Genomic DNA, 124,499 nt, shown 5'->3' with positions numbered 1-124,499 from the left:
AATACCTGGGATGGAAAAATTACCCAGGCCATGGTGACACCACAGAAGTTGCAAATGAATTATGAAACTGAGACCCTGAGTGATGTACAGCAATTGGTAGGTGATACTAATTGGATCAGAAATATCTGCAGCATAACAAATGAGAACATGTGTCCTTTGTTTCACTTGTTAACGGAATGCTGATCTTGCTTCACCCACAAAATTGATTCATGCATGTTGCCAAAAAAGCACTCACAGACATCAATTCAAACATTGCTACATCTTATGCTTGCTGCAGAGTCGACAAGGAGCTGGTACAAGTGACAGTAGTAAATCATAGAGACTATCTGTATGCAATACTGATGCAATGGGTTCTAGTAGAGTGGGATCCTCTCCTGGTTCTGGAACAGGTGTTTTTGCCACATCAACCCAGGAAATCCATCACACCACGTTTAGAAATTTTAGCTCAACTTATTTGTAAATGCTGAGAACAGTTGAAATAACAGGGAGCAAACCCTCGTCTTCTGTTGCCTATTTCACAGGACTATTTGGAGTTGGGCATGAGGCACTCCCTGGCTATTCGGCTTGCATTATCTGAATTTTATGGTGAGATTTCACTTCATCACATGCTTTCATTTCTATCAACTACTCTGTTAAAGCAGAGAGACTCCAGTCAATGGACCGATTGTGTTTACAGATGCAGGGAGCTGAGCCCAAAAGGCAGCCCTTGTGTGGCAACAAGATGGTTTATGGCACAAACAGGTGTTAAGTGACACAGGAACAGTGCAACAAATTGAATTACAAGTGGTTCTTGTAGTTTTTATATGATAGTTTAATGTTTCTGTGAATGTTGGGACTGATTCTCAGTATGTAGTGGGGGTGGTTAGACAGCTGTAACAACTGGCGCTTAAAGAATGTAAACAGAAGGAAGTGTACACATCATTTTGCACCTTGTGGTTCATACTTGAACAGAAAACCTTCCAGGGATTCTAGTGGAGGGCAATAACGGTGCTGATAAGCTTGTTACACCTATTTGGTCAGGGTCCCCCCCAGATTAATTCATGCAAGCCCAAGCATCTCATGATTTCTTTCATCAATTGGCTGAAGTTCTTGTAAAACAGCTTGGCCTACCCCTAGTGGAGGCAAGAGTTATTGTCCAGTCCTGTCCAGATTGCCATGGCCTTCTGCCTTCCTAAAGGGGAGCCATTAACCACGGGTTTTACACTCCTTGCAGATAGGCAAATGGATGTGCCAGAATTTGGGAATTTGAAGTATGTGCATGCTTGTATTGATACCTTTTTACAAGCTATATGGCATGTAAACTGGCAAAACAGGCTGCCATGTTCAGCATCATCTTCAATCTGCTTTTGCAGCACTTGGTGTTCCTGGATTGATCAAAACTGATACTGGGCCTGGGTATGTCAGTAAGGTAACACAGACTTTCCTGGCTCTTTGGGGTGTTGTTCATTCTACAGGTATATAACCCATTCACCAACAGGTCAGGTGTCAGTAGAGCGAGGGCACAGTGTTAAAGAAACAGCTTTCTTAAACAGAAAAAGGGAGAGACAGTAAGACCACATGATCGTTTGGATAAGGCATTATATGTATTTAATTACATGTGACATCTTACTTGCAATAGGTAACCTCGAACCACAGGAACTTGAATTACTGGGATTAGTTAAAATTGACTGCTGTTTGTATTTTGACTATAGTGGAAAGGATCAATCACTAACTCAAAGACACAATTCTATCTTAGCTGCTTATAGGAATGCTCCTTCCTGGTGCAATTACACTTCACTCATTCACAATTAATCTTCATTCTGAGATCTACTAACTGCCCACTTAGCTTAACAGCAGGTGTTTTCCTCATCTGCAGGGAGAGGGCGTGGCCTAGCATTCCTTCCCAAATTAGAGGAGGTCCACATAGGGAGACTAACCTTACTAACACCCAATCTTACCATGATCTATGAACACAGGAGAAATCACAGAAAAGAGTTGTGCATGCATTTAAATCAGACTGCAAGGATAATGTATAATTTTGGAGCTGTCAAGGAATAATAGCAGCATCCTTTTTACCTCCAGATGCATCAGCTAAAGCACTCTTAATATTAGATGTTGGCTAGCTAAGCAAATAAATGCTACTTCTCTGGCTCTGAGCAGATTGCTGCTAGATGCAGATTCTGTGAGACATGCCACATTACAAAATCATACTGCTAAATATTTTTTTCTTCTTGCACACAGTCAAAGCTGTGAAGACCTTGATGGTATGTGCTGTATGAATCTTTCAGATCATTCACAGTCTATTCATAAATCTATACAAGACTTCCAAAAACATCTCAAAGGTTAGTTGTGGAAAATTCTCTTCAGGGCAGCGGCTAGCAAGCCTAGACATTACAGGAAGCCTGAAAGATTTACTAATACATGAAATGCTAATGATTGTAGTTCTAATCACACTCACGACTGTTCCATGCACTCTTATCTGTGTGCAGAAAGCACTTCATAAGGCTATTTCTGCCGTCTTTTTAGTTCAAACAGAAACAGAGAGAATTATACAGCCTTAATTGGTTAGTAGAAGACATGATTATGTGAGCCTAGGGCCTACATGCTGTATCATATGTGATACTGACTCCAGTCAGTCACAGACATAAACAAAGTCAGCAAGAAAAGAGATGCATAAGCAGAAAAAGAGCTGTATTAATAAGAGCAAAAAGGTACAATTTAGGGTGAGGTAAGAAACCGCTTGCTGCCAACAAATCAGAGAAGAAACTTAGGTGCATGACTGCCTCATGCTAACCCCTTACTAACCAACCAGTTATGGAGGTGTTATGTGTGATTCACGCCTGCAACTAATCAGAAGTATGCTTTCTGTTATTTAAGAGTTATGTTTTTTCTAATAAACTGTCTCTGTTATCACTTTCATAGAGTGCCAGAGTCTGTTCTTTTTCTCCTGACACAAAACATCTTGAGTATCTGAGTATCTACATAAATAGTTTAACATTTTCAAGTCCTCAATTCTATCAAAATCATGATGTAGCCATAAATACAAAGTCAGCTAAGGTATAGTTTCATAGTACATTTAAACTATTGCTTAATTCTTTCTCATAGAAATAGATGACAAAGAGGCCTTATTAAGCAGATACCGATGGAGTGCCCAAACTGAATGTGTAGGTTTTTAACACTTTGCTCAAAACAGTCCCTGAGTGGCATCTTCATAATTTCACATCCAAAGCTATTTTTTTTTAATTTGTTAAGTTCCAGCAGCACCTTGCAAAGGTTTAAGTTTCTGTCCAAAAGGGCAGGAAAGACTGTCATACAGTTGCATCCTCAGGTTTCAAATGACAATACAAATCACTATCTACTGAACATTGTTAATAGTAGACCCAAACATACCCCAGACAATATTTTAACTTACAGAACCAATTCCATCAGTAAGACACAGGAGACAGATCATTCTCATATGCTGTATCTTTATTGTGCTATTCAGAGCATTTATTACCCTTTGAAGACACATATCCAAGAACAAATTAACATTAACAGTGGCTAAGTTGACGGGCAATTAATCTATCTGCTAGTGATTTGTGTGCATGCAGCATCTCTTGTGGTGTAAAATCTTAGCCAGGAGGCCAGCCCAACTGACGACCTCCCAGAATATGGAGATGTACATGATAGACAGACTGCCCACCCTCAGGCCCTTCATTCAAAACCATCCGGAATCCGTTGGTCAGGCCCAGGTTAGCAGCACACTTCTTGCCAACAATCATTAAATGCCCAAGAAGCTGGAGGAGAAAAAGAGGGGAGAGGGCAAGAAGGGAAGAATGAGAGCAGAGAACTACTCAGAGGTCTGTTAGTTATGTCTAAGAAATCCAGCCACAGCTCTTCAAATTGCAGTCTGCCTGCAACTGTGTTTTCCAAGCAAACCTAAGAAGATTGACTAAATAACACAGGGAGAAAGAGCAAGCTATGGAATTTTTGCAAGCTAGATAATAACAAACATCGAAGTGTCAAAAAAGCTATATTTGTATCACAGTTACAGCTTTGGTAACTTCTTCAGGCAATAAATAAAGTTTATTTATCTTACCTTGCAAACCTTTAAAGGTTGTAACTAAAAAACGAACTACTCAGGAATTCACAGCTAAATCTTCCTTTCTTCAACTCTTAGCTACCAAAAGACACAAACTCCGTTCTCCACACTCCATATATTCTCCATATGAAGTTCTACTTACCATAAACTAGAGTTTAGACACGTACTCCAAAACAACAGTGCATTCTGTGCTGCAAATACATGCCCAGAGATTTGTTTAGCTTTATATCTCTCTACCTTTACTGGAAAAGCTGAGTTCTGTTCCAATTCTAAGCTAGAACCAAATGACTACATTATCAGAAAACAACTTCTTTATAATGTCAGTAAGAAAAGAGTGAGAGAATAATATTATGAAGAAGTAGTTTGGTGTACAGAAGACTTCTACAATACTTACAGATTCATCAGAATCTTCTGCTTCAGATAACCTGACAATTGGCTTCTTAGGAATCACTAGGAAATGCGTTGGAGCTTGGGGTGAGATATCATGGAACGCAAGGCACTGGAAAAAGAACAAGCAGATAAAAAGTAAACTTGTTTCAGAGAAAGGTAAGTATTAAGGAAATCAGTATGCAATACACACTTATGTTCAGAGTAACTGATAATCTGCCTAACTAGAGATGTCTTTTCTTAGTGACGTACTACTGATTTATAATTTCAACACAGAAAGCACCTACAAAACCTGCTGGTGTGAACAGATTATCTTTTTCCAAATGTTACTCAAAAGCTGTAGTCTTCTCAGCAAGTAAACAAGCAACTGACTTCACAATTCTTCCTTTCCAAATATGCACAACAGCTAAGATAGCTGTCAACATACAAATCTATAGAATGTACATTCACCCTCACTTTTTCTCATTAGCTCTTTTCTTACTGAGCAGAGCAAAATAGTTGCCAGCCATACAGCAAAAATGTCTAAATATTGCCTTGATCAGAAATGAGGAACCTGCTTTAGTGAGGGAATTGGACTGGACAGTCTCCAGAGGTCCCTTCCAAATCTGGCAATGCTGTGACAGCAAGGCAGCTATGTAGTTTAAGCCATATTACATTTCCTGTTCTCAGTAAAACCAAGTATTTCAGAGAAAGACTATTTCAAAACAGTGTATTAAGGCTGCTATTCAAGGTATTTCCAGACTGAGAAAAAAAATCACCACTGAAATACGAACAGCCGTGCATGGTAAGTAGCTTTATTGTAAAAAACAAAATAGGGGTAAATTTGTTCTGAAACTGCAAATAGTATCTCCTTAGACACATCAAAAAGGTCTCAACACAGACATTTACCTCCAGCAGAGGGATGCAAGATAACAAGGGAAAGGAGACAGATGTTTTCTTTAAATTAGGAAAGTTCAGTAGGTTGGAAAAAGAGAAGGGAAAGGATGCTTACGCCTGTTTGTGCAAGTAACTGACAACAGAACCAGATTTTGATACTACAGCAATCACAATCTTCAGAAGCCCATACTGCATCTGCACTCAGCCACAGGAAGCTAGAAATCATATCTGACTTGCCCATCTTCTTCACAGTAAAACTTACGTCATTAACATTCCTCAAAACGTGACTTTCCAAAGTGGTTTCAATTATTTGTTAACCAATAAGGAAATTCCTACGCAATTCCAAATCTACAGCTTTCCTAGTTCTCCTGCAACTGAAGTCACTGTCAAGCACCAGCTTTATAACACATTACTTTATTTTCCAATGTTCTATCTTAAACTATTTTTATGAAGAAGCCCAGTTTTACATTCTGTTGGTTAACAGCTTCTTTCAAACCAGTAGAGTGGTAAACAAAGACTTAACAGTGACTAAACAAATTTATATAATTCTGTGCAAATTAGTATGTTGTACTCATTTCTTTCCTAAGCAATTTTCCTGTGGCTCCCATAGAGGGTGAGTGCATATGCATGAACAAATAATTTAATGAGCCAAGAAACAGCAACAACTAATTTCCTATAGGATATACAGCGGAAGCAGTAGTTAACAATCAGAAAAGAAAACCTAACAGCACAGAGGAAACCAACTGTCATCTTCACAAGTGTTGTTTTCATTTCTGACACAACTAAAAGAACAATAAGGCTTAACTCTACAGAGGCTTTGTAGTTTTTAATATTTAGTAATACTTTTTTTTATCTGCATGATGGAAAATACTGTACTTTTAGAACTTTATAAGTTCTTAAGATCTGTTTAGAGGAAATATTGATGCAGGGAGGATACAGGTTGACTTTCCATCATGTAGATAAAAAGGTATTAAAAACTACAAAGCCGCTGTAGAGTTAAGCCTTATCAAATAAAATGAATTAAAGGTTACTCTCTACAAAAATAACTCTAAAAGCACAGTTTCAAGTAAAATTAACCAAGGCCATGCAGTTCACCACCCTTCCAATGAGTACTTACTATTGGTGGCTGTTAGATCAGACTCATCAGGGCCCAACAGCACCCTTCCCAATCAAGCATTCCCAAGGCTGCAGCCAGGACAGGTAAGGGAAAACTGCGTGCACCTTTCTCTTGGTACAAAAAGGATGCATACAGTTTCTGACATAAAAGCACAGTATCCTGATAGCCTGGAACCAGTGGAAACTTCTATTGAAAATATACAGCAACTGCAACGCTACTACCATTTGTTAAAACATTGTTTCAAGCTACCCATAGTTGTAAAGCTCACAAATATGTATTCCATAGTCTACACCGCAGGTAAACCCCTATTTCAAGAGGCATACCGTACTAAAGCCAATCAGAGAAGAAAACAACCAATCAGAAAAGCCAAACAAACTTACGCTAAATGCTAACTTAAAGCTAATACTTTGCAGTTAACACCTGCCTTCACATCCCAACCATCTCACTGCGTTCCTGCACACCGCACTGAAGCAGCGGCCGCGCCTCTGGCCGCAGACCCCCCGATCACAGGATGGCTGCTTCCAGGCTTCTACCAAGAGTCCCAGCAGCTAGAACGCTCCCTAAATCCCTTAAACGGGCGCAACCGAGGGATCCGTAGAAGGCGCCGCTGGACCCGTACACACCGACCATGGGAACCCCGCTCGCGGGCAGAGAGGCCGCAGCGCCGGGAAGCTCCCACGCGGCTCAGGGACCGCCGTCCCAAAACTAGGAGCGGCTGTAAACAGGGAGCGGCCTGCCCGCACCTGCTCGTCCTCGTAGATTATGTTGGCAGGAATCTCCTTGCGGATAATCTTCCCGAAGATGGTGTCCCCACCGGGGCGAGCGGCCTGCGCCTTACTGATCTCGTCAGCCATGACGGCCACACGGACGACATGCGCGGGCGCCACGGCCGAGCTTTCCACCCTCACCGCCCCGCCCCGCCCCTCGAGGAGCTCATTGGTCCAGCGAGCACTCTTTTCTCTTCTCCATTGGCTGATTTTCCTGTCTTTTTGCCTCGGGCACGCCCCTGCGTTCAGGCACTCAGAATGCGCGAGGCGCGGACGAATTCCGTAAGGAGGAGGTGGACGGGCAAGGCGCCGGACCGTGTGTTTGGTAGTGCTGCGTGCCGCCAGGCGTCCTCCTTCCGTTTTGGGTGCGCGGACAAGTCTGGAGGTTTCCAACAGAAAGTTAATGGAGAAACTGGGATTGCTGTAAGTGTGCAGGCAGCCACGTGTATATAGAGGTTTCTGAGAGGATTCTGAGTACAGCTGCTGGCACAAAGTGCTGAATTTGTTATATATCTACCGGTGAACTCTGGTGTGAACTCTGGTCGGCACCAGAGAAGCGGCGCAGTGGGCTCGGCCGAGCAGCGTTGGCAGCTGCACCTGGCGGTGCCGTGCGGGGGCAGGGCCGGAAATAGCGTAACTTCCGCCTCCTGCGCAGCGGTCGCCATGGCGAGCCACAGGAGGGTGAGCACAGTGCGCGTGCGCGGTGGAGGCTTCAGCGGTAGAGGTCGGCCGGTCCCGCTAGGTGAAGGCCCGGCTGGGTTAGGCCCAGCGGATCGGGTTTCCCTGGTCCTCGCGGGCTGCCCAGAATCTACGAGACCCTGGGGCGAACGGGGAAAGGACGGAGGCGGCCCGCGCGGGGTCGACCAGTCGGGGTTGTCGCCGTCCCTTCCCCGTTCGGCCCATACCCGCCTGAGCTTCCGGGACAGGGGCAGACGTGGAGGAGCGGGTGGGGGCTGTCTGTCGTGCGCTGTGGGTCCGTTTCTCGGTTATGGGTGCGTAAACAGTAACGGCACACGCATAATGTGCTTACTGGATTTTTACTTGTATTTCGTTGGAAGTTACATGATTAATGTCTATCAAGGGAGGTCTAAGTAATCATATCCTTCCTCTGATTTTGTCAGGTCTGTGTCTTCCAATCAAAGCTGGCAGTAATGTTGATTGTGCTATTTGCAAGGATGGTGAAAATATAGAACAGATATATTTCAAAATACGCTATTCAAATGGTGTAGTCAGATCTACTAAAACAGATGTATAGGATAAGAAATGTACTTGCTGGCTGCTAATGTCATCTGTCACTCTCTTCTTCCACAATTTCAACCACCTGAGGAATGGCACAGGTCTTTGCTGGCTGTGAATTATTGAGGATGTGGAAAGCGAGTGGGAGTTAGCAGAATCCACCTCTTCCACATGTCTGCACATGTGGTTTAACTGATTATCAAATCCTGTACCAAGTCTTGTAAAAGAAAAAGTTTTAGCATAAGCATACCTCTGACTTGTAAGTAATTGGGAGTATACTGGTCTGCCTATGGCACAAAAATCTATATTGCCACAGTATATCTTCAGTAACAGGGTGCTTAATAATGAGTCATAATGTCTACTCACTGGGATGCAGTAAGATTGGAGTTGGTTGGTGTTTGTAAGTTGTCCCTTAATAGCATTAAAGCTGTGGTAATGTTATACAACAGAAGCAATAGTAAACTGGTAGAAGGTTCTCACTGCTTAAAGCTTTTCTGTTGTTTAATCTGTTTTTTGTGCCTGTATATCTCAGAATAAATTATGTTAAGCCAAGTGAGCAGTAGAGCAGAGGGATCAGGAAAATGTCTTGATGTCTGGTGGAAGTAGTAGGATCCATAGAAGCCTGCTACTGCTTTCCCTGCCATTGAGGGGCTGAAAGCAAAGCAACAGTTCTTTCCAGGGCCCAGTCAGGATGTATTTAATGGCCACTCTCCTGTGGTTGACCTTTGGCCTCCAGGGCATACTCTTGGTTACTGCTCCAGCACACAGTAAAAGAGAGTGCTGGTGAAGAGGATAGGCATTTTTCATTTACAAGCATGTGTTTCGTCTGTTTCTTTCTGAGAAAGTTGTTGAATAGTAATTGCAAGAAGACAATCCAAGCTTATCGTGAAGTACTGCCTAAACCTACTAGAAGGTATGAGAAATATCTTCAGAAGATGTCCTTTTAGTCCCTGAAGATTGCCATAATTCATGACATTCTGTATGACTAAGCAGTCAAAACTATATGACTATAAGGTGTGATTCTCAGTGTTTTTGCTGTATATCCATAAGCAGATCTATCATTGTTACATTGTAAATCCTGATTTTCTGACTGATATGGCAGTTATATTTAGGAAAGTCATCGTTTTGTTTTTGATTTGCCAAGTCTCCTATAGAAGATATTGAATAGGTATTAGGGACATTAAAAATATGTGTTCTGATTAGTTACTGTTGAATCATGAGAATATTGTGAGAACAACTTGAGCAGATAGAAGCTGAAGGACAAGAGGCTTGTGTAAATGCAAGCTCAGGAACAAAATATGGAGGCCGCAAAACTTGTTTTTAAGTGAAGGTAAGAAAGTAGAATAGATGTCCTATTGTTGAAGATAAAATGGCAGAACAGATGCCTCAGCTCAACATAACATCAGTGGGAAACTGTTCAGGCTACCTCTTCCCCCCCCACCCCCTTAAAGGTTGGAAATTTACTGCAAAAATGACTGTTAGCTTTAATCTTATGACCACCAGAGATGTCAATAATTTCTTGGAATTTCTACCCATGGCCTTGGAATGTAATAAATATGCATGTGCTATGCCTTTAAATTTGTAGTTGTTTCTTTCTTCGAGGTGCATGTTTGGTGAGCAATCCCCATGCACCCAGTGCTGTAATAAAGAGAATACCTGCTTGACACAGGCATGTCACTAGCATGATTGTCATCTCACTGGCGTGACAGGTTACACTGTCAGTGTTCCCAACTTCACTGTAAACTTCTTATATCCATTTGAAATTCACTGTTCATTTTCCTTACAATGCCTTGTAAGAGTATTTCAGCCATTTATATTTCTTTTTTCTTTTTTATTTATTCTTTAATTGTAGAACATCCACTAATGTGATCACAGTAGTCCCTTCCGGGTGACATATTTGCACAGTGACTCTGGTTCTGTTTCTCTGATTTATATTAGCATAATAAATACGCTTGTGTGAAAGCATTTTCAGGACTCATATGCCAAATGATTACTTAGAAGAGTACTGCTGGACCTCTCCAGTATTTCAGGTTAATTTGAAACATCTAGAACTGTCTAGTATTATTTCTTAAATCTGCTTTGGATGCAAGCTATTTGATCAGGAATAGAGGTGAAGTACTTCAGATATTGATTTCATATCAAATGCTGTACTAAATTGAAGCAGCATGAAAGATCAAGAGAAACCCTTTTAATTGCAGCATACTCTTTAACTAAGAATCTTGCTTGCAAGCACACTAATTCTATTGATCTTGTATTTACAGGCACTGAGGCTTTTTAAATTGTTACACAGAACTCGGCAAGAAGTTTTTAAAAATGATACAAGAGCTCTTGAAGGTAAGATTGTTGTTGTGTGTTGGATGCGTGTTACATACCAGGATAACACTGATTCTTATTTGAGTCATTGTTGTGTCAGTTAGAACCACTTTTTGATGTTGGAGAGGAATATATATCAGGAATATAGGGAGGAAGCTGTACCAGTGCTGTCCTTTTTGTCAAGGGTGTGAAAGTGGTGAAGATAGCTAAAAATACTACCTTTTCCGGAGAAGGTAGTGTCAATTCTGCAGCTCCAATTTGTATTTAACTGTGCTAATACTCCCATAAAGATGAGAGAGTAAGTGATGAGAGACTAAGTGATGCAAGAGCCAAAATGGAAAGGAAGGAGATGAGATCACTGTAATTTCACTAGCAGTCTTGCTGTCTTGTGCAAATTTTTAATGAGAAATAGCTAACCGAAGTCAATCACAGAACGGCTTGGATTAGAAAGGACCTTGAAGATCATCTAGTTCCAACTCTGCTGCTTTGGGTAGTATTGCCAGCTGCTAGATCAGGCTGCCCTGCAACTTATCAAGTCTGGCCTTGAACACCTCCAGGGATGAGGCATCCGCAGCTTCTCTGGACAGACCTCACTAGCCAGTACCTCACTACCCTCTGAAGTATTTCTTCCTAACATTTAACCTAAATCTCCCCTCTTTCAATTTAAATCCATTCCCCCCTGTCCTATCACTATCTACCCTTGTAAAAAGTTAATCCCCCTCTTGCTTATAAGCTCCTTTTAAGTATTGGAAAATCACAGTGAGGTCTCCCTCAAGCCCTCTTTTCTCCAAGCTAATCAATCCCAATTTCTTCCGCCTTTCATCATAGGAGAGGTACTTCTTCCTGTTCTTCCTCTATATTCTTTATAGTGACAGTGTACAGAAGAAGACAAACAGTATCAAGTCATGAATGTTATTTATTTCTACTGCCTTGTTAATATAAACAGTATGGCTATTGTTCTTTTGCAAATTGTGTTTGTGCCTATTTTGTATGAGAGAAGGACCTTAAGGAGAGTAGTGAAAACACAGCTAGGTAAAAGATTGTAGAAAGAGTAAAATTCTTAATGTTTTCCTTATTTGGTTGTTAAGCCATATTCCTTAAACAAAATTCAATTTTTTGTTTCTTTGTTTTCGAACCTTGGTTCTCACCCTTGGAATTTTTAGGCTTTCTTCCAGAACATGATTAACATTCTGAGTGTTTGAGTTGATCCTCTCTATGTATGGTTCATCTTCAGGGAATAAATACTGATTCTTGAGTAACTGAAATTTTGGCAGTGCCCTCTGTATGTTAGTTATTTTTAAAGCATACAATGCTAGATGTGCAGATCTAGTGTTGTATCTTATTCCTGTACCAGTAAACTCAAAATAAAACATTACCTGAATTCCATGGAGATCTTGTATTTTTTCCTAAGAATGAATGCACCAAGTAGGGCTTGATTTATTTCTTCTAGGGGTAAGGAGTAGATAGCCAAAAGGAGCATTGACATAAGCCAAGTTAAGGAGCTTGGCCAAGGTAGTTATTGTGGCCTCAGCATCATGAGCTTTGTTGCAATTGCAAAAAAAATATGCTATTGTTTTGTTCACATTGTATTTACTTTGCTCACTTTATGTAGCTGCAAGACGAAAGATAAATGAAGAATTCAAAAATAACCAAAATGAGACATCTGAAGAGAAAATAAATGAGGTACTTCTTGTTTTCATTGCATTTAGAGTTGTTGTTTTTTATTTGTTTGTTCTTTCTCTTTGGGTAAAAAGAGCTCCTTTTACTTAAAAAATCCTTAAACCAACATGGATACTTACTGAATTATTGTAAGAGGTGGTTATAGAAAGACTTTTCCGTGGATCTGTGTTTGTAAATATACTACTAGTCTGTCACAGAATTTTGCACATAAGCAAAAAAAAGAAAAAAAGGAGAAGGCCTGTTCTAATAATTTATTATGGTAATTTTGAAGCATATGTTCTTATGAGAAAAAACTCAATTTTTCATTATTTTTTTTTCCCATCTGCTCATAATTTATATTTGAGCTTTGTTCTCTTAAATTTACCTGTTTAGTTTGCTGTATAGCAAAGGTGTGAAAACTTTACTAAGTAACCTACTCAGTAATTGGCAGAGATGAGAAATTAATTTGATTCTTGAGTGCTAATGAGATGGCTTATTTTGTAAGAGATGGAAAATGAACTAGTAGTCATGACTTGTAACTCAGAGGTATTATTTATACTTAGGAGTTTTTTGCTTCTTTCCTCATGGTGCATTAAAAGCAGTAAAGCATTCTTTGTAAGTTACTGGCAGCCTGTGCCAGTGCTCTTGGGAAGAAGTTCTTATGCACATTGGTGTGGAACTTCCTATGCTCCAGTCTATAGCTGTTCCCCTTTTACTGTCCCCACAGACCACTGAAAAAAGGTGGGCCATGGAATGTTTTCTACAAGGAAATTGTAAAAATTCTAAATATTACAATGAGGGGGATCATATAAGGACTTTCTGGTTACAATGTAGATCTGCAAACACTGTGTGATGAACTTACTACTCATAATTCCATCAAAATAATGGAATTAAATAGATTTGAAGTGTTCAAGGTAGGAGAAACTCAAGCATGGCAGCTTAATCTGAGACTGACGCTATACCAGTACTTTCTCAAAAAGGAATTACTCTAGGAGTTGAGGTTCATTTTGGATTGTCTCTAATATATGTTTATAGAAATCATGCACGAAGGTTTCAATCAGGCAGAAGTGTTATCAGATGTGCTCCTTACTACTGTTTTACTTTAGCTGTTGCTTAACAAGACAGTTTAAGGGACTTTTGACTCCAAAGACAAAAGACCTGGCATAGAGTTGTAAGGGGTGCATTATCTGGCTTTCTCAGAGTGGAAGCTTACATTATGATGCACCAGTTACATTATACAATGAATCAGAAGTGACAACAAGCAGTTCAACATCCTTCTCAATCCCCTGCAATTGGTTTGTGTTCAGCTCTGCTTTAAGGTGAGTGTTAGATCTCTATCTCACCATTTTTTAACCATATTTCAATGAATGATGAAACTGTAAGCACTGAAGGTGGAGATGTAGAAAAATAAAATAATCAAGTCCAACTCCTGGCTTTACACAGGACCACCCAAAATTCAAACCCTGTGTCTGAGAGCATTGTCCTTCTCTGCAAGGCTGCATTCCATCCATTTGTCCCCTGTCCTGTATATCCATTCAGGATTACATCTCCCAGGTACAGAATCTGGCTGGGACATGTATTCCATCTTCATTTCAGGGCAGTAGACTACAAATTTGAATGGGATAAGGGCTGTGAAAAAAGCGAAAGAAAAGTAGAAAAAATCCCGTGGGGGGGAAAAACAAACAAAAACAACAGAGCTTGAATTTATTTTCTTATTATTTTAAAAATTTTCAAGCTGCTACCCTCTGCAGCTCGTTATTGGGATCAGAAGCAGTGGCAGTACACAGCACTGGGGTCACTCTCTGTGTAGATATCCCTCGGGAGCCACGAGCCCTGGAAGGCGTTGAGGGAAACAGCAATGGAGCCTCCCAGCCAGGCAGCAGTTTGTCAGTTGGGAGCAGCAGCAAGGTGCCCCTACCCAGGTCCTGAGCCACGCACCGAGCAAAGCTGCACAGCAGTGTGGTTCCCCCAGCCAGCAGCAGTGGGGGATTGCTGGGCTGGGCTCCACTGAGCTGCAGAGAGAGGTCTGCCATCTCCAATAGGCCTTGGCCTGGCACTCCCAGGACCTCAGGGGTGAAAAGGGCCTCAGGACAGTGGGAGAACTCATCCTGAAGGAAATGTCAGTGTGGCGTGGGTCACAACAGCAGAATGCCTCCTTCAGGTGCTGGAGCGTTTCTGTTGGCATCTGTATTCCACAGGCTGCCAGCATCTGGCCCAGGTAGATAGTGAGGTCATACCTGGCCAAGTCCAGGTGGAAGGAGGCATGGGGCAGTGCATAGCCATCCTGTACTGCCACCACATAAGATGTACCGGCGCCAGAGCCTGGCACCACACAAGTGGTATGGCTGTAGGAATAGGCAGCAAGCACAGAGCGGGGCATCACAAGCATGGCTGGCACACCAAAGCCCTCGAAGAGGATCTCGGACGCCTTCTCATGGTTGGTGGTGGGGGAAAGTGGGGCATCAGTGGCCAGCACAGCCAGCTCTTCAGGGCACACAGCTGGCTCATGGTAGAATAGGTGATGCCACAGTTCTTCCAGCCCTTCCCAGTCAGTGACCACACCGTGGGTAAGAATGGAGCCTACCTTGCCCTGGCTGGGCACCACTGACTTGTGGCAGCCCCAGCCAGCCCACTCCTGGTGTGACCCATCCCTGTATCGATGACAACAGCACAAAGATCCTTACACTCTGCTGCCAAACTAGACGCCATCATTCATCCTGAGCTGGCTCACTGCAGTGTGGATTGTGAGTTGCCAGAATGCCTGCCTATATCACAGCTGGAGGGAGGTGATGTCACTGATGGCATCAGAGAAGAAGGAAGGGTGAGAAGGAAAAGCCTAGTAATTACAGGCCTGTCAGTTTCACTTCAGTGCCTGGTAAAATTATGGAGAAAATGATTATGAGAGTTATTGAAAAACACCTAAAGGAAAGTGTGGTCATTGGTCACAGTCAGCATAGGTTCACAAGGGCAAAGTCCTGCTTAAGTAACTTAATTTCCTTTCATGACAAGGTTATGACCTAGGCAAATTAGAAAGCTGAGCAGTTTCCAACTGCATGAGGTTTAACAACAAAAAGTGCTGGATTCTGCAACTCGGAAGAGTCAGCCCTGGCTGTTCATATAGACTGGGAGATTAGTTGACTGCTGTGGAGTAGCTCTACTGAAAGAGATTTAGGAGTGTTGGTCAACAGCAAATTGAACATGAGTCAATGGTATTATGCCTTGCAGTGAGCAAGGCCAGCTGTGCCCTAGAGTGCATCAGGTCCAGCACTGCCAGCCAGACAAGGGAGAGGATTGTGCTGCTGTACACTGCACTGATGCAGCCTTGAGTACTGCATGCAGTTTTTGAACCATGGTACAAAAACAACATAAAGCTATTAGTGCAGAAAGCAGAGCTGGAGAGACATTGAAGGGTCTGAACAGGAAGACATATGAGGAGCAGCTGAGATCCCTTTGTTTGTTCAGCCTTAAGAGCGAAGTCAGGGGATTCTTCATCGTGGCTTCCTTATGAGGGGAAGCAGAAAGGCGGGTGCTGATTTCCTCTCTCTGATGACCAGTGGTGGAGCCTAAGGAGATGGAGTGGAACTGCAATGGCAGTTTACATTCTGTGCCAGATAGCTGTGTATGCAGAATGTAAATCATATCCCAATAAAAACAGAAAGGCCAGAGCTTCTTGTCCTGTCTTTAAACATCAGTGTCATGACAAGGAAGTATATGATAAACGCACACAATATGGAAATACAGGCTAAAAGCCCCTGTGTGTGTAGCTCTCGCCGTGCTATTACTGCTGCAGCAGTCCTTAACCTCCTTATGGCATGACTTTATATGAAAATTCCAGCTATGATACATACTAGAGTACATACCATACTCTATCTGCTCTGTCTGACTGCTGATCTCAGAAACTCCCACCTGTTTCTTCTCTCCCTCAGCCAGGGAACCTGGAGCAATCCAGCATCCACTGGACCTCCGTGGCCCTTCTCATTGCACAATTTGCAGATGGGTGCAGCTCATAGCTGAGCTGCCTGCAAGCCGCACACACCTCACAAAGCCTCCATTTGCCCCTGCTGTTGAATCCGGTATTGACAAGCACTGCTTGTAGACTGAAACTGCTGTGTGACTTGCAGTGCCTTCTGAAGACAGTAGGAAGGGTGAGGACAACGTGCAATCATTTACCTGAAGATTTCTACATTATATATATACATTATATTATTATGATTATTATGACTCTTCAGCCTAAAAACTACTTTAAGGAAGAAGACTTGACTCATTTTTCATTTTCATTAATTTTTATTCTTGAGTCAACAGGGGTTGGCTGTGTTCTGCTTTGAAAGTAAACACCAATAAATCACTACAACAGAAGTGTGTGTATGTTTGTCTTTATCTATGTCACCACTAGTTACACCAGCTACTTCATGGAGGACTATTTAGCCTAGTCTCAGTTGGTAGGTCATGTGTCAAGAGCAGACCCATAAGTAATAAATGCACAAAGAAAGTAAAAAGGAGCTGTGTGTAGGGTCTCAGAATCTGAAGTCTCATTAATTTAATTATGTAGTGATATTTGGCTGCTTCCTTGCAGTCTCTAAAAATATTAGATTAGTTGTTCAGGCTACTTTCCAAAGTCAAGAGCTGCTGCTGTCCTGTCCCCACAGACCGCTGAAAAGAGGTTGGCTATATCCCTCCCACACATAAGATACTTATAAGCATTTGTAAGATCACCTCTGTCTTTTCCACATGCTGAACAGTCCAAGGTCTCTTAGCCTTTCCTCATAGGGGAGATGCTGCAGGCCTTGTCGTCTTTGTCAGTACTTGAAGGAGCTAACTTTAAACACGGTCTGGCAGTGACAGGACAGGGGGAAATGTCTATAAAAGAGGGAAGATTTAGGTTAGATTTCAGGAAGAATTTTTTTTACTCAGAGGGCTATGAGGGACTGGAACAGCTTGTCCAGAGAGATTATGGGTGCCCCATCTGTAGAGGAATTCAAGGCCATGTTGGATGGGATCCTAGGCAGCCTGATCTAGTCATTAGCAGCCCTGTCCATGATAGAAGGGCTGGAACTAGGTGATCTTTAAGATTCTCTCCAATCTAAGCCATTCTTTGATAAATGTAGTTATTTGTTTTGGTAATTGCAGTCTACTATATTCCTTTCTGTTTCAATCATATGTATAGATTTTATACTGCTGTATTCTTTTCAGCGAAAGGTTTGGTCATGCTGTAGCAATTTTATCAGCTGTGACATACAAAGTGAAAGCTACATATAGATAGTTAATAGCTTACTTAATAATAGAACTGACTGATTCTGGTAATTGAATAGCTCTCTAATGTGGGAAATACCTTCAGAAATAATTACCTATTATTTAATAAACTACTGTTGGTTTGTTTTCTGTTTTCTCTTTATTAGCTTCTGAAAATAGCTTCAGATGTTGAAGTGATTCTCAGGACTTCTGTTGTTCAGGCAGTTCACACAGATTCCAACAAAATATGTGAGTAGATCTGCATGCTTAAGAATGTTTTAAAATGTTGTATTTTGATAAAAAAAAATTTGAAAATTTGAAAACTAAGTAGAAGAATTAAAGGCACTGCCTGTGCCTTTAATTTAATCCTGTAAAGGTTTCAAAGATACATATTTTCTGTACTTTTTTTATTTTTTTAATGGGAGCTATTAGAAGAGAAGCACAAAGTACCTGTAATGTTAGATTGAATGTGCTAGCTAATCAGTGTATGTATTTGTGAATGAATTAGCCACAGCATCTGTAGGTTTTTGCTCTAGCATATATGTAGAAGTTGCCTGAAGAGAATTAACAAATGCCATGTGTATGCTGCCTGTCAGACAGCTTTTTCTTTGAGGATTTGGTGCTCTTTTCTATACAGAACCTTGCTTTGACTGTTGAAGTTACAGATGGTGCCTTGGAATACTTGCCACACGATGACAACTTTGCTGTAGAGCCTGTCAGATCATGAAATCTTGGCTCTTGCTTTGGAAATTTCTCTTGTCTTGCAGGAAGAGAAATAATAAGTTCACCTTGCAGCTATGTGGTAAGATATAGAAGAAATCTTTGGCTGCATACATCATTTCCTTTCACTTACGTTTATTGGAATCTGTAAACCTTTGTAAATATTTTCAGGTTTGGGTTTGGTAGAGCGTTTAATATTAGAACAGCCATTATGATTGAGGCCAGAGATTTGTCTAGACTGTATTAGCTGTGACTTCATAGAGATTCTAGGCAGATGGCAGAAAAAGAGCAGGAACAGAGGAAGTGTGCTTTGCTTTGCTATCTTCTATCTGTTTACACCTGGCAACACTTCCTGAGCCAGGGGTAGTTTCTGTTTTAGTTATCCTCAGTGAATTTCTCTCATGCGTTTCCTCCCATCATCCACACAAATTTCTTCATCCAGATGCTTTTGACAGAGAATTTGGTATGCTTGTAGGAGAATACTTTGATGTAGTCTTGTTTATCAACCACTATTCATTTTTGCAAGCTGCTCTTGAGTTTTTAAGACCTTTGTTGCCTCTGTTTTGTAGAGCTTCACTCTGAACAGCGGCTGAATGTCTGTGGTCATTCTATTGCTTTTCTCTGTGCTCTTTTCTGTTCTACTACATGTCTTTTCAGATGAGGGCATCAGAGCTAAGCGTAGTCATCCAACTATGGACAAACCTTTTGGCTTCTGTGTACATGCATATTTATTTTTTTACAAATTTACCATGTATTCATTAAAACCATTCAGATAACTAGTCATTTTAATTGCTATGATTATGTTGCATGAAAGGGGAGAAGGAGATGGTAGGCAAAATATGTTACAGAAGCTTATTGCTGCAGATTTGTCCTTAAATGAGTTACTGACTGAATCTTTTTAATACACTTTTTTTCTATTTTGGCTGACAGTGTATGATTTAATTACATTTGCTGTTGTTCCTTCTCCTTCTTGAGTCTTAGACTATGAGAAGAAGTATTGGTATGGGGACCATTTTCCCTAATCAAATGAAATTATTCTGTGTTGTCTTAGCTCTAGAACCAGTGCACAGGGCAGTATTACTCTTTGTAAAGAGAATTTGGGACTACTGTATACAATTATGTTTGGATTCACCAGTAAATTGTTTTAGAAAAGGAAGGTAGAGCTTTCCGTAGTAACAAGAAAACATTTTCATCTTGGAGTTTGTTAGTCAAAGTAAACATTTTTTATATTTTTTTCTTTCTTTGCAAAATGATTCAGTATGAATTATGTTACTTGACAGTATGCAAATGTCTCTGTTTTATTCTTGTCACTTTTCTTTCAAATTAAACTTGTACAAGTAGAACTTTAAACCTTAGTAATGCTCCATACACACCATATGTTTTGATTGTTTTGATTTCCTGTGTGTTCAAAACTTAGCTTTTTGAAGGTAAATTCTTTCGTCTTCTGTTTGTACTTGGTATTTTTCGATACTTTGAACTTTTTTTTTAATTCTGTTTTTTGCATTTGTATTTCACATATCTGTTCCGGGCATGTATATCAATGTGACTTGTTATAAACTTAATTAACAGTCTTTTCTCTGTAAAAGAAATGGAATTGAAATTTTATTTCAGGATCTTAGAAACTCATTAAATGCATCACTGCCAATCCATGGAGGCAGAAGTAACATAACCTCAGTTTTCTTTGTTATTATAATCTGTGGGGTATCAGTGTACTGTGGACCAAATGTTTATCTTTACACTCACAGAACACATGCACACTTTTTTTTATAGGTTCGATATAATTTTAGCAGCTGTCTGATGTGGTCAAAGTGATTGTGCTTTAGTTTGTACTGCTTGAGCAAATCTGACATGACAGCTCCTTCCCCTCGTGAGGAAGGGACAGGTTGATTTCTGAAGGGTTGATGGCAAGAGTTCAGTAAGGAACAGGTTGAGGTAATATATAACTAGGCAAACACAAATGCAGTTCTGTGAGGATACAGAGGTCATTTTCCATCGATGCTTTCTTTTTCTGTTGGCATTTAAAGCATGCAACAAGATGAATATTTTACATATTAGATCTCAGAAGGTTGAAGAGGAGGGCTGTGCCAAATTTAGTATTAATTGTGGGAACTGCTGAAGTAAACATAATGTGGCTCAGGAGCCTTAAAATTACTTTCTCTCTCGTGCTAAAAGTGATTGCAATTCTTTGCCATGTTTTTTCTTGTGAATTAGTAATACTATTAAAATATTTTCAGTGTTCTTAAAAGCAAAAAGGTCAAAAATGTTCTTCCAACAGAAGGTAAAATAAAAAAATTGATACCATTTTGTGTTACGTTGTTAACATGATGCTGTTTGTTTGCTCGCCAAAAATTTAGATTCTTGTTTGACTGACTTGATTTTTTGTTTTTAAATGTAAAACCAAATTTATTATTTTAGTAGTATTTGCCATAAGGCAATATTCTTAATAGGGTTTTTTTGTTTGTTTGTGTGTTTTACAGTGCTCTTACCCAGGAAGGATCTGCTACAAGACAATACTCCTTACTTCGATAAACCAACAAAAAAGCATGAATCTTGAGAAGAGCACGCCTTTCTCCCCAGGAAGAAAGTTCTGTGTTAATGAGAACTCTGAAGAACAGTAGTAGATACCTGTTTTAATTATTTTCCAGATTTTAATTTAATGACAAAAAAATGTGGACTGAAACGCGTTTTCTTTGCTGTGATGTCACCATAGACTTCTTTTGAGGAAGATACAATTATTACAATTTCCTTGAAAAACAAAGTGCGTAAATATACATACTGCTGAATTATGTTACTTCAGAGAGGAGTATCAGACAGAGATTGTTTCCTAGGAGTCTAGAATTGCAGGCAACTAAATGCAAGTGAATTGCAGCTCTTGATCCCATTAACATTACATTATATACTGCTTTGAAATAACTGAAAACCATCTTGTGAAACTAACCACTGAGTTCATGTTTCACATCAAAAAGCATGAATTCTGAATTCATCATCAACTCTGTACAGAAATACTGTAATGTTTGAGGAAGTTCTTAAGGGTTGTCAAATAAATTATTCAGGTGTTACAGAAAGGCAAGTGTGTGCATTGTTTATCTTCTCGCTCACACCTTTGAGTGGAGCAGGATTAGCAGGGTTTGAGTTCACAAAGGACAATGAAAAAAGAAAACTAAAGGATATTGGTTTAGATCACATGGTTTATGATTTCTTTTTTAATCTTGTGACTATGCTAAGGCGTTTTCCAAAGAAAAGAGACTTGTTTCTTAGTTGCAGTGGTTCTGATTTCCTGAGGCTGTTGGTGAGTTTTACTAAGCTGTTATCACTTCCTCTTTTTTTATTCTTTTGTTTATTTGTTTTTAAGGAAACTCATTGGCTTCTTTCTGAATTTATCATACTATTTCGATTTTAAGTGGAGCCTAACTACAGTGATACATACGCAGAATCTTCTGATAAATCAGAACCAGGTACCATGCTCAGATCTAAGTGTGTATTACCACGGAGGAAGGATTTTCTTTCAGATCCAAATGACCTTTATTTTTAATAAGCATAAAAAAATGTCAGTCTCACATGTTTTCTTATGGTGGCTGTGACTGTAAAACAAAAAACTAGTGCTTGAATCCAGTCTTCCCCTCACATGGTGAAACAGTGGGCAAAGTTTAGAACTGTTGCCTCCAGCTGTCATGAACAGCTAGCAATAAATACATTGTCTGTGTAGTGCAAATGCTAAGTCCTGGCTTGAAAGAGTGATTGAGCACCTGGTAGGAAAGCAGGGCCAACCCAGGGGAACTCAGGGCAATGCAGGATCTACCCCCAGCAAATGCTAGTGACAAGAGACCTTAAAGTGCAGAGAAATGTGCGACCTCTTTGGAGAGATGATTACTTGGTTGAAAATGTAACACAACAGAAGTACGAATGGAGCTATACACAACAGGAACTTGACCTTGTTGCTCAGCCTAACAGCAAGGTTTTATTTTACAGTGTGTATGTATATTTTATTGAGACACATAAACAGAGATGAAGGCATGAAATAGAAATGAAAACATGGGATATTTTCTTGAAGGAAAAGCAAAATCAAACAAAAACAAAACCCAGAACATAACAATAACAGAGATCATTTGGGAGAAACCAAGAGCAGACACAGGAAGAGGACACTGAAGGAAAACCTCTACCACATGCAGACTGTGGCAAAGCCTAGGCTGAATCTGTGGAGAGCAGCCAGCCTGGAACCAATGCAGAGGGTTGAGCAGGTTGAAGGCTGTGGAGAGCAGTTGTAGAGTGGTAGCAGTTGTATCAGTTATATTGCAGCAGGGAGCCAGAAATAAAGATGTTGTAGCAGTGGGCAGTTGGAACTGATACTCTCAGGTCAGTCATTAGGACAACAGAAAGAACAGATCTTAAAATCTTAATTATAGAAAAGATGTTGAATGTTTTATTTCCTCATACTCTGCTTATAGCAATGGCTAATTTTTCAGGATAACACTTCCTCTCTGGTTATGTTCATGTATAAATGCTGTGATTGTTATGATGTGGGACTGTTTTGAGTAGAAAACAGGAAATTAATCTCTGATTGAGATCTGCTTCCTATCCTTCTTGTCCAACTCTGAAGTTCTTATATCTGAAGTATTCTCCCTGCAAGCTCAAAGTTGTTTTCTTAGCAACAACTCCACCCTCCCTCCCTCCTTGTACTCACCAGCTCCCCTCTCATAGGTTGATAGGTTCATTAGGTTGGAAAGGACCTACAAGATCATCTAGTTCAACCATCCTCCTATCACTATCCCTACCCAACTACTAAATCAAATCCCTTAGCACCTCATCTAAACGCTTCCTGAACAGCGCTAGGGATGGTGCCTCAACCACCTCCCTAGGCAGGCCATTCCAGTGCCTGACCACTCTTTCAGAGAAAAAATGTTTCCTCAGGTCTAATCTAAATCTTCCCCGGCGCAACTTGTGGCCATTCCCTCTCATCCTCCAATCCCTCTCAATTTATCAGGGAGAAGAGGCCCACCCCCTCCTCACCACAACCTCCCTTCAGGAAGTGGTAGAGTGCAATAAGGTCTCCTCTGAGCCTCCTCTTCTCCAGACTAAACAATCCCAGCTCCCTCAGCCGCTCCTCGTAAGACTTGTGCTCCAGACCCCTCATCAGTTTTGTTGCCCTTCTCTGAACACGCTCCAGGGCCTCAATGTCCTTCTTGTAGTGAGGGGCCCAAAACTGAACACAGTACTCGAGGTGCGCCTGCACCAGAGCTGAGTACAGAGGGATGATCACCTCCCTGCTCCTGCTGGCTACACTATTTCTAATACAGGCCAGGATGCCGTTGGCCTTCTTGGCCACCTGGGCACACTGCCGGCTCATGTTAAGCCGAGCATCAACCAACACCCCCAGGTCCTTTTCCTCTCTACATTCTTCAAGCCATTCTGCCCCAAGCCTATAGCATTGCATGGGGTTATTGTGGCCAAAGTGCAAGACCCGGCACTTGGTCTTATTGAACCTCATCCCATTGAGCTCAGCCCAGCTATTCAGCCTATCCAAATCCCTCCAATCTTGTGGGACCTCTCCAGATAACCAGGAATGCTGATAGATGGCAGAAAGTGGCTCGGCAATCACCTCTGCCAGCTCCCTCAGAACCCTTGGGTGGATCCCATCTGGCCCCATGGACTTGTGGCAGTTCAGATGGAGGAGTAGATCTCTGACCTTCTCTGCTTGGATCACAGGGGGTGCATTATGTGCTCTGTTCCAGACTTCCAGGTCAGGGTGAAAAATACCCTGTGGATAACTGCTCTGTCTATTAAAGACAGATGTGAAGAAGGCATTGAGAACCTCAGCCTTTTCCTTATCCTCTGTGGTTACATTCCCTGCCGTATCAAGTAAAGGAGAGAAATTTTCCTTAGTTTTTCTCTTGCTGTTAATATATTTGTTAAAGGATTTTCTGTTCTCCTTTACAGCAGTAGCCAGTCTAAGTTTGAGCTGGGCTTTTGCATTTCTAACTTCCTGCCTGCAAATCTTGTCCAGTTCTCTGTAGTCTCCCCTAGTAGCCTGTCCTATCTTCCAGAGAATATAGACTCTCTTTTTCCCCCAGAGTCTCAACAAAAGTTCCTCTGCTAACGGACCATTATCTGTCAGCATGTGGGCACTGGGGACACATGCTGTGTGGGCCCAGCCACAGCATCTTCAGCCTATGGTGTGCCAGGTTGGACAGGACCTGCTCTAGCACTTGATATAGCAGTTGGCAACCCTGTCTGTGTCAGGGGGGTTAGAACCCGATGATCCTTGAGGGTTCCTTCCAATCCAAGCCATTCTATGATTCTTTGAGTCTAGCACCTACATGTGGGACACAAACACCCTTTATGCATAGTTAAGTCTTGCTTGCTTGTCATCTTGCCATATGTTAACTAGACTATGACTTATTTATAGTAAAATGGTAGTATTTTGTACCTGCAATAGCAAAATTTCTGATACTCACAGCAGGAATAATTTAGCAAAAAAAATCATTAAAATTGATTCAGTGAGATACAGAGCAGTACTGCAATTCTTTTCTGAATCACATACATCCCACTATGCTGGAAAATGAGTACTTTACATGGAAAACACTTTCAGAACAGTAAACATTTGGCAGTTATGCACTATCTAGAATAAATTTGGGGGAGAATTTTATGCTCACAACCGCATAGCAATGATTTTGTGAAAAATACCACACTGGAAGATTACAAGCCACTTTAACAATTGTTAAATGTGCTTTTTCACACTGTACACTTCTACAGCACATTCATCAAAACCACAGCATCTGTGCATTTAGCTTGTCCTAGCAGAAGATCAGAAAGTTACAATTATCTAGCTAATTAAATACCTAGGTTAAAGTATGCACTGTTTGTGTATTTGTACATATATTCATGAGCAAATCTTGAATCCCCTAGGCCATCAGACAAGACTTAGAGGAGCTGTTCACTAACTAGGTTTCTCATGCAACCCTTATTAATCAAATGCTGCTTTTTTTTGTTTCATTTCTCTCAGGTACAGCTGTGGACATTTTCAGGCTGGTTTCAAGTCCTTCCACAGTACTGGCAGACTTTATGGAAGTTTTAACTGAATTGCTGCAGCTGTAGTCAGAGCTAAATCCTCACTGTTATGGGAAAACAAGTAGCAGAAAGAATCATAGGATGGCCTGGGTTGAAAGAGACCTCAAAGATCATCTTGGATGTAGTTTCAATCCCCCTGCCATGGGCAGAGTTGCCAACCACTAGAGCAGGCTGCTTAGAGCCACATCCAGCTTTGACTTGAATGCCTCCAGGGATGGGGCATCCACAACCTCTCTGGGCAACCTGTTCCAGTGCGTCATCACCCTCTGAGGGAAGATCTTCCACCTAATATCTAACCTAAAACTCCTGTCTTCATTTAAAACCATTCCCCCTTGTCCTACCAATATCCACACGTGTATACAGTCATTCTCCCTCCTGCTTATACGCTCACTCGAAGTCCTAAAAGGCCACAATGAGGTCTTCCCAGAGTCTTCTCCAAGCTAAACAAGCCCAGTTCCTTCAACCTTTCCTCACAGGAGAGATGCTCCAACCCTCTGATGATCTTGTGGCCCTCCTCTGGACCCATTTCAAGAGCTCTGTGTCTGTCTTGTGCTGGGGACCCCAGGCCTGGATGCAGTACTCCAGATGGGGCCTCACAAGGGCTGAGTAGAGGGAGACAATCACCTCCCACTCCCTGCTGGCCACCCCTTTTTAATGCAACCCAGAACACAGTTGGCCTTCTGGGCTGCAGGTGCATACTGCTGGCTCATGTGCTGCTTCTTGTCCACCAGGACCCCCAAGTCCTTCTTTGCAGGGCTTTTCTCCAGTTCTTCCCCAGCCTGTTTAAATACCTGGGATTGCCCCAGCCCAAGTGCAGCACCTTGCACTTGGCCTTGTCGACCTCCTTAGGTTTACATGGGCCTACTTCTCCATCCTGTCCAGGTCCCTCTGGATGGTTTCCCTTCCCAACAATTTCCTGACTGCATTGCTCAGCTTGGTGTTGTTCACAAACTTTCTGAGGGTGCACTCGATTCCATCATATATATCACTGATAAAGATATAAGAGCATCGGTCCCAAGACTGACCCCTGGCGGACACTACTCATGAGTTGTTTCCACACAGATACTGAACTGTTGATCACAACCCTTTGGGTGTGACCAGCTTAATTCGAAGAACAGTCCATCTTTCAAGTCCACACCTCTCCAATTGAGAGAGAAGGATGTGGTGAGGGACCATGTCAAAGGCTTTGCAGAAGTCCGGGTAGATGTCATCTGTCACCCTTCCCCTGTCCACTGATGCCATCACTCCATCATAGAAGGGCAAACAAAAACAACGAACATTAGACTGAATCCCTCCTAGCAGTCCTCAGAGTCTACACTCATTTAAAATTACAACAGCACCGACTTTTGTGGAGCCAGTGTCTAGACTAAAGTCCTGTGTCTGCTTAGCCAGCCTCACAGAGAACCCTTATAGACACCTATGACATAAAAATTATGCTTGAAGTATTGAACTGAATACTGTTGAACAAAAATAACTGTCTTTTGATTATAGCAAGAAGTAGTTTGTTCACTGTAGCTGAGCTTGTATAAAACGTTTCTTTGTCTGTCTCCATGCCTGAAACACCTTTGGAAAGAAAGGAATTCGTGGTCTCATAAAAGCTGTAGTTGGAATAGCTGTCAGAAACCAAATTACAAATCACTGTTAGCAGGAAAGCAAACTTGATGCAAATGGAATTACATCAGAGAGCTGAAATAAGCCAACTGAAGGTATTAACAGAAGCTTCCATACATAGAAGTTGCTGGAAACAGACACGGACAAAATAAAACATTGATTATTAAAAAAATGCAGTAGATAATTCTGATGAATTATTTTTTTTCCTCTTCCTTACTTACCTCCTTTGTCCACCATCAAGCACCTTGGTAAGCCCTACGCTGTGTGGTGGACATGCCCCGAATTCCCAATAGGCATTTCTACAGAAAGACAAAGTTGTTGCAGCACTGAATGTTGTATCCCTGTGTTTTTGGTCTCTAGTTTAGTAGAGAAGCTAGGTTTGTACCATTGACCTTCAGCTTCTCAGATAAGTTGTCTGTTCATAAAGAACATCAATAATTGGTGTGGAGCTATGTAAGCAAGAAAAAGGAAAAAAAAACAAGTTCCAGAATTTGTCTGTTCCTTTTAGGTAGTGGTTTTCAGGTTTCTTTTATTGAGCTCCTAAGAAACAATCTGGCTTTCCTTATCCTTTTTTATAAAACACTCCTAATGTAGATCAACATTATTTTTATCTTAAAAATTGGCCACATCTAGAAGTACCTATTTATTCAACCAGATGTTATCAATTACTGTTACAGTATCTTGGCATAAAACATCACATAAATCACAGAAACTCATTCTTTGATTGTATAGAAGAGATCGGCAGAGCTTTAGCAGAAATACAGGAGCAGAAAGATCGGTAGAGGATGGCTCTTGGGAAAGAGGTTCAGGAAGGAAAGAGAAAGAAAAGTAACAAGTGAGTTAAGTGAGACTCTCCGAGGACAAGAATCTCAGCATCAGCCCCCACTTTCAATCATCAACACTCCTCAACCTCAGTGTTTCATGTCTCAAAAAAATGTTCATATAAATAGACAAACTGCATATACCGTAAAAGTGATGCTCATTTGCAAGACATATTAAAAACGACCCTTCCCTGGCATCATCAGGCTGACGGCATGGACACCAAGCTGTGCTGTCTCTCTTCTGAACAGGGTTGCATACATCCCTCCTGCCACACTGAGGGCACAGCATGCCAATGAGTAACACCTGGCACTTGCAAGAACAGTTTGTCCTCACTAGCTGCAGAGATGCTTAGCAAAATGCCCTTCAGCGAGCTTGGGAAGCATCACCATTCTCATTTTGCAGCTGGAGGAACAGATGCAGAGAAGTTAAGCACTTTATCTAAAGTCTTAGAGGGAAGCAGGTGGCAGGGCCAAGAATCTAGTTCAGTGGAGTCTAGAGCTCAGGACTTGGAGCTAAGCAATACTTCGTTTTGAAGACAAATCAGTATTCATATTTGATTTGTTGCTGTTGTTTAACATTTATTTTCAAGTATAGGAAATAAAACAGTATAGAACTGTGAGAATGTCAGTTATATAAATAAGGCTGTATTCACCAATAGAGAATGTTCACTGCTGACAGGAATACAATTTTCAGTGAGCTGGGAGCATGAGTACTACTAATTCTGACTTCTGCAATCAGACATTATTAGAAAGGCAACTGGCAGAAGTGACCTTCTGCTGCATGGCTGCATTTGGCCACACCTCAAGTACTGTGTTCAGTTTTGGGCCCCTCACTACAAGAAGGACATTGAGGCCCTGGAGCGTGTTCAGAGAAGGGCAACAAAACTGGTGAGGGGTCTGGAACACAAGTCTTATGAGGAGCGGCTGAGGGAGCTGGGATTGTTTAGTCTGGAGAAGAGGAGGCAGAGGAGACCTTATTGCACTCTACCACTTCCTGAAGGGAGGTTGTGGTGAGGAGGGGGTGGGCCTCTTCTGCCTGATAAATAATGACAGGACGAGAGGGAATGGCCACAAGTTGTGCCAGGGAAGATTTAGATTAGACTTGAGGAAACATTTTTTCTCTGAAAGAGTGGTCAGGCACTGGAATGGCCTGCCTAGGGAGGTGGTTGAGGCACCATCCCTAGCGCTGTTCAAGAAGCGTTTAGATGAGGTGCAAAGGGATTTGATTTAGTAGTTCAGTGGGTAGGGATAGTGATAGGAGGATGGTTGGACTAGATGATCTTGTAGGTCCTTTCCAACCTTATGAACCTATCAACCTATGAACCTATGCATTTCCAGATACAGGATTGGTTTGCTCAGGTCTGTCTTTCATGCATTCATGTTTTAAATCCTGTAAACTATAATTTCCTGAAAACAAAAATAACTTTGTTAAACTTAGACATTCAACGAACTATGTCAGATGGCTCAAGGCAGAAGTATTTCTTTGCATATAAAAGTTCCTGGCTAGTTACAAGACAATTTAAGACTGAAAACTTACGCGCTGTTCTGAGATTCCACTCGTGTTCACCAGTTTTTGTTGTGGATAGAACAGATGCTGCTGCTCACCCCATTCACTTTCTTCTTACACTGAACTTTATAACCACAGTAAAACCTAAGTCCTACATCTGAGTTCTTCCATCAGGCTGAGGTGTTGAACAACTTGGAGATTTATCAGTATTTAGTATTTTCTTATGTATGCACAGCTGAACACCAGTCTACGTGCAACTTTATGAACAGCCTCACTGAAGGTAATCACTCTGTTTCCATACAGTGCGCTAAAAAGAAACGGTCTGGATCACTAGTGAGTAGAGTGCCATTTCTAGAGACATCCACAGGCCACAAGATGGGAGAAGCTGCAGCCTGAACTGCCAAATCCCATGGGAAACTAGCCCAGGGGCCACAGGCATGACTTTCGCCAGCAGTAGGAGATGGGGGTGGGCAGACAATGGGAGAGCACCTGGAAGAGGTTGGTGGGCTGGGAGTAGCTCTGCACTTCCAAATGTGTCAAATTAAGGAAATGAGACAACTCCCACATGAGGGGTTTGATATGGGTGCGTCTTAGACATTGGCCCTACTTAATATACTCAAGCTGTCATATTTTCAGGGGAAAAAAAGAAGAAAGATGAATCCCTGAGATGCAGGTGTCAGGAACCTTGTATACCATCTTCCTGGGGGGATTTCCTGAATCACTAGAGGAGGTCTGGGGTGCAAGCTGTCTGCCCAGCAATATGCCTATCACCACGTCAGTGCATCTGGTTTTTAATCCCTTTGTGATACAAAAACACACTTCACATCATCAAAGATTGGGTTAACCCAAACAGAAGTACATGATAAGGAGATTCTTACTTGCTATAACAGTGCATTGAAGAAGAGTCCCCTTCTTTTGTGGGTTCTGTCACTTATCCATGTGCTGGGCAGAGAGGAACCAGATGAGGTTTAACAAGAGCCTTGAACCAAGGGAGGAATAACCACAACATGCATCAGTACAGGTTGGGGATGAGCTGCTGGAGAGGAGCTCTAAGGAGAGGGACCTGGGTGTCCTGGTGGATGACAGGTTGGCCATGAGCCAGCAGTGTGCCCTGGTGGCCAAGAAGGCCAATGGGATCCTGCATTAAGAACAGTGTGGCCAGCAGGTTGAGAGAGGTGATCACTGGGCTCCCCAGTACAAAAAAGACAGGGATCTCCTGGAAAGAGTCCAGTGGAGGGCCACAAAGATGATAAAAGGGTGAGGAAAACCTCCTTAATGAGGAAAGGCTGAGAGACCTGGGTCTGTGCAGCCTTGAAAAAAGAAGACTCAGAAGGGATCTGATTCATGTCTATAAATATCTAAGGAGTGGAAGGCAAAGGGATGAGGCTGGACTCCTCTGCAGTGTGTGGTGATAGGACGAGGGGAAATGGCCACACACTGAAGCATAGGAAGCTCCCCACAAATGTGCATGTGAACTTCTTCACAGCGAGGGTGACAGAGCACTGGCACAGGCTGCACAGAGAGACTGTGGAGTCTCCTTCTCAGGAGATATTCAAGACTTGCCTGGATGCCTACCTGTGCAACCTGGGTTAAGGAGCTGCTCTGGCAGGGGGGTTGGACTTGATGGGCTCTAGAGATCCCTTCCAGACCCTACCGTTCTGTGATTCATGTCAGTAGCTCTCCTCTGCTCACTGCTGCAGTATTGCAGTAGGTCTGTAACTGCTGGTGATTGCTAACCTGACAGCAAAAAGAAGAGACAACTTGAAAAGACATGGAAGAATGAGCAGCAGAACATTACCACTTGCCTGAGGAGAAATTCTGGAGCTATACACACATTTTCTGCCGTATTTATTTTCTCTCGGGAAGTAGAAGCATGAAACTCTTTTTGCACTCTACCACTTCCTGAAGGGGGGTTGTGGTGAGGAGGGGGTAGGCCTCTTCTCCCTGATAAGTAATGACAGGACGAGAGGGAATGGCCACAAGTTGCGCCGGGGAAGATTTAGATTAGACCTGAGGAAGCATTTCTTTTCTGAAAGAGTGGTCAGGCACTGGAATGGCCTGCCTAGGGAGGTGGTTGAGGCACCATCCCTAGCGCTGTTCAAGAAGCGTTTAGATGAGGTGCTAAAGGACTTAATTTAGTAGTTGGGTAGAGATAGTGATAGGAGGATGGTTGGACTAGATGATCTTATAGGTCCTTTCCAACCTTATGAACTTATGAACTTATGAACTTATGAAATGCGAGAAATTCAGCTTGCAGTATTAACAGCCTTGCAGTACTAACATCTTAGGGCCATATCAAGACAGTAATATCTAAAGTGGTTTCAGTTATACCTTTCCTGATAGCACCATTGACAATGACTCAAGAAGAGAAAACAAATTACAGCAGGACCACCAGTGCAAAAGGGAATAAAGAAAAATAATGCTATTATACACTGGTGACTGAGTCTGTGATGCCATAACAGGAGTTTGTGGTCCTCTGAGCCTCATGAAACGGCTTCTCTCTGTTACCCATGCATGTGTGCACAAAGATTTGATGAAAATCTTTGTCAACTCAGTAAACAATTCAATAATCAAACAGAACTTGAATGACCAGGGTCCAGCAATCTAATTTTTGAACACTGTAGAAGGCTGTTTGATTTACATATGCTGTTTGTACATCAATGAATTCATATGTCCTAATAATTTTTAGGGCGCTTCTTCATTTTGAGGTCACTGTGTCACAATGAGTTTATCCAACATTCAAACAAGTATATATAAATGTTTTTTCTTATTGCCAGCTGAGAATTGAGCAGTTATCTTTTCAAAAAGAGTCTGAATAGCTAAAGAGATACACTGCATGCATGGCAGGATAGTAAACGTGTTCTGAGTAGAGGCTGGGAAGAAAGCAGTCTTGAATTCTGAGCCAAAATTCGAAATCACTTACAAAAATTTATGATAAAGCTACACGTATAAATCTGTACTTAGGCACTGCAGGGCTGCTTGAAAGAGACAGGGTGAAAGAGACAGCCTTACACCCACCAGATAAGTTTTGACCATGGGTTGCTGAAGTCTGGCAGAGGACATGCTAACTCTGTATCAGAGAACAGAAATAGTTTAGGACAGTTTCTACTTGAACAAGCTACACGGTGCAGCTGAAGCAGAGCAGTAGAACAAAATGCTCAGTGTTGAGGACAAATGATTGTGTTATGTTAGAGGTCTTGAAAGACTAATGTAGACGTGAACTAACTGAAAAATCCTGAATCCTTTTTTACTCAGTGATATGGAGAGAGAATGAGTAAAAGTAAAAAAAAAGATGAAGAATATTCCTTATTCACTTTGACTGTAAGCTCTTCAAGCAAGTTATCTTTCTACATATATAAGAACTTTATAGTTTTGGTTAAATATGCCATAATGGGGCTTTTGGATGCTGACCCAAGGCAAACAGTAAACAGAAAAACCAACAGTAGCCATGTTTAATATCTCAAGATATTTTCTGCTTGCTTTTGGTTTGTTTTCATGGCTGTTGACATCCCTGGAAGAAGAATGAACACAAAATAATTTCTTGTTACTGTAGTCTCCTTTTTTTTTTTTTTTTTGTGCTTGTGAAAATTGCCTAGGTAGTGGTCATATACGAATGAACTCCAAATGGACAAAAGGGCCAGAGGAATTGGTGCCTTGTTCAGAACATACACGTAAGTAGTTTCAAAATTTGAAAAGAAATTTGACAGTTGAGAGATTTTCCAACATTAGTGGGGTTAAAGATACCATGTGTCCACTGTGATCCAAGGGCGCTTTGTGGCATATTGTAGAATCTTAGAATCACAGAATCATAGAACCAATCTTAGGTTTAAGTTGGAGGGGACCTTGAAGATCACCTAGTTCCAACCCCTTGCTGTGGTAAGGGCTGCCACCCACCAGTCCCAGCTTCCCTGGTCCCCATCCAACTTGGCTTTAATAATGCAAGGTGAAAGGTTTGGGGAGGGAGGAATTTTATAGCTTCAGGTAGAAGGTTTGTTTTTTTGTGTGTGTTCTTCTAAGTCTTATCCGAGGGGAGCATAAAAGGAAATTTCTAAGGAAAACCAGAACCTGTTCAAGCATTCTGTTCCCACATTATATTGTCAGGGCATAATAAAAGGAACGTGAGCCCCATGTCTCTAATACGATACCCTCAGAAAGACACTCATTCTCTTCTTGCCCAAGGAAGGCATCTATTGTCCTTTAATATTGCCTCTAAAACTAGCAAAACTCTTGGTACTTAAACCAGCTTCCATAGAAGTAAGAAGGAAATTCTAAATTGATTTCATTATTTATTTACTTATTTCTTGACAGATACATTCTTCGTTCTTAAGTGTTTCACTTCCACAAAATCTCTCAGTGTATTTCAAATTTAAAACGAGTTAAGGAAAAAAATGAAAAATGTCCCAAAATACTTTGTACTTTTCCTTTTTGTTTAAACTCTTGGAAGTATATGCCCACTTACAAAGCCCAGTTTGCCACTATAAATATCTCACAAATGAAGTATCTTGCAATGCCAATCCATAAACTTCCAGTAGCAACTACCCAAGATTTTTGTCAGAGTCCCAGCCATTCTTAAAAGTGGTGGGTTAATCTTCTGGTGCAACATAGCTATGTGGAGCACTTTTTGCCAGCAGCATTTCTTTGCTCTTGCTCCTACTTATCCTAAACATAAGTGAAGCTGTCCTAGCAATGGCAAAGCACAGGTTAAGAAATACCTTCAAAGAAAAGCTTTTGGATTTAAATGTTTTTTAGGTTAAGAAATACCTTCAAAGAAAAGCTTTTGGATTTAAATGTTTTTTAGTTGTGTTCACACATTGCAAGAGTAAGTCGTGCTAACAGTCTTCCAGGAAGATTTTGACTTAAGCTTCAGCTGCTTCAGATGCCTTAGGGACAGGCCTCAGAATACAACTGGCTATGTATAACCCAATGGTGACAAAATGCTAAGCATTAGGGGAGCAGCACATCATTCTTATTTCTCTACACACTGAGGTGATCTGCATGCTTTAAATGTCCTGTAGACCTTCTGTTCAACAAAGCAACAAAAATAAAGCCACAGGCAGTGTGGTATGCTCAGTGTTGAATTCTCAGCTCAAAGTTGAATTCTCAGCTCAGTGGGTAGAACAAAGCTGTGCACCAACAGCTGAGCCACCTCAGGTCAGCATGACTTTATCATGCCAGTAGGCTGCTTTTGGTCCCAACAAAACAAGTGGTGCTTCATCTGCTTCAAAATGCACATTTGGAGCAACGGGACTAAAAATACAAAAACCAAAAAAGAAGCAATCACATGGTGGACATAAAACACAAAAGTATATACTGAGTTTTCAAAATTACACATCTTTATATTCCTGAGGGCATGGCTCTATTTATCCCTATTTATGTATCATTGCCATTCACTGTTCAGCTGTGGATTGTTTGAGGAAAAGAGACTTTCTATGGGGTAATTCAGAACGCAAATCCTTGGAATGTTTTCCTAGACGTATAAATAGGTGGTATGTTTTATTTAGTAGCTCCCTGCTGCTGCTCTGCGCATTTTCACTTTTATTTATTTATTTATTTATTCTCTCTGTAATCATTCTCTCTGTCAGGGGTCTTTAAAGTGGAAAGCAATTCATCAACATTTTGCTTGACTATTTTTTGGAATGTTGGAAAAGTAAGTTATATGAGGTAGGACGGGGTAGCCTGACAAACTCATGAACTTGTTCAGGTAGTGTATGTGCTTGACCCATGAGCAGGATCTATACCAGTGTGCTTTACTTATAGAAAGAACTATTCTGGAACAAATAGCTGAAATCTACTCAGGTGCAATAAAAGACCTACTGCTTTTTGAGAGGTTGCTGGAGTTGCTGTAAATTTCAGTGGGACTTTAGTATCTGGAGAAGCTCCAAGATCTCCCAGTTCAGAACCTGAATTACATTTAATACGCATTTGCCCACCAGTGTTGTCATACAGTGCCTGTTTTTCTTTTGCAATTGCTCAGAGGACACCAAACTCCGCTCCAGGACACAAGTATACCCATTAGCAGCATTTGTAGGTGAAAATCAGCATGCGTTCCTGGTGGTTTGTTCATTTATTTATTTTTTTCAGAGGAAATTACTTGTATAGATTAGTCTGGGAATTTTCCTGGTATCCCCTCAAATATTTTCTAAATACATTTCAATGACATTATAGAGCTGAGACTTGATTGCATAAATACTGAATACTGAAAATCCCAGGATTCCTCTGAGTGATTGCAAGGGAAGATACTCTTCTGCACTACAGCCATTTCCTATTGTGCTACTGTGCCAGCCTCAAAAAAGGGGGGAGTTCAGAATGTATGAAATACAATACAGAACACCAGGCTTTACTTAAAATTCATTTCAGCATCAAAGTGCTGGCTGCCCTAGTAAAGAGGTAGTCTCTCTGCAGCCTCATCCCACTAGAAGGAGGCCACTGTGGTGGAAATGAAACTGACCTTCTTAGCCTCCCTACAGCAGCCTCAGCCTCCTGCACTATTTCTGCCACTGGCTGCCAGGCAGCTGCTCAATCCACAGCAGCAAGATACGCCCAGTGGGTTCCTATACCTATGGATCTGCTCAGAAGGACATATTTGATAACCTTTTATCTTAGAGCTTACCAATTAGGTCATATGAGTGAATCTTTCTTTTTTCCCCAACATAAGTTCCAATGTTTCAGAACCCCTTATTCCAGGATGTTTAGTTTTGTCTTTGGGCATAGCAGGATTGTACTTAAATCAGGACGAGTATGCCAATGTTCTGATAAGTTAGACAGCAATGCTGGTACAGATGACATCTGAGGGAAATTTCCCATGTTTCCCATGGTTTTGTGAGGAAAGGAAATAAATTAAGGTTAAATATAAACTCGTGAAGGGAAAGGGAATGATTGATTAATCCTTTGTCAATTTCATGCCACAGGGGAGAAAAGACAGTCACTGAAGACCCAGAGGAAATAGACTTTCAGGGAATATTTGAATTTACAGTACAATCATCTTGCAGAACTTACTGCCGCCATATATCACTTAAGGCATTAAAATGGAAAGATTGTATTTTGACTGCCCATGGCAGCTGTGATTTCTATTATATGAACTGGGTGACTGGATAGCCCCATTTTCACAGCTAATTCTCCCAAATACATAAATGTGAAAATCTGAGATTCCTGTTTTTATTATTGCATTAGCTTTCTTTTCAGTTTGGTGCTTGAGTTTCTCTCTTTTTCTCATTTTTAATTTCCTATTCAAATAAGTAAGGTTTTCTTACTTGCTTCAGGCTGTGAATGCTGTGTACATCTATGTGTTTGTCATAAAAATAAAAATTCTCAGATCTGTAAGTTCCTGTAAGTTTTTGTTGTCCTTTATTAGACTGCAGAGAAACCACAGAGTAAAGACTTGGTGAATGTTTCACCTGCCAGAAAAAACTTTGTTCATTTTTTTCATTTTGACTTTTTGACAGACCATAGGGAGAGAAACCCTAAGAAATTAAAATTTATTTGCTCTAGTATTCATGGAACTTCATACTAATATTTTATTGTTAGTATATATTTGTCACATTTCAACTTAAAGTATACTTTTGTCTTTCAGTGGTTCTGTCACTACAAAAGACCAAGATTTCACATTTCATTGCATACTTGAGACCATAATTAGGAATGGATGTTGTTGTCCATTTTCATGTCAGGTAGACATTCTCCAGACAAATATTACGAGCAACATCCATAGTCTGACATCTAGATTTAATTATGCATACAGCATTGCTGACTGCGTGTAGCTATAACTTTCAGTTATTCACTGTGCCCATAAACATTTTGTTTTCATTCTCTCTGCACCTGTGAAGAACCTTCCACTTCTGCAGAGATGGTCACTCACCATTCACTTGTACTCTGTCCTCAGTGTCATTTGCTGTATCAGTGGTCCTGCTCAGCTCAGGAAGAAAAGATGTGTTCAGGCCTGCCTCACACAGAAAGCCATGCCCTGCCATGGCAAACTGTGTGCATATGGACAGGCACAACTGTACTTTGCCCAAGCAAGAATCAGTAAGGCTGATGGCACAATGAAAAAAACTGTGTAACCTCACACATACATTTTTCTCCTGTGTGGATTGCATTTGAGTTTAGACTTTTGAAGGATCTCCACATATATCCTCACTCTGGATTTGCATGTGAGCTTTTTAAAATTCTCCCAGCACTATTAGCAGCCCTAAGGACTCTTATTTTAAGAAAAACTCAGCAAGGTTTTCCCCTCACATCATCTAGTTGTGTTGTGAAACCGCAACTCTTTTCACCAGTGCTATGACATGAAATAAATGCCTGTACTTAATGATAGTACTGTTTGAGATCCCAGTTGCAAGATCAAAGAGCATTGTGCCTCAAGGCACGATGTTACTGTCCACATGCTGAGGGCTTTCCCTTTTTTCCATCAGCATGAAAGTACTGTTCAAAACAAATGTCAGTCTCCGGTGGCTTGAGAATGGAAGTTATTCCAAATTAATTTAGCAGGTTGGAAAGAGATCAAAAACAACAGCAGTATGTGAGTTGATTTAACTTGCTGCCGTTACAAAGAAGAGGAAAGGAATGTCTTAATGGAATGGCTGACTGCTCAGCCAAGCACTGCTGCAGGCAGGCTGTTAGTCCTACCCATCCATCTGTCAAGTAGGATTCTGTTTTTAAAGGTTTAGTTAAACTAGAACTAGCTGCAGTAAATAATAAAACCAGCAGCAATGGAAAGGTACACTGCAATTTGTAAGTGTAACTGAGCATGAACCTTCCTGATATAAAATAATAGAAGAAAAAAAGACCAAGGCAGCAACAATACTGTGTCACAAAGCTAAAAACAAACAAACACACGAGATAAAAATCTGGTCTTACTGATGATAGCAGAATATTTCCTACTGAAGCCATTAAATCTCTAGGGACAGCAGCAGTTTGGGGTACTTCCCAGAAATCAGGAGACAAAAGAATCACAGAATTGTAGGGGCTGGAAGGGACCTGTAGAGATCATCGAGTCCAAGCTCCCTGCCAAAGCAGCTCCCTAGACCAGGTAGGTGTCCAGCTGGGCATTGAATATCTCCAGAGAAGGAGACTCCACCACCTCTTTGGGCAGCCTGTTCTGGTGTTCTGTCACCCTCAGTGTGAAGCTCCTTCATGTATTGGTGTGAAACTTCCTATGCTCCAGTTTATGGCCACCCATACCGGTACATTCCTCCCTAGGTAGATCTTATTTTTATGACAGAAAAGCTCTGTGGTACTTTGCCAGGTTCAGGTATTTACATGTTGAGTGAGAAGTGATTGAGCTGAGTAAGCACACACTGCTTTCCACTCTCACCTTCCTGGTGAGTGGTAAACATGCCTCCTGCACATTGTTGACTGTATATTGGAGCTTGTGCATCAAGCCTATCCCCCGTGAATCTAAGTCAGAAAGAAAGAACTGCTACTTATCAAGCCACGAGGCACGTGGCATGAGCCTCCATGTCGACAGGACATGTGGAGGGGCTGGTACTCCAAATCTGTGCAGATTCAGAGGGTTTGCAGGGACATCCAGAAAAAAATAAAATCTGGAGAAATAAAGGTCTTTCCTTACCCTCGCTTGCTCATGGGGAAGGACTGGGGATACCCACTGTGGGAAGGTGGAGATCCCCATGGAAAGACGGAGATCCCAGCAGCTTTCTTTTTCAGTAGAAGACCAAAGGCTAATTGTGCTCCTCACCCCTGCACCATTTACCAGAGCTTTTCTTGACTCTGGCTCTTAATGTTTGGACTCATCTTCAGTGCTGGCTGTGAACAGAGCCCTGCAGGCTCTGGCTGAATGAACAGAGCATAACATGTTGCCTATCACGAGTTGATCTGCATTAGCTGTCTGGGCCTCTAACTCCTTGCTTGCAGTAACAGCAATAGAAAACACCTCTGCAGAGACTGCCACAGGAATGTGCAGGGTTGGCACAGGTCAGCAGAATGGGCATGGCCAGATGCAACACCTCCATGTCTTGCTGGCCCCAGCACTTATAGATGCTGTCCCCAGGACATCCACGGCAATGCCAGAAATAGGGAAACACCATGGTGTTTGTGGGTGTTAGGCCCACACAGTTATTTAGTCGCAGCTAACACATTCAATTTATTGTTCATTTAAAATAGAGAACAACACATTGTTAGATTTGGAATTATTAAACTTTTCTCTTAAAAAGTTATAATTCTCTTGCAAACATGATCAAAGTGAGCAATGATGGATTTCTCTTTGTTGTGTCTGGAATGCTAAGCGCCAAGCACTCTGGCACATGGGGTGGGAAGAATGTCATTTATCATCAAAGGCTCATTCAGATACTGGATTATTTCTGCCCTGACATATTTGCATGCTTTGGCACGAGGCCCTGAGGAAGCAGGAAAGGAAAAAAAGATTCTGGAAGATAAACTTCCTTCTGGACTTTAGATATGGAAGAAGTATTTATTAAAAAAAAAGTCATCAGTGCTGGGAAAGAAATGCAGAGAACAGTCACTCTTTACTCAGTGTGGACAAGCACTTGGGAAGCGGTGAAGTAGGGCTGTTACCAGCATAATGACGGGCCAGATGCTGGGATCGCCCTGGGGTCCGGACCGAAGCTTCTGCCGCGCTCTACACTCGCCTCTCCTGGAGCATCGGATCTCGCTAACTGCTTTCCCACGGCCTCTGCAGTGTCGCAGTTGCTAAGAGAGTAACTAACTCGCCACAGCCGCGGGGCACAGCAGGTGAGACACGCTGGGAGGAGTCCGGAGCTGCGCCGGGGACCCTCCCGCTGACCTCGGCCGAGCAGGGCTGGGGCAGCTCCGCTGCCTTTCAGGGAGGCCTGCACGACGCAGCACGGCGCGGCCGCGCCCAGCCCACCGCCGCGCCCCGAAGAGCTGGAAGGGCCGGCAGGGGTCGCTGCGGGGCCGGGCACGCTCCCTGCCGGCGGTGGCGGCGGTTTGAAAGCGGAGGAGGAGCGGCGCGGCGCACCGATAGGGCTGACGGGCAGCGGCTGCCGCCTTCGCTACCGCCCGGCCTCCTTTGTCCCCTCCCTCCCAGCGCGGAGCGGAGCGGAGCGGGCCGCTTGGGGATCCGCTCCGTTCGCCGCAGCGGCGCTGCCGAGGTCGCCATCTTCACGTCCATCCACCCAGCCCCGCAGCCTCCCGGCCGGGCTCGCGACGCCGCGCCGCACCGCGCACGGAGAGCGCTCGGCCGGGAGCGCCAGGGGGGGCCGTGCCCGCCGCATGTGACCTCCCGTCAGCGCCGGACGCCCCGCCGACCGCGACCGCATCCGCATCCTCCTGCAGGAGCCCCGCAGCGCGGGGAGGGGCGCGGGGCGCCCGGCGGGAGGGTACGGAGGTTCCGAGGCGTGACGGGCAGACAAAGGAGCGGGCGCCGCCGTGGGCAGCGGTAAGTGACGTGGCGAGGGTCCGCCGAGAGCCCCCGGCGCTACGGGGGGCAGGGCGGGGCCGGGCCGAGCGCAGGTACCGGTACCTGGCGGCGGGGCGGGGCCGGGAGCGATGCTCGGCCGGCGGGCTGCGGGCAGGGCGAAGCGCGACGCTTTCTGTTGTGCTCTCGGGCAGGTGCCGCGGCGGGCGGCTGTGCGGGCTGCGGCGCTCGGGCCCGGGCTGCTGGGGGCGGGGCGGGAGAGCGAGCGGCGGCGGCGGCGGCGGCGGGCGCGGAGTGTCCCCAGCGCCGTGCTGCGTGCAGGCGGCCTTGCGGCGGCTGCAGGCTAATAGTACGTCCCCGGAGGTGCGGCCGTGTGGCAGCACGGAGGAGCGAGGAGTTCGGCTGCCGCTGACCGCGTCTAACCGTGTGCTTCTACCAAAATCTTGCTGTTGTAGGCCGAGAGAACGTGAAGTCCTGGGACTCGTCTCTCTGAGGCTGATATGAATTAAACTGTAAGTCCACTCCTTCTGACCTTAAGGATGGATGGATGGATGGATGGATGGAGCACTCATTTCATCTCTGTCATTCTTTTTTCATACTAAAAACTTCAGATGTGAATTGAATGAAATCCTAAACAGACTTCTCACAGCCATTGCAGCACATCTTCGTGTTCTGTGAAAGAAGTTCCAAAACCGACATACAGAGTGGTTTGTGAAGCCCAGTGTTCTATTTTGTAAAGCCTGAGGTTCTGTTATTGTGTGGTGATGAGTCTTATTTGATCCCCGAGGACAGGGGGCTGCCATTCAATCTCAGTTCAACAGGCTGGGGATCCTTGTACTAGTAACACTGACATGCTTCCCTATATTTAACTGAATAAATTGGGATTGTGTGTGAGGAATACACGTGTTCTATAGAATGTTTAGTTGATGCCATTTGCTTGGGTAATCTGATTAATGATAGCTCAGTCTAGGTACAGGGACAGTTCTTAAAGCTCTCTTTCACTTTTGTGACACAGGCACAATTTTGAAAGACAAAATAACTTACAGTGATTTTTTTAAGAGTAAAAGGAGCTGTTGTTGATGAAATTGTAGACAATGTTCAAGCAAATTCTTACAACCATAAATGAACTAAGTAGCAACTCAAATAAGCAATGAAGCCATCCACTGTATATAAATTCTAATATGTGCATAGTTTTGTTTGTCAGTATGCACATCACTGCTCTTTTAAATTTAATTTCACCTTAGAATCGGGATATAGTCATCTGAATACCTAAAAATGTTTTGCTAATATAGGAAATGTTTTTTCAGCACGGTTTATGCTTTGGGGAAATGAGGCTCTCATTCTCATAAAGGATCAGTTATGCTGTGTTCAAGACTTCTTCATGGAATTTCTGAGTGTCTAGACCAAAGATGTTTAGGTCAAAAACTGAGAAACTGTATTGTACAGTCTGTGAAATATCCTAATTCATTTCACACAAGATGAAGAAAACTGAAACTGCTGGCAGATGCAATTTGTTGTCTAGAAATGTTGCAGCTCAGTCATGTTACCTTTTATTTAAAGCTGTAAAGCTAACTACATGCAGACAATTTACCTATACTGTCACACAACTATACAAATTACTTTGAAGAATCCTGGTAGTTCTGACACTATGAATACATCAGGAGGTCTGTGGTGGCTTGCAGTGTGGCTACCTAAGAGAAAGCCCGTGGAGGTGGTGGCTTATCATTTAAAAAAAAAAAAAAAGAGAAATGAAAATGTTTTAAACATCCTGTTACGTTTTCTGCTGTAATTGCAAAATAAAAACTAGTTTGGGCTGCTTTAGATGTGGAAGTGGGAGAAAAGAAAATTCAGCTTATGTTTTAAGTGACTTTCTGAATGTTCTTTCTTTTTTACTGTTACTTTTCTTCCTAGCTATCAGGGCATTCATTGAAATGATTATAGTCCTAGAGTAATGTTAAGAAATTGGATTATGTCCTATGAAAATATTGCAGTAAACAAGAAATATTAAACGTTAGCACTTAATGTTTTTCCCTGCTGCAGTCAACACTGTTCTGCTTTTCTAAGAGTAGTGGTTCATGGTGGTAAAATAGTGTGTTAATCAGCAGTTGCTGTGGAGGAAGTAGTCTAGCACCCAGTAACTTGAACTAGCCTTTTGGAGCTTGGCCAAACCTATACGATGTTAGTGCTGGACCTTTTGACCCCCAAAGGTGGAGTCTAGAGGTGGGGGGTGGTGGTCTCTTTCAGTAAGATTTCTTTCAGGCAGTGCAATACACTACTATATAAATAAAAATGCCTTTTTTTTTTTTAAAGTCTCTTACGCTATTGACAAATGAATTACAAGGGGAATATTTCATTATGGGGTGTATTACTGAGGTGGCAGTTTCTTGGAGCTGAAGAAATTTTTTTGAAGTGAAGAACAGTGCAGAAGTATTTTGTTTGTTTAATGTGATTGTAGACCAACCTTTAGGCATGAAGTGTAAAACTGAATTGAATTACTCAGTTATATAACAAATTGCTTCCCAAAGTACCTTTATTGCTTGCTTTTTTTTGTGTTTGTGTGTGAAAGAGAGAGAGAGAACTTGGCTTGTTGTGAAACAGTTGACCGTATGTAAGGCTGGCATATTGCATTGCTAAGAAAAGCCCTTGCCCACCTGCTTTGCAGATGCAGTGAAGACTCACTTTAGCTCTGCTTTGTGTGCAGTTATTACTGGGTTCTGGGCAGTGTCACTGAGCAGTTGGTTATAATCCAAAGACAGCTGACTTTGAGTGATTCCTTGGCTTTTCAAATTAGTTTTCAGTCTCTTAGTTGCAGCTCTTGATTACTCTTGGGAACTTGAGTGTAGGAGCTGAGTTGAAATTTTGCGTGAAATATATTATTTCAACACATGTTCTTAGTAGGTAGGGTTCTGTATAAAACTAAAAACTGCTGCTTGACATAAACATGCACCTGAATGGCCCACTTATCTTTGGTCACCTCCCTAGCTCTGGATATCTGTTTCTCACAGTATGCCCCTCTGTATGTGCAGATATCCGAATATGGGTTGTCAGTAACATGACCTTGCTAGTACCTTGCTCTGTCATGTTATTGAAAACATGTTTGCTATTAACTACTAGTAGCTACCCTATCTTGAATATTGGTCTCATTATGTCTCTTACTAGTAGCATTTTTCTGCAGAGCATATAACTGGGATGTGTGAAAATGCTAGCCACTGCTCTGATGCCTTCAGTGGAAAGAAAAGCATTCTTGAGTTTGCTGAAGGTTTGTGGGGAATTTGCTGTTAGGTATTCTATGAATGTGGTTGGTACCTATATGCCTATTTTCTAATGTAATTTTATCAATTCTTAAAGCATCCTTTAGCAGTATTAATATTACGGTGGCTTTTTTAGTATTAAAGCTGTTTTGTGATTTTTCTCTTTCAATAGATGAACTATAGAAGCTAAGTGTATATGATAATGGCTGCACAAATAAATAATTTGTTGTTCAAGAGCAAACTTTTGGATAGACTGGATTGACATACAGTTTGGGAGTGGAGAGGAAAAGGAGGCATGAAAGGAGAAGTGTTTTTATATAGCATTCTGGATGGGTTGGATTCTTTTTAAAACAAAAAATCAGCAAATCTCAAGCATCTCATAATCACTTAAAGATTTCAGGATATTTTGATGGTGCAAGTCAACCTTACATTATTAGTGTCTCTTTTTTTCACTGCATGACTACTGATGATATCAAGAAATAATGATAAATTCAAGACAAAGCTACCTGAAACAAATGAAAGCAGATAAGAGAAAAGCCAAACAGTTGTGCTGAATATGTGTTGAAATGCATGCTACACATAATGAGTAGAATGAAGAGAAAATTAACAGTGAAAACGCTGGCTTTTTTTTTTTTGTCGTTGTTTGTTTTGTTTAAAAAAAAAAGATGAATGATTCAGGAAAGTGCTTTGTGAGAGGCTGTTCTCAGTGCCTATTGCATAGCTGGGTGGTATAGGGCTTCAGGACCCCTTCAGTCTCTTTTTAGTCTATGTTTTGTGTGCAGTTTTAGTTTAATTTTATACATCTGCTTCTTAGTCTAGTGATAATTACTGTCCTACTGAAGTTTAACCTGGCAGGTAGCTCAGTACTATGCAACATTTACCCACTCCCCTCTTCCAGCACGCTAGGGGAAGGAACTGGGTGGGAATAAAAAATGGAGCTCATATGCTGAGATAAAAGCTATTTACTAAGAAAGAAAAGGAAAAGAGAAATAATAATAATAATAATTATATACTTATAAAACAAGTGATGCACAACGCAATTGCCCACTACTCGCTCACCTATGTCCAACCAGTTCCTGAGCAGTAGCAGTCCTGGAACTGCTCTCAGTTTTATAGTTTTTTTTTTGTTTTTTTTTTTCACTTGATGCCATGTGGTAGGGAATTGTAAAATCATACAGTCACAGAATTGCTCAGGTTGGAAAAGATCTTCAAGATCATCAAGTCCAGCCACAACCTAACCATACTGCCCTAACTAACAACTCACCACTATATCAAGTACCTGAAGACCATATCCAAATGGATTTCAAACACATTTAGGGATGGTGACCCAACCACCTCCCTGGGGAGTCCATTCCAGTGTTTAACAACCCTTTCTGTAAATAAGTGTTTCCTGACATCCAACCTAAAAACCTCCCCCGGCACAACCTAAGGCTGTTTCCCCTTATTCTGTCACCAGTGAGAAGAGCCCAACCCTGCTCTCGCTGCAGTCACCCTTCAGGTATTTGAAGAGAGCAGTAAGGTCTCCCCTCAGCCTCCTCTTCTGCAGACTAAACAGCCCCAGTTCCTTCAGTCGCTTCTCATAGGGTATATTCTCCAAGCCCTTCACCAGCCTTGTTACCCTTCTTTGGACCTTCTCCAGCACCTCAATGTCCTTGCTGTATTGAGGTGCCCAAAACTGAACACAGTACTTGAGGTAGGGCCTCGCCAGTGCTGAGCCAGCTTCTCTGTGAGAATACTGTGGGAGACAGGGTCAAAGACTTTACTGAAGTCTAGGTAAGTCACTGACAGTCTTACTTTCATCCACTAAGCAGGTCACGTTGTCATAGAATGAAATCAGTTTTGTCATATAGGATCTACCATTCATGAACCCATGGTCACTGGGCCTGATCTCCTGGTTGACCTTTAATCGATCCATGATAGCTCCTGAAGTTAACTGTTCCAGAACCTTCCATGGTACTAAGGTGAGATCGGTCTGTAGCTGCCAGGATCATCTTTACAGCCCTTTTTGGAGATGGGCATTGTATCTGTCAGTCTCCAGTCTACCAGGATGTCCCCAGTTAGCCAGGACTGTTGAAAGGTCATGGAGTGTGGGTTGGCAGTCACATTTTCCAACTCCCTCAGTACTCTAGCATGCTGTCCATCTGCCCCATGGACTTCTGAGAGTCCAGCTTTCAGAGCAGGTCCGAAACCGTCTCATTGTGGATTAAGCAGGGCCTATTCTGTTCCTCATTGCTATCTTTCAGCACAGGGGGCTGTGCGCCCAGGGAACAACTAGTCTTACTGTTAAAGAATGAGGTAAAGAAGTCATTAAGTACCTCAGCCTTGACCTGATCCTTGGTCACCATGTTCCCCTCTGCATTGAGCAAGGGATGGAGATTCTCCCTAGCCTTGTTCTTACTGTTGATGTGTTTATAGAAATACTTATTGTTGTCTGTCACCTTAGTAGCCAAGTTCCATTCTACCTGGACTTCGGCCTTTCTAATTTTCTCCCTGCAGAGTTTCAGTATGTATTTGTAATCCTTATAAACTGCTTTCCCCCTCTTTCAAAGACTTTCCTTTGGTTCCAGAGATCATGCCAGAGGTCTCTGTTCAGCCACAGTGGTCTCCTTCCCTGCTGGCTTGTCTTCCATGACTTGGGGATGGTCAGCTCCTGCATCTTTAGAATAAATTCCTTAAAGCATTCCCAGCCTTCCTGGGCTTCCATGCCTCCCAGAATCATTAAGGTTGGAATCATCCAGTCCAACCACCAACCCATCCCCACTATGCCCATTAAACCATGTCACTGAGTGCCAGATTCACATATTTCTTGAACACCTCCATGGATGGTGACTCCCCCCACCTCCCTGGGCAGACTACTACTGTGTGAGACCTCCTGAGAAGAAATTAGGATTTCCTAATACCCAACCTGAACTTTCTCTGGTGCAATTTAAAGCCATTCCCTCTATTTGTATCACTTTTATTTGGGAGAAGAATTTGATCACCACCACATCACGGCCTCCTTTCAGGCAGTTGTAGAGTATGATAAGGCTGCCCCTGAGCCTCATCTTCTCCAGACTAAACAATCCCAGTTCCCTCAGCCACTCCCCAGAAGACTTGTGCTCTAGCTCTGTTGCCCTTCTCTGGACATGTTCCAGGGTTTCTTATGTATTTCTTGCACTGAAGGGCTCAAAACTGAACACAATACTTGAGGTGCAGCCTCACCAGAGTGCCAAAATATATGTATATGTCTCACAGAGGGATGGTCATCTCCTTGTTCCTACTGGCAACACTATTTCTGACACGAGCCAGGATGCCAGTGGCCTTCTTGGCCACCTGGGCCCACTGCTATCTCATGTTCAGCTGGCTGTCACTTCCTTTTCTACCAAGTAGTTTGCCAGCCACTCTGCCACAAGCCTGTAGCACTGCATGGGGTTGTTGTGACCAAAATGTGGGATCCAACACTTGGCCTTGTTAAAGCGTTTACAGTTAGCCTCAGCCCATTAATCTATTCCATTAAGACCCTCTGAAGGACCTTCCTACCCTTGAGGTGATTAACATTTCTTCCCAACTTAATGTCACCTGCAGACTCACTGAGGGTGCACTCAATCCTCTCATCCAGATCATCAGTAAAGATATTAAACGGGACAGGCCCCAGTATTGACCCATGGGGAATACCACTCATGACCAATTGCTAGATGAATTTAACTCCCATTTACCACCACTCTCTGGGCCCAGCCCTCCTGCTAACTCTTTACTGAGCAAAGAGTATACCTGTGTTGGTTACGGGCTGCCAACTTCTCCAGGAGAATACTATGGGAGACAAAGTAAAAGGCTTTGCTGAAGTCTAGGTAGACTGCAGGATGTCCCTTTCGCCAGTTTACATCAGCTGTCCTAATTCTATCTCCTCCCAGATTCTTGTGTTACCCTAACTCCCTTGCTGTCAGGACAGTGTGAGAAGCTGAAAAGCTGAAACATTCTTGGCTCTGTGGAGCGCTGCTCACCAACAACTAAAATATCAGTGTGTTATCAGTATTGTTTTTCTCCTACAGCCTAACCACAACATCATACCAGATTCTGTGAAGAAATTAATTCTGTCCCAACTGAAACCAAGACATATCCCAAGGGGAACAGAAGTTTTTCTTCATAGCTTATTTTGTCTTTTCCAAGAAAAGTAGTTTTCTCGTCTGTAGTAGTGAAGGCATAGTTGAGTGAGTGCTCTTCTGTATTTCCCATCAGTGTTACAATAACAGACTGGTTTGGGAGAATACGTAAGAAGGAAGTCTAAAGGTGTCAGTGTTATCATCAGCAGATCTTGCAAGCTTTCTGAGAGAATAAATATATCATTTTAACTTCCTTCTTCAACTTACTTAATTTTCTCTCGAATCAAATCAGTAATGTTATAAAATATCTAAGCAAGAACAGATACCTCCTCAGTGCACATACAGTAGCGTATAAGAGTGGTACATGAGAGAATGCCAGCTGCTGACACTTTCACTACCTGAAAAGCTAGAATCTGATGCTTATCACATTTCAAAGTTAGATTTATTCGACAACCAGCTCAAATGGATATTGCTGGGTTGCATTCAATGAATCAATTGCTTATTTGGCTGAGATTGAAAATATGGCTCATAATGTAGGCCACCATCTAGTGACTGCCAAGAGTCTGTCATGCTGCAGTTACCTATGTAACATAATTTGGTACTGTGGTTATTAAAAAATTATCAGTTCCATCCTCTGCTGGGCAGAATTTCAATCCTTTCCCTGCCATGTATAGCTGTAGCAGAAGTACCATGGTTTGTGTTAAGGCTTGTTTGTACTGTATGAACCACTGTCTCAGCATTGGAGGAGACATGCTAGAGAAGAAACAGTGATTCATCTTCATCATAGTAAACGAGAAATTTTCAATTAAAGAGATGAGAGGTTCCTAATGCTAGGAGAAAATCACATAGATTGATGACAGCTCTGATCCAATAAATTTTCACATCACAACAGAATATAGTATTTACAGTTGTTCTGTGAGCAAACAGACAAACTGTTCTATCACTTAACCAGTTAAATTAAAACAGAGAGTTGTTTTATCTGTGTATGAATCACAGAATAAGGGCAAAACAGTACATGAACCAAGTAACTGCGGAAGTGGGAAATTTCCGTCTTAGCACCTTTCTGTCTAAGCATAGGCTTATTATTTTTTTTTAATCACTATTATTTTACTTTCACCTTTCGGAAAGGGATCTTTTTCCTCATATAGTCATCAAATGAATTTGGAGAATGACTACTTAAACACTGTGCAGAAGCAGAAATTTCATAAATTGTCTTTCTCATGAAAAAGTCATAATTAAACACTGAATTGTTGCATAAAGAAGGCTCTTTTTCATGTTTGTTGATTGCTTTATCTTGTGGCTCATGCTCAGTAACTCTTGTGTGGACTGATAGCATGTCTTTTAATTGGCCCCATGTAATGCAGCTATTCTCGTCAAACACCAGTTGCTAAACTAACTCCACCTACTCCTTCAAAGCTTCCTGAGAACAATTTTTCTCTAGGAGCTTAGCTACCTGTTTCCCTTCTTCACCATTCAATTGAAAACTAGCTTGGCCAGATGTTCCATATTGAAGTTATTTGCAAGTAATCTGTGTTTTGTAAGGTTTACTCTTGAGAGAATCAAAACAAAGTAAAATTGATTTAAAAACCAATCTGAAGTTAAGATCTGTCATGTTTACTTTAACTCCATGAACAGATTTTGAGATCTGATAGACATTATTTTCTCCAGTCCAAAGTGTTTGTTGTTGTGTTCAGAAGCAAGAATTTAGCTAATTTTTCATGTCAGTTTACTTAAAAGAAGTAGATTGTAGCTATTTTAAGTAATGTCCAATTTTTATGAGGTGAGGATTGTGGAGTGGTCCTCAAATTATTGCATATTTGATATTTCATGTGCACTTTGCTCATTAGTTTTTTTATTGTCTTCAAACACCTGGTACTCAAAAAAAAAAAACAACCAACTTCTTACAACATAGTTAAAACAAACAAACAAACAAACAAACCAAAAGAAAATTATATTCTGCCAATTTATGGAAAAAATGCCATTGGCACCACTTTTTACGAGTTTGACAGAATCATTTGTGGAACTCGTGAAATTATTCATTAAGTTTTATTTTCTTTTATTTTTATAATTTTTTTTTCTTGTCCTATCAAAACTCAGACAAATATTTAGGTGATCTGCTGTCACTAGGATCAGTGACATGGTACAGCCGTGGTTTGCTGCATAATTCAATTTTTATTTCAATGTTGAAATCATGACTTACTCCGTAAGTTAAATCTAGATGTGTTCAGCTCTTTTATCTGACTCGTTTCTAACCTGTTTTGTGTTACTTTACTTCGTGATGCTCTTGAAAGATCAAGTTCTACTTGAGACTGTATTGAAGCTATTTCATAGAGACTGTATGTCAGTATAGACACCACTGCGAAGCACATGATTGATGAAACACAGTTTTTCCTCATACAATACCCTCCTCATACAATACCCTCCTGTTGCACCAGTACCAAGCTTGTTATGAGAGTTCTAAAGAAAAACTTGTAAGTCTGGAGCTTCTTCCTCACCCATGTTAAGCAGTTCTGCCACTTTACTTCAGACCTTTCCCAGGAATTTGATAGGAGCAATGAGTGAATCTTTTCAATTTAAAGTTATTTCAAGTAAAGCCCTGGCTACGATGAGCTTAGTGGTGAAATTATCACTGAGATCCTAAACTGTATCTGACACAGGTCAGCCACATCTCCACGGGAATCCATTTGAAAGATATTTGTCATTATCTGCAAGTCAGGGTTACGGTGAAATCGTCTCTTCAATCTCTTCATTGGAATCTTAAATGATTTAGTTATATTCCAGGCTCTTTTGCAGAGCAAAGTATGAGACATTATCACAGTATATACAGAAGAATCAATTTAGCAGAGGCTGTGATGGATTTGCTCGGTCAGGACACGACAAACTAACAGCTGTTAGTTCTACCAGTCATTGCTTTCTCAGTTTTCAAGATGTGTATATACACTGATAGCAAGATGATTCTTTTTTTCTATTTTTTAAAAAAACTTCTGTTTGAATAACATAAAGGTAAACTGGGTAAAGTGATTTCATTTCTGGGAAACTTGCAACAGACGGATATCCTATGTCAGAACAAGACTGCATTTTATTGAAATACTGTACAGATGAAGAATTCCTTCAAAGAAAATGTAGCTATGAAAATAAAAGCCTGGTTATTCTGAAAGTGACATTTGTGCAAATAACTATTTAAATATTAACAGTATGCTTTTTATGATGAATATGTGCAGTTTCTTTTTTTTTTTCTTCTAATCTTCAAACTCAGTCTTTCAGGACCTAAAAGTACATTGTGAAGGCTTTCTTGGTTTTGTTTCTACCACTTAAGGTCATAGTAAGACATCATTGTTCATGTTCTGCTGTAAAGACAATTTTATGATAATGTTTGTGGCTTATTATTTTCTTAAATGTAACTTAATTTCTATTTCCATCTATTTGGCATTGGTGAGTGCACTTTAAATTCTGCACTACTGACAAATTCCAGGCAGAAAATTTTGTAAATCACCATGGTAAGGTGTGGGGGGAGGAGAAAGGCTGAAGTCAGAGTGTGTTTAATATATAATATATGCTGCCGGCACTGCTTACTCTTTGATGTATTGATATCTGTTGCTTAATTTAAAGTCAAATTATAAGCAACATTAGCTGCATCATATTATTTTGTTTTTGTCTAATTTTTTTTGTGATTCTGTAACTAATCCACTAAAACAACCAGTTGTGTGGTTAATGATTGAGACTTCTCTCTGTTCAGAAAATTACATTTACAAATCTTCTAAATCTGGCAAACAAACTTCTAAACTTCTGTCCCCTGCTCTTAAAAACTTAAAGAGGCTTAGAAGTCAGCATTTTACAACTAGAGGTGCATACAAAGGGCCGTTACTCCTGGTAACCTGTGTCCTGGTGATTTCTGTCAAGTCATTACCAATGTTTTAGGTTCTCTTCTTTCAGCTAAGTCTGTCTGAATGCATTTGTGTGTGTAGTCATTGCCTTAGACACAGGGATAATTCAGAAATACAATTAAAAAAATATATATTTTCAGGAGGATCTATTTTCTGTTTTAGAGAGCTGAAACTAGTTAAAAATAATGAAGATAGTAGTAGATAATTTTCTTAATTATTTCTGTCAATGCAGACTACAGATAAACATATACATTTTGAGGGAATTTGTTTGGAGACTGAACATAGTTTTTTTGTGAATTATAGGGAAAGTTGCACTTGACACTATACTACTGTTGTCTGTGTAAGTTGTAAAACTGGGATACTGGGATAAATAGTGTTTCTCTTTCACAGAATCACAGAATGGTAGGGGTTGGAAGGGACCTGTAGAGATCATCTAGTCCAGCCCCCCTGCCAAAGCAGCTCCCTAGCCCAGGTTGCACAGGTAGGCATCCAGGCAGGTCTAGAACGTCTCGAGAAGGAGACTCCACCACCTCTCTGGGCAGCCTGTGCCAGTGCTCTGCCACTCCTTCTGAACATGAAGAAGTTCTTATGCACATTGGTGCAGAACTTCCTGTGCCTCAGTTTGTGGACGTTTCTCCTTGTCCTATCATCACACACTGCTGAGAAGAGTCCGGCCCTGTCCCTTTGCCTCCTGCTCTTTAGATATTTGAAGTCCTGGATCGGATCCCCTCTGAGCTTTCTTTTTTCAAGGCTGTACAGACCCAGGTCTCTCAGCCTTTCCTTGTAAGGGAGGTGTCCCATGCCCTTTAGCATCTTTGTGGCCCTCCACTGGACTTTTTCCAGGAGATCCCTGCCATTTTTGTATGCAGGAGACCTATCCACAGCCATCAGGCCAGGTGCCGAGTAAACTGCCCCATGATCAAAGAACCCAAGTTCCTGTGGCAGCACCAGCCTTTCTGCCACTTCATTAGAGCCTGAGTTTTCTTTGACTGCTCCGTATCTCTCACTACCCCAGAAGGAAGAGAAGAAGACACTACTGGTGCTTCCACTCCTTCAGCCAACCCCCCTAAACCCCTGAAATCCTCTTCCCCATTACCGTGTTAATAGTCCCAAATTTAAATGAGTTGCATTAACTTCAGTAGTTTAAAAACACTGACCTATTCGGAGTCAAAGAAGCATTGTTACTGGATCAAACTGCAGCACAAATTCTGATATGGCTCAGTTGTGTTAGATGGCCCGTGAGAACAGACTTTTGTAGAAGAATCATCCTGCAAAACTACAGGAAGGTAGTGTTAAAATGCATTCTATGCGTTCTATGCATTCAGGATTTGAAGAAGTTGGTGGGGGCTTGTGAGAGCTGCCTGTACCAGGATAACTGGTCCAACTGAAATGTGCAGTCTGACTAACACTGCACAGTAACCTGTAAAGCTGAGCCATCATGAGTGTGTTCTGGTCATCCACTACATTTTGCTTTTACAACTCTGTTATATGCAGTGTGTCATATTAATAACGCTTTCACTGAGGTATTTTTTCTTAACACATCAGACCTCCTCCTTTTAAGAGTATGTGTGGGAAATAATGACTTTAAACTTCTTTGCCTTATGAAAGCAAGTTTTGTGTTTTGAAGGATGTGTTTGATGAATTCTAAGGCCATTTGTGTAGGCTATCACTAGCTAACCAAATAGCTTTACTCTATAAACTCTTTACTTGTTGAAGGAGTTCTGTAAAAGACATAACTTTGGGATGGATAGAACTTCAAACATTGATCTGTTAGGTTTTGTTTGTTCTGTTGGTTACCTCAGACCTTCTATTTTTGTTATGTACAGGATTTGTAGTAGCAATAAGGTGACTACTTGTGAATTAAACTAGACAGTCAAAGGATTATTCAACTAGTGGAAGTTGGACTTGCACACATACTACAAGGGCTCTCAAATCCTAGGTTGGCAGGTATGAAGACATACTGCCTTCTTCTGAAAAGTGCACTATCAAATGCGCCTTTCTTCCACTAAAGCTCTGATAATATCAACCTCATCCAGTCATTTCTTTAAAAGAATAAATAAATAAATAATAAAAGAGAAATGCAGGAAGAAGGAAAAATTTACATGCACTGAAAGGCACCTTGGTGAGATTTAGGCACGTGTAGCCTGTGTGGCTGTAAAATAATCAGATAAAAGTGTTAGTCCACAGTACATTTTTCTTCTCTTTATAAAAAGCTTATAAACTAAAACACTGTAATACACACATAATTTTTCCATAATACTTGACTGTGATCACCTGGAATGAAAATGCAAGATTTCAAGCTTTACATAGCTGCATTTCTACATTCAAAGCCTCTGACACATGTATTTTTCAGTCTTCTCCTTAGTGTTTTCATACAGTGTAGTACATTAAGCATCCAAATAAATGCACCTGTGTCGCTGATGAGCCAAAGAATTTCATTAGACCAGAGAAGAAATAGGAAAGCTTGACAGTGGCACAGATAATGATGATGTAGAGGTCAGTATTCTAAGTGCCCAACCACAAGTAGTTTCCTGGAAGATTATTTGCCTTTTTGTTTTTTATTTTTCCTTGTGGGGAGATTTCTGGAAGAAAAGGTGGGAAGTGGATTAAGTGTACACAGTATGAAATACTGAAATGCCTTAATGACTTCAAAGGATGTTTGGAAATGCTTAAATTGAGGTGAAAAGGTATTCAGAGAGAGGAGTGCGTAGTTTGTTGTTCCAAGTGGTCTGTAGGCTGTCAATGAACTTTAAGAACTATCTGTGCATAAGCTCAGCCTCTAAATTGTCTTCTAAAGGACTAACTAAAGTTTTGAGGCATTTGGGGCTCTGGTAGGAATGGGAGAAACTGAAAGTATCAATCTTGATTGTTATTGCTTCAATTTACATTTCATGTTACTTTTCATAGTAATATTACAGCTTTCTATTTCCAACTATTCACAGCGCTAAACTCACTGCCATTTACTAACTCCATTCACATTTCATTATCATTCCTTTAAATGGATTGATATACAAGAATCACTGAGTCGTAAGTGCTGGAAAAGGAGGACCTCTGGAGATCATCCAACCCAACCCACTACTAAAGCAGATTCACCAGAACAGATTGCAGAGAAGAGCATCCAGGAGGATTTTGAATATCTCCAGAGGAGGAGACTCCACAGTCTCTCTGGGCAGCCTGTTCAGTGCTGTCATCCTCAAAGTAAAGAAGTGGTGTTTCAGTATCAACCAGCCTTTTCTGACCACATTACTTTCCAGTGCTCTAACACATGGCATACTTCCAAATAGATCCTGAAGAGGTCAACCATAGGCTTTTGACTGGCTCATGACTGTTCTTTAGGGACAGCTCTTCACATTGTGTTCCTTTCCTGATGTAGATAGCAATACCTCATCCTTTCCTTCCTTGGCTGTCCATTTTTAACTGTTTGTAGTCATCAGTAGCCACACTGCAGCTGTGGGAACCGTCCCACCAGGTTTCAGTAATGACAACTGTATTATGGTTTTCTAGTAAAACAGTAGCTTCCAGCTGTTTGTTTCCCAAGCTGCCTGCATTTGTGCAGAGGCACTTCAACTGGGTAGCCAGTCTTTCTCAATTTCTTTTAGGTATTCGCCTTGATATTTCCTGTTGCCCCAGCAGTCACTGCCTCATAATCATAGAGTAGCTGCTTCATCTCTCTCTATGCGGAAAAACAGTAAGGGGTTGTGGTCATTTGGCTGTACCAGGCTAGGTAGTTTCCTGGTGATGTCCCTCACCTGAGCACCAGGAAGACAGACTTCTCAAAGAGAGTCTACTTGGAATATTGGACCTTCGGTTCCTGTAGGGAAGAATTACCTATGACCAATACTTACCTCTTCTTCAGTGAAACAGTCTTCATGTCGAGGGAAAGCTTTTCCTGGTTTGGTTTTGTTAGCTTGTCTGAACCGAGTGGGCTGTTACCACCCACAGACCAGCCTTGCACATTCAGGACCTCATACATGTTGTAGAGAAGCACTGGAGGGGTGCAGCAGGCAAGGAGGGTTTTCATTTTCAGCTTCAGGTGTGGACTTGCCTCCATTTGCTCTTTTCCTTTGCATTCTTGTTCCCATCCTTGCAATTTTTTTTCCTCAACCTGATGTGATACAGGCTGCCTTGCGTTTGCATTCTTCCTTTGAAACAACCTGTTTGTGAATGGATGAACTGTGGTTTCCCCGCTCCTTGTTTCCTAATGACACTTTTTTGACCTGCAGCTTGGCCTCGAGGCTGAGTCTGCCTGTTCACACCTCACACTGCTGTTCTGGCGGCTGCCCCATGAAGACAGCGAGAGGTTCATGCACTCCATACAGGGGAGGACTGAACTGCTACGTAGTTGCCACTGGATTCAGTCAGGGGTGCAGCATAAGTCCGCTGTGGACACCCTAGCTCTCTTTCGGGTGGACACCGTGATTAAGTCTCGATCCTTGGAGGGTGATAATTCTGCACTTCAGAGTGCGATGACCCTGAACTTTGCAGATGGTAATCACCTAACGAACGTCTCTCTCCAGCCCACAGAGTAGTCGCCCTGCCTGCCCTATGCGAGCTGCCGCGTCTCGCCCCTGTGAGGCCGTGCCCTGTTTGCCCGGCCGTGCTGTTAGCTCGGCTGCCTAATGGCGCGTGTCATCCGCTGTCACTCCCGGCTCCGCCTTCCCGCGTCACAGCTGCTGCAGATCAGGGGCTGCACCCACACAGCGGCTTTGCGTCCTTCCTGTGATGGCGCCTTCGGTGTGAATTTCTGCTATGCAGCTGATCTTTTTTCTCTCTTCTCTTCCCTTTCTCTTCTGTTATTTTCTTCTTTCTTTTTTCTGACCTCCCAAATTTCTGTCCCAGTAAGAAATTGTCAGTGTTTTCTGTCTGCAACACTGTTCTCATGAGTTTCCTCTCTTCCTTACCTTCCTCCTGAGCATTCTTCTCTCAGCTTAACATTTTTCTTCATTTATATAATCTGTTTTACCTGCTTTTTTCTGTCTCAGTTCTTTGCTTCTGGTCTGTAAATTTTCCTTCTATATTTTACAGGAGAGCACGGGGTAAAGGTTTAAAAAAAACCCAAACACTATAGTTTTACTTTTTAAATTTGGTTTACATCTCTGCCTCACAAAAAGCAGAAGACTCGGTCTCTTAGTTTGTGAACAGTGAAAAACTGAAGTATGATAAGCTCCTACTGAAAATCAGCAAGCAAATGTCTTTTGATTTAGCGTAACAGATATAACGCTAAGAAGCTCAGAAGCAGAAGATATTTAAATAGACATTTAAAAAAAATCCACAAAATTAACACAGGAGATGCATAACATATATGTTACTATAATTTCTGCCATATTTTACATAAACATTTTGAACTGGATTGGAGTTGTCTTTCCTCACATCTTCTGTCTGTTTAGAAGCTCGGTTCTCATGCACAAGTGTAACTGAGACTGTTTATCATTACAAGTGGGTGCTCTCTGAACACAGGATTGGTTGTTATTGTTTTGGATTTTATGCTGGTTTTGTTTTTAACAGAAGGTCAGCACCAGTGAATAATCTACTGGCCGTAACAGTTCAGTAGCAGATTACGTTGCAGTGGATATTCTCATTAATTGGAGACAGCACTTCTGAATCTGTTTCCTTTCTGTTATTGCTCACAGTATTTGTAATCCATCCTTCCTTTTACTGAGAACTGCTGAGCTTATTAGCAGATGTCATGGATAATAGTTAATGACAAACTTCTTTGCTTACAAATACCATAAGTCTTAAGTAAAAAATTATGCATTTCTACTACATACTTAGTTCAGGAAATAAATGGTTTGTACAGTTTGGCATTACCTGTGGTCTGAAGTCTGATAAGTGAGATGGATTGTCTAGCTGAACTTGCACACAGAATTGGATGGAATATATATCTGGTTTGGTCCTTTCCACCAACCCCTTGATAATATTGAAATCTGGCTCTCAGCAAAGAAAACAGCCATAACTGAGCAAACACTGCATTTGGACTTCTGTTTCTGAGTTACTCCCGATCTACTACTACACATATATGTTAAAAATAGATTGTATATTTATATACATAAATACATGTCTGTTTAATATATAAAACACATAAATGTATTTATATGTACTAAATATGTATTATTTAAATGTATTAAAAATGAATTGTGTGTTTCCTCAACTCTTGTTTGAGGAAACAAATTAGTGAAGAACACCAAAGTGTACAAGTCAGTACTTGCAGTAAACACAGCAGTAAGCAAGAAAGCCTCTTGTTCTTGAATTCATTCATTGATGCCAGGAACTTTCAGCCTTTTGTGAGTTATATTATTTGTGGTGCTTTGCAAAGGAGAAGAGGTGAAGAAACTCCTGATTTTGATCTGACTGTTGATACCCCTTGTGTTTTCTTCATAAAAACATGAAGTTACATTGTCCTGTGCTATAGATAAATTTATATTGAGAATTGTAACAGGTACTTAACAATTTTTTTGTTCTCTTTAGAACTGGGGATATCTTCAGTGAATAACTTGCTGCTTACAGAAACGACTGAAATAACTGAAGTTGTGAAATACAGGTAGGCAGTACAGGTAGTTTATTTTTCATTTTAAATGTTCAGCTAAGCGTGGATGGTGAATCGATGAATATTCATTGTGATGACAAAACCAGCAAGTTATTATAGTGTTTTTAACCTTAAATAATTTGGATCTGATTTCATGGCACTTTTCATGAATTCTAAAAATTGTTTTGATTGCCACTATTCTGATGAGTCCCAGATGTGAAGTCCAGCGGAATTGTGGTATGCAAATTTCCCTTGTGCTTGTAATAAAAATATTGATTTGTATTCATACCTAATTCAGACCAACTTTAACAGGAGGTCCAGGTGCTTCGTGACCCTCAATTAATTTAGTGAATTATTTTTGATAACATTAAATTGTCTTATTGCCCCAACAGACTCTGATATTCCTGGTATGTGCAGTTCCACATGCTTTATATCATTTTTTTCCCTAATTATTGTACTGAAGCATATTCTCTCTGGCTTTTCTAATTATTTTTCCTCAATTTTACATACTATTTCACTGTTCAAATTAAGGTTTTTAAATATGTTTGGTATATCTGATTCTTCAGTAAAAGGATAAAATTCTAGTTTTCTTTCATGTGTGTAAGAATTTAACTTAAATTTAATATCTTATGTTACTGCTTTACTGTAGTTTGCTGAGCTTTGAAAGACCTTCAGCTTGACTAAACTACTTAATTCCCTTCAAGGACTTAAACTTTTGTGTGCTCTTATATAATGTACATTAATGGCCATTATTTTTAATGATCTGAGTATACCTTTAACAAAATTCCAGGATGTACCTATTCCTATTCAGCTTAAATAGAGGATATGATTGCTACACATTTATGTAGGATCAAGTTCAGTGGATTTAGTGGATTTGAAAGGTTTTAAATTATATTTTAATGTTTTCCTTTACTGTTTTCTATTCTGTTGTTTAAAAATTCCGTATGAACTTTCAAGAGAAATTGTTGGATAACAGTGCTTTAGGAAATATGAGCAAAAAAGCACCACATATGTTGCTTTCTCAGGAAGAGATGTGTCTTGTGGACGCATTACATAATTATAAGTAGAGCATGCAAAATAATATTTAATTACTCATGTAACCAGAAATAATATGTTTTTATTTATTTTACATCATGCTTTCTGCTTCTGAGCACCATTCATGAAATCTGTAACTTCAGTAGCAGTCAAACTTAATGATTTCCCCTAAAAACAATCAGCTGAATTTAAATATCTGTTAATAGCTAAAATGACTTTTTTTTTTCCACTTGTTTCTCTCTCTCTTCTCCCAAGTTTGTTTGACAACTCTGAAATGTTTTGAGTAAGACTGACAATACCAGACATGTTAGGGCTGATTTTTCATGTTGAGTACTTCCTTTCTATGAACACACTTGCTTTTTTCAGCTGTGATTTCGCTGTTAGCTGTAAGTGTTCTGCCGGAGAGCCTGGGAAAGGAGGAGTCTGTACATGTATTTATCCTGGAGAGATCTGTAACAAAGAGTTAGTTCTTATTACCAGCATCTGAAACTGGAAGGGTAGGTGGTATCGTTCTTCAGGGACAGGGGCTGGCCCTAGTGTTTCATCTGTTATGTCTCTGGAACAGATCTGGAAGCTTATACACCCAACCTATAAAAAATATTTCACTGAGGAATTGGCATGGTGTGTGGAGATGGGAAATCTCAATTCTGGAGATTCTGTCAGGAGTTTGGGGAGGAAGGAGAGAGAAAAAAATGGTATTCAAATGAAGTAATAAAACAGAACACACCTTGTGGAAGTTGGTGGAAGTGAGAGAAGAGAGAGCAGGCATTTGGGTGGCAGTTTATAGGGATAAGAACAGCACATGAAAGATATTGTTGATTTGTGATTTAAGTGGAAGACCAAGGAAGGGAGGTAGAGTCTTTAAGGAGAACAGGGACTATACTGCATGTATCACGAGGGGTTGTGCATGGGTGAGAGCTGGTGCAGGAGCAAACCAGTTGGGAAGGGAAAGGACTTCTACTTGAGCATTGGGAACAGTCAGCAGTGATACACAGAGAGAAGGGGGAGGCACTAAGCAAAGAGATTTGCAGAATCATCATAGTTGTAGGTGTTGGAAGGGAGATCATCTAGTCCAACCCCCTGCTAAAGCAGGTTCCTCAGTATGAGTTGCATAGGAAAGTGTCTAAACAGTTTCTGAATATCTCCAGAGAGAAAGATTCCATGGCCTCTCTGGGTAGCTTGTTAACAGTGCTCTGTCACTCTCAAAGTAAAGATCTTTTTCCTTATGTTCATGTGGAACTTCTTATGTTCCAGTTTGTGTCCGTTGCCTCTTATCCTGTTGCTGCATACCATTGAAAAGAGCCTGGCCCCATTCACTTGAGTACCTCATTTTAAATATTCATAAGCATTGATAAGACCCACCCTCAGTCTACTCCAGGCTGAACAGTCCCAGGTCTCTCAGCCTTTCCTCATAACGGAGATGTTGCAGCCTTCTCATCATCTTTGAGGACCTCCACTGGACTCTCTCCAGTAGTTCACTGTCTCTCTTGAACTCAGGAGCCCAGAATTAGATACAATAGTCCAGATGTGGCCTCACCAGTACAGAGTAGAGGGGGAGGATCTCCCTCATCTGCTGGCCACGCTCTTTTTAATGCATCCCAGGACATCACTGGCCATCTTGGCCATAAGGGCACACTGCTGGCACATGGCCAACCTGTTGCGACCAGCACACTCAGGTCCTTCTCTTTAGAGTTCTTTTCCAGCAGGTTATACCCTAACCTGTACTGATGGATGCAGTTATTCTTCCCCAGGTGTAGGGGTCTATATTTGCCCTTGTACCTCATCAGGTTCCTCTATGCTCAACTCATCAGTATATCCAAGTTTTGCTGAATGGCAGCACAACCTTCCAGTATGTCAGCCACCCTTTCCAGCTTTGTATCATCAGCAAACTGTCCCTTCATCCAGGTCACTGATGAAGATATAGAACAACACTGGACCCATTACCAGTACCTAGAAAACCTTTTGAGTTACAGGCCTCCAGCTGGACTGCACTGCTGATCACAGCCCTCAAATCTCAGCCAATAGGCCAGTTTTCAGTCCACCCCACAGTCCATACATCTGTCCCATGCTTCCTAAGCTTACTTATGAGGACATTATGGGAGATGGTGTCAAAAAGCTGGCTGAAGTCAAAGAAGATAACCTTCACTGCTCTTCCGTCTGCCCTTCCTTTTGCAACTGACAGACTTTAAAATCTTGTTGTCCTTAACCTCCCTTGCCAGACTTAATTCCAAGCGGGTCTTAGCCTTCCTCATCACATCCCCACATGCCCTGACAACATTCCTGTATTATTCCTGAGTGTCTAGACCACTTTTTCATTGACTTCTTCTATTTAAGCTCTTTGATAATCTATGCCACCTTTGTCTGATTTCTTATGCTCAGGAATGCACTGATCTTGCTCTTGAAAGAATTTATAATTGAATGTCAACAAGCTCTCTTGAGTTGTCTTACCTTCCTATGTTCTAACCCATGGGATAACTACAAGTAGGTCCTTGGAGGACTCCAGATTGTCTCTCCTGAAGTCCAGGATTGCGATCCTATTTGTTGTCTTGTTTCTTCCCTGTAAGATCCTGAACTCCACTGTCTCATGATTGCTACATTCAAGGCGGTCTCCAGCCTACACATTCGCAAACAGTCTTTGTTGGTAAGCGCTCCACAACGTGGAAATATTTATACTGTGCTCTTATGCCAGAAACAAGTGAAGTTCAGTGGGTATTCCTAACATGTTGGCCGCCCTTTCTGTGCATATTCCAGAGGTGTCTGCAGGAAGCTACAGCCTTCCTGGCCTGCCTCACTGACAGCTATTGAAATTTGAAAGGTAATATCTTCATAAACATCTTGCAGCCTGTCCTATTCTAGCCTTCAAACAAACAAACAAACTTACAGACAAATATATTTCTTCATTTATTTTTACGTATTTTGCTGTTCAGTCTGTCAGTTCTGAGACGATGGTGCAGGACAGTGCTGCACCACTCCTTGCTGCCGCTATAATGAGAAGCCTTTAACTTCTCCTTCCCTTATGCCCCTGCAATTGTGTGGCTGGACTTGCATCTTCATGTAGCCAGACTTGTCCTGATTTTGATGTTTTGATGGTTTTCCAGTAATGTGAGGATGACATTAAGGCTTGAGGTTCTTCATCACGGTTAGTATCTTCCACATTTAGCCTTATGATATTTTGAATCCAGTGCTTTCCTGCTGCATGGAGCAAACTCAGAACCATCTGGAAAAAATAAAAATAAAATACCTTTTGTATTCCAGGATTGCCACATACCACTTACTGTACTAAAGGTCTAGAGTCTGGTAAGGGGAAGTACTCTTGCTGTCAGAAGTACTAACCTAGAACCTTAGCAGACTATTCGTGGGTTGTGTTTGTCTGGATACTACTACATGAAAACCTGGATATCTTCATAATGTGAATTGTCTTTTCTGTTACTTTGGTTTTGTAGTATATGGTCTTAAAATTTAGTTCAAATGTTGTCTTTTCTGTGTAAAATTTTCTTTGAGTTCTCACTTCCTCAAGGTAACTGCAGAATTGCTTAGACTAAATCAACTGTTTTTTCATCACTCTAATTTTCAGTTTACTAATCGATTTGTGAAGTTGGAGCAATGGAAAAAGAATAATTTCAGTTCACTAAATTTAAATTGATATGTGCTCTTCACTTTAAAAGCAAAGGAAAAAAATCACAGATGTTTTTTAATATGAATGACTGCTGCTTTTCAGCTTTTCTTAAGCCATTCTTCCCTTAGAAGTTCCTACTAATCTTGCAGAGTAACTTCTTAGAGTAACACAGTGGTGGAAAAACAAACAATTTTGCATGCTTATCTGTACAAATACTCACTTTTCATTATTGCTGTCTTTTGCACCAGCTGTTTCTCTATGTGTCTTTCACTTCAGTTGTTAAACTTCGGTGAAATCAATGGAGTGAAGCAGGATTGTGCTACTAACTCATAGGACTTTTTATACAGGGAAATAAAACCAACAGGACTGTTTTTTAGAGAGCTGAAATACTTTACTTTTCAAACTAGAACACAGGTGATCCAGAGCAGTGTTAATGCAGAAGCCTGCAGTTTGACAGTTGCTGTTGCTTTTCACAGTAAAGTGCAACCTGTGGTATTAAGTCACTGAAGCTTTTTGACAAATGAAAAACATAAAACAGAAGAAAGTCAGTAGAGTTCATTGGTAAGAAAGATGCTGTAATGGAAGCCAACTTTCATTATACCTGTCTCTATGAAGAGAATATTAACCAGAAATTAGGATTGGAGCGTGTGGCAGGAAGATAGGTTTATATCTAAATTGAATATTTAAACTGCTTTGTCCTTCTTTATGAGTAAGCCCTACTGTAGTCTAAGGGCTAAAGGAAGGGCTCAGAAAGCCAGAGGCCTTCTAATAAATGCTGCCAGAAGGTATAACTGAAGTATACCTGCATAATGTTCAGTTACTGCACTTTGGAATGTTACATGTACACTCCGAGAGATTTTTCATTTTCAAGGTTTTATATTTTGACTTCTAACTTGCTATAGAATGTACTTTATAATGATATTTAATATCTCTCTACCAGATGGGAAAGTTCTGTTCTCTAAGATTTTTTTTTTCTTTTTGAAAGTGCAGACATATGCTGTAATCTTAGATTGGATAAGTTTATATATAGTGTGAAATGTGGTTGGTTGTGCTTCCTGCCTCTTAAGCACAGTGTACTTTGCAGTTATATTTTTGCAGTTTCTTTGTCCCAGATGCCCCCAGACTTCACACTACATAATGCTCAGGACAGACTGCCATCTGCAATTAGCATGCTGAAGATGAGTGTCCTGAAACTACTTGAGCACTGGCTCGTTTCCTTGGAGAGGCTCCCTTCTGTACATCAGCTTTGTAGTTATCATCCAGTGTGTAGTGCTAGCAGAGACTATGCATGTATTACATATTTAAGGAACCCTGCACTAGAGCATGAAATAACAAGATATTTAAAATCATGCAAGCTTGTGTTGTCAGGTGCAGAGAAGATCCCATATGAAATGTAAGAATCTAGTCTTTGCAGCAGGCTGGTTGCAAAAGGGAACTTATGATAAGATCTCTTTCCTTTACCTTGTATAAATTTTGTTCCTCATTACATGTTTGTCTTCTGACCGTGTCCACTTAGAGATATTTTGTTGTCTATTTTCTTCAAGAAAAGGGAGAGTATAATGTTCTCTTCTATACTAATGCTCTAAAGGAAGAAAGGGTAAATGATAAACAGACATTCAATAACGGCATAACTTAATTTTAGGTTCCTCTTTCCCCACAGAAGGTACTCTGCCACTGTTACCACTTTGACTTCTTTTTTTGGAGCAAGGCTTCCTACAGCACATTGAAGGACACAGAATGGTTTATTTTCTAGCTCTTTTTCAACTTTATATGCTGCTACGAGGTACTCCCTTAATTGAGAAAGCACTTTAAGCCTTGGAGAACATATGTGTTCCAGTAATCACTTATTCAGAACTTTGTCAACTAGATTAAAAAGACTGTTTTGAAAATCTCACAGACATTCCACTTCTGTCATTAATGTTTCACAGAGATCCTGCTTTCTTTTGTATGTTCACTTATGTCCAGGGTTGTCACAGTTTAGTTCAGAAGTTTAGGTGCTACCCAGTGTTCAGGGTATTTATAGAAAGTCTTCATTCATATAGCAGTTTTCTCAGAAGACAAGATTCTGTAGTGTAACTTATCTCAATACAGTGAGCAAAGTTATTTCTTATTGTCCCTGCCTTCTTAGGCATGAACTAGCTGCAATATTTTTCAATAATTCAATTTCTTCATTTGAGTGAAGCCATTCAAAGGAGTGTCATGCCTGCCTGTCTTTCCTTCTATACTGAAATGTATAGCAGTCTTCAACCCTTCTTGTCTTTCTAGATTCACAGTTATTAATTATTATACTGGTTATCTCTCAGACTCAACTGGGGAGGGAGTTATTATTATTAAGTTATTATACTGGTTATCTCTCAGACTCAACTGGGAGGGAGCATAAGCAGGGAGAAGTTTCCTTTATTGCTGTTGTCTATCTGGATTACGTATGACTGGCTGTTCTTTTGTGGCTGATTTATTAGACTTTGTTCCAAGTATTTGTCAACAGTTATTATGTCAGTCAAGCTGAGGCAACTAGCCTTGAAGATGAGTTAAATTCAGATTCTGAACAGTATCCTGAGTGCACCGAATGGATGCAGCAGGAGTTTGAAGTACTGGAAGTTTGGACCGGAACCATAATTTACTTGAATACCATTGAACAGCAACAGAAAAATGCTGCTTTCTAACTGACTAGAGCAGGAAAAGAGTAGTGGAGAAGCTGCTGTGACTTCCATCTGGTTTGCTTTTTAATCAGCATGAGTGAATTAAAAAAATAAGGATGATAATACTAAATAAGTTCCCATTTCAAGAGTAGTCTTTTCAAGTTAGTGTATTGTTTGTGAAGGTAGTTTCTTTGTGAAAGTGGAAATCTGAAATACCTTCTCCCAGAGATAAATGCATGGATGATGATTATTGGCCATGCATGTTCCTAACTTTCATAGTACTGCGTTGGGTGTGTGGAAAAGCGTTGTGATTAATTATCAGGACAGGGGAAGAAGGAGGGCAGGAGTATGAAGTGGAATTGCTCTTTAACTTGTAAAACAACAGGATGAATTCGTAGTTGAGTAGTGCTTGCTTCTCAAATCTGGCAGGCTTGATGTGGAAATTGCTGGGTACTTGGCACTGCTGCAAACCAAACCAAGTTACCAAACTTTACAGTTATATTTTGAGAAGCTTCTAACAAGGATTCTTACTCAAAACGCCCCATTTGACTAGAATGCCTAGAACTATACTAGAACTATACCTACTGTTGTCTGGCTTTTAACAGTCTGTGACTGGGCAAGTAAACTAAAAGCTACACAGTGACCTGAGTTTGTGTGATCCCAGCTGATTTTAAAGTACATATCCCCTGTCTTATATCACAGAATCACAGAATCAGAGTTGTAGGGGTTGGAAGGAATCGCTATAGATCATCAAGTCCAACCCCCCTGCCAAAGCAGGTTCCCTACACCAGGTACACAGATCTTCCCACTTGTTTTTTCTGTTGTTGGGAGAATAAGTTTGTGAAAGATAATTTAATCTTTTTGACAAAATTGCTATGGGAAGAATATCTAGAAAAATATTTAGTCAACAGTTGCATTCTCATAAATAGAATTTATAATAATATATATACATTATAATTATAATATTATATGTTATATAATACTATATATTATAATTATAATATTATATATTATGTTATAATAACTCTCATAAATAGAATTTATATAGAATAATAGAATTTCCTTTATTTTTTTACCCTCTTTTCTTGCTCTCAGACTTCTTCTTCGATATCTCCTATCTTTGCCTCTGGATATTTAGATACTTTTCTGCAAATGTTCTTAATGCAGCTTAATTATCTATTGTGGTATCATCACATGTTCTTTTACTTCCCTTTCCCCATCCCTCAACCCCCATTTCTTTGTTCAGGAACAAATCTCCTACTCAATCTGTGTTTAAATGTAAGAGCTGTCTGAGGAGCACAGTCTCTTACTCTACTCTGCCTTCTTCTCTCCGTTATCACAATATAACCTTTCTCAGTACTTTTCTATCTTTTCCTGTCTCTTTTAGCTGTTTCTGTCTCAAGTCACTGTAGTGGTTATTCTTAGTGTGATGATGCTGATAAACGTACCTGGGACACAGGTGGTACTAAACACATTGCTCTGAAGTTTTTAATGGGAAAGAGAGTAGGTGAAATCAAGTATTCCAGTGGAATCAAGTGTTACAAGTAAATACGGTACATGTGCCTTTTTGGCTTTTGTTGTATACCTATGGATGAAAGGCCACAATTATAGGTTAAGATATCACAAATTCTGGGTTAGAAGAACAAATAAGTACCTACTGCACTGGAATTTGAGTCATGGTTCTGTTAAAATAAACTACTAGTTATATAGTTAAGGACCTCTTTATTTGTCCTACTGACTTCTTTTTTTTTTTTCCCCACAAAGTTGTTAAATGGCACAAAACCCAGGATAGTTAACTATGAATGTTTTGCTTTATTTTACTATGAACATTTATTTATATGAACTTTCCTTCTAGAAATTGTACTTGTTTGTCACTGCCTTTCTTTGAGACTGTTCAGAAGTAATCACCTGGGGCTTAATATCTTAGCAGAAGAACCAAGAAGTACTTCAGGGACAGTCTAACCTGTTTCTCACAAGCTTAGCAGAAAATAGACTAGTCAGTTTGCAAATGTCCTATGTCAACACTGAATTAAAATATTACACATCTGTCTACAGCCTTTCCAGAATTAGATTACAGGTGTCAGCTTATGGAACAGGTAACAGTCTTTTGGTTTTAGACTGTCTGGAAGTTATCATCTGGCTGGGAGTGTATAAGTGCATATATACCTTGTCAGAATACTCTGTTAATCTTATGGGCAGCCAACACTGCATTTGCTACTGCCTTTTATGGAGACTTGAGTTCCTCTAAGCTGGCAGAAATCCCAAATGGTTTCTCCACTGTTGCTGGAGAGACAGACTTTCAGGTAGGGGATTTCTAATCTGAACTGAAGTTACTTTAGCTAGGCTATTGTAGAACCTGAAAAGAATGGTTCTAGAGGAAAGGTGCTTTCCTTTCTGTCCCTTGCTGAGTAATGGTCTGACACTCTATGTTACAGTACTTCGTTCCCTGTGTACTCTCTGAATATGCTTATTACTGAAAAACTAATGATTGCTTTCTTTTGCTTTCCATTAAATGTAATCTTCTCCATTTTCTTTGTGAACTACTGGTTTTTGTGTAGCATCTACAAAACCAAAGGTGTTTTCTGTGTAACTATGTACTGACAGTCAGAATTCTTTTTAAGAATTCATTTATTTTAATTTCCTATTCTTTTTGTGCTATTCTATCATTTTTTTCTTGTCTAGAGGAAGAGGAATCAAAAGTAAACGCCAGTTATCTCTGAGTATTTCCTTTCCTATGACACTACAAATACTAAACAACTTACTTATATGTGAATAAGCAAGACAATACCAAAGCTAACCAAGAAACAATTTATTTTTAATCATTTGGAATTTTATTATTTAAATTTGTTAAAATTTTCTTAATAGAAACACTGCTCATATCCCTCTCTCCTTCATATCATTTTTATGGAATGCATGTAATTGTAACTATCAATAAAAGATTTAATCGCTGAGGAGGAAGTTCACTGTCAATGAACAGCACTGTGTATACTGGTTTGGTAGTAGTGTTCTTTTCTGCTCTGTGTCATAGCTAGCCTAAGTCTGTGTATGCAGAAGATGGCCAGGATTTTTAAATACAAGTGTTACTTGAAGATTAGCAAATTAGGAGATGGTTCTTACTGGTTTAGAAAATCATAGCTCATTGGTTCTGAAGCAGTGTTCTAATATTCACTTTTCATAAAATCATAGTAAAGGTAAATAGCTCATAATTTCGCAGTGTTTGAAGACCTTGTTTGCTGAACTGGATAATCATATGAAATTTAGTAAATCCAAGGGATTCCTGTTGCAACTGTCCGTATGTCATGATCGAATGGCTGTGATTCTCTGAGTACTTTCTGGTGGGGGACAAAGGGGGAGTGCTCAATTCTGACGGTGCAGTGCTCTGAGAAAAATATAATGAAGCCCTTTGTGTCCCCTCTAAAGACATGTGCTTCAAAAGGAATGGGCCATGCAGCTGCAGCCCTAGCAACAAGGCACTGGAGAAAAGAATTAGGGCAGCTTTCCAAAAGAGAACAGCAGCATTTGAAGATGAGCAAATGAAGCTGATGGCATAACAGTTAGAAGAAGCAGTTAGAGGAACCTGTCTGCCTGTCAGTCTTCTAGCTTCTCTTGGTTAATTTTTAATATTTAGATGGAAATCTCAGTTCTTGTTTTTTTATATAAAAATAAATCAATTTCATGCTAGTGTTGTTATTTGTTACTTTTAACTGTAACCTATTTTGGGCTTTAGAAATGTGTGGTTTTCAACATAGTACTGTAAGTATGTACTTATACGGAGTAGAAGAAACTTCAGTGTTTTCTATGTGTGCATGATTGTGATTATAAGGCCTAAATAGATAAGTGAATTTCTTGAAGAATTCATCGTGCTGTTTGATACAGTGCACAATTCATTGTCATGCATTAAAAGCATTAAGTAATTCAGTTGGAATTCATTTTTCTAGTATAGAGGCATAAAATCTTTAAAAAAGTAGTGGTTGGAGAAATTTAACTTATTATAAATATATATGTATGTGCATATGTATATATTTATATTTATATATACTAATGGGAGTATTTTTAAGATTTGTATTGGTTCTTACCAACTGGTTAGACTTATTCTTACAGATTGTTTCTAAAGTAATTCATAGTATGTGTTTCATTTGTAAGATGTGGCAATCTGGTCTGTTTGCATGAAGAGTTCTGAATGAATTGAGATAATGCTGCTTATGTGGACAAAGTAAGCTTCACTAATTATCCAGCTGTATCCACCACAGGTCTCAGCATATTTGGGAAAGGGAAGGAACTCATTTGATGGGATGACTGAACAGTGAATACCTTAAACCAAATGATCTGTGGCTGAGTGGCAGACAAAGAGGGCTTTGGGGAAGTGACTGATGATGCCTGTGAAAGGGCAGCAGCCAAGACTGGCCTTCTCTGAACTTAGCACCTGAGCTATCATCCCTGTCTTTCTTAGGAGAACCAGGGGAAGTCAAATCCACTTATACCTTGCCTTGAAGCTGCTGTTATAATCTCATCCACTCTATTGTGCTCAACTGTACTGTAATGAAGAAAGGCAACATGAAAAGTTGAATTGCTTATACTGTTCTCCAATGTTGTGACTTAGGTAGGATTGGTACTTTTTTTTTTTTTTTGTCTTTTGCTTTCTTATCTCCTAAATGTAGTCCTCACTGTCTGTGCAGCAGTCTATCAGTCAGGATACGGAGCAAGCAAAGCAGCGCATCTGATGGTTTCTGAGTGAGCTCTGGTGAGGCTAGTTTGCTGACCTGATGTGCTGAAAGTCAAGAGCAAACACGTTCCCATCTGCTGATTCTGCTACAGAGATGATCGTGTCCTGCACATGAGCAGGGTGGAAAGCTGTAACAGCATCATTGAAAACTCGGGAGTAGGATTTACTGGAGCTTGGTTGTAAATGTAGTATATTACTCAATTCTTGGCTCTTCTGTTTTTTCTTTTGTCTTTTCCTTCACTAGTTCTGTATGCAGCCTGTGCAGTGAAAGACTTCGGAAGACTAAGAAGAGCATGTTCCCTCAGTAGGTGTGTTTGTTGTGATGCCTTAAAGTGCAAAGGGAAAAGTCTGCATAATACTTGGGTATAACTTGAGTTTCAAATTGTTTTTGTGACAGGTAGGAAAAATAAGGGAACTGTTGTAGACTGGTGTGAAATTTGAGGCTGTACTTAAATGCCAAATTTAACAACTACATCTTGTGCTCTTTACGGAATTTTCTTGTGAAGTTAGAAATTTAAAGGAGCTCCCCTGTGTTTGAGAAAGGGCAGCCATAATGGAAAAAAAATCATTAAAGAACTTTTTTCTAAATCGGTACTTCCTATACCTTAATGTCAGCTTTCAGATAAAAGGTTGTTATGCTAGGCAAAGCAATTAGCTTGTAGTTTTGTTTATTTGTTTCCAGATAGACACAAGATTTCTTGGTCAGCAGATTCAAGGAAAATAACCACCACCCACACAGTGAAAAGAAAAAATGAACAGATGTATGACATTAAAGGAGATGGGATCTCATTTGAAATAGGGAAATTTTGCATGGCAAAGTGAATTGTCACAATTACAGAAGTGTGACAATTCAGTCAAGTTAGTTGCTGCTTGCTTTTCTTTTCACTTTAGTTAAATCAGTTCTACGAATAGATTTGATTGTGCCCTCCAGCAAAATCCTTGTGATTCAGTTCCAGATCTTCCATTGGGACAGATTGTACATAAGAAATGTTATGATGTTATTACATGATTTACAAAAAAGAAATAACCCACAACAAACCAACCTACAACATGCATACATAAATATCCAGAAATGTGAATGCAGCAACAGTCTTTCTCTGTCTTTTATTTTTTATTAGAGAGGAGTACACTGGATTTCACAGCTTAAACTTTTAGTAGTAATGGAGATTGCCAGTGGTTCTGTTGTATGCAGAAAGAATGCTCACCAGAAACTTTGTAAAGGTCAGTGTGAAGGCATTTGCCAACTGTATAATGAAATAAGTTATCGCAGTCTCTTCTTTAAAATTGGCTGCAAAAGTTTTAAGAGATCAAATTAACTGGTTAAAGGGGCAGAAATTTCTGTAATATTATAGAAAATAGTGAGTTTTCTCTCAAAATCCAAAAATCTGTACTCTTACCTCCGTTGTTAAAGTTTGTTTGCTAATTGGGACTTCTTTGAGTTTTGCAAACCTTTTCCTGTTTAATTGTCATTTCTTAGTCATTTACCACAGCAGTTTCTAAGACAAAATGAAGTTGCTGCTCTACTTAGTGCTTACTAAGCTAGTACTTAGTATTTCCAAATTGTCACAGTCCCTGCAAAAAATAAAACTGCTCAAGCACAGCACAATCTCACTTGAAGCATCTGCCTGTATCCATTGACTTTCCTGAACCTGGCAGTACCTGAAGAGGTGATGGCTTTGTACCTTAGGGAATTGTGGTGACCTGTCCTGTTTCTCTGTAACAGCACTTATAGCCAGGATGATTGTTCTGAATAGCTAGCTAATCTTGTGGTCTAGGGAATTAAGCATTTGTCAAGAGAGATGACTGTTTAACTAAGTTTACCTGTCAAAAGAGGTAAGACACCAGACCACAAGGAATAGGTGATGTTGGCATTATTTTTTCTGATGTTGTTCCATTTTTTCAAGCTTAAATTTGAGAGCATCTGATGTTAAATCCATTGTGAACTAAGCCTTGTAAATCATATCATTCTCTGTGTCTTGTTCTGCAGTCTTATCTGTGCAGCAGACAGGACAGGTCTTGGAGGAATCTGGCAATACTTCCTGACACAAAGGACTGCAGTGGCTGCTGCTGTTTGCCTTCCGGCTTTGTCATGTGTGTTACAAAAAGGCTGCCTGTTGTGTTGCTGTCTGGAAAAATCCATAGCTGATCTTGAATATTTCCTTGTTTCAAGTGTGCAAACAGTTCTGATTGATGTGAGAAACACTTGAGTCTTCATGCTTATTTATGGGGAATCTTATTTGGGATGGCAGCAACATTCTTTTCATAGCAAGGAAGCATAAGTATTAAACTTAGTGTATTTGTTATTCAAGACCTTTTAAGTTTATCAGTAGTACTGTATGTCTAGTGATTGTCCTGGCATGAGAAGTACTGTTTATTTTTTCAGGCTTCCCTAGGGTTTTTGGCTGCCTTTGTTTATGTCAGAAGGTTGCAAAGGTGGAATTTTCATTAGTCCATATTACATTAAAGTCCATATCGTCATGTGTTTTGGTGTGCTGTCCCTTATTTACCTGTTTGCAAACAGATTCTGCCAAAATAGCACAGAAGATTTTGCTTGGAGATAATATGCCTTTGATCTGTATACCAGAATTATTAATGTTGTTTTCAAATTTGTTTTCTTGTAAACAATCACATTTTTTCCCTTTTCTTACTCCTGAACGAATTCTCCTGAAATTAGTAAACTTATAAGTATTAATTCAGTGTGGAAGCAAATACTGTAGGGGTAATATGATAGCAAAAGTGGCGTGCTTACAGTGGGAAAAGGAATGCAGCTTCATTGCTGTGCTAGCATAGCATACAGTGATAACAGTTCTCATTTCTGCTGTTGTCTGCTCTAAGCAGGCTCTGTACTGGCCGTTACAGAGTGCAGTATGTGGTGATCTTCTGCCTTCACTGTAGGTGCATGGTAGGGAGATTCTTGAATAAAGTATGAAAGGGCAAAATTAGATAGGGAATGTCTGAGGATGGAGCCAGCCTGGTGTGGAGCCATGGACTGTAACAGGACAGGAGCAAAACATGGCCTCCTCCTACAATAAAAATTCTAGGAAAATAAGCATTAGAGGACTCTCAAACAAGAGACGCTTTTGAAGAAATCACTTTGAAGGTCAGACTGTTGGTCACCTTCAGCATATGGACAAATTACGTCATTGTGCTTTGTATCCCTTTACTCAGAGTGTCATACATAATAAAAAAGCAAGTGATGTGTGATCTACCACCTGCTGTGCACAATTTATAAGTGTTTTCCTGAATTATAAGGAGGAATGGAGCCATCTTTGCTGTATTTTGCATTTTGGAAGCAATGAGGAGGTTGTAAAAAGGTTGAAAATGCAACTTACATGTTTAATTCAAGACTTTCTTGAATTAGCTGGAATTTATCCACACAGCAAACTTTGATATTTAAGACTATTTTTTTTCCTTATGGTTATATTACAAAAAAAAAAAAAAAAAAAAAATCCTGAAAATTTGACTATATAAAACACGTTGAGAAGCACATGATTAGCCTCAAGTCAACCATGACATCACTTAGTTTATTATTTGTTTTTTGTTTGTTTGTTTGTTTTCTTTTTGACTGTGTATTTTCACAGTGCTTGGTAAAAGACAGTAAAGAAATATGAATTTCTGACTTGGTGACATACTGACACATTCATACATCAGTAAATAACATGATTTTTTCCTCCATTAAACTGTGACTGCTGTAGGTCTTTGTAGTTAGTCAACTTACCTTCCAAGCCATATTTACATTTCTTTAGCTTATTTTTTTCTCTATAATTTCTCATCTGCAAGGCATTTGCTTCTCATGTATAGTCTCATGCTTTAACTATAAAATCTTCATCTTGAGAACACTGATTAGGCTTTATAAGATCTTGTTGTGTTAGGAAAATTAATGGAAATAAAAAATTGTTCAATTTTGCATATCTGTACATTGAATTTGATACATTTAAAAGTCCAGTGCCTGGTGTGATTATAGATGTGTGCTGTTTAGTTATTAAAGAAGATGACTATTCTTTATTTTTCATATTCAGGAGATTATCTTTCCTTGAGGTGTACTTGACAAGTCAACTTCAATAGGTGTAAACACTGCATATCTGATACACTAATGTTACCTTAAGAAAAAGTTACTGTGTCAAGAAAGTTTCACAATGTTATTTTCTCAAAGGACTGTTGAGCAAAGGTTTTGTAAATATGGAAGATAGGATTGTCTTGGAGGAGAGGAATCTAGTAAATGTCCATAAAACTTGATAGATATCACATGCTAACTCAGTGTGGATTCTAGAAGTATTGCAGCCACTGTCTAATGTATTTGTGTTATCATCATGCAGTTTCAGGTTCTGCTAAAATACATTCATTTAAATCTATAAATTGGTGGAAATCTCTTGTACTTAAAATTAAGAATATCCTTAGCTATATTGACTCATAAGATAACATGATCACTGTGTGTTAGTTTCCCACACACATGCTAAGTCAAAGAGGTCAGGAGACTTCCTCAGAGTCAGTGTATTTATGGCAAAGTCAAGAATAGAACCTGTGTTTCCTGCCTCTAAGTTGTGTGTCTTGTTTTTTAACAGTTAAACTGATTCCTGTTAAAATGTTAGCGATATGATTCCTGTTAAATGGTTAGCAGTGCCATTGATGATGATGGATTATAAGTAAAGATCTTCATAGTTATGCAGCCGTTTGTATACATGATTTTTCTTTTTTTTTTTTTCAGTAATTCAGCAATTACCAGGCTTTGCTGTGACAGACTAGTCACAAACTTGACTTCAGAAGTCATATCAGTAAAGTCACCATGGCACAAGACCAAGAGGCAAGCTTGTGTTAGAATGCTGGGAAAGCAGAGTTGAAGTTCTTCTGCCTATTTGGTATTGGTTCTTAGGGTTTTTATCAGCTCTTTAAATGGTTATGAATTATTTTTTATTTTCGGTAATACAGCTGTTCTATGTTGAAGATCTGATTTCTTTTCCACAGAATCATTTAAGAATGGAATGGAAAAGATATGCTCACTCATGTGTTAATTTCTTTGCCATTATGTGACTTTTTTTGTTTTTTTGAACCAGTGCTGTCTCCAGTTTAGCACTAAATGACTGGTGTTGGAACTTCCAACACTTGCATACTGAGATGGTTCTGTAATTCAATAAGAACTTAAGAAGTTTTTGTAAGCTTTTTTAAACACTTTCCTGCTTGTTTGTTTGTTGTTGGTTGGTTGTTGGTTTGTTTGCCTCTACAGCTTTTGCTGTTAAACAATATATTGTTTAACTTAAGTTGAATTGATTAAATTTGTATTTGAGTAGGAAGGGGACATGGAGGTTGGATGTCACAGTATAGTGTCAGAAACATTTGAGATAATTTTTAGGAGACAGGATCTCTGGTGAAGAAATGTTTAGTTCATGATTGCAATGGCAGGTGTCCTGCCAACAGAACACCTCCAGGAACAATTTTGCAGCTTTTGTACCTTGTCTCCATGCTCATGCCTCCCCTGTTTTCCTATTGGCTGAGTATTCCAGGTCCACAATCTTACCAAAGGTTTACATTTATTAATTACATTCTGACAGTTGTTAATTCTTACTCTACCTTGTCGCCAGCCAGTTCCCATCCTGCTATTTCTAAGATGTCTCAGAACTCTTCTTATCATATTGACTTGGTGATTCTCTCCAAGGCTTCTTCCCTTCTGTCCTAAGGACGCGCTTTGGGGTGGGGGAGGGTGTCAGGTCTTCATTATGCCCCTTCAGACAGGCAAGTTCCAACTTGCCTTCACTTCCTTGGACATATAATGTGGCAAAATATTACATATATATTCTTACTGGCTAAACATAAATTGTTAACTAGCCTTACCTGTATATTACTAATTAATTTGCAATTGATATTTCTAATTTTTGTGATGCTAGGTTATGGCAGAGGCTACGAAATAAAATTCTTATCTTCTTATGCAGAAACAATGCCCTGTTCCCACAGCAGCATGCTAGTTTTCAAACTTGTCCTCTAATATTTTTGAGAAAAATAATCTTTTTCTTTCTAACTAAAGGTGTGTTTTATGCATCCATCATCTGAAATTATGACTACACAAATTTAAAAAAAAAACATTCTTATTTGAGATTAATTCAATAAATAAGCAAGATTTACTCTTTGTAGTTAAGTTTGATCTTCATTCATTTGTGAAAAAAGAACTATTAATTGCTCTGCCTTTTTTGCTCCTGGCATTTGAAAATACTATCTTAATATGTAGGGGACTTTCCCATTAGCATCAACTAAAGAAGGAATTCATGGATGCATTATGTATGGGTGTCAGTCTTACCCCTTTGAGGACGACAGAACTCATCTTTGAAATTGAAACAGAAGTGTTATGCACAAGTATTGAAATTGCATGAGCATCTCTGAGATGTTTTTTATTTTTTTTAATGAAGCAGTAAATATTTTGTAATAGCACATGATAGTATCCATCAGTATATTTCATGTATGAAACTCTTACGATAGAAAAGGGAGGAAACAGATCCTTTAAGTGCAGATTTTGTTGTTTCAGTAATCTGGAAATAGTTAATTTTCACACAATGCCGCTTTGTTTCTATCATGAAACAGAGCAACATGCAGCAATGTATCATAGAAACAGTGATGTCTCTAGCTCTCAGTGACTCAGCTGCCCATGCCGAGGGACAAGGCACAGTGCTTGCAAGGTAGGTGGGATGCTTGGTGAGGGGTTCTGCTCCAAGGCTGGTAAGCCTGGGCCACCCTCCTGACTGCTCCATGGGATGCTTGGAAATCACCCTTCCTGCTTGTGGCTGCTAGCTCTCTCACCTACATCCCTGCACTTGGGAATAGGGAGGATTTGTGGTGTGGTTTGCGGAGATTTTTGAGAGAATTAGGATTTTTTGGGAGTGTCTTGTGCTGTTATGGCAGATGTTTCTTAATCCAGAGCAGAACTTCCCATTTAATCATGTGAACCAAAGCTGTTAGGAAGATTGGGGTAGCGTGATAATTTTTCTTCAATGTAACCAGAGCCTTGTTAGGACTCCTGATGTCTGCAGTTGAAAGTGTGATTGGAACATCAGTTTCTGAGCACCTGGTAGTATGGTGGAAGATATGTTTCTCAGACCACATCTGAGAAGCAGATAGTTTTTCTGGGGATTAAATTGTAGTTTACAAGAAAAATTTTTTGCTCACAAGAGTGTTAACAATTAAACCACTGAGTGTGAAAGTAAATTGAGGAAAATGTCATGCTGTTTAGATTTTCTGTATTGTCCTTTGAGGAAACAGAGTGAACTTGCAATTGAGTGTGCTCTTTGCTTTAAAGTGGCTTATTTCTTCACACTGCAGTATTCTTGGATGTAAAACAAAATATTTTTTGTTGTACTGGAGGTCGTGTTGAAAGCTGCAAACCTGGGATCCCTGGGAGGAAATGTGGCAACCTATACTTTCACTGTTAGAGCCATTCTTTAGACTGGGATTGGAGCATGAAACTGAGTCTTCTATCATATGATTCTTAATGTCTTCTGATGTACTTCTTTCCCCCCTCCCCTAAGCTTGTGCTTTTAGAAGGAAGAAATACTGTTTTGATTAACTTTCAACTTGGTCATAATGAAGAGTCGGCAATGACTCTGCCTTGCAAATGTAATGTAGTAATTCTGCTTGTAGTGACTGTAATTTCTATTGTGTGATGTGAATTTACTGTAGAATGTGTTAGGAAGAGAATAGGAAGGGTGTTTCTAATGCCGAGTACACTTGAGAGTAAATAAGAAGTATTCTTGGGGAAGAGAATTAATAGCAGACACATGAGTGCATTGAAGCTAACTGCCTGAACCAATTGTGCAATCAGATTAAATGAGTAAACGTGCTATAGGTGAATCAGGTTTTTACTGTGAAGAAAAAAAAAGAAAACCTTACTAATCTAAGCATTTATCTTCTATCTCCTCTAGATTTTAGAAACAAGTCAGTTTCCTGCACTCAGTGGGGTGTCTCTGGCTGCTCTCTGCAGATGCTAACAATATCAGTGATGCCCAGGGCTAAAAGGCTGCAAAGAGAGGCAGAACTGCACGACCAGCTGTCCTATCCAGGGAAAACCAAACAGCTGGTGAGGTGTGGCAAGTCCTCTTGCATGTGCATGTAATACATAGAAAATATATTATTTCTATAACAAAGAATGGAAAGGTACTTGGTTTGAGAAATGTTTGTGTTTATCACGATTTATCACAATTTGTTCCACTCAAGCATTTGCACTCAAGAAAAGAAAAAAAGAAAAAGAAAAAGAAGTAAAGAAACATCTTGAAATGTACAAAAGCATTTAGTTAAGTATTTTTAAATATGTTCTATGAGTGTCTTCTTGGAAAAAAATGAATAGTTTATGACATGGAAATAACATTGAAATGTATTCCAAATACACTTTGTTGGCAGACTGAGTATGCATCTTGAAAACCATAACCTGTTTGTGGCGCTCCATTTCGTAAGAGTATACAAGGCAGTGTATTTTCTAACTACATGTCTCTTCTCTGTGTTGTATGAGAACAACTGTAATTAATGTAGCTGAAAGTTCACTCTGGGGTTCAAATATGTCATCCTGTGGTTATTTGGTGTCAGAGCAGACTTGGTGCACAGCCTGCTTACTTCCCTATAGTGAACCAGGGACTAAGAACTGAGATATATTAAGTTACTTCAGTACTGAGCAGGCAAGCTCTATGTATTGCTCATGGTTTTGTCAGCAACTTTAAGACTGCAAAACATAAGTGAACTTGTTTAGCATTTCCAATTACGTATAACTTGCCTCAAATTAGTTGGAGAAGTGACTCCTAGTCTGAAGAATTTACACTCTTTTAATCCAGGTTTATTCTGCTCACTGGTTTGTTAGCAGTGCAGGTAAGCCATTTTCCACTATATCCATGGTATCGACAAAGGGAAACCAGATCACTTCAGGTGGTTTTACATTGGCAGTAAAATTCGACTTGACTTACCCACTTCTGAAATATGACCCACAGGGCATTTTCCAAATCAGCACTTTGGTTGCAATGGCCTCAAACTTCTTGTGAGTACATAGGGAATACAATTCAGTGTTTCTTGGCGTGATAAGCAGGTCATTTGTGTGGAGACAGTCTAACTTCCTGTACTTTCAGATTTCAGAACAGGAGTGGTTGTTCTGTTGGGAATACATACTTTGTTATAATGTTTCTGGAACATTTTGGTTTTTTAACTAAGTAATTCTGGTATCTCCACTGAAATTTCTCTAGAGTTAGAAATTAGCACGTATTTTTATCTCAAGCTGCTTGTATGTACACTTGATTGTTTTTCTGTGTATGCTATAGCATAGTGTCTTCTCTCTCAAAGTATTTGTTTCTAAAATTGCACATCTCTACCTGAATTCTTGTCCTGGTTTTATGATTTTTGTTTCTGGTATTCCACATCATAACAGCATGTAGTGTACTGGGAATTAGAGTTAATGCTCCAGCTCCATGGATCATCGATAGTTATGGGTATACCTGTCCCAGAAGAGAAGAACAAGTACATGCCCCAGAAAACTTTGTGTTGCTTTGCATTTTTTCCGTTTTCTGCTCAGAGGGAATGATAAAGCTGTTCATGTGTCATGAGACACAGGCTCTTTCCCTTTTGGATCAACTCAGTAGTGGGTGCTCGCTGCTGTCTCACCTTCAGTGTTTAGCATAAGGCTTTCAGTTTCTTGTACACTCTCATTTTATTTGATTTATTCTAATTATATTGTACTATATTGTGTCATTTTGCATTCTCATATCTTATTTAGTAGATCAGCTTTTCTCCTCAGATTGTCACTGCTCATTTGTTTTTAGGCTCCCATTTCCTTGTCCCCTTCCCCTTTCCCAGGATGTGGGTCTGTGGATCCCCCTGCCCCAGTTGTCACAGAACTGGGCCAAACCAGCTCTTAAACCATTGACAATTCTTAACCTTTATTAGTCTATAATAAACCTTTATTTGGTAAAGTTCTTCTTGTCTTCTTGTATGTAAAAAGGTATGCCGAAGAATGAACTTATTCTGTACTTTCCACCAAAAGATTAATAAATGCATACCTATCAAAAACTAAAATCTTTGAGAATTTTCACTGTGTTCTTTGTGATTAAATTTTTCACACTTTAGCCTTTGAGTGAGGAGATAAACATTACATCAGTGTTTAAAAAAAAATGTGCAAGAGCTCTCTGAGGTCAAGTATTTTTTGTAAAGACCCTAACTGAATACTAATAACACTAAGTATAATTCTCAGTGACACTCAGAACCCTGTAAGAATGGGATGAAACTGGAAATAATTCCTCATAATTATCTGAATCAAACTGTATCTGAAGGTGGTTCCAAAACAGGGAGATGGAATGGCTTAGTGTAAACAATGGTATAACAAAAATCTGGAATTTTTTTTTCTCCATCTTTCTCTCCTCCCTTAATCTCATTCTGTTTTGAAAAATAATCATTACTTTCAGCAAAAGAAAAGGTGTTGCTGACCTACAGAAACTCATTTCAGACTGACTACAACTCTAAGATGAATTTTCTTTACCATCTGACCTATAAACTTTTTTCCAGTATGTAGTTATTCTCCTTTATGTAGATTAGCTGTTTGAGGATTGTAGAGGTAAGAGTTGGTAGCTTTATGGTTAATGTCATATTTGCTGCATATAACATGACAATCTTAACCCTGTGAATAAAGTGTTTTGTGACTGTCGCAGTTACAGATTTACAGATGCTGTGTGTGGCTTCGTACTGACACAGGCACATACAGTTGTAGTATTTTGTAGGCTTTGGATGTGTAGAAACTGACAGGAGGTTGTTACCTGTACTGTGGAAATCATGTGAGCATCTTTCTTAGTAGTTCAGTTTGAATTTATTGTGAGGCAGGCATGAAACACAAACAATTTGTTTTCAGTTTTGTCAGTTGTTCAGGGATTCTAGAATTCGGACACTTCACTCTGTTACGGCAGACTTAAAAGTTATATTGCACAGGCCCAACTTCCTCATTTCTACAGCTAATTTTAGATTTACTTTCTGCTTCAGTGAGACAAGAAATGTCTGGTAGAAGAGAGACAGCTATTGCTATATAATGCTATATAAAAATGAAACGTAACCCTGGTGTCAGGGTGTTACATTGTGCTGTGTGTTTTGCGATGCTGCCTTAGGACTCGAGGTATTGTGGGAGGAAGGCAAAACCTCAGTCAGCTTTTTAGATGTTTTTCATTTGCTCTTGTCTCACAGCAAGTCCAGCTGTGGCAAGTGTTTTCCCATGTTGGCCTGTTTATGACTAAAGCATACTTTTTGAGGCCTACATCATTAGCCTACTGGTGTAGCTCCTGATGCTTGTCTTCACTGTCAAATCCTAATAAGCCCATTTAGTTCAATTTTAGCAACCTAAATTATGCCGAGCTATGCGTGGCAGTTGTGTGAGTTTATCTGAGTGAGCAACAACGGAACGTCTTGTGGGAGACCTTTCACACCACATGCCAGGGAAGGTGGGAATGGAGGCCGTGCACTGGCTTGTAAGGCCAGTGACATTCAGCCTTCCTGGCACTGCATGGCCAAGCAGAATTTACTGACCCATCCCATAGAACATGATTCTGCTTTGATTCGGTAGTTGGTGTTAAAACTGCTTTGCTCTTGGATGTGAGGCAAGGACATGGTAACATAGGCAAGGATGTAAAAAAATGGCTTGCCATTTCTTTGGATAGGGCAACAAGTTTTGTTCCAAGACTGGCTGAATTACAGTAGTAAATTGTTATCAATAATAGTGATGTTCCACGTTCTTATTTTTTTTCTTTCTTTCTTTTTGGAATGAAGCTCTTACCATCCTGTTGAGGGTTTGCCTCTGTAAACTGCTGATAGTTTTTGCGGCCTTTCCTCCCACTGATTCCTCTTCTTTCTACCCTAAACCTTCCTTGAAAACTACTTTGGTACATTGGTTTCCTTGTAAAAATGAATATTAAATGCTGTGAACAAACTTTTTAGCAATTATCATACTAAAACAGTAGATAAGAGTCCCTTGATTATCTTGTATGGCCTATCAAGTAGTTTGTCCTGGATTTTTTTTTTTTTTTTTGCTGTAGACTACTGTTCCACTGTTGTAAAACTGCAGTGATCAGATGATGAACTCCAGGGACCCAGATGTTGACCTATTCCGGTATTAAATTTAGAAGTAAAAATGGGGGACTGCTCATAGAGATTTTCTGTTTCCATTCATTATAGAATTGTTACCTTGTTCAGAGCCTGCCCTAGAGCACTAGTTTGACTCATTAGTTTTTCCCTCTGACTGGTATTACCTATTGAGATAAATAACCTGTTTTCATCCACTCTTGTTTTCTTTTGTGTTATTTTCAGTAGAAATTGTCAGCAAACTAGATAATGTTTTTGATCAACTGGAAATGGGAATTGATAAGAAATATGAACTTCGATTTCCTACATGCATAGCGGTATGCTTAGTGTAGAGTCTCAAAGATTTTCACCAGTTATTAACAAATATCCTTAGGTGGGAGAAAATATATTATGTCTAGATTAGGTCTTAAGAATGACAAAATATACTATTTTGTCTTAGAATTTCATTTTTAGGAAATAAATTTGGATCTTAGTTTTCCATTAGTCTTTCATAATGCAGAATTATTTTATATTTTGTGCTTTATTTTTCAGAGAAGAATGTTACTGTTTACATGTATGACAGATCTTTGTGGAGGAGCTTGTATGAGCAGTGTATACAGGCTCTTTTAGAAAGCTGCACTGAACTCATGCAATTAATTGAAGACACAGGTGGCTTTAAAACATCAGCACTGGGAAAGAGTTTACCTGTCATGCTCAATCACTTATACAGTACTGCCTGTAAAATTTGATTTAGCCTTGAAAAACAGTGCTTTTGTTTCTGACTGAACAACTGGAATTTTAACTGGACTTGTGCAGTACTGTCTATTTCATTTATTAATTTTGTGCACCAAGTAATAGGGACCTTGGAGGCTGTACCACTTAACTGAAATACTAAATTTAGCAGAGTTACTAGAGAGTAAAACACAGGGAATTGTGGGTGGATAGAGTGAAACATGGGGACAATGGTCAATGGTAAAACAATTGTTTGAGCTTCATGTTACCAATATGTTTTAAAGATGCTGAAAGATTCTCTACTGTAAGCTTCTGACTAGCTCTCACAATGTTACTGCTTGTACCAAGTGAGGTGTTTTCTTTGACTGCACGCTGTGCTCCTTTTTTGTACCTATTTTAATGCTTTCTCATACCAAGTCACTGACTTTGTAAGAAGTACGTGGTATTTCTTAAGACTGACATGTTGTAGTTCCCTTTCTGCATCTTTTGCTGCCTTCCCTTCTGTTAAGTGGCTTTCCCTTCTGTTAGGCCTCCATGGCTACTAATTTGTATTGAGCTTGATTTGAAGTGCAACCTCTTCTCAAGTTACTTAGGGAAATAGACTAATAAAAAAATGAAAACTGAAAACTGTAAGTATAGAGAGAGGGCAAAAAACAGGGGAGGGAGAGATTGATTGCAAATGATCAATTACAACCAGCGATCCTCAACTAAAACCCTATAACTAAATCTCTCAGTTTGAAGCAAAATCAGTCATAATGTTCGAATAGGAAAATAAATGAATAATTTTCTTTTTTTTTTTACAAAGTCAGGACCTATACTTTCGAAGTTCAAAATGTACAATAAAGTCTTAATTCAAACTTTGAAGAAGCTTGTTCATTGTCTTGAAACTAAACCCCAAAGTATATTGCAGGAGCAGGGATAGGTATGGGAAAGTTATAGGGAAGTAGAATTTCAGCCTTACTTAGCCTGTGCTGATGTTGAATGTCATTCTTGGTCTGGCAAGAGCTCCTTGCAATTCAGATATCTCAGAATCTGAGAGTGCAAATAATATTTGGATTGTTGAAAGCAGCCCCACAGTGTCTGCTCTGCTGGTGGGGAAAGGAAGAAGGGTACTTTTGTGATTCCTTCTGCCAAGGTAGACTGATAAAATATGTGCAAATTTTTCAATATATAGTGGAGTTTTTTTAAGCCCATATTGCTTGTCCTACCTATTGCTTTGTTTTACAAAGTTGTTTGAAAATCAGGTTGTTAAGGAAGGAAACGCAGCTTCCTTTGAGAGCTGGAAAGCATCCCTCAGTTGCTACAGTTTTAGGAGTATGGAAACAGTACACAAGCTCGACTTCTTCATTAGTTTGGGCACAGCTTAATGTCATCTTGTCCATTCATTCCTTTTTTGAGCATGTATCCTCTAAGCAGAGAGAAGAAATGGTAGAGCCATAGTAGAAATTAATGGAGCAGTATGAAAAAAGTCTTAAGAACAAACAAAAAAACACTCTAAAATAACTTCTTGGAGAATCTAAAGAAAAAATGAATATGTTTAAAATTTCTTTCCTATTAACTATTATAAACAAAAAAGCTGTAGTACTCCTAGCCATGACTGTACACATACTTACGCATAACAAAGTGAATCATGAGATGACATGGCATACTTGGTTATGACTTTGTGTACACATTTTATTATTTTAGTAATTTTTTCTCCTCTTCTTAAATGGTATTCTGAGCTTTGGGGCAAGTTAGTTAAATTCAGACATTAACACCTGCAGTCATTTTTTTTCTCTTCCTGTGGTTTTATTTGCATCAATTGTGAGAACCTTGTTACCATACTTCCTGTCTGAAGCTATAGCAAATGATATGCAGCTAGAGGATATAGAAGGTTGACCCTTAAAAGAAACTTAATAGGTGTTTCGTAAAAACAGTGGGCTGTTCTTAACCTGCATAATTAATAAGTAGCTTTATTACAGCTGTAGTCACCACAGCACGCAGTGTATCCTTGCTTGGATCATCTCAGGTAAATTCTCTTTAACTCTTATTCTGCTAGTAATTCTGAAAAGCTAAAGTGGGAGAATGTCTGATTCCTTTTTTAACCTTTTCTATCCTGCTCTTTTGTTAGCCTAGAAAATTTAATCCTAGTTTAGTAAGAGAAACTTCTGATACTGTAACAAAATGTGTTTCCCACCCTCTGACCACTAACACAGTGTTTGCACTTTCCACCTTTGTGACTGGTATTTTACAGTGAGCAACAGATTATCTTTTTTTTGCATTAGATGAGCTTCTTTGAAATAAATTTTGGAAACCAATAAGCTTATTTTCATTTCTCCACTTCAAATAATGATGCATTCTCCTTTTTATGTATTTGTTTTTCCATACTACTTATAAATGGAGTAAAATAAAAGTTGCAGGTAAGATATAAAAGGCTTGAAATACAGCAAAGAAGTTTGGCATTGTAGTGTTACTTGCTCTTGGAATGTGAATTGTGTGCTATAAAATATGATTTTGTGTTCAGAAAGTTCACACTGGAAAAAAGCAAGTAGGTGTTTCAACACTTGATCACCAATTCATCCTTGTAGTTCAGACAGAAGAAACACATTGGCCTTTCAGCCTGAGCTGTGTGATGTTCTGCTTCTCTGAGAACCAAAAAGCTACATAAAGTGCAAAAATGAGAAGTAATGGAGCTTTCTTTCAATTGCATGTTTCAAGTGGGGGCCCTGGTACTGTTTGCTTGATCTGCCAGCTCTACAGAGATGCATACATTCTTCACACAGTGCCATGATAGAAGCTGGATACTGTGACAAAGCAGAGAACAAGCTGTGAGGTGTTGTTTCAGAATCTTGTTAATTGTGTTCAGATTGTTGGCAAACTGATACTACATAATTGGCTGGCTTGCAGTTGTAGGTCAATGTGTTCTTTTTCTTTTCAATTATTTGAAAAACTATTTTCCTGTTTGAGTGTATTCTTTAAAGGAACTGGTAGCAGCATAAGATCATGTGTGTCATGGTTGACTCTACAGTGTCAGTATCTTTTCTTGCCTTTAGCTTTTTCTTTCTGTTCTGGTGCAGCAGATTTGTGCCTGTTCTTTTATATTAACTTGGCCTTGTAAATATCAGAGTGGGGTATATAAAATTCTAGCACTCTAATAAATAGCTGTAAGGTTTTGCTTTGGGGGGCTTCAGGTGAGCATAGTGCTTTTAAAGCTCAGCAAGCTGGGGAGTGTGCTAGTTGCTAGCATAGAAATTAGTAGGCTGATTAATGAAGGAATTTCCATGGAGGAAAATTAACCCTCTGTGAAAAGATGAACTTGATATGTTAACAGTGGACTCTGTCAAAAAGAAGTTGTGAGAAATTTGTGTCAGTTTTAGAATTTCATCAGTTGCACATGAAAATTCTGCATCACTTGCCCAACAATAGAAAACCAGTGCCAGACACCTGTTTACATAGCTCATGCAGATTGAGGTATATTAAGCTTCAAAATGCTGTAAGGTTAAGTACTTTTTTCAATTGCTCATGCTAGAATTAGGAGAGCATTGCTGCATTTCAAAGCAGCTTTGGACCTTGTCTTCTTAAAAGTAAAAACCTTAGTTTTAAGTAGAGTGCCTAAATTAAATTAAATTAATTAATTTAATTAAATAAATTAAGTGCCTGAACTCCTGAAGTTTAGAGGGATATGTAGTCAGTTGTCACTTTATAAAATGACATAAGAAAGCTAGAAACGGATCAAACAGAGATGAGTGCCAAAAGATGTGACACACATCCATTATACTGCTTCGTTAAAAAAAATCCAGAATCTAAGCCTCATTTGAATTTCTGGTAGTTGACATTTTGTGTAATTTTTGAAGAAATTGGCATGTGACTTGTTTGCTAGCATCTCTTCATTCAGTAGTTAGGATACTACCACAAAATCACTGGTATGGATGGCTCTCTGTGAGTTTGCAATTCAGTATCCTATTTCTTTTTAATACAGTTTACTTCTGTTTTCAGGTTCACGTAACGCTAGGGACCAAAGAAGCATAAGTAACACTTCCATGGTGCTGGGACCAATCTGCTCAGTGAAGATTCTAAAATAGCTTCTTAACTTCATCGTGTTTGTCCTGAGACTGTCTTGGGAGAAGAGCTCAAGAAGAAAACTTTTCACATCAGAACTATTATAAATAAATCTATTTAAAGAACTTGCTACTTGGGGATACATTTACGGAGATCGAGTCCTGGTTTTCACCTGTGCTCACACTTCAGACTCTAAACAATGAGTGAATTCTGGTTGTGTTTCAACTGCTGTATTGCAGAACAGCCTCAGCCTGTAAGTATGAATTTTATGGTTTTGTTATACTTTTTTAAATTAACACTTAGTGGGGACAGAAGAAGGTCTGTTTTAGATGGATATTGTGCATTTGCTTTCACTTAATCTCAGATCTGTCTGAAGTCTTTGAAATGAAAGCCTATATATCTTTGAATTGAGTAAAGGGGAAAAAGGGTGGGAAACATGATGGTGACCTAACCTGGCACTTTTAAGTCTGCCAAAGAGCAGCTGGAAATCTGGACATCATGTCTAAATGTCTCTGTCTTGAGTTTTGGCTGGACAATGGTGAAAGAAGATGTCTTAGATAAAGCAGGGTTAAATCCAGTCCTTTGACACATTAACCTAAGTCAGGATTTCAGTCTTAGTTGCTTTGTTATTTTTAGATGAAATCCTTAGAGGGAGAAGGACTCGCACCGCAGGTAGCTTTTTCAAGAATTTGAAATGTTTGTTGTATGAAAAGGTACACAGAGACAATTTGTTAGAAGAACTTTTAGAAGGATACATAAGGGGGAAGTATAGAAATATTCTTGTGTTTCCTTGGAGTATGCATTGTGTCTAGTACTGTGGTTGAAAGTTTGCCTTCTGTAAGGTGTAATTAACCGGAACTGTGGTTAGTACTTCAAGAAAAAAGCATTGTATTTTGTGACATCCAGATCAAGCTAAGTGAACTTACAGAAAGGACAGTCATCTTGCAGATATGGCTACAGAAGCTGCATTGCAGTTACTTTAGAGAACATGAGCAAACTTACATTCATGTGCCCAGATGATCTTTAGGGGAAAAAAAAAAGAAAAAATCTTAAAGGAAAAATCTGAAAGAAAAAAAAATCTAACATCTGATGACTTCAGAAAAAGTGTGTAGGAATTGGTGTTTCTCAGTACTTAAATGCCAGACTGATCCTTAGGTGTCAATGCAAGTATTAGTAATCTGACCATTAACATTTCTATAGCAATGAATGCAACATTATCTCAGTGCAGTAGACTTGTAGGAGATGAGATCTCAAATACCAACATGGTCAGGAAGTCCCTCGAAATGCATCCATATGTAGCCAAAGCTGTTTGCATAGTATTTGGATTGTATATTTCAATTAAAAATTATATATAACTCCTAAAAGTCTTAGTTGTAAAATGGCATATTCTGTGTGTTTACAAAAATCTCTAGACTTACTCCTTAATAAAATCTTGACTCAATCTTTATGAAACAGTTAAGCTGTTGCCCAGAAAAATACATGGCGTGTTAATGCAGCATGTGGTGATCTGTAGATTTTGACTCATGGAAAGGGTGGAGAATATATTTTGAAAGTGGAGAAAAAGGAAACAACCCATTTTTGTACACTTTTGTTAGGTTGGTGATGTTAGATTTAGAAAATTAAAGCCATCTCTATTATTTGAAGTGTAAACAGCTCTTTGTTGAGCACTGACCTTGTGCTTGAAATCAGCCTTTCCGATGTTGTGGGAGTTAGCTTAAGTGATAAAATCCTTCAGAACACATCTCAGAAAAAATCACTGTGGGCCAGCCTTCTTGTGTTTCACCACACATGCTTAGCTGTCCTTCCACTACAGAGGTGATGAGCTCTACTGTGTTCTGTTGTGTTGCACAGCCTTGGTTCTGTCATGCACCATTGCATTAAGTGGATTTAATCAGAAACATATGCATCTGAATAAGTACTGATTATTCTTTTAATCCATGACATGGGCATATACTATCAGTGTAAGCAAAACTCTTAAGCCAGATAGATGGTAAGAAAACTGTTCTCACCCTACCTCCATAAGCATTGTGTGATTCAAGAGACTTGTACGTTAAAAACAGTGCTATGTTTTTATCCAAATATTCTGGTATTTACTGCTTTAATGTTTCTCAAAATAGGTAACGCAGACTTGGTAAGTAGGTGTGCGTCCAGTCCTATGGTACCTTTAGTCTGTTGGTGTAATCCAGTCCAGTTTCTCAGGCGAAATGCATTGCCTACCCAGTGTCATCTGTTTCATGTGCCTTTTTTCATTTTACTTCTACATCTCAACTTTTTTTACGGCCCGATGAACAGTGTTCCAGCTTTCACTTTCATGTTCAGCCATAAGGTATGCTGCTTCTGGAAAGGCCTCATCTCATTTTGCTGAAGTGTTAAAAGCAACCTGTGTCTCAGAATAAACATCTTGAAAGCAGAATGTTGCTTAAATTACCCTGTTCAAAGCTTAAAATGTTCCTTTTGTTTTTAAATTTGCATCCTCTGAAAAGTGTTGTTTTTTTTTTTATAATCTCTGTCAGGTGCTGCTGTTTGGGATATCTTTAATGTTGTGGATATCAACATAAGTTTAAAGCCACTTGACTGGTGGGAAAAGAAAATGTACTTGAGTTACCTCATGTGTACTGAGATATTCACAACTTCCTCTGAATTGCAGGATTTTCTTTCTCTCTTTAATGGCAGAGTGTAAGAACAGACAGTTACTTCACTCTAGCAAAATGCTGGCGTATCATAAAAGCTATCTTATGTACGACATCTCTGTTCTTTTCAGCAAAAGTGCACTTAAAATGAAAAACACTTAGAGGCACTGAGACATTTAAGTCGGTTTTGTAGAAAGCTGTTTGGCCCAGGCTGCACACAAAAACATCTAGGTCATTGTGATTACTCTGTAGATCTTCCAGAATTACATATTTGCACATTTGAGTGCTTTTTCATGATTTTGAGCCATGCCTTTGCAAATTGATCTGTGAATAGAATGGTTAGAAAGTCATGTTAATTACCTGATTTTACTGGCTTTCTCTCTAACGACATGCTTCAGAGCAGTGCAGTAACACTGGTTGTGCAGATCAGTGCACTTGATGTGGTTCTTCAATTAGAAGTCTATATTTAGGTATTACCATCATGTTTCATTGAAATTTATCACCTTGCAGCTTCATCCTCTTTCTGTCTTTTGTCAACACTGGACAGATATACTGTTTTGTTAGCTCTTACGATGTTACTTTCACTCAGTGCTTCTGAGACTCCTAAGATGATCATGAAAAGGGGCATGTTTGAACACGGATCTGTATTCTTCTCTGAAATAGGATGATAAAGGAATGGACTATGCAAACAAAAATAGTGAGAGAGTTGGAGGAAACATGTTCCCATGTGTGATTTTAGTCTTCCTTCTAGTATCCTGGGAACTTCTCCATAACAGGGAGAGATCTGGGGAGAGCAGTGGATGTCATCTACCTTGACTTCAGCAAGGCTTTTGATACTGTCTCCCATGACATCCTGATAATGAAGCTGAGGATGTGTGGAACAGATGAGTGGATGGTGAGGTGAGTTGAGAACTGGCTGACCAGCAGGGCTCAGAGAGTGGTGAACAGCCGTGCAGAGTCCGACAGAAGACCTGTCACTAACAGTGTACCCTAGAGGCTGGTGCTGAGTCTTGTCTTGTTCAACATCTTCACTGACAGCCTTCATGAGGGGATAGTGTCCACCCTCACTAAGTACACCAATGCTACAAAGCTGGGAGTGTGGCTGACACAATGGAAAGCTGTGCTTTTTCAGTGGGACCTGGACAGGGTTCCCCAGTACAAAGAAAAGACAGGGATCTCCTGGAGAGAGTTCAGCAGATGTCCACAAAGATGATAGAAGAGCCTGGAGCATCTCATCTGTGAGGAGAGGCTGAGAGACTTGGGTCTGTCCAGCCTTCAGAAAAGAAGACTCAGAGGGGATCTAATTAATGTTTATAAATGTCTTAAGTGTGGGAGGCAAAGGGATGTGGCCAACCTCTTTTCAGTGGTCTCTGGGGTCAGAACAAGGAAACAGCCATAAACTGGTGCATAGGGAGTTCCGCAACAAAATGCAAAAAAACAGCAATATTCACAGCTAGATCAGGTTGCCAAGGGCCTTATCCTGCTTCACCTTGAAAGGATCCAGGGATGAGGCATCAATCATATCACTGTCAACCTGTTCCAGTGCCTCACCATCCTCACTGTAGAAGTTTTTTTCCTTATATCTAACCTAAGTATACACTTTTCGAGCTTGAAACCATTTCCCTTTGCTCTGTCACCACAGGCTCTGCTAAAGACTATGTCTCCTTTCCTGTAGTTTGGTGTTAGACTTAATGAAAGGCTGCTACTGGGTCACCTTGCAGTCTTCTCCAGGCTGAGCAGCCCCAGCTCTTTCAGCCTGTCCTCTTAGAAGAGGTGTTCCATTCCATGGATCATTTCTGTGGCCCTTTTCTGGATGAGCTCCAACAGGTCTGTGTCTCTCCTGCACTAAGGACTCCACATCTGGAAGCAGTCCTCCAGGTAAAGCCTCACCAGGACAGAATAGAGAGGCAGGATCACCTTCCTTGACCTGCTGGCCACACTTCTTTTGATGCAGTCACGGATATGGTTGGCTTTCTGGACCATGAGGGCACATGGCTGACTCATGTCCAACTTCCTATCCACCAGTACTCCCAAGTACTTTTCAGCAGGGCTGTGCTCAGTACTTTTCTCCCTCAGCTTGTATTGGTAATGGGGGTTGTGTTGACCCAGGTGCAATATCTTGCATTTGGATTTGTTGAATCTCAGGAGGTTCACTTGGGCCCACTACTCGAGCCTGTGTATGTGCCTCTGGGTAGCATGCTGCCCTCTGGTGTGTCCTGTTAACCACGCTCCACAGCACAATGTCATCAACAAACTTGCTGAGGATGCAGTTGACTCCACTGTCAATGTCACTGTTTAAGATATTGAAGAGAATAAGCCCCAGCACTGACTCCTGGCGGACACTGCTTGTCACCATTCTCCATCCAGACTTTGAAACACTGACCATCACCATCTGGACTCTATCCTACAGCCAGTTCTTCATCCATAGAACAGTCCATCCATCAAATCCATGTCTCCAGTTTGGAGAGAAGGATGTTGTGGGGTACCATGTCAAAGGCCTTACTGAAGTTGGGATAGATGACATCAGTGGCTATTTTCTTGTCCACTGATGCAGTGACATGATCATGGAAGGCCACTGGGTTCGTCAAGAGAGATTTGCCCTTGGTGAAGCTTGTATCACCTCCCTGCCGTCCATGTGGCTTAGCAGAGCTTCCAGGAGGATCTGTTCCATGATCCTCCCTGGCACAGAGGTGAGAATGACAGGTTGGTAGTTCCTGGGCCATCCTTTTTAGCCCTTTTAGAAATCGGTATGATATTACCCTTTTTCCAGTCACCAGGGAGTTCACCTGATAGCCATGACTTTTTAAGTATTATTGAGAATGGCTTGACAACTACGTCAGCTAATTCCCATAGGACTCTGAGGTGATGTTGAAGAAGTTGAAGAAATCCTGATTCTGTATATAGCTGAAATTTAATCTCTTGTGATCTGACCAAAAGTATTTTTTATTTTGAGAAAAGTAGCACTTTCTGTGATTGTATCGAGTTTTTTACACTTCCGTAAATACACTTTGTGGGTTCTGTAAGCTGATCTTGCATTTTCCAGTGACAAATGTTTCTTTCCATATATCATATGTGCTGTCACCTCATCCACTGTTATGTTTCAGTAGATTTTGACAGATCCCCACTACCAGCTATATTGCTTGTTAGGAGTTTAGTAAGCCTTTTGTCGTGCAAATTCTTGTAGAAAATTTGTTTTCTTTCCTAGGCTGAGTTAATTGCCTACACCTGGAGTCTGTTAGTTTCCTCTTCTTATTTGTTTCTGTCATGTCCATCTTTATCTTGCATACTCTGAGAAGTATTTGGTCGCAGCCTGGTGCACTCTTACCTGGTTTGCGCTACCGCCCAGTGCAGTTGAGATCTTAATATTCCTTTGACCTTGCATTAAAATTATTGCTCTGTTATAAAGGAATAATCTGTTCTCATCTGTCTAGCTCTGAACTTCCTTCTCCAGTTAATCAGTTCCTTGTTTGTTGCTTGCCTCGTATTTATAGGTTTTTGCATTTTGTCAAACATTTTTAAAGTGTTTTCTGCATACTGTACCACAAATGTTAGAAGTAAATTTTAAAAAATGACATTTCCTTAATCTCTTTTTTGATAAATGAAACAGAATCGACAAACCTAGAGTGAGGAAGCACAACAAAAGATAGAATAAATAAAAAATAACTTGTTTTCACATCAAGCCAATTTGTGTGTTATCTCTGATTGAGTAACAGTGTTACAGAGGTCAAAAATGAAAGTTGGGTAGCTGTGAGAGCTTGGTTTCCATGCAAATGATTTCAAGCTTGGCTATAAAAAAATAACTTCTGGTGCTCAGGGTTCTGAGACAAGGAACACAGGAGGAACACCATCTGGGACACAGGAGGTTCCCTATGAACGTCAAGGACTTCTGTGATGTGCGGGTGACTAAACACGTGTAGAGGTTATGCAGAGAAGTGGTAGTATCACAGAATCACAGGGGTTGGAAGGTGCCTTTGGAGTCATTCAGCAACCCCCTGCCAAAGCAGTTTCCCTACAGTGGGTTACCCAGGAGAGCATCCAGGCAGGTTTTCAGTATCTTTAGAGGAGGAGATATCTCCACAACCTCCCTGGACAGCCTGCTCCAGTAGAGTCTCCCTTCTTAGGAGAGAAGCTCTTGGAAGCTGCCTGAACATGGCTGTGGGCAACCTACTGTGGATGTCCCTGCTTGGGCAGGGTTTGAACGTGATGACCTCCAGCAGTTCTTTCCTACCTCAGACTTTATGTAATTCTGTGAAAGTTGAATTGGGCCATTAAGATAAACTGATTGTTCCTGCCTTAACATTCTTGAAAAGTTCACTGCTTTGTAGACTGAATGTGTTTTCTTTTTTTCCTTTTTTCTTTTCTCCCAATTGTGATTAAAAAAAAAAATTGATTAGGAGAGAAGTAGAGCAAGTTCACATGAATGAGAAGAGGTAGAAAAAATTCAACAGGCTAACACACCTAATCCATCTCCCACTGTGATTTACAGTTACGATAATTAAGCATTCAGTACGCATAACAAATGCAGAACAAATCACCTTTGGTGCATGGTAAATCAGATGTTTGCTGCTGGAGAACCACTAGGTTCCATACCACCATGATCTGCAAGCTCAGGTTCTGAATCAAAATTACCAAAACGTTCAGGGTCTCCTGTTCATCAAGTTTGATCAGCTTACCATGTTCAGGAAGCCTATGAAAAATTTCTAATGTAAAAGGCGACAGCTCTACTGAGATCTCACATTTCAAAGCTGTCATATTGAATTGTGTATTAAGCTACCAGTTTCAGATGTTTGAAATTTCTTCTTTTTGCTCTTTAGTGGTGTTGTAGAGCTAGCCTGAGGGAACAGCTTTTTAAAGGGGGTCAGAGTCCAGTAAGCAGCAAAATACTTAGCTTTTCTTTCTCAAACCAGAACTGTTTGTTTGGCTTTTAGCCTGATCAGGCTGCTTTAGCTTTTGGGTTTTTTTTTTTTCTTTTAAATTTAAATTAGTCCCTGCAAAATTCTGAAATATCTGTCATGGTTTTGAGTATAAAAATGTTTATAAAGAAAGCAAAAAAGAATGGCAGTATTCTGCCATTTTAATTAAATGAATATTTCATATCTATTTTTTATATGAAGGAGCACACAAACCATAGGAACTGCCTCAGCTGCTACCCTACCATATTTTGCACCTTTCTGCAGTGGACTTTAGATGCTTCGTTAGGTTTGTTTTGTAAGACCAATATGCAACTTAGGAAATATAACTCAGAAAACATGCATTTTAGCTGGCTATTTTAAATATGAATGTCTCCATGTAAACTTACATTTCTAATTCCTAACATTATCCTATTCCTAACATTATTATTAAAATTATGAAAGTTTTCACACTCAAATCTTCTGCAGTTCCTATCATGACCGTTGTTTATATCAGCCATGGCTGGTATCAAAGTTCCCACTAAATTGTATTATGGCTATCCTTCACGTGTTTTCAGTTTTATAAGGTGCTTCTTAAGCCAGTGACTTCAACACATGACCACTTGCAGTGATTTTTCTCACATCGTCAGGGTGGCTTGGCTTATCACTCTGAACTGCTGACTTGCATAGTTCTGAGCTGACATCCTGCCACTGAGTGAGAACAAAAGTTGGGCAGAAGAGGTGGAGCTGTGAAGTATCACAGAGTCAGATGTAGGGAAGTAAAGCCTCTCTGAATCCAGTTTTGCTTCTAGTTTTCAAATAATTCTACTTTTTAAGCTGCTTGGGGGTACCCTCAAGAGAGATGTAGTTTACTATAGCTGAGAGAAGATAGCATCTCTCTTTGCCCAGAGCTGCACTGAGCAGCAGTGTAGGGCTCACCACACACCAGATATGGCAGGAAGCATTATTACCAATTCCTGGCATGGGGCCGCCTCACTGCTGCTTTGCAACTGTCCTCTGAAGCTGTGGAATGTCACACAGCCTTCTGGTTTCACTGTGCTGAAGCAAATTGTGGCCTCATCAGTCTCGGCTCAAATACTGAGAGCATTTCCAATTGGCCATGACTGTGGTGGCAGCTGAATTGAGGTCAGTACTCTGGGAGTAGGCGTCAGTTTCTCTCCCAGGCTCAGCTTCCTTTAAGCACTGAAAGCCTCTGGGGGATGTTTCTGATCTCAGACTGTTTTCTGGCAGCTCAAGTTTGACTCAGCTGGGAGGCACAAGGCCACTTGCTTTCGGGAGCTGCATGCATGGTAGTGAATCAATAGCTTCCAGTAAAAGTATCGGGGCACATAAGATATGGTATGGTGGTCAGTAGAGAGAAGTGAATCGGAAGAGATTAAAATGGAGGAACAGACTTCAAAAGGATTGATGAATAGATGTTAATTGGGAGTTTACACCAGAATAATACAACTATAGAGATATGCTGTCTTTTTAAAAACCCCGAAGTGACACAAGCTCTAATTATTAATCTTAAACTCATTATATACATTTGGCTATATATTGTCTTATGTATGGAGTGCTTTATCAGTTTTGTGAACTGAAAAGCTGATGCTATCAGAAATTAAATTCCACGAAGAAAGAACACTTAGCCATGTTCAGCTGTTCTACAGTTGTATATCAGTGGAGTGTGTTATTTATGAAAAGAAGCGAATTTTTATGATTCATAAAGTTCCTGGAAACTTAGTGAGCACCCAAGGCAAACCCATTCCAGGTTAATTTCTTGAAAGACACAAATGTCTAAAAGCAACATTAATACAGGACATGTCATGAAGCTCTACTTGGAACAAACATGACATATTTTAAATAGAGCTTCTGGGTCCAGCAACTCAAAAACATTTAATGCCTAGGCACCATGTTGTTGGTTATAGTAGATTAGTTTTAAAATGGGGCAATGAGACCATGTAGACGTATACTCTGAATAGATCTGTTAAAATACGCCAGTACATGCACTTGTGTATGTGTGCGTGGTACACTTATGGTTGCAGCTGTGCTTGTTCTTAGCTGGGCATAGATGAGCTTTTGAAGAGAAGAAGAAATACCAAAACAATAACATCTGTGCTGGTCTACATCAAGTGAGCAATAAAGCCTGCAGGACCTCTTATTCTCCATGGAAAAGTATCAGATGCACATTTTCTTTTTGTAATAGCAGAATTAACCTTAGAAAACGAAGTAACTTGTGAAATTGTAATGCAAAGGAAAATTCTGGAAGAGGAAACTGAAAAAACAGTCTGTGTGCTTAAGACAATAAGGAAATGGAACTTAGATGAGAAGGAATAATTCTGGGTAATAGGCTTCATTCATTTAATGTTCATTTCAAACAGGGTTTTTTTGTATCCAAAAAGCTTAATTAAAATAGGCATTTCTGAAGTGTGAAAAGCTTATGTGAAATAACTGCTTTCCAGCATTTGCCATAATACTTTACAAATAAGAGATGTGAGGACATTTTTGTTATCCTCTGAAGATGACAAAATGATATGCTCCTGGTATGAGGTATAATTTCACCAAAATGACATTCTGTAATTTTGTTGTCTTACTCTCTGAATTTGACAACATTATAAATAATTATTTCTACTTAGTCAATCTGAAATAAAAACCCTGAACTACCTTACCTTATGTAACAGGAAAGTTAAAAACAGTGGTCAAGTAATTACCTTCAATTACTTAATAACCTATGTAATATAGTTTCCCAAAATTGATCGGTTCACATTATTTCTCAGTGAAAATGAAAGAAAAATGATAAATTGAATGAGAGGATTTGGTTTAGTTTCGGTGTCCTTGTAATTTTTTTTATATAAGAAGATAGACAAAAGCTGCTCTTTCAAGCATACTCTGAAATACAACTTAGAAACCTGTTTTTACTGTACAGTAGTTCATTGCTCAATATAATGTGTGTAACTGATCAACTTTTACAAAGAAACACCTTTGAAAATAGGTAAAACTTTCAGCTGCCGGGACTGGAGACTCAGTCAGAGTTCTGAATCAGGCTGAGTACTTCTCTCACACTGGCACAGTTTTCTGCAAGTAATCCCTTTGCTTCAGCTCATTGGAATTTAGTAAATGATTTGGTCATGCCCAAGAAGGAATAGAATTCAACTTCGACTCTTAGCTATTTTGGCCCTGCAGGCATTACACTGGCAGATACTGTTAACAATTTACTTTTTACAACCTAACTCAGCAGACGCATTTATGTTTGCAATGTGTAGGAATAGAAATGCTGCAGGATGCAGTAAATGTGGTATAGTTCTGTGCTGTAGTTGTTGCCTAACCACACCTAAGTTTTATGTTGTGAAGACCCTGAATATAGGCTTGTTCTTTCATGACCAGCAAATCTGGTCCACTAAGAAAGCTACAATATTTCCTGGATTTCTACAATGCATCCAACTTCAGAATTACCAGTAGAAGATAGAACAACAGATGCCATAAAGTATGCAAATAGAAGACACACAGTAGTAGAAATTCTTCACTCTCAGTAGTAAATTTATCATAGACTGTTTAGTGCAGGTGGCTTGCAAAATAAAGAGGAATTGGTTTGCCAAATAAATGGAATAGAAATAGCAAAATTTTCTGAACTGTATGAGCAATCATTGCTGCCAGTGGAAAACAGTGGAATGTGTTTTTGATCCTACTTTGTGTCTGACAGCAAATTCTGAATAGTGGAAGTACATGAGACTGTGTCCTTAACAAAATTGGTGCATTTTCTTGGTCTGTCTACTAGAGGTGTAAGGAGCTACTGCTGCAGCTTCTGATTACTTACTTTTTTTGAAAGAATAGAATTTGACAAGAAAGCTAGTAATAAGGGGCACTTTCTGACTCAATGAAATTTAAGTACTTAATGATTGTTTATGCTCTGAGAGCTGTGGAATTGTGGCATGCCTCAGCTGGACTACAGAAAAGTGTCTGTACATGCTTGGTATTTTCCTTTTGATATGAGGTTGGACCAAGGCAGCAAGGACTCCTTTGCTTTGCTAGGGAAAGAAGAGCACTGCTTGATAGAGCCTCATTTTTATGAAGTAGGTAGAAATACTGGAAGTACTCCCTCACAAAGGCTTTTTTCTTCACTGTCCTCCTTTCAGGCTCACAGATCTGCAATGGCACACCATTCTGCTATTCCTGCTATTACTTCCCTAAGAAACTGAACAACTGCCTTTTCATTTTTGCTGGAATTTCAGACACTCTTTGAGTGAGAAGGCACTTTTGGGTGCAAATTTTCATGTCATAGCTCAGTGTCAGGTACTGTTTCAAATGCTGAAAGCTGAGCAGAACACTGTTTCAAATCTGCGTGGAGCTGTGGATTTAAATGCTTCGTAGTATAGTATTCTTGCAGACTATTTGTTTTATATGTGGGCTTACCATTTGAGCAGTCCTAAAATACCTACTGACCATTTGATGTTGAATCGTCTTGGGTGCTTTTTTTTGTTCTCTTTAATTTTGTGTTTAATACCATCATTTTCACATGCACAAATGGGATCACCTTTCACACACGTGTCTATTTTTCATTATGTGGATAGAATGTGGGAGGCTCTTTCTATTTCTTTGTGTTATTTGTAACCCCTTTTTGCTTTGTCTTTCTAAGAGCAACTGAAGACAGGTTATGTTGTAATGTACTGTGGGATGTGCTTGTTTGAGTGGTTTACCTGACACAAACTAGACAAACATGTTTCCAGTGTTGACAGTCAATTTTGTGAGCTTTGCAGAAGTACTCACAGGAGCAGAAATTGAGAGGTCACTGAAGAAATTTGTAATTCAACATTTATGAATGCCTGTCCCAACTGTGAAGATGAAGGGGGTGCTCAAGAGGTCACATGTTGGCATGTACATGCTGATAAGGTAACAGGTCAGGATGTCATTGGGATAGCAGGGAGAACCCAGAGCTAATGATGAGTTCATACAGGTGAAAAAAGGCACAGCAAGGAAATATTAGTGTGAGAATTGCCAGAATGGTCATTAATGTATCTCATGGACCTGGTTCATGTAACGTTCTGGAGGAATTACTTCTCTTAAATAAAGAGTTTGCACAAAACAAACAAACAAACAGACAAAAAAAACCCAGAAAAAACCCAGTCATTTTCTTACTGTTGTAAGTAGTATGAGTACTTCCCTGGAAAACCAGATGACTGTTTAGGTCTTAATTTGCATATGTACAAAACTGAACAAGAAGCTACTGCTATTTGAGCAAAGTGTTGTTAAGTTTTGGAGATTCAGTTCACAAAGCTCATGAATTTTCTGTGTCTGTAGATGTTTATTCTTAAGAGTATAGTTATTAAATATTATGGCTTTGTTTTTGGTTGGTGTCTGCAGTGCTAGTACTAGAGCTTTCACTCATAAGTCCTATTACTAAAAAAAGGTCAGTGGCATAAAACCAGAAAATCTGACTTCTCATAATGGAATTGCCAGGAGTTGTGTGCAAAAGCACTCTGGGAGTGTCACGTGTCCTATTTTGTTGTCAGTAGTCAAAGTTAGATGTGCAGTTCATGAATGCAGCTTGGTAACACACACTGCAGTGTGTTCAGAGCTGTTATCCTCAGAGAAGCAGATGTTCTAACTGGCTGTTTAGCTACTGTTAGACAGTGGTTGGTTTTGCGTTGTGAGTGTGACAGAATCGATATCTGGTGGTGACTGTTATTTGTTTATTTTAGTTTACCTTAGCTCTTGTGCTTTCCTGTAGTGGAGTTTGGGAAAAATATATAATACTGATTTAGAGAACCAAATAGAGTGGAATGTACGTAGGAGTATTGAAGGCTTAAATGTAATTTATATCATGCATCCTGTATGTTTCCATATAGATGCAGATATATACAGACACTTGCACACAGAGGACACAAGAAGTGTGCTTAAATTAGCCAGCTAGCTCTAGGATTAAATCTTTGGGGATTTGCAAGCATGAAGTGTAACTTCCTGATGAAAGAATATATGTGGAATATTTAAGGATACCCGAAGTTGTATCTGTTGGTGAGGATGATACTCATTTGGCTGAACAGGAGGGGCTTTGTATTGCAAGTCCTCTTCCTCTTGAGAACTGTAGGAAGGAGCTTTGTTTTGTGAATCCTCTTCCTCTGGAGAACTGTAGCACTCATCAGGCCACATCACCTTTTAAGTATTTCCTGTGTTCTTTTTGGAAAAGGTAAACAAGTAAAAGGAAAGAGCTTAACATGGTGCACATCTGAATATGTTATTATCTATGCTATGTTACTTACATGTCTCTAGGATTTGTTTTTTTAAGAGGCTATTAAATATACCCAGAAAGCTTGTATTGTGATGTATCTCTACATCATTTGTTTTATCTACATCTCCTTTTTAACATTATGTTTTTGATCTCTGGTGAGAATACCACATCTGTGTTTCAGCAGAATCAGTTCCAACCCATGGTATCATTCTGTTTTCCTTCTCTTCATCATCATCTGAAATTAGAGACCTGAAGAATAAACGAGGTGAGAAGAGACCTCTGCATGGTGCCTAGTGCAGGCCTCCACTCAAAGCAGAATCAACCAGACCATTTTTCTCAGGGCCATGATCACTTGTGTTCTGGAGATCTCCAAAAATGGATGTTCACATTCCTAATTTAGTCAGGATTTGGTATGCTGCAGCTTGCGGTTGTTGCGTGCATCACTGTGCACCTCCAATCCTGTCTTCCTTTACTATTTTTTAGGTAGTGGAAGCCCAGTAAAACCACAGACATGTGTCTCCTGGGTAGACTGAACAAATGCACTCTTGTAGTCTCTTTTTATGCCATATGTGCGGCAGTTCCTGATTCATTCCAAAAGCTGTGGTCTTACAATTTGTTCCCAGCCATGAATTTCTAATAAGTACTCGTTCCAAGCAGTAGCTGACATAGGGCCACTTAAAATGTTTGGTAACTGCATGTGAAGCTAATGCTAATATCTGATTTTTGCTGAGATAACCGTGAGCCAGTATCACAGTCTTGTTCCTTGCATTATGCCCTGTTGTTCATCCAGCTGATGAATGACCTGCTACTCTGCAATCATACACCACAGTCTGTCTGAAGACATGGAAGAAGCATGATTCCTATATTGGAAATGTAATATCAGGTGGCTGTAGCTTTTTATTAATCATATTGAAGAGGCATTAGATTTGACCTGCTTTACTGTTTTAATTAATTTTTTTTGCACCATACTTCTGTCATATTCAAAATATGAACAGAATTGCAATTTCATTCACTCATTCAGAATGCTGTTATATTTTCTCTTTTTTTTGTCCCTTGAGGCAGTTACATGCCAAGTGATGTTGCCTAGATCCAATGTGCTCTTGATATCAATTTATTAAGTTCTAATTATAATGACAACCATTTGTCTTTTCAACCATTTGTCTCAGATTTTTAGCTGTTGTTTAGCTAGAGGAGTCAGACAGCATCTTGGCTTTTTGGAAGGCTGCAGGGAAGCTGACTGTACTGGAGGCCTACTAGTTATCTCTATTAATAAATAATTGGCATGAAAACCTATCCTGATTTCCTCTTGTTTCTATTCTGACAAAAACATAGTTTGTATGATATGAAAACAATCAAGACTGAGCAATCTGATAGAAAATGCCAATGTAAGTGACTGAGAAAAACTGCTGGTAATGGGAACAGCTTTGGTGCTTACTGTTAGTGAGGACAGTAGTGCTGGTCTGAACATCCTTACGCTGGGCTTAGATTCTGATTTTTAATGCTTTAGAATAAGTCTGTCAGTGAAATACAACAATTTGGAAGGAGTAGCTAGCATTTTTATTTATTTTGTAATCTCATTATGCTTCTTTGTATTTCTTCTATAAAATAGAAGAATGGTTTTAAGGCATTTGAATATTGAAGCTTTAGTTCTTTCATCTTTGAAGAGGAAATGGTCTCCTGCCAGAGACACTTTATAGTTGATAAAAAGTGTTAAATGTTAAAACCTTTAACATAACACTGTTGCCTGACTGAAATATTAATTTTACCGTGGATGGTGCCTCTTCAATTTCATCAGCCTAAGTATACTAGCAACACATTGTATGAATATTGGAATTGGATGTGTATGCTAACAGGTTTAAAAACCTGAAAAAAGAAGCAAAGTACTGTGGAGATGTTGGGAGGTGTGTGCTTTTTCCTTCTTCATAAATAATATACTGGCTATATAATGACTATACATCTAACTGTTAGTTTCATGGTACTACTTCCCTGTGCAAGGATGCAATGGCTGTGTCAGCATTTCTCCTTTGAATGCTTTCTTTCTGTATGTTGTTCGTGTGTGAGTGTGTGGTTTTGTTGTTTTGTTTTTTTTTAAACTCTGATCTCTAGGTGAATCTGAAACACTGATCCCTGCAGAGAAATGCATCCTAAAGAGTAGTGCAGTAAATAAATGTAAAGGACACCTTTGTTAAAGCAGTCCTTCTTATGTAGGGTTTGAAAAATACTCTTAAGACTGATCAGCTGATTTTGGTGGGGCAATACTGGGAACTTAGGCAGATCACTCAGACAGCAGCTTGTTTTGAGAAGCAGAGCCCACATGTTGCTATTAGGCATGACCTTGTTAGTTTTGTCAGATTGTGCTATGTTGTTCATACTGGTGGATGCAGCCATCCCGCACACATCAGACTTTATGTGGGAGCAGAACAGCATGTATGTGGGAGAATGGAAAAACACCTCTTTACAGTGATCCAGTACTTCCTATTCTGTGAGATTATCTGACTCCTCTTGTGAATGAGCATGTGTAGGATCTGCTGGATGACGATGCATAGGGACCCCATTGCTTTTGCTGTTGACACTCTCTTCAAATCAAATAGTGCAGAAATGGTCAAAGAAGGAACAGAAAATGAAGGATAGTTTCTCAGTTTCTCTTCTAACAGTCCAAATTCCCCATCTTTAAATGATTGACTAGCTTGTCTTTGATTAAATCCTTTTCTTAATTTGGTATCTCAGTGTCTGTCTTCGTCTAGTACTGTTTTTAGCAGTGTTCTGGGATACAAAGCTAGCAAACAGCTGTTTCAGAAGATTTATATCATTGAAAACTTCTGTAAATCACTTTGTCTTTGAATATTTGAAATGCATATCTAGATTGGTACAGAAGATTCCAGAAAGCAAATAAGCAGATTAAAAGAGCATGCTTTTTGTGATGGTTTAGCTAAAATCATCACTTTTGTGAATAGAAACAGATGTTTTCAAAAAAAAAAAATTAAAAAAAAGGTATTGCCATTTGAGGGTTATTTGTGGCAGAATGCCAGTCATGGTATTCTCTGCCTTGATCTGATAGTTCCTATATCAAAAACAGCTTAACAAACAGCATACTTGCCTGTTGCTGTTTTGATAGCTCCTCCTTTCAGTATTTCATTAATGAGCAGATCGGCACCTAGTCAAGAAAATTGATGCACTAGTTAGGTAGAGAACTAGCAGTGCCTTCGTATTTGTGTTTGCCATCCCTAGCATGAGAATGGCAATAGTGGAGGCTGTACTGGGATTTATTTTAGTCTAGTTCACTTCGCTTTAGCAGAGTTTGAGATTTTGATTATTTTAGTATGGAAAGATGCATTATTTCTACATCTGCTAATGTGGCACAGATTTAAACATGTGGTTAAAATTATTATGATTCAGTATGTTCAAATTACCCTCCTGTTGCATAAAAGCCAAGCTTCCAAAATGTTGTAGTGGAGGCACAATTGCTTCTTACAGTACTAGAGGATACAGTCACTGAGATGTAATTATAACATGACTGAGCAGTCTGAAAAATGGCCCTCATGTTATGAAGACAAGCTTAAAGTCTGTGCACATTTCTAGTGTTTATGTTTTCAGTCATCTTCTTACTTAGAAAAGAGGAAAAAATTGGAGGTTATCTGACCACAAAACCTTATTCTGCAGAAGAGGCCTTTGCAGCACCAATCTGGCTCATTCAATTCTCTGTTCATCAGGGTACATTTCCCAGCTGGGAGTCAGCAAGTAAATTTATTAAGTGTTCAGCCACACTTCAAAGTGGGATTAAGTGTTTTTTACTTATCTTCTTGCTAAGAGAGATAAGCCTATTTTTGACAGTAATCATTTAACAAAAGAGAAAAACTGTTTTTGTTTTTTTCTGCCTTAGCCTGCAAGCTACCAGTGTGCACTGCTGACTTGAAAGCAGCCCCGGCAGGTGAATGTGACCCACTTAAGCATTATGTGCTGCTGGGACATCAGCTCTAATGTGTAATGTTGTGAATACCTTGATTTCCACAATCTCTTTTCCTTTTAAGGATTTTTTTTTCCAAAAATAGTCTAAAATTAGAGGAGAGACTGATAAAGCACTGGGGAATTAATCTCAGGAAGCTGATATTTTTACTTTGCATAAGATGAGGCATCAAAGCATGGTGGCTTTTGCTGGTTTTTTTCATAGTTTTTTTCTTTCTTTCTTTTATTATATACCAAGGCTATTTTGAAGTTAAAATCAATAGATGTTTCTCATTTTATTCAGAAAAGGAGTCTGTAAGGCTTTATGCTACAATGTCACTTCTTAACAGGGAATCCAGAATAACAGATTGTCATGAAGAACAATAGTCTTGTGCAGTAAGCGGAAATTATGATGAATTTACCAATTTTTTTCTTCTGTTAATAATTAGAATGAAACAAAGAACTCTGTCAGAAAAAATGAAGGTGCATCACTTGCCATTTTGTGTGCAAATCATTTTGTGTTGATTTAGATCTGGCTGGAGCCTTGTTGTGCAAAATTAGATGTAGGTCACTCTGTAAGTAATGTCTCCTATTTATTTCCGTGGAAACTATAATAGATACAAAGAACACAATAACACTACTTAATATTGCCAATACTAAAGAATTCGCAGCAGCAAAGCACTGTTTTTCAACCTAGTCACCACCATTAGCCGTGCATTTTTGCCAGTGATGACTGAGAGCCTGCATGCTCTCTTAACAGTCTGCACTAGTAACATGCTGTCACTGCTGCTGGAACGCAGCAGCCATCCCCACTGTGCTCACATCAACTGCTTCGTCACCATCGGTGTTCAGCAAGGGTCAGTGAATGTCAGTGAGTGAGTGCCATTTTTTCCACATGGAGGAGGTCTGTGACATACCTTCACTTTATCTGCTCTTCCATGTCAGATGCTGTTTTGTCACACTGCCTCTCTGTTGCCATCTGTCACATGGCAACAAAACGTAACAGAATATTGGCAGAAAGATCTACTGCCATTGCACCAACATCTGCTGCTAGTGCGGTGTCAGATGTGATCCAGATGTGGATCGGATCAGATGTGATCCAGATCGTTTATTACAGGTTTTAACATCCCTTATATACTTTCACAAGTTTTCTCTTGTAACTTCCCCACCTGCCTCTACATGTCAACAAGATACTCCCTGAAGCAGTCCTTAACTGTGCATACAGGTGCTTATCTAATCATGGTCATGAGTTGTCCAAAGCCATGTACCCTTCCTCCAGTTGGGGTCTGCCATCACACAGCTTACTTGAACTTGTTTTCCTTTTCTTCTGGAAACGTCCTTTGTTCTCAGCCTTCCTTTCTCATGCTGTTTATCTTGTTCCACTGCTTCTGCTCTAAATACACTTTTTTGTATTCCCACCCTGCTGGTATCACAGGGCACCATAAAATAATAGGAGGCATTACTTTTGGAGCAGCCCTTGTACTGTGCAGGTCAGGTCAGCATGCTGTTTTCTTTTAAATTTAGTTTCCTCTGCACTGCATTTCTTTTAAAGCGCAGGTGAATATTAATTTACAGAAAAAAATGCCTTGATATGCAATATATGGTGCAATATCTGGTTGTATAATTATATATATTAAGTTTAATGTAGCATTGTAAACATATGCAATATGTATTTATTGCATATAATATTATATGCAGTACGTACTTACTGCACATAAAATAAGCTGAAACCTTACATGTGAAAATGCAGTTGTGAAAATTCCCACTGTTGCAGAGTTCAATGCTAGTAGTGATAAAGTTCTATCCTTGCCTTCTGTTATTTTGCTAATACTGAGAAATAATAGTAAAATACTCTCCTACATAAGAAAAAAATAAACATCGTGAAAAAAAAAAACCCAATAAAAACCAACCACTATTGTCTGTACTATTTTGTATTAGCTTTTAGGGAAGAATGATAATATCAAAGTTTTATTATGTGACTTCAACACCAGATTTCACTTTCAGTGTTAGGAGCAAAGCTGCAGTCTGTCTCTGTCAGACACTTACTGCTAGCATAGGTGTTCTCTTTTTTGTCCTCTAAATATTTTTTGTTATGCTGAAGCAGTTTCTTACTGTTTACTTGACATTTACTTCATTACTGTGGTGGCTGAAATGTGATATCGTTGCAGCACATGTAGTGTGTGTGTGTTCGAAGTTAAGCCTCTGAGATGGGCCCACAGACAGCTTCCATTCACCTCCATCATTTAACACACAAATCTGCATCTCTTCTACTTATTTATGGGGCAAAGATTACCAGGTGTGTATTTTGCAATGCAAATTCTGCAGATTTTTTTCAGGGAACAAACTGAGTGAAGGCATTAAATGATACACTTTCATACTCCACTTCCAGGATATTTCTATAAGTCTTTTGCTCTCATCTTACCTCTGCTGTGCTTCTTATCATACCATAACATAAAGGGGTAAGTAGAAGCAAGGTAGAACCAAATACAGTAATTCAGATATAGAAGTTTCTTTGGCTCTTGATACAAAATCTTTCATTAATTTGACCAAAACTAAACAGAAGGTAACAGACACTTATTAAGCTAGTTAATCATAAAATGATTTCCCAAGAAAACATCCATCTGCAGAATTACAGAAGCAAGAAAGAGGATGTCACTGCAGCTATATTGGCAGAGTTCAGTCGTTCATACATATATTCATTCTGAGGTTAATTATTTCTGGTATGTTACCAAGTGAAGTTAGAGACATGAATGACCAGAATTTATTTGGGCTGGGCTTTATCTGCTCAGACACATGAATTGCACTAAGAAACAAGCACAGAATAGGGGCACAAATGGTTCATGGAGGGAAGAGAGCTATTCATGCTGTTAGCTTCTCAAGTGAAAGATGAATGAGCTACCTCTTAGCTACTTTCAAATAACATGTACTAAATCTATTGAAGAGTCAATCTTTGTGTCTGAGTAATGGTACTGCCTCTATACTTGGAGATATAAGGCCTCAAAAAATGCAATAATAAAATAACACAATATTGTCCTTGACAAAAGTAGTCTTTATAATATTCCCTGTAAAAGTTTTGAGTCTTTTCCATGCATGCTTCCCTACTCCTGTCTCCTATGTTATATCTTTTGAATAAAAAGTGACTTCTTACAGTGCTATATTCCTCTCTCTGCGCTCATCAGTCATTTCAGTTGTGACTGGGGCTGTGTCTACTACAGAAGTAACACACAGTAACAGGAGAGCAGTGTGAAGCAAATCAGTATTGAAGAACTGAGGTATACATTTCAGGTTCTCCATCAGACTGGCTTGCCTGATCCTCTGGCCTTGATGTCCATTAGCTGTTGGAGTGTATCAGCTAGCCTTCCAGATCAGGCCCTTTAAAAAAAATGTGCAAGATTACTCAGAAATACAAATTGAAGCATGTAAATAGGAACTGGCAAAGCTACTTACATATGCTCACAATGATAGCAGGGCACTAACGTAAATGCAGACTGAAGAAAACAAACAAGCAAACAAACAATAAGCCACAAACACCATTTTGCTTTCTTTTAGAATCATGGAATGGCTTGGGTTGGAAGGGACCTTATCATCAGATTCCTGCATTTAAAGATCATTCCATTGCTTCAAGATCACATCAGTGAGCACATGCTAAGGTGTAACTGCCTAATGGCCTCTGTTAAGAAACTTGCCTAAGATAAGAATCAAGGCTTGATGGCAATTTGTTTTAAGTAGTAGTTACTAGTTCCCTAGCTGATGATTAATGAAGAATTATTTGCAGCCATTCAGGAGATCCAGCACTCCTTAATGCCATTACTGGCTCACCAGTACAATTTGCAACATGAAAAAAAAAAGAAAAAAAAAAAAAAAGGAAAATAAGTTGAATTGGACAAAAAAGAGTTTGGTTGTTCTCTTCATCCACCAAAAAAATTATCTGCAAGCTTTTGAGATTTGTCTGTGGTAGACCTGCATCAAACCTCAGCATTTCAATACTCAACTAAAATGGCAAATGTACTGTTTGGGTGTACAAATGACTCACACTCTGGCTTTCTGTTCATTTGTTTTAAATATGGGGTTGGACACCTACTACATACCTGAAATAATTTTAAATGTTCTAATTGATGAGTGGATTGTTTCACTTTGGAGATTTTTACTGTGTCAGAGTACCAGCATACCACAATATTGTGTAAGTCTTGCAATGCATCTTTAACATTATTTGTCCATTACACCTGGTGGGAATGCTCTTAATTCTGATAATGTTAGATTGGCAGTTCTCATCCAGTGTAAGTAGAAACCTGGTATCAGGTCTCTCCCCCACGTTAATCACTGCTTTACTAACTCATTTCAAGCTTAACTTAAGAAGTAGTTTGCTGTTTCTATCAATGACTTTAGTTTCCAAACTGAAATACTAACCCATCAGTGGGACATGGTGATAGATCATATAGTGACTTCTCATGGCTCTATGAAATAATAATAATAATGACTTCTGTAGCTGAGATGTCTCAATTTCCATAAACGCTTTCTCCTTGAAAGCTCTTAATCTACCCAGAATTACAGCTTTGATTATTTCATTTTGTTGGTTTTTGCCTGTATGTTGGGAGTAGAGAATTTGACATCAGTTTTGGCATAGATTAGGTTGTTTTGCTGTTTCTGTAGGAGTGCATTGCTTCTTTCCCCTGGAACCCCCTCTTGGCAATTAATACGATAGAGTGAGATACAGTGAAATCTCCTAAGACTTGTTTTAATTAAGATAAAAAGTGTTTTGTGCTTGCTGGCTTAACTCTGTGATGTAATCTCCTAGTTGTGGGTCTGATTCATTAAGATTTAATCCATAGATGTGTTTCAAAAGCAGTTAGCCCACTCATGAGGCGTGTATCTTTGTGGCTTGAGTCTGGGTGGTCTTATGATCTTAGTACAGATTAGAAGTGGACATCCTTCTAAAATGAGAGCAAGTGGACTTTAGGGTAATGGGAAACTTCTAATTAAGCTCAAGTAATTTCTTAGCTATTATACTGTATTTTAACGTACTTCAAATTGAAGTGTTCATGTTGTGATTCATGGCTATTATTTTTTTTAAATACAGTACATAGGCATGTGGCAGCTGGATACTGTACTGTTTGCTCTACTTAAGGTCTCTGGTAGTGGCCTAAGAAATAAGGAAAAGGTATTCACAGAATCACAGAATTGCAGGGTTGGAAGGGACCTTTAGAGACCATCTAGTCCAACCCTCCTGTCAAAGCAGGCTCCCTAGACCAGGTTGCACAGGTAAGGCAACTTGAGTCATCTCCGGAGGAGACTCCACAACCTGTCTGTGCAGCCTGTGCCAGTGCTTCATCACCTGCATGGTGAAGAAGGGCACATGCATGTTTGTGCAGAACTTCCTATGCATCAGTTTGCAACCATGTCCCCTCATCCTGTTGCCACACACTGCTGAGAAGAGTTATGCCTCGTCCCTTTGTCTCCTACTCCTTAGGTATTTATAACATGGATCAAATCCCCTCGGAGTCTTCTTTTCTCAAGGCTGAACAGACCCAGGTCTCTCAGCTTTTCCTCTTAACAGAGGTGTTCCACATCCTTTATCATCTTTGTAGCCCTCTGCTGGACACTTTCCAGGAGATCCCTGTCTTTTTTGTACCAGGGAGCCCAGAACTGGACACAGTACTCCAGGTGAGGCCTCACCAGGGCAGAGTAGAGGAGGATCACCTCCCTCGACCTGCTGGCCACGCTCTTCTTAATGCAGGATCCCATTGACCTTCTTGGCCACCAGGGCACACTGCTGGCTCATGGCCAACCTGTCATCCACCAGGACACCCAGGTCCCTCTCCTCAGAGCTTCTCTCCAGCAGCTCATCCCCAACCTGTACTGATGCATGTTGTGGTTATTCCTCCCAAGGTGCAAGACTCTACACTTGCTCTTATTGAATTGTTTTTTTTTCCTTTAGATGCAGTAATCATCTGGAGGCAGACAGCCCATGCCAATTAATTCTTAATTTTCATAGATTCATAGGTTCATAAGGTTGGAAAGGACCTACAAGATCATCTAGTCCAACCATCCTCCTATCACTATCCCTACCCAACTACTACTAAATCAAATCCCTTAGAACCTCATCTAAACACTTCTTGAACAGCACTAGGGATGGTGCCTCAACCACCTCCCTAGGCAGGCCATTCCAGTGCCTGACCACTCTTGCAGAAAAAAAAATGTTTCCTCAGGTCTAATCTAAATCTTCCCCAGCACAACTTGTGGCCATTCCCTCTCGTCCTGTCATTATTGATCAGGGAGAAGAGGCCCACCCTCTCCTCACCACAACCCCCCTTCAGGAAGTGGTAGAGTGCAATAAGGTCTCCTCTGAGCCTCCTCTTCTCCAGACTAAACAATCCCAGCTCCCTCAGCCACTCCTCATAAGACTTGTGCTCCAGACCCCTCACCAGTTTTGTTGCCCTTCTCTGAATACGCTCCAGGGCCTCAATGTCCTTCTTGTAGTGAGGGGCCCAAAACTGAACACAGTACTCGAGGTGCAGCCGTACCAGAGCTGAGTACAGGGGGATGATCACCTCCCTGCTCCTGCTGGCTACACTATTTCTAATACAGGCCAGGATGCTGTTGGCCTTCTTGGCCACCTGGGCACACTGCCGGATCATGTTAAGCCGAGCATCAACCAACACCCCAGGTCCTTTTCCTCTCTACATTCTTCAAGCCATTCTGCCCCAAGCCTATAGCATTGCATGGGGTTATTGTGGCCAAAGTGCAGGACCCGGCACTTGGTCTTATTCAACCTCATCCCATTGAGCTCAGCCCAGCTATTCAGCCTATCCAAATCCCTCTGAAGGGCCTCCCTACCCTCAGGCAGTTTGACACATCCTCCCAACTTGGTGTCATCTGCAAACTTACTGACGGTACACTCAATTCCCTCATCTAGGTCATCAATAAAGATATTAAACAAGATGGGTCCCAAAACTGACCCTTGGGGGACACCACTCATAACAGGACGCCAACTGGACTTAACTCCATTAACTACTACCCTCTGGGCACGGCCCTCCAGCCAGTTCTCCACCCAGAGAAGCGTGAACCTGTCCACACCACGGGCTGCCAGTTTCCTCAGAATACTGTGGGAGACTGTGTCGAAGGCCTTGCTGAAGTCCAGGTAGACTACATCAGCAGCCTTTCCCTCATTTACCTGTCTGGTCACCCAGTCATAGAAGGAGATGAAGTTGGACAAGCACGACCTGCCCCTAGTGGACCTGTGCTGGCTGGGTCTGATCCCTTTATTGCCATGCACGTGTCGTGTGATTTCCCTCAAGATCATCTGCTCCATAACTTTCCCTGATACCGAGGTCAGGCTGACAGGCCTGTAGTTCCCCAGGTCTTCCTTACGGCCTTTCTTGTAGATGGGAGTCACATTGGCATTTTCTGATTTTTAATTTGCATATTTTTATATTAAAAACAAGTTGAAGCTCTGACTCTGCGAAGAGAACAGTGGAGGTTGAGCAGTTCTTGCCATAAACCTCTCAGAACAGAAATTGGAGTATGTTTAGGGTACAGTTTGGCATCCAGCTGCACTGTCCCCTGCACCCCTTCAGCTCACATTCCACAGGCATGAGAAGAGTAAGTTACCTCAGTGTATAAGGTTCAGTAGGCATATGATAATGGCTGATGCCAATCAAGACATTACTCTGAAGTATATTATAGAATCAGTGACACAAGTTCCCTTGGCATGGTGCTCAGAAGTTTTGTAAGTTAGCTGTTTCTTATGCCTTGCTGATGTTCTCTGATCCTTAATTCTCATTTTGATTAACTAAACATCAAATTTGATCTATCACATCATGGTTAAATGATGGACAAGTGGATGAACAAAAGTTGCTGTGTGGAACATTGCAAATATTAATAAACAGTGGAATACTGTGTTAACGTAAATGTTTAGGAATGGTATCAGTGCTGGTCTAATGATCTTCTAAAGATCCCCTAAATGAAAAAAAAAAGGACCATATTACTGATGTTTAGATTAACCTGGGAATTCAGACTCTGCTTTTTGATTTTATGAAAACGTCTGATGGTATATGAAACTATAGACAGTTTGTGTTTATGGCACATAGTAATTATGCCTTTTAAAGGAATCTCAGATAGATGGTTTCTTTACCTTCCTTCCAGAAAAGACGACGACGCATAGACCGAAGCATGATTGGGGAGCCAACAAACTTTGTTCATACAGCTCACGTTGGATCAGGAGACCTATTCAGCGGAATGAATTCAGTAAGCATCTGTGTTTGAAGAATATTCATATTAGACAGGGTACAGGAACATTGTAAGAGGCCAAAGCAGTGAAGAATGATTCTCTACTGAATTGAGAGGGAGAGGCTCTGTGAAAACTGAAGAATAACCTATTAGTGTCTTAATTCAAGCCTTAGCCACTTGTATTCTAGATCATGGGATCCTGTAGTTATTGACAATATGTAGCAAATGTTGTATATACTGTGCAGGGTATGTGTGGAAGACCATTGAAAAATTCTTTCTGATGACATGCACACACTAATATAGAGGAGTATTTTGGGAAGTACTTGAGTTATATAGAAAAAAAATCTTTTAAATGTGTCTCACAATTCAGGTTAGATTTCTTCGCTTAAATGTTTTGAAGTATTTTAAATATAGTTTATGTGAAATTGTAATTTACCATGGTTTATGGTGCACACAAATATTTTTGTGTCTTTGTTGTGATTGTGTATATTTTGTAACGCTATTTGCAATGTGAATTATTTCCAGAGCAAGCCATGATGTCACAAGCGGGGTTTTGTGGTTTCCTGTAGATTCTTGAAGCAATAAAAACTTTTTCTCTCAGAAAGTAAAAAACAGAGGCTAAGATAGAAACTGAAAATGAGATTATGAGAATAGGTTTCCTCTGCACAACCATATTTTATGTGTAGCATCAATCTGTTTTTGAAGGACAGTAATTACAAAAAGGAGTGATATTTAGATAATGAATAAAAATATTTCTCAACCTGAGTAATTGTTTTAAAAGGAAAAACTTGTTTAGTGATGGTGGATTTTAGGAAAGGGGAAGAATGACTTCTGTCAGAGGTATCAGAATGGAGAGCAGAATTGAATGAAAGAGGTCAGTTTAAATGTGGGAAAGGGGGTCATTTGAAATTTCAGCTAGTTTGTAGCTTACAGCGATCAGAAAAGAAAACCACAATGTTTTAACTTCATATCTGTTAAGGAAAGGCAGAGGTAGGATATCTGACATGACAAACAATATGCTAGTTTTTCCCTGAAACAAGGTAACAGAGTGGCAGTGATTTGTACTAAAACATCAGTAAGCTAGGTAAATGGACAAACTTAGATTCAACTTGATAAAATACAATTAAAGCTGGTTATTTAATGTGATATACTTAATAAATTGTGAATTTAAGTAATAAAGTCAGTGATCCATTTTTCTTTCATTTTTTTTAGAAGTGTGGCTCTTTGCTCTGTAGATATTTGCTCTCTTCAGTGTGAGAACCTTCTTCATTCTCACATCTGAACCACCTCTTGGGAGCTTTATGGTGGCTGCCTGAAGCTTTGCTCTTTCACATCAGTCTTTCCCCCTGCTTACCCTCAGGTTTGACTTGTACATTTAGTTCATCTCCAGATAACATTTAGTGATTACTGTTGCTACATAAACTTTTCCATTTCGAACATTTATAACTGACCGTACCTTTCACTTTCTTTTTTTCAATTTGGATAATGTGCTGCAATAACAACCAGAACAATATTTTCTGATAAAGGAAAGAGACTGTATGCAAAAAAAAAAAAAAAAAAAAAATCTTCAGAAGCACAGATCTCTAGTTTTCAACATTATTTATTTTCTTGCCTCTTATTTGGTGATTTACTGTGGTAAAATTGTATCCAATCTCCTTGCTTATTCCTTATAGTTCTATTCCCAAGCTCATGGTGGCACTTCCACTTTTTTTTCTACTATCTAACTTCCTTTTTTGCCTCCTATTTTTTTTTAACCTTTGTATTGCACAGTGGAGTCTCCTTATTTATTTTTAGTCATTTAGCCTCAGTTTTACCCTTATTTCATGTATTCCTTCCTTCTTGTAATTTTTCCTGTATTCTTTCTCAAGGACCATCTGTGCTACTTCCTTATTCTGAAAGTGGGCATATGGGAAAAAAAGAAAGAAATTAATGAGATAGATAAGCAGCACAGCATATTTTGTGGTGTTTAATTGGTATAATCTTCTTCTCCTTGCAAAACCTTTTAATTCTTATCCTATCTAAATTACATGTAAGAGGCAAAAATACATTGCTTTATGTCATCAAATGGCATCTTTTGGGGGAGTAAAAAGCACTTCGCTGTGCTTGTTCTTGTAGTTCAGACTGCCTCAAAATGAGAGTGTTTCACCACCTTGTAAGTTGGATCACTACGTCTGGCTTTTTTGTCAGTTTTTAACATTACATGTCTCTCATATAAGTTTTAACATACAAAGTAGCCACTGAACCAAGATTAAAGTTGCTGGAGACTCTTTATGTGCAACAGCCTCTGTATATTAGATTGATAGTTCCTAATGCACTCCTAAAAATGTCTGTATGTATGATTCAAGTACCAGAGAGATTTCTCAGTAGTTCTAAAGGTTACAGTAAAATTTATACTTAAGCCTTGAAGTTTGTGTTGATTCCTCTATAGTTTTTAAATATTGTAGGTAAGTTGTTTGTTCAGAGAAGGGTAACAAAACTGGTGAAGGGTCTGGACAGGCCTTATGAGGAGCAGCTGAGGGAGCTGAGATTGTTTAGTCTGGAGAAGAGGAGTGTATCACTCCTACAACTACCTGAAGGGAGCTTGTGGTGAGGTGGGGGTCGGCTTCTTCTCCCATGTAACTACAATAGGACTAGAGGGAATGGCGCCTCAAGTCACGCCTGAGGAGATTCAGGCTGGACTTAAAGAAATACTTCTTCTCCAAGAGAGTGCTCAGGCACTGGAACGGGCTGCCCAGGGAGGTGGTGGAGATGTTCAAGGAGTGTTCAGATGTTGCACCGAGAGACATGGTTTAGTAAGAAATACAGGTGATAGGTGGATGGTTGGACTGTATGATCCTGAAGGTTTTTTCCAGCCTTGGTGATTGTATGATTCTGTGATTTTAAGTTGTCAGTCTGGAAAGTAACACGCCTTGAAGATGGTTTCCAGCTATTTTTCTTTAGAGATGGGGGTCATTCAGATTAAATGGATCCCGTCCTTAAGTTATGCATACATTGACATGTAGATTAGATATATTCTGGGGAAAGTAACATTCAAATTTCTTCTGTTCCAGTGACCAACAGAACATTCCAGATAAAGAAAATCATTGACTTGGTTAGATGCAGAACTTTCTGAACAAGACCCTGTGAATATTGTTACACTCTCTTTCAATGAGTCATTGATGTCAGACCTGCTAGAGTTTTGGCTCTGAAAATGTAGCCCTGCAGAAAAAAAAAAATAGTATTACATTGCTTTGCTGCAGCTGCTTTTGCTTTTGTAGATGGGGAAAATACCATGCATGCTGCTTAGCTGTATTAAAACCGCACTGGTCAAATAAGTCCTTCCAGTGCTGTTCTGAGGTCTCTAAAGGAGCTATGTATGAACTAATCGCAAGTGGCACCCTGCAGGCATAGGATCCTTGATGCAAGTTCATTTTCAGAAGCTGTAGCCTTAAAAGCATATCTTACTTTGTACTTACTGTGTATTTGTTATGTATGTTCTGGTGCGCAGACGGAAAATGGACTGTAAGGTTGGAGTTGTCTTCCTGCAGTTGTGAGACAATTAATTCTTCAGTGCAAGCAGGAAAGAACTATGGATTCTCTTTCTTTTGTTGATAAAAATAATGAAAGCTGTGCCTTTAAATAAGTTGTTTCCAGACTAATTGGTAGGTTTAGTATGATTTAAATACTTTGCCAGTTATAGGAATAATACCAATTAAGTAAAGTGGGACATGTTTTTATATAAATGGATAAGTAAGAAATTTTCCATACACCAAGAGCTCATGTTTGGTTTTAAATGCAATTTTTGTTATTGTTACCTGAAGTTACCCGTATACTGCAGATATTATCCAGATGTTTTATGAGTTGTCTATTCTACTTTTAATGCCATAGTTCTAACCTCACTGGTTTATCATACTTGGCAAATAATGTTTCTCATATAACAAACTAAATTACAGCTTGTCAGATGGAGTGGAGTTGGATACCATTACAAGATTTGTTATTTTCTTGAGCAGTGAGGTAGTTCAGTGAAAATCTGAATTAACCAGTTTCCTTTGGGAGAGAGGAAAAACTTGCACATCAGAACCAGTTCTTTAATCTCCTACTGAGCTGTCTGCAAAACTGTCCAGCAAACCTTCACTGTATATGTCCTCATACAAAAATAATGTATCTTTAATGGTATAAAAGAGCACTTGAAAACCAAACCAAGAAGAAAATTGGGAGCAAGGGAACACCACAGTTCACTTCTAACTGCCTGTCTTGTTTTCTTTGCTTCATTTCACCTTCTTCCTCCAGGTGAGCTCAATTCAGAACCAAATGCAATCCAAGGGAGGCTATGGAGGTGGCTTGTCTGCAAATGTTCAGATGCAACTTGTAGATACAAAAGCAGGATAACCTTGGGGATAACTTTTCAGTAAGTATTGCTCTCTACTTTTTTGGTATTGTTAGAGTAGTAAGAAGAACATTCTTCCACGTGCCATAGTTAGCTCTCTATAAATAGCTGTGTGCCTTATGATGCATAACTTTAAAATGCACTTCTGATTTTAAAAAAGCAGTACTGTGTAGTCATGTTATTTTTTTATATAATGTACAAGAGATTGTCCTGACTGCATCCTTAAGTCCACAAATCTTTATAAGTAAAGTTAGTTGTGTAACACATCAAAGAAGAATGTGACTATGGTAACATTTTTACAACAGCTCATTAGTTTAGTTAAGCATAGTATGTGTGGTGTTAAATCAGTGAATACTAACGTTATGGTAGGAGAACAGTCTCTCAGAATGTTCAGAACTCGGTTTAACATGTTCTCTGTGTTCCAGGTTTGTGTGAGTTCCTGCATCTTCTTTCCTGTGTTCTTTCTTTTGCCTTGGTGACTGCTTTCTGTGTTCATGACAAGAGAGAAGCGATGGCTTACTGTTCACCCTTTGTGATCACTCCAGTGAGAAGTTACTGTTCTGCTCTGATGATGCCATTTCTCAGATTGGTCCAAATGTGCCTTTCAGTGGCATACACACATTGGCCTCTACCAGTACCATGGACATAGAGCTTTTTAGGGTTGTTTTTAGGTTTTTGTTTGCTTTAACGCAAATCAAAGCACCAACCTTAGTTTCCCTCACCCCTCACAAATACTAATGCACAGCATTATGTTGCTTTTTATTCTTTAAATCTTTTCTCCTCTCACGTAATTTAGAAATGATTGAGTTTCTAGTCATTAATCACTCATTGTTCATATCAATTTTTGAAAGGTCTGGGACCTGCAAGCACAAATGATTATTCCTTACAAAAATCAACAGAGTAGATGACCACATGCTTTGTGAAGTTGCTTTGTCTGGTGGCTGGTTTGGTGCCAGAAAAAAAAACAATTGTGTATCGCAGACTGATGATACTGTTGCTGGTGAAGAATTATGCTGTGACACAAAGTCATGCCTTTTTCTGAAAAAGGACTTGTAGCTGTTTCAGAGTTATGTCATTAATTTAGTTTTTATCCAACTGGTCTTGAAATAATAAAGAGAGAGCTTGCATTAATGAGGCATTTGTTGTAAATGTTCAGTATATTTATTTTGAAAGTGCTGACCTGGAGACAGTAAAACCAGTGTAGTGCCGTACCTAAGTGTTGTGGAAGAGCTTTAGTCTATTTAAAAAGCATCATGTTTGACAGCTTTTCTTTTTACAGTTTTTCTTAATTTTAGGCTGTATGGTCATTTCCAGTAGCAGCATGTCAGACTGCCTGCAATATTAGCTAAAATGTTTAGTAGACCTCTCTAAGTAGTTGGCAGTTTCTGTGTACTAAATAGTTAGGGGCCATGAATGTTGCTAAGAGCAACATACTAATCTGGCAGAACAGATGCCAGTGAAAACAACATACAGGGTGACTTTTTACTAAGTCAGTAAAAAGCCTTTTGCTCAGGTTCCAAATCATGTTTCTTTCACACGTTGTGAAACTTGTATTTTAATATTGCACTGTTTTCCAATTATCTCTGTAAATGGTCTCTTTTCCTCCTTGCTGGTGGTTTGAAAAGTCAGTGATACTAGTCCTGCTTGAGTTAAATTTTTATGTGAAAAAAATAATTCTAAGAAGGCATAACTAAGCCTAGTCAGATAAATTTTTGTGCATGAGCACACGTGCTCATAAATAGACTGCTGTCATAAATGATTCTTTATTCTTTTTCCATGCTTTCCCTGATTTCACACTGCAACAACTGTTAAACTGATTTAGAAGTCCATGAACATACCTGCTCTTCTCTCAGTTCACAAACACCACACTAAATACAAGGTGGAGGTGGTTTGCTTCCCCTCAGTAATATTTCTATGGTAGATGTTAGTTTTCTTGTTTAATAGCTTCAATTAGGCTCTTCAGTCTTCAGTGATGAAGGTACTCATTCATGATGACAGATCAAGATGTTCTGTTCTCTGGATGGATAAACATGGCAATGCAGTGAGCTTTTTAGGAGTCGGCATTTCCAGTGCCATGTAATCAGTGAATCTTAAATACAAAGTGATTAGAAAATGATTTGAACTTTGACATCACTAACAGTGGCTTAAGTTTGCTTGCCAAAATGATCTTGCACTTGTCAAAAGGTTTTCAGCTCAACAGAAAAAAAAAAAAGAAAAAAATGACATATTTTTATAACATACTTTTTTTTGTGCATTATGCTTATTCTTGGAGAAAGTCAGTTCATTGTTGACTTGTAGATATTAAGAGGAAAATATTGACTTTGATTCAATAAATGTTTTCTTTCAGTTGGTGGCCTACCTTTTTCTTTTTTATAAGTTACACTTACATTAGTAAAACAACTGCAGCCTACAGACAAATTTGTGGTGAAAGTTCTCTGGAAAGTAACTTCTTAGTGTGAATAATAGGTAATTGGTATGGCTGAGTTTTTTTCACAGTTCTTGACCATTTTTTTGCCAAGTGGATTAATCCATTCTTTTACTAGCAGTTTTCTTTCACTGATTCAGTCTGTGAACCAAAGAAGATTGCAAAGATTGTGGAGAGGAAGTTCCTCAAAAACATATAAATTGGATACCTTCATATAGAGGATTTTTTCCTTTCGACTGCAAAAGTGGTGTGTATGTTTCTTTCTCAGTTGTGATGCAGATTAATTTATGGTGGTGATCAGTCAAAGACTAATTATACACCTGATCATAGTAATATCCAAATCTGCATTTAATATACCTTTAAGGCACAGTATTGTCTACTCTGTATTTGTTTCAATTTGTTTTCATTTTACATAACAATCTCAAAGTTAAGCACCAATGTACCACTTATTCATACTAAGTTATTTTGAAGACTGACACTGAATTATGTCATTAAAAGTTTTTTAAATTGCCAGTTGGTAAAAAAAAAAACAAAAAAGTGCCGAAGGGAAAGAAATCTCAGGATAAAACTATTTGACAATGATCATCAACTAGAATGTTCTTTTTGTTATCCTTACTCTTTTTTTTTTTTTTAATTTTAAAAGTTACAGACACTGTAAAGGTCTTAAAAGCTTAGGAAAGCAAGTAATTTCATATAACTATCCTCTTGAAGGGAGCAACCCTCTTCCAACTTGGTCTAAACTCTGTTTATTTGCCTAAAGCATGAATCAGGTCAGTCCTTTTATCTTTTCTTAAATGAGAAATGTCTGCATTAGTAGCCAAAACTGTGAGAATCATGTTGGATCCAGCAAGCACTGTACACTCCAGTGGTATGATAAGTTAAGAAAAACAAACCAACAGCAACACAAAACCCCAAAATAAATATGCACATACACAATAAATAAATAAACCTCTTCAATCCAGAAATCTTACTTTCTCTATGTGATTATGTGTTCATGCATACAATACATGTTCAATTACAGCACAACTCCTGCTGTCAGTATTCTTTGTCTCCTTTTTGTGTAGGAGGTGTGGGTGGGTGGAGGAATAGTAAATGGAGAGTTGATTAATCCATATTGATTTTGAAGGTTTGATTTTTGAATTTATTTTTTGTGCATGTCTGTGAATTAGAACACCTTAAGAAAGCACTGAAAGTGAGCTTTGAGTTTCAAGCAGATTCTGTAGGTCTGTCAGCATATGATTATTTTTATCTTCAACCTCCTTAGAAGATTTCCATGCACACCACTCTAAAAATTTCATGAATCAACTATTTTCTGAGTTTTTTAATGCCTTTTTGAAGAAGAAAAAAAAAGTGCTATGTCCTATTTGGAAACTAGTGAGAACCAATACTGGTTTACTGAAAAGTTTCTCGAGTCAGTACTGCAGGCGTACAACTGGATGTATTCCTTGGAAATAACAAAACACATGATCAAGCAAAGCAACTTTCTCAGTCTTGATGGATGTACTACTGTATGCAATATTGGCAGATACTATAATATTTTTTGAGCGTATTTGAAAAGTCTGTGTAATGGAAAGGAAGTGTGTGTGCACTTACGGTGTTTGGAAGAAGAAGCACATTGACTTACCCTGTATTTATGGCATGAAACACAAAGTTCCTACTTGTTCACTTCATCACTTAACATTACTAAATCATTTATACAGATGAATAAATTATTTAAAGATATGCACTACTCAGCCATTTGTCAAAAATTTAATTGAATTCAGCATGCTTTGGCAGGAGGGCTGGACTCTATGATCTCTAGAGGTCCCTTCCAACCCCTACAATTCTGTGATCCCTAATGTGCGATGTGCAAGGTCTAAAAGTTGACCTGACTGTAGGTTCACATACAGTGTCTATGATCCCTGTACCTCTTGGTGGGAACTGGGGGAGCAAACTCTCATGCACTGTAAGGGCAGTGCAAGTCTGAGGATACCTCATGAGACTGGGTCCATTTCTTAGTGTTTATAGAGAGTGGGAGTGAGTGGCACAAGATCAGAAGTTGTCTTTTTCTGTGAAGCATTGATAACTAACCCCACTATGGAAGAGCATCAAAATTTCTGAAGGGAAAAAAAAGCATCACTAAGCTTGAAAAAGCCATAGCTGGATTTGTGAATATTTCTACTAAAAATTTAATCCTGCATTTTGAAACATATGTCTCCATGTATCATGCAGCATCTGAAGGCACAGATTCAGATGCAGTCCGTGAACAATCCAAATCCATTATTGAAGGTTCCAATATCCCTTACATACATCTCCAAGCTCCCTCCTGTAACTCCCCCCCCCCCCCCCACACACACACACACACACATCAATAGAACACTTAACAAGTATCCTTCATAGGAGCTTCTCCAGTCAGGGTCATCACCACACAGATATTATGCAACCCACTTCACTTCTGCTCTTGTCTCCTTGTGACAGCCATTGTTCTTAGTATCGTCTTCCACACCTGTCAAACTTGTTTTTCAGACTCTATTCTGAATGTTGTCTTGAACCTCCACAGTGTCAGATTCATTAAGTTTGCCAAAGTCATTGTTTGGTTTTAGGGGGCAAAGTGTCAACCAAGGGTGACTCAGGCACTGCTGTTTTTTCTTCCTAAACCTTGATGCTCTGCTCATAGACACAAGATGGCATTAACAGAAAAGTAGGGCATTACCTTTGGCTTGTCAGTTCTATCAGATGAAGGGGATGCCAGTCATAAAGAGGTCCCTGGCATATTATGATACACACAGAGCAGGGTCAGATGTCACTCAAACTAGTTCACATATTTCCCAGGGCTTCAAGAAGGTCTTGGTGTATGTATGGTAAACAACTCCCAAGGATGGTACTTCACAAAGAAATAGTATAGACGATAGTATATTTTGAGTAGTTCTATATAGATGGGATACAAATAATACAAAAGAGAAGATGGCTCACCTTCAGGATGTCGAGGCTCGCAGGGGACTCCATGTGGGAGGGATCTCCAAGAAGAAAACCTTCCCTGGTGTTGTTCAGTCCATAAATGGGGTTTGGGAGAGGTGGAGCCACTTATATATCACCTCCACCTGTGTATATCACCTCCACCTGTGCCCCCATGGCTGACTTGGTGCTCACCTCAGGTGACCAATCAGTGGTTCAGGCCGTGATTCAGCAGTTCCCATACACTCCACCCCTTCACAGCGTGAACCACTGATCGAGTAACCATAAGGTGAGCTCCCCTTGTTACAGAGACCCAATACATTGCGACGCTTACATAATTGCCCATCACGACACATGTTGATGTAATCCGAGATGGGTGATGATTGGCATATCAGTCGAAGTCTTCTTTGGGCCAGTGCTTGGTGGTATCTACTGGAAGCATGCAATCACACAGTGCAGGTCCATCTTATGTGTCATCAGTTCCAGTTAGACCATCACCAGATGCTGCAACTCTGGAACACTGTAGCATTGTTTGGTTCCTTCTGGCGACTCATAGACTTATGGGGAGTAATATAAGTGTTTTAGAGGTACCAAGAGGGGAAGATCCACTCTCCAGGGTAAGATACAGGCCGTATTCCTGTCTCGGGTTAACACTTCAGCTTGTACAGGGGCATGCCCTGGCTGCCTGTACCAAACCCTTTGACCTGATGTCTGTGGCTGTACGACTATATCAGGCACCAAAGGGAGTGTCCTGATCTGCCACAGAGACATGATAGGGGTCCCCTTAGCAATAAAGGCTGGAGTGTTAACCATTATTTCAGTAGGCCATGTACCAATTACCGGAGGGGCTACCGAACCCCCCACCTCCAATAATCTCCCCCAAGGTGCAAGTAGGCTGCACCATCATGGTCCTACCTGCACCTTCCAGGGCCATTTTATTTTATTGGTACCTGGTTTTAGGTCCTCAGGGGCAGGGAGCAGAAGATTGTTCTCACGGTCAATCTGAGGTCTCACCTCATTATCGGTGCCCGTAATTTGGATCCTAAGTGGGGAGGCCCATGTTGTCTGTAACATTTTCAAGGCACTGGGTCTGCCGTCTCTAGGTCTTTCATTCAGGTCCCGCAGGGTCTCGTGGAGTCTCTTTGTCCACCCCTGCAGGGACTGAGAGTCTGTCTTCAGGGCAGCCTTGAGAATACCATTGTAACATTCAATAAGGCCTGCCCCTGTTGGATTATATGGCAGGTGGAATCGCCACTCAATATTATTTTCTTCTGCCCAGCGTTGTATCACTGCACCCGTGAAATGACTTTCTTGGTCGTTCTCAATGACTTGTGGTGTCCCGTAGGCAGCCATCAGCCTTGTGAGTGCCTTTATAGTGTATGCCTAGTTGGCTTTTGGTACTGGATAGGTCTGCATTAGCTCACTCGTGGTGTCGACACAGGTTAGGGCATATCTCGCCCCGTCAGACCGAGGGAGAGGCCCAATATAATCAACCTGCCACCTCTGTAGAGGATTGTGTCCTCTAGCAAGATGGGCTGTCGTTTCAGGCAACGACCTTGGTCTTATCTTAGAGCAGGC

The 124,499-nt window shown here is 39.8% G+C and overlaps 3 protein-coding genes and 1 pseudogene across 6 annotated transcripts; 2 read left to right on the top strand and 2 right to left on the bottom strand.

Moving 5' to 3' along the window:
* Positions 1 to 3,429: 3,429 nt before the first annotated feature.
* HINT1 (histidine triad nucleotide binding protein 1) lies at positions 3,430 to 7,351 on the bottom strand. The gene is made up of 3 exons (XM_065740654.1): positions 7,184 to 7,351; positions 4,455 to 4,559; positions 3,430 to 3,755 (listed from the first exon to the last, which is right to left on the bottom strand). The coding sequence occupies exons 1-3, from the start codon at positions 7,292 to 7,294 to the stop codon at positions 3,591 to 3,593; spliced, it is 381 nt and encodes a 126-aa protein (XP_065596726.1). The 5' UTR covers positions 7,295 to 7,351; the 3' UTR covers positions 3,430 to 3,590.
* Positions 7,352 to 7,838: 487 nt separating this feature from the next.
* LYRM7 (LYR motif containing 7) lies at positions 7,839 to 21,450 on the top strand. The gene is made up of 5 exons (XM_065740678.1): positions 7,839 to 7,888; positions 10,705 to 10,777; positions 12,369 to 12,439; positions 17,812 to 17,893; positions 20,842 to 21,450. Exons 1-5 carry the CDS (start codon positions 7,871 to 7,873, stop codon positions 20,916 to 20,918), a joined length of 321 nt encoding a protein of 106 aa, XP_065596750.1. The 5' UTR covers positions 7,839 to 7,870; the 3' UTR covers positions 20,919 to 21,450.
* LOC136051217 (uncharacterized) lies at positions 14,180 to 16,467 on the bottom strand (annotated as a pseudogene).
* Positions 21,451 to 40,404: 18,954 nt separating the features above from the next.
* Positions 40,405 to 118,698, top strand: CDC42SE2 (CDC42 small effector 2). Of its 4 annotated transcripts, XM_065740679.1 has the most exons (7): positions 40,405 to 40,736; positions 41,171 to 41,227; positions 58,395 to 58,467; positions 87,224 to 87,539; positions 113,113 to 113,214; positions 117,466 to 117,583; positions 117,988 to 118,698. In XM_065740679.1, the coding sequence occupies exons 4-6, from the start codon at positions 87,486 to 87,488 to the stop codon at positions 117,562 to 117,564; spliced, it is 255 nt and encodes an 84-aa protein (XP_065596751.1). In that variant the 5' UTR covers positions 40,405 to 40,736; positions 41,171 to 41,227; positions 58,395 to 58,467; positions 87,224 to 87,485; the 3' UTR covers positions 117,565 to 117,583; positions 117,988 to 118,698. The 4 variants fall into 4 exon arrangements, with proteins under 4 accessions (XP_065596751.1, XP_065596752.1, XP_065596754.1 ...); XM_065740680.1 differs by lacking the exon at positions 58,395 to 58,467; XM_065740682.1 differs by lacking the exons at positions 40,405 to 40,736; positions 41,171 to 41,227; positions 58,395 to 58,467 and adding an exon at positions 78,074 to 78,526.
* Positions 118,699 to 124,499: the final 5,801 nt, after the last annotated feature.

The sequence above is a fragment of the Cyrtonyx montezumae genome, unplaced genomic scaffold (assembly GCF_038088225.1).
Source record: "Cyrtonyx montezumae isolate F1298 unplaced genomic scaffold, pur_monq_1.0 scaffold_29, whole genome shotgun sequence".
Classification (NCBI taxonomy): domain Eukaryota; kingdom Metazoa; phylum Chordata; class Aves; order Galliformes; family Odontophoridae; genus Cyrtonyx; species Cyrtonyx montezumae.
The sequence above is the reverse complement of the archived record's forward strand: the minus strand, read 5'-3'. Positions and strand labels throughout refer to the sequence as shown.

Excerpts from the sequence above, each read along its gene's own strand:
- HINT1 (XM_065740654.1), bottom strand. The coding sequence starts at position 7,294 with ATGGCTGACGAGATCAGTAAGGCGCAGGCCGCTCGCCCCGGTGGGGAC. Across the intron at positions 4,560-7,183 it reads TAATCTACGAGGACGAGCAG|TGCCTTGCGTTCCATGATAT; the intron begins GTGCGGGCAGGC and ends TTCTTTTTCCAG. Across the intron at positions 3,756-4,454 it reads CAGAAGATTCTGATGAATCT|CTTCTTGGGCATTTAATGAT; the intron begins GTAAGTATTGTA and ends TTTCTCCTCCAG.
- LYRM7 (XM_065740678.1), top strand. Across the intron at positions 10,778-12,368 it reads TGATACAAGAGCTCTTGAAG|CTGCAAGACGAAAGATAAAT; the intron begins GTAAGATTGTTG and ends CACTTTATGTAG. Across the intron at positions 12,440-17,811 it reads CTGAAGAGAAAATAAATGAG|CTTCTGAAAATAGCTTCAGA; the intron begins GTACTTCTTGTT and ends TCTCTTTATTAG.
- CDC42SE2 (XM_065740680.1), top strand. The coding sequence starts at position 87,486 with ATGAGTGAATTCTGGTTGTGTTTCAACTGCTGTATTGCAGAACAGCCT. Across the intron at positions 87,540-113,112 it reads TTGCAGAACAGCCTCAGCCT|AAAAGACGACGACGCATAGA; the intron begins GTAAGTATGAAT and ends CCTTCCTTCCAG. Across the intron at positions 113,215-117,465 it reads TATTCAGCGGAATGAATTCA|GTGAGCTCAATTCAGAACCA; the intron begins GTAAGCATCTGT and ends TTCTTCCTCCAG.